The sequence below is a fragment of the Aquarana catesbeiana genome, linkage group LG03, assembly GCF_042186555.1.
Source record: "Aquarana catesbeiana isolate 2022-GZ linkage group LG03, ASM4218655v1, whole genome shotgun sequence".
In the NCBI taxonomy this organism is placed as follows: domain Eukaryota; kingdom Metazoa; phylum Chordata; class Amphibia; order Anura; family Ranidae; genus Aquarana; species Aquarana catesbeiana.
In genome coordinates, this window is record NC_133326.1 from 338,538,576 (window position 1) to 338,682,754 (window position 144,179).

The 144,179-nt window shown below is 41.0% G+C and overlaps 1 protein-coding gene and 1 pseudogene across 1 annotated transcript; one reads left to right on the forward strand and one right to left on the reverse strand.

The window, feature by feature from the left end:
• The first annotated feature begins 27,597 nt into the window (after positions 1-27,597).
• On the forward strand, positions 27,598-68,119 carry LOC141132292 (uncharacterized). Its single transcript, XM_073620552.1, has 12 exons — positions 27,598-27,759; positions 27,853-28,082; positions 29,089-29,151; positions 39,783-39,839; positions 41,553-41,597; positions 49,747-49,812; positions 54,013-54,045; positions 57,218-57,247; positions 64,393-64,443; positions 64,576-64,608; positions 65,287-65,376; positions 68,001-68,119. Exons 1-11 carry the CDS (start codon positions 27,690-27,692, stop codon positions 65,338-65,340), a joined length of 732 nt encoding a protein of 243 aa, XP_073476653.1. The 5' UTR covers positions 27,598-27,689; the 3' UTR covers positions 65,341-65,376; positions 68,001-68,119.
• Positions 68,120-73,188: 5,069 nt separating this feature from the next.
• Positions 73,189-73,306, reverse strand: LOC141135856 (5S ribosomal RNA; annotated as a pseudogene).
• Between the last annotated feature and the right edge of the window lie 70,873 nt (positions 73,307-144,179).

Here is a 144,179-nt window from a genome sequence, read left to right on the forward strand (position 1 = left end):
AACTCTATGAAATATGGAAACCTGTTGATATGTGAAGACTTTAACTTGACTTCAGATCCATCACTGGACACCACCACAAGTAAACCCAATGGTACAGCGTCCCTTCAGGTATTACTCCACACTGAGGAACTGTTCGACACATGGACTACACCTTTTTCTCACATAGACGCATTAACATGTTTCTGATGGATAAGTGGCTCTTACAACAAGTAGAAATCAATCAAATGCATGAGATTATGTGGTCAGACCATGCTGCCATATCTATGTCTGTTAAAGAACAAGGAGTCTCCTCTTCATCCCCCATCTGGCGCTGTAATGTTCGACTTCTACAAGAACCCCAAACCCACACAAAAATCTCTCAGCATCTCCAGGACTTTTTCCTAGACAATGCATCATCTGTACATGACCCATATATCCTATGGAATGCCCATAAGGCCTTTATGAGGGGCATATTCATCCAATTAGGGGACAAAGAAAAAAAACGTTACACGTCAAAACGTAATACCTTGTTATCTGAAATTCAAAATACGGAACTCAAAACATAAAGTGGCCTACAGCGACATTAACAAACACACACCAAACTCAGAGAGAATCTGAGAGAACACCTCTCCCAACAGTAAGACAAACATCTTAGACTCTTATGCCGCGTACACACGACCGGACTTTCCGGCAGAAAAGGTCCGATGGAACCATTTCATCGGATATTCCGATCGTGTGTGGGCTACATCGGACTTTTTCTTTCGAAAATTCTGACGAACCTAGACATAGAACAATCGGGAAAACCGTTCGTCTGTATGCTATTCCGACGGACCAAAAACGACGCAAGGGCAGCTATTGGCTACTGGCTATTTAACTTCCTTTTTCTAGTCCCGTCGTAAGTGTTGTACATCACTGCATTCTAAACTAACGGACTTTGGTGTGATCGTGTGTACGCAAGTCCGTTTCAGCGGAACCCCGTCGGAACTCCGTCAGAAAACCATCAGAGTTTATTCTGACAGAAGAAACGGTTGTGTGTATGCGGCATAACAGCTAAACTACTACGCAAATGCAAACGCCAACAGAGCAGGCAAATACTTGGCAAGTAGATTGAAGGCAGCACACACAAAATCCAGAATAGCATACCTGAAACACCCTATCCTACACCACAAAATCACTAACCCACAAGCCATAGCAAATCAATTTGCCGAAAACTATGGGCACTATATAACTTACACAAAGATCCCACCATGCCTCAACCAACCACAGAGAAAATACAAAAATTCCTACAGGGACTAAACCTTCCAACTCTCTCCAAACATCAGCTTGATGAATTAAACGCCCCGTTCACAACCCAAGAAATAGAACTAGTCATAAACACACTACCAAATGGTAATTGACCAGGACCGGATGGCTTCCCCAAAGAATATTTCAAGACAATTAAAAACATACTATCTCCACACATGTGAATAGTCTTTAAAAAAGCTGCAGACTCATCAACGTTTCCCCAAGAGATGCTGAGAGTACATATAGTAACCCTACCCAAATCGGGAAAAGATCCCAATACACCAGCCAAATTTTGACCAATATCCCTTCTCAACTCAGACATCAAAGTATATGCAAAACTACTGGCCAAAAGACTAATGAATATCATTCCCTAAATTATTCAACGTGACCAGATGGGATGTGTAAAGGGCAGACAAACCTCAGATGCAACTAGAAGAATCATAAATGTGATACACCATGCTGAAAAGAGTTGAATGCCTTCTCTGCTGCTGTCTATAGATGCAGAGAAGGCATTCAACAAGGTCCATTGGGCCTACATGAAAAATGGTATTTTCCAAGTTTGGCTTCAAGGGATCTATACTAACAGCTATTTTAGCTCTGTACTCATGCCCATCTGCACAAGTATACTTAGCTGGCTTCCTATCCACACCCTTCAACATATCAAATGGGGCCCACCAGGGGTGCCCCCTGTCACTGACCATCTTTAATTCAATGATAGAACCACTGGCCGAAACAGTTAGGACACATGCCTTGATTACAGGTTTCCAGTTTAGCTCTAGCATGCACACTATAAACTTATTTGCAGACAATGTCATTCTACTATTAACCAACCCACTCACATCCCTAGAACAGGCCCCCAAATGGATTTTGGTGATGTCTCTTATTACAAAGTTAACTTCACTAAATCTCTAATTCTAGACGTAGGAGTGGGGGACTGGCTCCACTGCCGCCATACATACTTTTAAAGCGCTGTTTACTCTTCTCAAATGTGAGTTTTTTACCTCATTAAATTTCAAATTTTTTTATATATGGAATTGCGCTATGTGGCCTTCCTTTGTTCCCCTTTCTGTGATATACATGTGAATATATGGGAGAAACCATCCATTTGTCTGTATGGAAATACCTTCTATGGAGATCACTACCCCAATGACTGTATGAGGATTTGGTTTACATATCAAAGGTTTCCAGATCCGATGTTGTCAACTTCGGCATTTGCCAATACAAGCTTGTTTGACTCTTGAGTTCAAACCATCTGGTAAGCCTTCATCCTATCGGTGGCGGGCTACTCACTTTCACATATTATCTCATCACCCATTCATTATTTTTTGATGTCTCAATGATGTTATAAACATTTGGTGTCTGTCCCTTTAACCACTTCGTGCCAAGGCCAATTCTGACATTTCTGTCCTACATGTAAAATTCATCATTTTTTTGCTAGAAAAGTACATAGAACCCCCAAACATTATATATATATTTTTAGCAAAGACCCTAGAGAATACAATGGCGGTCATTGCAACTTTTTATCTCGCGTGGTATTTGCGCAGCAATTTTTGGAACGCATTTTTTTTGGAAAAAAAAACAGTTTCATGCTTTAAAAAAAACCAAAACATTAAAGTTAGCCCAATTTTTTTGCAAATTGTGAAAGATGAAGTTATGCCGAGTAAATAGATACCTAACATGTCACACTGCAAAATTGCACACACTCGTGGAATGGCACCAAACTTTGGTACTTAAAAATCCTCATAGGCGATGCTTTAAAATTTTTTACTGGTTACATGTTTCGAGTTACAGAGGAGGTCTAGGGCTAGAATTATTTCTCTCACTCTAACGTTCGCTTCTGCGTGCGAGCACACGGGGACAGGGACACTTTAATTTTTTTTTTTTTTTATTGTTAATTTGACTTTTATTTTTTTAGTTTGACATTTAAAAAAAAAAAAATTCGGTCCCTTTTATTCCTATTACAAGGAATGTAAATATCCCTTGTAATAGGAATATGGCACGATCGGTCCTTTTTACAGTGAGATATGGGGTCAATAAGACCCCACATCTCACCTCTAGGCTGGGAAGCCTAAAATTAAAAAAAAAAAAAAAAAAAAAAAAACGATCACCGCTTTCCAGCCGAAGCGCGCTGTTTTTTTTAATGCAGAGGCCGGGCTTGACGTCATAACATCGTGCCTGGCCTCCGAACAATCATAGAGATTCCGGTGACCATCTGGTCCGCCAGAAATCTCTATGATCACCATCCGGGGCTGGCGGATCCTGTGTTCGACTCACCGATGGAAGCGGTGAGTCGGTACAAGCACCGCAGGGCGGCGGGAGGGGGAGGGAAATCCCCTTCCGCCGCCCGTAAGAACGATCAAGCGGCGGAACAGCCGCTATGATCATTCTTATGGTGTAGGGAATGGCCGGCGGAAAAAGCCGATATCTGAATGATGTCTGTAGCTACAGGCATCATTCAGATATAGCCCTGCAAAGTCAAGGACATCCCAGGATGCCCTCCAGGCGCGAAGTGGTTAAGGGACATTCAGTTTCACTACATATTCCATTTCACCTATGGACTTTATGTTTATTTAAACCACTTGTTTTTTTCTTGATTTACTTATATCAAATCACCGTGTTTCTATTTTCACTAGAGTCCCACATTTGTTTTCACTAACCATTGTGAGATCCATTCAATGATCTTTGTTCATTTAAAGGTTTTAGAGCTGCACTTTTTCCTTTTATAGACGTAGGAGTGCCGCCTTCCATACGAAATAAACAAAAACAACTCCCGTATACGTGGAGTAAGAATGGTATCACCTACCTAGGAATTATGCTGACAAATACAACCTCCACACTAGTTAAAGCTTACATGAATCCGCTGACTGCCAAACTGGAAACCCAACTAAAAGAAATGTTGCAAAAAGAACTATCTTGGCTGGGCAAAATAGCAGCCTTCAAAATGTCAATCTTGCCACAAATCTTATATATATATTTCGTACTTTACCAATCCACATACCTCACCATTATCTCAAAACCCTGTCCAACCTAACCTGAAAATACATTTGGGATGGCAAAAAAGCTAGAAGCTCCTGCAACAACCTCACTTCTAACAAAAAGGTAGGAGTGGCAGGACTAGTGAACTTTTATGACTATCTCTGGGCAGATAGACTGGACCACATTAAACACTGGTTATACAAATGTATTACACCACTATGGGTAGACATAGAAAAGACGAAATCCCCAATTAATGACCTAACAACACTACTCATGGGTGACATCTGGATACCATGGGACACGCAAACTCTACCCCCTCCATTCATACTTCACTGATGGCGTGGAGATTCCTCCTAAACCATAACCACACTGATATATGTGAGATAGGTTACAAGCTACCATTGGACCTATTGGAAACAAAAATTCCTATGTTATCGGTTAAGAACCTGGTAACTCATGGCATCACACACATATCAGACCTCTATAATGGACTTCAGCCTAAATCTGTGGAACACATAATGACACAGTAATTGCTGAATAAAAAAGCTATTCTCATGTTTTCGAATAGCACATTTCCTCAAATCTCATCCAAGTCCAAAGTATGGCAACATTTACTCAACCCCCAAACACAACTTAAAAGGAATCTCATTATTTTACAACCTCATCCACAACAAACTAGTATTTAAGAAAACTATAGCAATGGGGAAGTGGGAGACGAACGATGGCAACATACTTTCAGAGAAACACACAAAGCTTCACACTGTGTTAAACACTGGGAACTGATGATTAAAATGGCAAATAGATGGCATTATACCCCATATAGAATAGCAAGCTATTTCCCAGAAACATCGCCACAATGCTGGAGGAGCTGCAGACAAATTGGACACTTATTATATATGTTCTGGCAGTGCCCAAATATAACAAGCCTATGGAACCGAATATTCCAGCTAATTTCCCCCCTCACAGGAATTTTACCCCCACCCCCGACCCAGCACTAGCAATCCTTTACTTAGGCATAGAGAAATTTCCACACAACATATTGATACTTCGCAATTGGAAAAATAACACCTCTAGAAATCTCTCAGATGTTACAAGAGCAGTCCACAGATTTTTGAGTGGCTCATGCCAATCAACTCTATGCACTGCAAAATGTTTGACAAACATTGGTCTATATGGACAAAACATGACAAATGTAAAGCCTCTTTGGCCCGTTGATTTTTTACGTACGTTTGCTTCCTTCTACTGATTAGTTAATGATCTGTTATTGCTAACCACTCAATGATCTCATACGGATGTATACTGTGTATATCAAACTGTCTTATTTGTTCAAAATGTTCTTATTGATCTGTTAAATATCTGTAAAAATCTATAAAAAAAAAAAGAGTTAAGGGGAACTTAATCTAAATGGTCCATTTGACAAACTGATTATCATAATGAAAGTAATATTGTGCCAAATATGTCCTTTTTTTGAATGCCAGTGTAACCAGATACACTTTTCCCCCAGGATTTATTGCTGCCTGAAGTTGCTACAGTGCTGGTAAGAAAATATGTTTGAATTTAAGTCTACAAAAATTCTGTATTTAGAGAAACGTTCTAGTTTACTTCCCCACAAAGAGCATGCAGCCAGTACAAACAGATCTTATGAGCTACTTTATTGTTCAGTGATTAGCATGGTAGCTATACTACTCATAGAATAAATGGTAAGCAATGTACAACCTATTTCTGCCAACACAGGCTTCCTCTGTAAAACACAGGATGCCTCTGTAAAATGAAGATTTCCAATCATCATCAAGGCTGATTAAAAAAAAAAAAAAAAAAAAAACAATACTCGAGCGTGTAAGCATAAAAAGAGTAACATTCCTGGCTTTAGCTGAAAAATGAGACCATTTAAAAAGATCACTTTTTTTTCTTTACTAAATCTGCCACAAACATTACATCAAAATAAGGCTATATGTTTGCAACAATTGAAGTCTCCAAAAATACCTTCTCCTGTATGAGATGCCCATAACCAATCAAGATATTGCTATAACAGATTTCTAGCATTTTATATGGATACCTAGAACATATGCAATGCTTCTTAACAACAAAACAAATTTGTAAAGCAGATGTATTAAAGAAAAACCATATACTGTATGTGGTTTAAATGTTTAAATATTTGTAGCTATTTTTTTTTAGTGTGATGTTATATACATATTTTGAAGTTTGGAAGATTACTGTATACTAATATAGCAAAGTGATCTAAAATAAATGTATAACACATAATTAATACCCAAAACACTAACAAGGAATACTGTATATTATGTCTGATCAATTGAGAATATACATTATTATCTTTTTTGTAGAAAATTCTTGAACATATAGAAGATGTCAAAGCCGTTGCATGTGATGTACTAGTAAGTAATGACATAAAAGTTAAAAAACCAGACATGTCAAGAAATAATATTTTCAACATTCGATGATGCACTGATTGTTTTTATAACTAGAGTTTCACTCATAATTAAAAAAAAATGGGTTTCTACTCACAACTGTTTTTTTTTCATGTTATATTTATTGGTTTCTCTCTTCTCCTTAGGAAGATATCCTGCCAAAAGTTGCAGACATACTGGTAAGAAGGCATATAATTTCATTATTGATATAAAAGCTATTGCACATTAATTAAATGTGAAATCCACATGGGTACTGGCAATCTGACTTTTTATATTTCTCAGTAATTCTCAAAATTTACAATCTCCTCCCATGACCATTACAATTTCAAATGATGATGTCATACTTACCCTATGTAATCCCTTTAAAAAATAGAATACTCAAAACCATATAACAGTCCAGCTGCAAGAGAGTAATGCCTTCACAAGAAAATATCACTCTGAAATTCTACAAAAGATTGAAAAAGGCTATAGGAGTGATTCAATCCACACACGCTTACTCAAAACTCTGTCCCAAAAACCTGTCAACAAAAAAATATTGTCATTGTCACTACAGCCACGTATGTTATAACCTGGAATATATACTGGAAAAACTGATGGCAGTGAATATTTGTACACTGGTTATAATAGGCTGGTCTAATATGTTGCAAAATGGTCTATGACCTATATTTCAAGTACCAGTATATTCTTGAGTTATTTAAATCTCAGAACTTCTTTCTACCTGGCAATCCTCAACATTGTGTATTTTTTTGAGAACCATATTATGCGCAGATGAATTGAAAAAAATATACATTTCCACGCTCTCCTAACCCTTACCAATCCCCACATTACCCACACCAATCACTGCTGTGTTGTGGACCAATTTGCACAATTCTGAGGCCTTAAAGTGGTATTAAACCCAAAAGCAAACAATTACTATTTTTCAGCTTACGGTTTCTAAGATTTGATGGCTGCATTCATGGTCTTCTGTTTTCATTTGGCAATCCTACCTGTAAGTCTGTTTAAAAAAAGAACAACCTCCTCAACAGAATGTATCAGTTACAGAGATGAGACAAACCATTTAACACTAGCAGGGATGCTTACAATTATCAACTTTTATTTATTTACGCATGTAAAACCTTTATCTCAAGAGGAAAAACTGCTTATAAAGTATTAGCTGGAGCTTGGTTTCAATGTGTTAGTGTATCTAAATCTGCTAGTACATCTAACACTCCCCTCAGACTCACAATTCTGCTGTCTAAAGGTGTACCCTATGCTCATTCATCCAGAGTGGGGGCACTCTAATACACAAGATGTGCTACTGACCATATCGCCAGGTGAAAACAGAGGGAAAAAGCCTAGGAAAAGAATAATCAGGTCAAATCCACATCTCTGAATGTTTTCCTTCCTTCAAAGGTTGTATTTCATCATAATTTCTCCATTGCCTGAGCGACTTCATCACTGGAATTGTTATGGATTAAGCTCGCCCCACATTATGCCTCCCTCTTCAGTGCAAGTGCTTACCCTTCAATTAGATCTTATCTCCTGAGGAACTGGGACTTCCCTTTCCTGGACAGACCACATCAACGCTGTGAAAGTGACTGTCCTGCCTAAGATCTTACTTTAAGACTCCACCAAAAAAAAAAGAAAAACTCTAGTTCCACTGCACTATCTGTGAATACTTTAGAGCTGCATCGTTACATTTATACAGACTCATAAACAACTGAGGATTGCATTATCCACTCTTTATGCACAAAAACTGCAAGGTGATTTGGGTGTCCACCACAGTAAGAATTACTTCAGGCTGCTTAGCTTCCGCAACTTACCTTGCTACATGCAACCAGGGACTCTCCTCTTTGAGTTTCTCTAGAACTTAGGAACTGTGGCCAAATCCTGATCACAGACCTACTCTGCAGTTCAGCTCATCACTCTTCTCAGCCCGCAGTCCTTCATAGTTTGAAAGTAATGGATACCTCAGTAACCTAATGTCCCCATTCTTACCCCTGTTGCGGATAGTCAAAAACCTTCTTTTCCAGCTGGAGATGGGGATCCTAGGTCCTTTGCTTGGTGGACCTGGTATGCAGCACCACATTTTTACCTCCCAACTCTCTCTGTCTTGGTCAGATTTACAGGAGCACCATGATGCTCCCCTGAAGGAGTACTATAGATACCTATTAAGTGATGGATCTCCTCCCTTACTCAAAACACAGAACTCACCTATACTAAATGGATCTTTGACCATATTTGCCTTTACTCACTGGGGTCCCCCAAACTGTTCTCAACTCTACACTCGACTCTTAATTGGTCATTTGTTGCAGTCCTTCCACATATATGTTAGGAACTGGGAACACTAGTCCCCAGTGCTAACCATAAAATAATAGCCATCCTATCAGACCCCAATAAATGAGAGTTATTCACTGCACATACTTACATGGTTAAAGCCCAGTTAAATCTTTGTTATTTTTTACTGCAGATAAGGCACAAATATGCTTGTAGATTAGATTTTTTTTTAGTACTTTGTGTTGCAGAAAAGATTAAAATACCCTGTGCTGCAAAACTCTTTAGAGTCAGACCACTGCTCTCACATACAATGCAGTGGTCTGTCTAGTCCAACACACCCCCTGCACACTGCTACAATTAAAGTATAACTAAAGGCAACCTTTTTTTTTTTTTTAGATTTAGATAGAGAGGTTAGCACCACTATAAGGTTTTTATTGCTATCTGTGTCCCTATTGTCCTGATCACCAATGTCACTAGGACTGAAAGTGCGGGTAATTTCAATTGTCCAGAGTGCAGCATAAACCTCATCCATGTTTATTACTGCATATGCAGCCTAACTGCTTTACAGTGATACATGGCTGAATTGGGTGTGAGTATTATGATTAGAAATCTGGGAGATGAGTTTGAATGTAGGCATCATCGGTGCAAAAGTAAATGTAGACACACTTTCCTTTTTATATACTAGAGTAAAGCAAATGTCATGTTTTTATTTATTTTTTAAACTAGAGTCTTGGAGGTGAAATTTTGGATCGTGTTTTGGTAAGGGCCATTTAAAGATGAATTACAGCTATCTGGTTTATTGATTTTCAACATTTGCTATAAAAAGTACCATATCTTCATTTTCCTAGAGTGACCTAGGGCTTGCAGAAACCAGACCAGTCCATACTGTGGCCTAGAGAAAAAATAAATACATGTAAGTATTTGTAAAATTTTGGATTAATAATTGGTGCAGAAGTGTTGTATGAAAAGATGTAACCTGTTAGTTCATATAACTTACACATGTCTCAAAGCAGCAATTGTGTAGCAATAAATACTCATGTAGAATAAGTGCTCTGAAAGAATGGGGCTCAGTCATAGAATTTTCCGAGACATAACCAACTTCAATAAATGCGTTTTTATACTGTTGACTGCACTAAATTGCCTCATCTTCTGGAATATTACTTATGTGAATATGGCAAAATTTTTGATTTTTAAAATGCACTGGAAGGTAAAGTTGTAAGGAAATATTATACGAAGTGCAGTGAAAAGAATCCTGTAGTGAGAGAAACATGGAGTCTACCACTAGATAATATTGGTCAATAACACGCCTTTTGTATTCTCTTGTAGGAAAAGATTGACTGAGTTTGCCAAATCATCGCAGTGTAATCACATTTGTTTTATTATTTTTTGTTTATATATTCACCAAATAAAAAGAATCAAGCTGTGTGTTTGAATTTGTACTTATTTCCTCTTTTGTTTGAAGTTTATAGACATATTACCCTGACCTGTAAGAATGCCACATGTGAGCTTATTTAATTAGGCAGTTAAATGCAATAGTTGTTTTCAAAGTGCAGTAACCTATAGCAATCAATCAGAATCTTTTTCTTAGTGATTTTGAAATCATGGATGCTGGTGCATAGTATAGAATCTGCAGAAGGTAACTATACTGTATACAGAAAGCAGAGATTCATATACAACACATTGACAAACAAGAACAAAAATTGTGGATAAATACTGAGATGAAACAAAGAGCTTAACTTGTTGAGCAATATGGAAATGTAAGGCTGTCCTTAGTTTCCTCGGAAATATGGATGAACAAAAATGTGTCCATCAATTAAAGCATATCTAAACTCAAGAACAAAAATGTAATAAATTGCTTGCCAGTTCTTAGATGTGGTGGCTGCATTCATTTTCTTGTTTTCTTTCTTTTTATGTTCACCAAGTGATTCTGCCAGTTACACACTTCCTGTTCTAGGGTGACAACACTTAATCACAGTTTTATAGACTCTGGTAGAAAGATAAGTGTGAAGAGATAACACTGCAAAGTTCACAGAACATAGGAATGCATGGCATTTCTGGCAGAATCAATAGTTATTTTTTACCCTTATACTATATACTGGGGCACATCAACACAAGTGAATGCCTTTATTTGTCACAAATCTACAATAAGTCCAACAACACAAAAATGCATAAAAACATGAAAAAAACAATACTCTATTGATATGGATTCACTATTGGAAAATAAACGTTGCTTAGTCATATGAACATTGATAACCAAAATCCAAATATCAATGCATTTTTGAGAAAGAAATAGTGCTCCACAGAAAGACATCTGTCCTGAATGGAAACGTCACACTTGCACATCAACCTGTGAATGGTGAAAAAAAGAGAGAAAACGAAAGCGCTGATGTGGATCTTAAGTGTGATAATAAACCAATGAAGGAGATGTGAGCTGCAACCAACTAATTAGTGCTGTGACACCATTGCTGTGAATCAATATAAAATGTGTTGATGCGCTTATTATATCCTCCCAATCTAATAACTTAGTGCATGTGTGTTCAAACCTACACCATGATATTTCAAAATAGAAATGTATAAGTGCAAATAAGTACACCAAAAAAAGAAACCTTATAGGGGAACTGTTATCCCAAAATAATTGCTGATAAATACAAAGTGTAAGAAAAAATATTAAGTGTCTGCTGATACTGATCAAGGTCAGATCTGCATACAAAAGTCCAGTCCGATGCCTTGCACAGACTTGCTTGTCATTCAAGATGAATCAAGATGGATCACAGTTGCGTAACGAATTTCATTAGTAAGGTGATGGTTCATATGAAGATAAAGAAAAAAGCCATCATTGTGCAGTGATTGAAATAATATGGAACTGTGCAAACAATGTAATCCACTCACATGTTAGTAGCAACTAGATCGCTTGTGATAAAATGGTCACGCAGCTGCAACACCGCTCATGCAGCATTCACTAGGTTGTCGAACACTTGCGATGCCGTCACTGACTCCGCCTCCCGTCGCGTTGTGTCACATGTCACATGACTTTCTCAAGGGTAGTCATGTGAGCAGCCAAGCTTCCTATTTAACCTGTGGAGGGTATATTGGTTGTCATAGTGGGCGGCACAGTGGCGCAGTGGGTAGCACTCTTGCCTAGCAGTAAGAAGGGTCGCTGGTTCGAATCCCGACCACGACACTACCTGCCTGGAGTTTGCATGTTCTCCCTGTGTCTGCGTGGGTTTCCTCCGGGTACTCCGGTTTCCTCCCACACTCCAAAGACATGCTGGTAGGTTAATTGGATCCTGTCTAAATCGGCCCTAGTATAGGTATGAATGTGAGTTAGGGACCTTAGATTGTAAGCTCCTTGAGGGTATAGGGACTGATGTGAATGTATAATATATATATGTAAAGCGCTGCGTAAATTGACGGCGCTATATAAGTACCTGAAATAAATAAATAAATAAATAAATAGTGACATCAGTGATTTAGCAAGTCATCATTCCATCAAGCATGCTGTTCAGCACTACTTGTATACAATACTACATAATACAATATATCCTTTAATAATAAAACATATGAGACACAAGTTAAAATCAAATTATAAATTAAGAAGTTATTCGCTGTAGGAAATCTATTTGTGTACAGACTACAGGCTCCCCCACATGGTCAAACTTGGTATTTCTATCCCAAATACATAATAGATGACATTGGGCCATACTCATTCACTCTCCAGTGGTAACTCATGAATATAACATCACAAACATGAGGTATTTGTTTCAATATGGATGAATAGGCTGAATTCACACAAAATAAGATAATAAATAAAATAAAAATTTAAATTATACTTCACACATCACAACCTGCCTTTTATGATTTTATAGGAACTATATGGTGTACACCCATATCCTCCTTCCCATATGTGGTGAGCCACGGGAGAAACACCCACATAAAATACATATATTTAAAATACATTTAAAATACCAAAGAAATAAAATGTAAAAATCTGAAATAAAATCACATATGGGAACAAGGATATGGGTGTAAACCATATAGTGCCTATAAAATCATAAAAGGCAGGTTGGGATGTGTGAAGTATAATTTTAATTTTATTTTTATATATATATATTTAGCAGGGTCCCTACAGAATAAAATGAAGGTTGTTGCAATATTTTACATCACACTGTATTAATGCAGCGATCTTTCAAACTAAATTCTTTTGGAAAAAATAAACTTTAATGAATTTAAAAGAGACAAAACAGTAAGTAGCTAATTTTTTTGTATAATGTGAAAGATGATGTTACACCGAGTAAATAGATACCTACCATGTCATGCTTTAAAATTGCGCACACTCGTGGAATGGCGACAAACTACAGTACCTAAAAATCTCCATAGGCCACACGTTAAAAAAATTTCAAGGTTACCTGTTTAGAGTTAAAGAGGAGGTCTTGCACTAGAATTATTGCTCTCGCTCTAATGATCGCAGCAATACTTCAGTGTAAACATCCCTTGTGACAGTATTAGGCAGGGACAGGTACTCTTTATGGAGGGATCTGGGCACCTGGTCAAAGCCGGAAGCGGACGTTGCGGCTGGTCGCTCGGGTCTCCTGGTGGAACAGGAGAGCCCAGGCGAGTGGCGAGAGGGGGGACTTTCCCTTCAAATGTTTGTAATAACAATTGAGCGGCTGCTTAGCTGCATCGGTTGTTATTACAAGAGAGCCGACTGTCTGCTCTAAAAAACGGCAACGGGGTAATGCCTGCAGCTGCAGGCATCACTCCGGTACACCCACTTGAAGCCAATAACGTACAAGTACATGATTTGGCAGCAAGTGCTTAACAAAGAACATACATTCCATATTAATAATTATGCTATCAAAATTAATGTGTGCTGTAAATTGCCTCCAGAATTGCTGTTTTTTCTTCCTGGAGGCTGCCATTTTGTTAAAGCTTTGGGCAGTCACTTCCTTACTGGAAAATGTCCCCCTCTCCTTGGTCCCAAAAACTATATATCCAGTTCTGTAATTTAAATATGTACAGTTCCATCCTTGATTGTATGCCTTGGCTCAGCTAGAAAGGAAGGCTCACAGAAGGGTCACAGAAACTTCTCAGTGCTGACCTTCACAAGCTGCCATGAAGGGAAGGAGAGAATATCAGGGAGATAAAATAAGACACTTTCATTGGAAATGTAACTCTTTTGTGTCTCCCTGACAGCAGAGTTTGTCCTGTTACCTCTCCTGCTTTCCTTTTCTCCTTCCCTATTCTGTGCTCCCTCAACCCAGTAGGGGTCATTTACTACAGCGCCGATAAATGATCCTGTAGTCCCAGGAAATAGCATCCAATTAAGGCTAATTAAGACTTCAAATCTCAGAAACTCGGCGCTAATGCAAATGGAAAGCAGCGCCATTGTCGGCAAACAAGCCTGTCAGATCACATATGCGGGAATAGTGGAAGTCAATGGGGCTCGAACCTGCAAAATCCAACGTTCTCACTGAAGGCTTATATGCAAGTTCTTTGCCATAAAAAGTGTAAAGGGACCTGGGTCCTGCCCCAGGGGACATGTATCAATTGGAAAAAACATTTTTAAAACTGCCATTTTTTTCAGGAGCAGTGATTTTTAAAATGCTTAAAGTGAAACAATAAGAATTTTAAATTCCTTTAAATATCGTGCCTGTAAAGTAGTGCATCTTTCCCGTGTTTATTACTGTACCGCAGCAAAATGACATTTCTAAAGGAAAAAATGTCATTTAAAATTGCTTGCGTCTGTAATGAATTGCTGCTTCCCAGCAATATAGAGTAAAAATCAAAGAAAATATGGCGTAGGTTCTCCCCACCAGTCCATACCAGGTCCTTCAAGTCTGGAATGGATATTAAGGGGAACTCCATGCCAAAATGTAAAAAAAAAATGGCGTAGAGGTCCCCCCAAAATCCATACCAGACCCTTATCCGAGCACACAACCTGGCAGGTCAGGAAAGGGGGGGCGAGCCAGCGTCCCCCCCGAACCATACCAGGCCACATGCCCTCAACATGGGGAGGGTGCTTTGGGGTCCCCCTAAAGCACCTTGTCCCCATGTTGATGGGGACAAGGGCCTCATTCCCACAACCCTTGCCTGGTGGTTGTGGGGGTCTGCGTGCGGGGGCCAATATCTGGTGTCTCATACACAGCCATGGGTCGTGACCATCCACTGACGTCACACGGAAAGCCCGCCCCCTTTATTTTTTTGGTAAAAAGGGGGCGGGCTTTCCTTGTGATGTCAACGGATGGTCAGGCATGGGGTTGTGTAAGAGACACCAGACAGCGGGAGACAACACAACGGAGGAAGACGGCGGCGAGGAACAACACAGCAGCGGGAGAAGTAGGCATTGATGGGAGACACGGTGACAGAAGATGGCCGCAAGAGAGACAGCACCAGGAGAAGATGACGGCAGGAGACACAGCTCGGGGGAGAAGACCACTCAGAGCTATTTTACAATAAAGCAATTGTCAAAAAACGGCTATTGTTTTTTGTCACATTTCACTGCTTTTTTTTTGGTGAATGGGTAGGGGTACAATGTACCTGATACCCATTCACATAGGGGGGCTGGGATCTGGGTGCCCCTTTCTAAATGGGCTTCCAGATTTCGATAAGCCCCCCACCCACAGGCCCCCACAACCACTGGGCAAGGGTTGTGGGGATGAGGCCCTTGTCCCCATCAACATGGGGACAAGGTGTTTTGGGGGGACCCCAAAGCACCCTACCCATGTTGAGGGCATGTGGCCTGGTACAGTTCAGGAGGGGGGCGCTCTCTCATCCCCCCTCTTTTCCTGTGGGCTGCCAGGCTGTGTGCTCAGATAAGGGCCTGGTATGGATTTTGGGGGGACCCCAACGCCATTTTTTTAACTTTTGGCATGGGGGGTTCCCTCCGGGTCCATACTAGACCAGAAAAGCCCGGTATAGGCTGGGGGACCCCATGCAGTGGGGAAGTTGCTGACAGCTGATGACTCATTGGATGTTAAGGATACGGTGGCTGGCTTTCCAGCCCCTCAGCAACCATACAGTGTTAAAATAACAACCACAAAACACATCAAAAATCGCATCACAAATGCAACAGTTGCGTTTCCGGTGTGGTTTCATTGAAATCTATTACCTGCAAATTGCTTAAACAAAGTCCCCGTCCATTTAAAAAAAATGCACTGGCCACAAAAGATGTGAACTATTACATTAGGAAACCATGTTAAATGGACTGTAGAGTGTTTCTGCTAACTGCAAAATGCACTAAAAAATGCATAGGATCAGGGCTACTTCACACTGGAGCGATGCAGGAACCCTGCGAATCCAGTGCGGGTTCCAGCATTGCATACAACCCCCAAATCAGTTTGCATATCACAGAGCGAACTGCAACTTCAGGCAACACACATGCGATCCGATTCTGCTGCAGACCAAAAAAGGGACCTGTGTGAGTTTGTGCCGAATGCGATGCAAATTCAGCCATGGCTGAATTTGCGTCACACAGACATCACATGTGATTTGCAGGGCGGGGCAAATCACATCCGATGTCAGACAGCACAGCAGTGTGAACAAGCCCTAAGGCCCCTTTCACACTTGTGCAACTTGTCCTGTGACTCCTACGTCCATAGACCTCAAGATTGCACTGGCATTGCTTCAAATCACAAAAAAATTGCCAAAAAAGGGCTGCAAAATCACGGGACTTTCAGGTCGCACAAGTGTGAAAGGGGCCTTATGGATCTCAAGTTGTGTGAAAGGAACATAATGAGATTCATTGATAACACCTTTGAATTAGGCCCCATTTGCTGATTTACATCAGCAGAACAAATGCAGGAAGTGATGTGTGCACATGGGCCAGAAGCAAATGTATTATGATGACAAACAAATCAATGAACCCCACCCACACCAAATCTAACTACCACTTCCACCTCCACATTGAGTAAGCACAAATACATATCCTACACATACCCGGCAAATGAGCAGCACCTTCTCTTTGCTAAAGAGGGACCTCGCCATGTCCACGTAGATGGAGATCCTGACCAGCACAGGTACTTCCAGGTGATTACAATGACTCATTTCCAGGTCAGAAGGTGAAACCTTTCTCTTGATTGCAGCTGCGAATATTTGATCTCAACCATGATTAGAATTTTTTTCTTTTCGTTTATTTGCAGATATGCAAATCTGTATTTCTAAATATGATATTTGAAGGTAAACTTAAGGGAGTTTGATAAGAAATAGTGTCCCTGGGATAGCAGCAGGTGAATTACAAAGGCAAAGGACCCGTTTGAGCCCTGGTTCACCATGACAGTGGGAGGAAATCGTGCAAGTTCAGCTGAACTCACACAATTTCATTCCCGCATGTCAGTCCCGACTGCGGGGGGGAATTTTAGAGACTTCTGTGCAGGTTTCTGCACTGATGTCAATAAAAATCGCACCCCGAAGTCACCAAAAAGTAGTACAGAAACTACTTTTGAAAATTGCGGCACCGCACCAAAAAGAACGGTGAAATTGCAGCCAATTTAACATGTCAAATCGCATGTCAGATTGCACTAATGGGAACCAGGGCTGACACATACAACACTGCCTATCCACCAGCTGAATTCATTACCTGCAATTCTCCACCTTTATCATTTACTTGCAGGTGTGCTGAAGAGATTTGTTTTTTTGGTGCACAAATACATATTGAAATTATAACATATAAAAGAAAGCTATTGCACTTCCCCCAAAACCACCGCCCCCAAAACTAATTAAAAAGAAGAAAGAAAAGAGAAAAAAACACACAACAAACAAGCTTAATAATGTACTTTTATTTTGCCAGCAGAAACAAAATGATGTACATTCATTTACTAGCTTCAAAAAAAAAATTCTACAGGATACATGGTGCTACATAGCAAAACAGTTAGCAATTGGGTTTTAAGGGCCCTGCTGATAGGAGCTTACAATCTAAAATTAGTCTAAACTTTAGAGTGGACACAGCTTTACTTTCAGTGTATAACGTGTAACATTTCATACCACAACTCACCCACCAGCCCACATCATTTTTAACTGCAAGATTATAGAAACATACTTAACAGTCATTATTCTTACAAAGCATTCCAACATAATAATAAAAAAGGCATATATTCAAAATATAACACCCACCACAAGCCCACAATCCACACATATACATAGGTGACCATATTCTGCTGGAAGCTGCATTTCTGTGTACATGATTAAGCAATGAGATCAAAGAGTAGAAGGTCAGCAGATTCTCCCAAACCATGTTTGCATGTTCAGACAGGAACAATACACACACAACATTGACAGCATGGCCACATAAAACCACTTTTGATGGAAAAAATGGACAAGAATTTCAGTAAACAGCCCTAGTTGGGCGTTTGTCAATATGCACAATATCATTCCTTCTCCCCCACAAATCACAGCGCAAAACCTGGCCTTCTCAGGCCAAACGAACCCCCCTTACTGCAGCCCTTTATATAAGATAGGTTGTATTGTTAGCACACCAGTGATTGCACCTGATGAGCAGGAACACATAATACTATTTGCTACTGTGTTAGCCCTTGGCTATGTGCATCAAATCTCCAACTACAGGCCAAAGATTGAAGTTCATTTGCATGCACATAAACAAAGCAACAGTTTTCTAAGCATATGTCTCTGTGCAGTGTAAACCCTACCATTTTAAATGTCCAAGTCCCTGGGCATGATTAGTGCTAACAAACATTAACATCAGTTCTTGGCTGCAATGAGCTTCCAATCTAAAGTCCAAAACTAACTTTCTTACATTAGAGACTATTTTGACAGGAGACAAATAAAATACCAGCATGTCTTTGGATTGTGGTGAGAAACACACAAAGGGAGAACATATAAACTTCAACACAAGCATTAGGATGTTGGGGAATTGAACCAGCAACCCTAGCGCTGCTAGACAGAAGAGCTACCCATTTAGCCAGCAGGGAGCCTCACACATGTTTTCTGCATCTCTGTGATATGAACCAGTCCTAACTCCATAGCCATGCTCAGTGTCACAAGCAATATACAATATATTGTCCGAAGTATTGGGACGCCTGCCTTTATATGCACATGAACTGTAATGCATCCCAGTCTTAGTCCCTAGGGTTCAAAATTCATTTGGCCCACCCTCTGCAGCTATAACAGCTTCAACTCTTCTGGGAATGGTGTCCACAAGGTTTAGGTGTGTGTCTATAGGAATGTTTGACCATTCTTCCATAAGTGCATATGTGAGGTCAGGCACTGATGTTGGACTAGAAGGCCTGACTTACAGTTTCTGCTCTAATTCATGCTCAAGGTGTTCTGTTGTGCTGAGGTCAGTTCTCTGTGCAGGCCAGTCAAGTTCCTCCACCCCAAACTCAAACCCCAAACCCACTCATCCATGTCTTTATGTACCTTGCTTTGTACACTGGTCCAAACCATTTGGTGGAGGGGGGATTATGATGTAGAGTTGTTTTTCAGGGGTTGGGCTTGGCCTCTTAGTTCCAGTGAAGGGAACTCTTAAGGCATCAGCATACCAAGACATTTTGGATAATTTCATGCTCCCAACTTTGTGGGAACAGTTTGGGGATGGCCCCTTCCTGTTCCAACATGACTGCACACCAGTGCACAAAGCAAGGTCCATAAAGACATGGATGAGTGAGTTTGGGGAGGAGGAACTTGACTGGCCTGCACAGAGTCCTGACTCTAACCTGATAGAACAACTTTTGTCTGAATTAGAGCAGAGACTGTTAGCCAGGTCTTCTCATCCAACATCAGTGCCTGGCCTCACAAATGCACTTCTGGAAAAATGGTCAAACATTCCCATAGACACACTAAACCTTGTGGACAGCCTTCCTAAAAACTGTTCTAGCTGCAAAGGGTGGGCCAAATCAATTTTACACCCTACTGACTAAGATTGGGCTGCCATTAAAGTTCATGTGTGTGTAAAGGCAGGCGTCCCAATGCTTTTGGCTAAATAGTATATCTGGCAAGATTTACAATGGTGGTGAAACACTCCTACACATAAATACTACATTTAGACATAGGTTTAGGACCTGGGAGATGGGACAACTTTTCTACATGAAGCAGCATGTTTGGGATATGAACCCAGACGCTCAGGGATGCTAAGCAAAAGTTCTAACCTCTAAGCCACAGAGATGCCACGTGTGAAATCCTCCTACACATAAATACACATAAATACTGCATTTCTTTGGACATATAGGTGATGGAATTACATTGCTCAAGAGTTATTCTTCTTGATTTATTCAGTGATATTTAGTGGTTCTTTGTGGGTCAGTGTAGAATGGTGATGTTGCCCTCAAATTTTTGGGAATTACATTTTGATTACTTATGTTGGTACACATATCAGCCTCCACAGACACTACAAGCAGATTGGGACAGGAATGTCGCCATCGAGAGTCCCCCTGCTATCACCAGGCTTGTGCGAGAAGCTGCTCCTCTCATATCTGTGGCTGCTCCAGGACCCAGTGCTCCAGTTATCCCTCAAGGCTGTGGCTGGGCCCACCTGCATTCCTTGATGATGGGACTTCCTGGGGGAAAGACGCCGGAGTCGGGTAAGCCTGAAATGGGTGCCTTAAAGTGAAAAAACACATAGGTTTACAATCCCTTTAATTACAGCCATGCTTTCTGTCCCCGGAGTTATCCCTATGAAGAAGAGAGACTGCTGGGAATATTGTTGATCTGTGATTGCACCTCCAGTGGGAAGATTGATGGACTTGGGGCTCCAAGGACACTGGGGGGTGTTTAGTTAGTTAGGTAGGATAAGCTGTGGCAAAAAGGGGCAAATTCTCACCTTAAACTTGGAAATGACTGTGAAAAAAAGTAATGGATACATACACAAGGACTGTTTCTGATTATGCTGATCACCAAGTGGCACGAGAGTGACAACCTGAGTGAGTCCTGGTTCACATTATGTAAAATGTTTAATAGGAGATGCTATTTTTTTCCTCCAGGATTGTCATGAAAAAGGGGTGGCACCCTCGAGGGAGTGGGGCCCAATTTTCATTAATATATGTGTCTTAGTGTATTTGCACTGTTTTGCTATTCTCGGCTGAGGGTAACTAGTATTCACTCATTTATATAACGTACTGTGTTGTTGTAGAAATAGGATGTGTTTCTATGCTCTCTGTATCTCTGTTTCAGGTGTTCCAGCACCCATCGCGTTTTCCTTGGCTAAGGAAAGATAATGACCACAGCTTGTATAACAATGCTAAATTTTCTATTCTTTAGAGGTGTAAATAATAGGTAGATAGCTAAGATATAAGGCTACTGATGTTGAATTATTTTCCCTCACTTGTTCAGGTGGTACACCACACGTAAAACTGTAAATATTGTCTTCCATTTATCTGCCCTTGTGTGAACTGCCACTTGCTTATGTACAGTACATATGTTATGCATACCTACTTCATGTGGTATGCCACATGTATTGTTACTTTGTTTATCCTTCCCTGTTACCCACCTATCCCAGTTTTTGCCAGAACACCCACTCTCAGGCTTGAGAATTTAAATTTTTTTTTTTGCAAAATCCGAGACGTAGTTTCCTAGGCATGTAGCACCCTGGTGTTTAGCCAGGATTGCTAATAAATTTAGTTTGCCAGGTAATAATTGTCCTGGCTAATTGTTAGGAGATCCATTAACTTTGCCCTTTTTCTGGAATTGCTGCACTTTTCTTTTCTGTCTCTAGGTAGCATTGTGGCTAGAGACATTAGATCGACAAGGGCATAGCAAGGACAGATAATGAATGGATGGGGTGTCCCAGCCAATAGGCAGGGGTTTCTTTAGTCCCTTGGCCTTCTGGGAAAGACTGATTATTTGGGTGGAGTCAGGTGATCGGGGTTCTGTGCCACCTGGACAGCTGTCTAGGTGGACATGTGTTGTGTCGACCCGGGCTGGTAGGCCAGAAGCCTGAGGCCTATCCCAGGGACACCTGGCTGCTAGGCTGCCTGAGGCCTATCCAGGAGCAGGAGAAGCAGCCTAGGGTTGGGACTACAGGACTGGAGTCCAACCGAGTTGTGAAAGTTTAGCCGCACGGGGAACCAGTTGTGGTCGGAGGTACAGTGGAAGCAGTCGCCACTAAGGGACCATCCACCTTATTACTGGAGACTACAGTGAGTAAGCTTGAACACGTACCAGAGCAGTCTTCTCACCAGCCAGGGACGGTGAAGAAGTGGGAAAGCTTCAGTGAGTGCCAAGCCAGGGACCCAACAGGTTAGGGCGGGTGATACTTGAGGAGTAAACAGTGGGATAGCTGTAGAAGAGCTCAGGAGATCCAGTGATGACTGGGATCTGGAAGTCTAGTGAGAGACTGGGAGCTCAGTGATTGAAGACCTACAGTGGGATACTGTGAGATTAGAAACACATTGTTCTGTGTTACTAAGTGTTATGTACAACTACCTTTAGTGACTGTTACAAGTTCAGTACCATAGGAGACAGTGGCCCTACCTATACAGACGTGGCATCCAGCTGGAGGCCTTTCCCTGTATTGCTGTCTAGCTATAGTGTCTCGGAGTCTGCCAATTAACCTTGCATCTATCTTAGGGTGTCCTGGCCCTAACCCTCTCTCCCACAGTTCTTGTTAAGAGGCAATAAATCTCTTGTTCGCATTCAAAAAGTGACTGGCGCCCATCATTTCATCTTGCATTACACCCTCCATGCCTGGTAACCCACTTTACAAGCAAGGATGTCAGCTCTCCTTAACTCTTGAGGTCACCATTAGGTCTTTGGGGGCCCGGGACTTTGCTACAAAAGATTCACTGTGCATCAGTCTTCCTGAATAATCCCCACAATGTCTCTAGTATGTTTATTTCCTTTGTTTTCCAGCTCAATCTGATGGCCATAATGTAGTATTTTCTAAAGTACATAGAAGAGAAACATATTGGACACATATCAAGAATTATTTGTGATAGCTGGGTGAATGCTGAGACATTTGCACAGTGATTTTATTTATAAATATACCCCTTGGTGTGTCTGCCTTCTAAAATCTGTTTAGGGATTATTAACATTCCACCCAGATATTCAAGATGATGACAGGGCAGCAACAGTCAAACAAAGTAAAGCTAAATAAGGTGCTGAATATTTTTTCTCAAAAGTAGAAAAGCTCAGTTAAAAAGAAACTTTACCGCCCCAATGAAAAATACATTCTGTCCCTTTTACTTTTGTGCTGCACTGACATTCTCATAAACCCAGTGGATCAAGTGCTACACTCTTGCAGTGCTGTTTTGTTACATGTTTATTTACATATTGTTCTATAAATCAAGGATAATAAAACCTTCTGGGATACTAACGTCACATATTCCAGGATGCATTACTCTCCTGCGTTCATAGGAGAACATGTTAACAGACACGAGGCCAGATCTCTGTCTGCACATGTCTAAGATTAGCACAGGTGTTGCCTCTGTTTTCATGAATGGAAAGTAATGCCTTCTGGGATATGTGATATTAGTATCCCAGGAGGCAGCAGTGAAATGCCATTCTTGCAGAGGCAGGAATAGTGGCAGGAGGCAGGCCAGCAGCAAAAATGAAAAAAAAAGGAAAAAATTATAAATAAAGGTTGACTTCTATAATAAGTGGGGAGTGAAAGAATAGACTCATGGAAAGTTTCATTCTTGAGTGAAAATACCTGGGTAATTCAACCTGAGGGCATGATAAAAAAGAAAATTTGAGGTTACCTCCAAGAAAGTTGCATATACAAAATTATAGCTCTGGATACAGCATATAAACTATAACTTTATTCTGTAAAAATAATCCAACTTAGCTAATTGCTATTTTCTCTATTATATATTGGCTATTGGAGTGTGTTTTCTGTTGGCACACATAGACATGAGAATGGTCTTCCGGCTGTGCTGTGTCTAGAGACTGCTTCAAGAAATTTTGTGTAGCTGTTAAACATTTGTATACAGTAAGAAAGAAACAGAAAAAGACTGAAATGAGAAACACAAAGAGCTTCTATTGTGATAATGTTAGTTGTCTGGCTGTTGTACTAACCCAAAGGATTACAAATTTCTGAGTCCCTTATCTGGAACAAATATACAGATCAGGAAACTCAGAGAAGTTGTGTGTATGTTCCAAGTCGTAAATTCAAAGTAAAGGTAAAGGCTCAGCATGACAGCTAGGCAGCCAGCTAAGAAGAAAAAGATCAATATATGCATTCTCCACACTTTTTCTCAGGTGACAGCCTCAATTTAATGTCATATTTTTGGCCCTGATAGTTCAGTTGGATATGGCAAATAATTCCTAACAAAAATATGTTGTTAAATGGTTCTGCTTTTTTTATGCCCTGTACACACGATAGGATTTTCGGACAACAAATGTTGTATGTTAGCTTGTTGTCGGAAAGCCCGACCGTGTGTATTCTCCATAGAACATTTGTTGTCGGAATTTCAGCCAACAAATGTTTAAGAGCAGGTTTTCAAATTTTCCAACAACAAAACTTGTTGTTGGAAATTCCGAGCGTGTGTACATAAGTCAGACGCACAAAAGTCCACACATGCTCGGAATCAAGCAGAAGAGCCGCACTGGATATTGAACTTCATTTTTCTTGTCTCGTCGTACGTGTTGTACATCGCCGCGTTCTTGACGTTCGGAATTTCCAACAACATTTGTGTGACCGTGTGTATGCAGGACATCCTTCGGAAAAAAATCCACGGTTTTGTTGTCGGAAAATCCTATCGTGTGTACAGGGCATTAGGGTTATTTTGCTTTAGGAAAGCCATGACAGACAGATAGATAGATAGATAGATAGATTTTCACAAGATGTTCCTTAATATCCTATTATTGCCCAAACCCCCTAAATACATAATGGGAATAATGCAAAGTAAAGTTAAACTTATTCAATTTTAGTAAACAGCCCTGAGAGTATAAAGAGTATGCAGTTCTATGCCAACAAACCTGTTTAATTCAAACAAAGCCACTAAGATAATACCAGCAATTTAAGGTCAAATGCAAAACAAGTATTAGATGAACAAACATGAAAAAAAAAAAACAGTGCCACGTTTTGCCTTGATGAAAGCAAAAGAACATATCCTTTTGAGTCAACTCTAGTTTGAATATACTCTTCAAGTTGCAGCTTACACAGCAAGCATTAACTACAGGGCAATTAAATCATGCATTTCAGCAAAAGATCAAGTTATAATTAGTTTCAGTAGTACCTACAAGCTATGTACAATACACACATTAATATGCATAAAACAATAGTGTATATCATAAATGCATCAAATCATAAATTAAAAAAACACTAAAAGACTATTATACATAATTATACCACAAACTTGTGTTAATAGCTTGTATTTTATTGTATTGTAACTGTATTGTCTTCTTTTATATTGCAAAGCGCTGCGTAAACTGTTGTCGCTATATAAATCCTGTATAATAATAATAATAATAATAATAGCTGTAGTAGATTGACCCAGAGCACTAAAGACATTGTATTCTGATCAGACATGCAGATATGATTCATCCACCAAATAATTTAGCAAAAAATAGATTTTTCCTCACACATGTGCATTTAGATTGGCCAATCATGCATGCTTAGGGCTGTGGAAAAAAGAACAAGGTAAGCACATTTATTTCAGTAAAAATATACTACAATATTCATGGTCAATCACATACCCCTGTCCCTGATCAACTGCTTAAACACTAATGCCGCGTACACACGATCAGACATTCCGACAATGAAATCCTGTATTTATTTCCGACGGATGTTGGCTCAAACTTGTCTTGCATACACACGGTCGCACAAATGTTGTCGTAAATTCCAAACGTCAAGAACACGGTGACGTACAAGACGTTCGACGAGCCAAGAAAAATTAACTTCAATAGCCAGTGCAGCTCTTCTGCTTGATTCTGAGCATGCGTGGAATTTTGTGCGTCGGAATTGTGTACACACGATTTTGATGTCGGAAAATTTGAGAACCATCTCTCAAATTTTTGTTGTCGGAAATTCTGACAAAAAATGTCCGATGGAGCCTACACATGGTCGGAATTTCCGACAACAAACTCCCATCGAACATTTGTTGAAATTCCGATCGTGTGTACGTGGCATTATGCTTAACATATACTCCCTGGTCTGGTTTACCTACCTGCACAGGAAAATGATCATACTGCAGTTTTCTGCACTGCAATAATCTATACCTGCCCCCTGTATTCTAATATAGTTGTAAAAAATAATTGATTTCTGTGTGGTTTTGCAGAGAAAGTGCAGAAAAAACACTGGTTTCTGCACAAGTGTGAAACAGCCCAACCCTTGATGATAACACTAATCCCTGAAACTAACTTAACCATGATTGTTTGTGACAAAGGAGACAAAGTGTTCATATATAAATAACTATATTATCTATACTGCTAAAAAGGGGGGGTATAAGTATTAAGCTGCAAATTATTTTATTTGTCCTTCATTCAAAGGCTGGTTATAGTCTAAACATTTCATAAATTATCACCTATTCAGCCAACAGTGCAAAAAATATAATAAACCAACGCATGCATAAAACTTCCTCAAGGATTGTTTTTATAAAGAAAAAAAGGTATGTTAATTCCCAATGCTGTTTAAATAGCAGTATGTTGACAATTCCAACATTTTTTCAAGGATATTAAGATCCTAAATAAAGGGTAAGGGTAATTCCAAAAGGGCAGATTTGCTTTTCAGTGGAGTTGGTGGAAATGGACGTGTCACCATTTTACAATTTAAGATATCAAAGTATTTATGCATATATTTAAACAGTAATACAAATGAACACCCTACAACATTTTTCCTTTAAAAAGACAATGTGGTTGACTAAATAAAACTGGAGAGTGTAAAATCTGGTGCAGCTGTGCATGGTAGCCAATCAGCTTTTAACTTTAGTCCTTAAAGCGGTCGTACGTTAAAGCGATGTATCGCAAAAAATGGCCTGGTCAGGAAGTGGATAAATCCTTCCGGGGTAGAAGTGGTTAAGCAAAAAAACCTGACCGCTGAATAGTTTCTATGCAGAGCTGCACCAGACTTTGCACTCTCCAGTTTTAGTAAATCAACCCCATTGACTAAGGAAGTTTCATGCACATATTGCTTTATGTAGTTTTTTTTCTAATTTTCTGATTTCTAAATGGATGATGATTGATGAAACTATGCATGGATGTTCTAATAAGTTTATGTGTTGGCTACTTTATAATGTATGAATTTGAATGTTTAGAAAACTGCATTGTTTATGAACAGTGGTATACAAGATATCTACTACCCAGATTAATTTACTGTTTTTTTTTAATAGTAGTCTCCATGGGGGAAAGTTACTAAAACTAGAGCACCCAAAATCTGGTGCAGCTGTGCATGGTAGACAATCAGTTTCTAACCTTAGCTTGTTCAATTAAGCTTTTATAATAAAACATGGAAGCTGGTTTCCATGCAGAGCAGCACCTAATTTTGCACTCTCCAGTTTTAGTAACTTTCCCCCATGTTTTCGTGGGCACTGAACAAATGCAATTGTATGCCTGTTTTCTAAAATGGAGCAGCGTTGACATACTCAATGACAAATTGAAGGTTTGACATAAGTACATGAAATGGGGTTTCACATAACCTTTCTACAAAACATAAGACATTTCTTATCGCTGACTTACATGGAAAGAACAACACATAAATTAAGATTGTGGAGTTTATACATCTTCAGAATTTGTAATGATAAGGAATTTGATAAGAACATTTTGGCTCATTTGGAATGTCCTTTTAACCTCATTATGGTATAAATTGAGCCACTTCAGAGAGATCATTTGCACATATCTGGTTTTCGGTTCTGCTGTTAAAGGCTTGTCATTAAAAACGCCACCATGAAGATCGCTCTTGCCTTTCTGTTGGTGTCTCTAAGCTCCTGCTTTACTTTACCTGTGGATAAAAAAGGTGTGCCTCTATCACCAGTATTTTGATTAACCAAAACATTTATAGAAATAGTGTATTGTGTGCAATAAATTTGAATATAAATTCTTTTTCCAGATGAACCAGCTGTACCTGTGCCAAAGGTACCAGAATCTGTACCAAAGTCAGAACCAAAGGCTCCAGAAACAGAACCAAAACCTGTTCCCAAAGAGCCACAGCCAGTTCCTAAACAACCAGAGACAGTTCCTAAAAAAACAGAGCCAGTTCAAAAACAGCCACAACCAGTTCCAAAACAACCACAGCCTGCTCCAAAACCAAGACTGGATTGCCTTATCCAGCTGTTAAAGGTAATATATATGTATATATACATATAGTAAGTGATATAGCAAACTAAATTGTGGCTAAACAAATTTCCATTCTTCAATTTTGTTGTGTAAAGTCACAACCTGTACAAACTTAAAAATGATTAAATATCTATTAAGATAATGGGTTATATTTATAAAACAGTGAATGTGTCTTTTACCAAACATTCATTGTAGGTGAATTAATCTTTTCAGTTTAGTCTGCATGCATCATGGAAATTCACATTACTCACTAGTCACTACTTTAAAATATACAACCCAGTGTTTTACTGGGGAAATGTTATATACTTGATGATGGTACACAACCATATTATTAACAAAATATATGTATTTATGTGTTTACATAGCACTGACATATTACACAGTGCATTAACAACTACTTAGAACCATTTCCCAGTTCCTGGCTCCCATTGTAGATAAATATTCATTGTTCCTTTTGTGTGCACAAAAAAAAAAAAAAAAACAGAACCCATATTGGGAGAAAGTTATTCTTCTGGGAAGAGTTAGGACAGGTTTTTATAGCCACATGTACATTGTTTGGAAGATTTTTCTTCACTTTCTGTAACAAATGCAGTAACAACCCTAAAAAAAGAAGAGTACATCTCCCCTGTGAGCATAAAAGCAACAACAAAAGCCTGCCAGAGGTTCTAATCTTTCAATACTACACTACCAAAAATACTGCTTATCAAGAAATATATACATAAAATTGTATGTATAGTATATACTTGTATATACATTTAGATTTACCATACATTTGATGTATAGTTACACAACTTGATTATTAGATTTTTTTACACTGAATATATACAAAAGTTCAATTTATAGGAATAACAATTGCCTTTCCTTTACTATTTAGGGTTCTAATCATACATTCTTTATGTGCAGGCATTAAAGGAACAGTCTATAAAAATCTGTATCTTTAATTAAAACACAATGAAACTAGTTATTTTTATTGAAAGATAAATTCAATCCATTTTTTTTTACTAAACAGAAAGATGCTCCAGCCCTCCTTCAGAATTTGGGAACTCTCCTATGTAATTACAGAGTGGCCCAGGTAAGTCACAGATTTCAAATTCCTCTTACATAGTATATATTGATATTGAAGCTGTGATAACAATTTAGAATACAATGTATTAAAAGTACAAGTAATTATACTATAAAACATTTATTGAAAAGAAGCAAGAAATATTTCTATTAGAAAATGATCTCAAGACAAAGTAACATACATCATTAGCATAATAAATTGAAATAGTATTTTAAATTACTGTTAGGCCTCTTTCACACATGCGGATCCGTTATACGGATTCTGCTTGCTCAGCAGGGATCGATCCATTGATCCCCGCTGAGCCGGTGGATAACAGGTCCGTCTCTGCTCACTGTGCAGAGATGGACCTGTCAGATCTCCGCTCTCTTCTATGGGGAGATCAGATGAAAACAGACTGCCTGTCCGTTTTCATTCGATCCACCAGATGGATGGAAAATAGGACCACCATCCGTCTGGTTTTAGCGGAGCAGGTTGGATCGGATCGGATGTCAGCGGTGACATGTCCATAGAGATGCATGGAGAGTCCATTCAGGTCCACCTGAAAAAACTGACAGGCGGACCTGAACGGTCTGCATGTGTGAAAGGGGCCAAAAATATATGAAAAGTAATCATATACCCAAAGGGAAAGCAAATTGGTATATACGTTTATCAAAGTCTTAATACAGGCATACCCCACTTTTAAGTACAGAATGGGGTTTATTTACTAAAGCTGGAAAGTGCAAAATAGGCTCACTTCTGCATAGAAACCAATGATCTTCTAACCCCAGCTTGTTCAATTAAGCTTTTGTAATAAAACCTGTAAACTCATTGGTTTCTATGCAGAAGTGAGCCTGATTTTGCACTTTCCAGCTTTAGTAAATAAACCCCATTGTGTACTTAAAAGTGGGCTATGCCTGTATATGATGAAATATTTATAAGCAGTGAAAGCAGCACAGCAGAAGTTGTATGCAAATCTTGACTTTTCCTATAAAAGTCAAGCTTGGCTCTTGCTCCTTTCCTCCTTCTAAGACGTCTCACTGGTCAGAAAGGCTGACAATTACAATTAAGGACCAATAGGGAGGCTTAAGTGATGGAAGGGGTAGATGACTTCAGCTACCAATGTCACTAGATCCAATTACTGCTTTTGGTTTTCACCGATAGTGACTCATTTTTAACACTAGGGCCTCGTGCACACAGGATGTTTATTTAACTCTCCTAAAAGCCAGCAGCGTTTTTGCAGAAAAAATGTTGACGCTTGTAAGGCTTCATGTACATTTGAACTACTTTGACCACTGGCTGTGAGAAAACGCAAAACGCGCCAAAATCGCACCACAATTTTACTGGGATTTTGCATTGACTTTGCTCGTTTTGCAGCCGATGGTCAAAACATTCCTATCCTGAACTAAATTCTTCCGTGTTCAGGAGAGAGAGGTTAGAGGAAGTTGAACCTTCCCTAACCGCAGCAGCTCTTAAACGATCCTAAAAGCCTATGTATGCATGGACACATAGGCTTCTATGGAGTCGAGTTTAGGAGCTTTGGCAAAAAAACACCAAAAGCTCCTAAACTCAAGTTTAGGAGCTGTAGTGTACATGGAGCCTAAGGCCTCATACACACAGGACATGTTTACAGCTGCTTCTAGGGGTGTACATGGAGCCCTCATACACACAGGACATGTTTACAGCTGCTTCTAGGGGCGTTCAATGTTTATTTTTTCCTGCCTCTATTTTCAAAATCTTTTATTGGTTTTGTACAAAAATAAGAAATTATAAAACATAAAATAAATTACAATACAGGATTACAAATCACATATCTTGTAACATCCTCTGGTGCATAAGAAACGCCTACTGGGGCTAGAGCGTTATCATTTATAAGGCACATTGAGTATGGATAACTCTGGTGTATAGTAATCAAAACTTGAAACCTAGCAACTGATGCGAACCTAGAACGTTTTCCCTAGGGGGATTGTCTGGCGTCTAGTGAGGCGCAAGGGGGTCGCACCGGCACCCCTGACGGGATCTTTCTGTGCACAGTGCGAGCCCCCCTCCCCTCCTGACCCGGTATTGACCAAGGGTCCTAGGTTCTCAATGAACAAAATAATAATGCAGTGGAGATTACCACCTATCTAAGAGGAACAATCTACGTGATGAGTAATGATTGTATTGAAATGAAGAAAAACTGGTCAGAAAGCACAATACAGTCATTACCCATTGAATTATCCTAGTTTCCCCCAGCAGAGGGACTGGATCAAACAAAGTACATTTGGAAGGACAGAAAGGAAGAAGAGGAGAAAGGAAGAGAGTGAGAGAAATGTTAGCCGTCCGTCTGGATGGGTCCCCGCCTCATAAGATGATCCCTGTTAGTTTTGGGGTGGGACTCCTGGTATGAGAGAGATGCCGACGAATTTTGCCCAGGGCTCCCATATAGCTTCAAATTGCTTAGTTTTGTCATCTAAAATGCTAGCCAGTTTCTCTTGGGACATGATCCATGATATTTTGTGGATAGCTGCTTTCACCGAGACTTTGTGCTGTTTCCAGGCCTTGGCGATGGTGAGTTTTGCACCTAAGAGTATGAAATGTGTCAGTTTGCGTGAGTTCTTCGGCAACCCGGGCAGGTTGTCATTAAGAAGAGCTATGGTAGGGGATTTCGGGATTTGGATCTGCGTCGTTTTCCTTATCAGGGAAAAAATCTTGTTCCAGAAGGGCCTTAGTCTGGGGCATTCCCACCATACATGGGCCATTGTGCCCACTAGCTGACACCCCCGAAAGCACCTGGGGTCAGCTGTTGGGTACATTCTGGAGAGCTTGACAGGTGTGAGGTACCACCTAGTCAAGACCTTAACCCCTCCTTCAATTAAGGAGATGTTTTTGATGCCTTTAAAGGCCCTGTCGAAGGAGCGTCTCCATTTAGAGGTCTCCCATTCAAAGGCCAGATCTCTCTCCCAATCCAGCATATAGGGGGTTTTTTGGGGGTGCAAGGCTAGTGACTGGTAGATGACGGAGATCCCCCCTCTCTGTTCACAGGAGCGACCACACCATGATTCGTATGGCGTAAGGGCGTTGTGTGAGGGGATTCCCCTTTTCCAACGTTGACATAGGAAATGTCTAATTTGGTGGAATCTGAAGTGCTCAGACTGTGGAATTTCCAGTTGCCTTATTCCTTGCTCCAAGGAGATAGGGCCCTCATTCGTGAAGAAGTGTCCGATTCGATACAGTCCCTTGTCCAGCCACCAACGAAAAGCCTTAATATCCAACCCAGGGGGAAAGTCAGGGTTGTTGAATATGTGTGCTAAAGGAAGACATCTAGAGATTAATGCCGGATTTTTCCTTAAATTATCCCATAAATGGAATGATTGAGATAAGGATGGGGAGAGAATTGGGGGTCTCTGTTTGGGGGGAGTCCAGAGGAGATAGTCCAGGGTGTATGTGGGGACAGCCTGTCGCTCTATTTGGATCCAGTCTGGTTTCTCTGTCCCGGAGTAAACCGTGGACAGTTGGGCCAGCCTGGCCGCTTGAAAGTACCAGTGAAGCTGCGGGGCCCCCATGCCACCCTGGTCTCTTGGAAGGAATAGGGTTTTTTGTTTAAATCTATGTCCCCTCCCCCCCCAGATAAATTTGGTGATCTTCTTTTGGAAATTGGAAAGGTGTTCTTTGGTTATATTTATCGGGATGGCTCTGAAGAGATATAGCAGTCTGGGAAGAAGAGTCATCTTCACAGCATGTACTCTGCCCAGCCAGGAAATTTCACCCTTGGACCAAGTTCCCAGATCAGCTGATAATTTCCGGTACATAGGTGGGAAGTTTAGGGGGTATAGTTGCTCTATCCTAGCTGGAAGTTTGATTCCTAAGTAATCTATCCATTGGTCGTTCCATTTGAAATCAAAGGAGCTTTTAAGAGCGGCAAACGTACCCGGCTGCAGGGAGATGTTTAAGGCAGAAGATTTAGAGTAGTTCACTTTGAGGCCAGAGGTGTTGGAGAAATCTTTCAGTAATTTGCATAAATTAGGGAGTGAGGTGATGGGGGACGTTATGAATAGGAGCATGTCATCGGCGAAGAGCCCACACTTGTGGACTTGTTCCCCACAGGATACGCCGTGAATGTTAGGGTTTGATCTAATCGCTATTGCCAGTGTTTCGATGGCCATAGCAAAAATGAGAGGGGAGAGAGGGCAGCCCTGTCTCGTCCCTCTCGTTATTTGAAGGGGTTTGGAGTATTGTCCCTGCAGTCGGATTATTGCCGCCGGATTGGAGTAAAGGGATCTTAGTACCCCTAGAAAGCTAGCCCCGAAACCCCATCTTTCCAGGATGGAGAAAAGGTAAGGCCATTCGATCGAGTCGAAGGCCTTATGTAAATCTAGTGTCAACAACATACCTGCTTGTTTAGTGCCTCCATCCCAATTTGATTGGAGAATGGAGACAATGTCCACCGCTCTCCTAATTTGATCTGGACCCTGCCTTCCTGGAATGAAGCCTACCTGATCTTTGTGAACATACTGTTTGATGAAGGAGGCTAGACGGTTGGCTAAGATTTTGGTGAGTATCTTGAGATCGTTGTTGATAAGGGAAATGGGCCTATAGTTCTCTACTTCTTCGTGGTTCTTATTTGGTTTGGGAATTACTGTTATGAATGCTGTATTTAAGTGGGGGTCTAATGGGGATCCCATTCTCTTAGAGTTGAAAAATTTGGCCATGTGAGGGGCCAGTATATCTCCGAACTTTTTGTAATAAGGGACTGACAAGCCGTCCGGCCCAGGGGCCGAGCCTGTCTTGAGGTTTTTGATGACTTCCTTAATTTCGTCTGAGGAGAAGGGCTCCTCCATCAGGTCTCTATGGTCTTTGGAAAGAGATGGCAGTTTGACACTCTCGAGGAAGGAGACGGTCGAACTGTCGCTCTGTGTTTGTGTGGCTTTGTATAAGCCTGAGTAGAAGTCATGGAAGGCCGTCATGATTTTGGATGGATTGGCCGTGGGGGGTTGACCCGCTATGCGCACTTTGGGGAAAGTGCGAGATTGGAATTTGGGGGAGAGCTTCGCGGCTAGCATTGTCCCTACTCTGTCTTTGTGGCAGTAGAATTTAGCACCGCTCCATCTAATGTGTTTTTCAGCTTTTGCCGTTAAGGCTAGGTTGAGTTCCAATCTAATTGTGTCTAATTTGTCATTGAGGTTTTTAGATGGGGATTTTTTATGTTCGGTTTTTAAAGCTATAAATTTTTGTTCCAGCCTGAGAATGTCTATCATCCTTTCCTTTTTAACTTTAGTGGCTAATCTGATAAGCTCACCACGGACCGAGGCCTTGTGGGCTGCCCATAGTGTTTCGGGGGAGATATTACCCACATCATTCAACCGAAAATATTCCCTGATCGCATCTGCTACTAATTTGGCTTGAACTGGATCCCCCAGGAGAGACTCGTTCAGTCTCCAGTAAGAGCCTCCACTACGTGATAGCACATTTTTCAGAGTCAGGAGGACCAATGAGTGGTCCGACCAGACTATGTCTAGAATTTTGGCTTTGGTGGCCATAGGAATGAGATTAGTTTGGATAAGAATGTGATCTATCCTTGCGTAGGTCTGGTGGGGTGGGGAGAAGTGTGTAAAGTCCCTGGAGGAGGGATTCAGCTCCCTCCAAATATCTGCTAACCCCTGGGAGTGGATCATTTTAGCTATTCTAGTGCTTAGTTTGGTGGGGCGTGTTAGTTTTCCTTTGAGAGGGTTGGTTTTGTCTAGACCCTGGTCAAACGCTACATTTGAGTCCCCTCCCCAAATGACTTTCCCCTCCAGGAGGGGGCCAAGAGTTGCAAAGAGGTTCTGGAAGAAGGATGCTTGGCCCTTATTAGGGGCATAGTAAGAGATTATGGAGTATAGTACTCCCTCCAGGGTGCCCTTCACAAGGATGAACCTACCCTCTGGGTCTTTAAAGTCAGAGATATGGTTAAATTTGCTATTTTTAGAGAAAAGTACTGCTACCCCTTTGGTTTTGTTTGGAGCGTTGGCTATGAAGAATGATGGGTAGAAGGCGTGTAAGAACTTGGGACTGTATCGAATCGGAAAGTGGGTCTCCTGAAGGAGCACTACGTCCAGTTTGAGGGATTTATAATGGTCTAAGGCGACCCTTCTTTTCCTAGGAGAGTTGAGTCCCTGTACATTGTGAGAGGCGACCCTAAGGTCCAGGCCTCTAGACATTTGATCAGTCATGGGAACAGAGAGAGGAGTGATCACCGGCCCAGCAGCCGCTTACCTTGTGATGGGGAGAGCTCCTTGAAAACGAGAAGGTGGGCGGGTCCGTGCTATAGTAGCTTGTGGGAGGGATCGGGGGGTCTCCAGACGGCCAGCTAGGAGGGAAAGAAAAGGTGAGAGGAAGAGGAGGGAAGAGAAAGGAGAGACTAGTAAATAAAAAAAACAACAACAATAAAGACAAAAACTGTAGCGACAAGGGTCTTCTAGAAGGACCCGTGGAGGAAAGCGGTGTGTCAGGCCGCTTAAACTCCAATTTAAGTCTTCCCTCGTCCATATTGGACAAGAGAAGTCTCACTCTTCGGGGGCTCAGTGGTTGCCCTCGAGGTGAGAGGAGGCGCATGGGTACCACCCCGGACCCATACTTCTAAGGAACCGTAAATATATACTATTTGCATAACGTAGTGTAAGATCTACAACTCAATAAGTGCAATTTGATACTGCTGTTTACGTACAAAAAAAAAAAAAAAAACACAAAAATGAACAACGGGGAGAAGGTAATTCAATGTCGTGGGAGGAGCATGACCTTCTACCATAGGTGACCTGCAACCTGGATCCTGGATCTGAAAAGGAAATTGGTTATTGAGGGCTATTAGGAACTGAGGTCTCGTTGGTAAAAGTCTCAGATTGGGATGGGGAGCGAACTCTCCTGGAAAAAGGCCAAGTGATCGCGAGGACTGTTCTCCATATGATGGATACTGTATAGGATTTCAACCGTAGACTTAGTCCCGTCTGTAGAAAAAAAGAAAATTTTAGGATCGAGGACCTGTGCCTGAGGTCTCGTTGGGGTCTTGGGATTGAAAAAGAGGAGCGTTAGCTCATTCAAAGAAGGGGGAACGTCCCCCACAGGAGGGACCGTGAAAGGCCTGGGTGTGAAAGAAGAGGGTCTTCTTGCTCCGTTAAGGGGGCTTGCCATCTTTGCTCCTCTTAGTGTGGCCCTTGTTCCAGAGAGGAGAGACTGGGCTGCTTGGGGGGGGTCGTTTGGATGATCCCGAGGCAGATGAAGAGAGCTCCATGGGGGCTTCCTGGGAGATCAGCTTGAGGGAGAGGAAAAGTTTTTCACCTTCCGGGAGATTGGAGAAAGTGTGGGTCTTGCCTTGTATGGTGAACTTTACCGCGAAGGGGAATGTCCAGCGGTATTTGATGTCTCGTTCCATCAACACTGACAGGAGGGGTTTGAGGGTGCGTCTTCTTTGGATGGTGGATTGGGCGAGGTCCGCAAAAACCTGAATTTGGTGGCCCTGGTGTTGAAGCTTGGGCTTCAGGCGGGATTGTCTCATTACCTCCTCTTTAACCGCGTAGAAGTGCGGTTTAACTATTATGTCCCTCGGGGTCCCGTCTTTCCTCGGGGGACCCAGGGCTCTGTGCGCCCTGTCCAGCTCCAGCCTATGGGGCGGGATGTTGGGGATGAGGTCCGAGATAAAGTCCTGCACCGTGAGGGGGATATCCGTGAAGGATTCAGGAAGGCCTCTAATTCGGAAATTGTACCTCCTGGACCTGTTCTCAAGTTCGTCAATTCTTGATAGGGCCGTTTCTAGCTGTTCTTGGACTGACTGGAGGTGTGCGGCGTTCTGGTTGGTTCTGGCGACAGTATGGTCAATTTTGTCTTCCATCGCCTCCATCCTAGAGCCCAGGTTAGAGAGGTCTGATTTGATAGCATTTGTGATCTGGGAGGCAGTATTGGCTAGGCCCCTTTCCAAGAGGGTAGAAAACTTGGTGAAGAGTTCCTCTTGCATGACAGATATGTCCTGATATGAGTATCCAGGTGGTAAGCCTGTATAGGAGGAGAGGTGAGGGGGAATGCCTAAGGGAGAAGCGCCATCATCCCCCTGCTCTCTGCTGTGAGAGGCTCTGGGAGCAGCCTGTGGAGCTTGGTGCTGGTGCTCGGTCTGGAGCGTGTTGTGGCCTCCCTGTGTGGCCTGGGCATAGGTCAGGGTCGGAGGGGTGAGGATGGGACGCTGTTCTGATCCCTTGTGAAGAGAGGCTGTGTGAGGCCTATCAGTGTCCCCGTCGGCGGCCATCTTGGAGGACCCGTCCGCCGCTACCGTTGCAAATTGCGGGCCCAGGTCACGGCGGGCCTGTACGCCGGCCATCTCACCGTGTTCCCCCGCTGTTCCGCGAGCGGGGGGAGTGCTTGAAATAGTCCTCCTTCTGCTGGGGCTGGGGATATGCCGCTCGTCGGTCCGGGGTGGTGCGGAGCTCCGGGCTTAGGCGGCCATTACGGAGCACTCGCGCATGCGCCCTCCTTTTTCCTGCCTCTAAGCGCCCTCCATGTTAGCCTATGTGTACATGCACACACAGGTTTTTATCAGAGTTTAGTGGCAGGAGCTTTAGAGGCTGTTAGAGGTAGGAAAAAAACCCACTGTCAGGAGCAGCAGAGTTTGGGCAGAAAAAACATTTGAAGCTACTAACAGTTGCTAGAAGCTGCTAATAGCTTCTAAAAGCTATTAAACATTAGTGCTTGAGCACTAATTCATTTCAATGACCAATTATTTAGTCTGGCCAATGAAATAAATTTACACCCAAGAGATAAGCATTTTTTCTGCCCAAACTCTGCTTCTCCTGGATGCACTGGTGTTTTTTTGCTGCCTCTTGGCCCCATGTACACGGGACGCTGCTAAACGTACGTTCAGAGGCAGTTGGATGCTTTTTTCAACTGCCCCTGAACTCATTCAATGTTATCCTATGTGACCATGTACACAGTCTCGTTTATTGCCGTTTTTAGGCCGTTACGTTTAACAGCGTCTCTTCAAAAGCAAAAAAAATGGGTTCAGATGCCAAAGTTTCCAACGTTTCAGATGCCAAACGCATCTAAACGTGGCTAAACGCATCTAAGCGCGGTAATCCGCGTTTAGCTGCATTTTGTTTACAGGCGTTTTTTGTTTTTGGTCATTTTAACTGGTTCCCGACCGGCGCACGCCGATGTACATCGGCAGAATGGCACGGCTGGGCAAATGTGCGTACCTGTACGTCTATTTGAATTCCCCGCCGTGCTATTGCGTGTGCGCCGCTGAGTCGGGTTGTGGGTCTCGATCGAGTCCGCGGGGATACCCGCGAATGCCTCACGGAGAGGACGAACGGGGAGATGCTGATGTAAACAGCATCTCCCCATTCTGCCTAGTGACAAGTGTCACTGGATCTCTGCTCCCTGTCATCGGAGCAGAGATCAGTGATGTCACACACACAGCCCATCCCCCTATAGTTAGTAATCACTCCCCTAGGACACACTTAACCCCTCCCCGCCCCCTAGTGGTTAACCCCTTCACTGCCAGTGTCATTTACACAGGAATCAGTTCATTTTTAATCACACTGATCGCTGTATAAATGACAATGGTCCCAAAAATGTGTCAAAAATGTCCGACATGTCCGCCATAACGTCGCAGTCACAATAAAAATCGCTGATTGCCGCCATTACTAGTAAAAAAAAATTATCAATAAAAATGCCATAAAACTATCCCCTATTTAGTAAACGCTATAACGTTTGCGCAAACCAATTAATAAACGCTTATTGCGATTTTTTTTACCAAAAATATGTAGAAGAATACGATCGGCCTAAACTGAGGAAAAAAAATGTTTTTTTATATATTTTTGGGGGATATTTATTATAGCAAAATGTAAAAAATAATGCGTTTTTTTCAAAATTGTCGCTCTTATTTTGTTTATAGCGCAAAAAATAAAAATCGCAGAGGCGATCAAATACCACCAAAAGAAAGCTCTATTTGTGGGAAAAAAAGGACGTCAATTTTGTTTGGGAGCCACGTCGCACGACCGCGCAATTGTCAGTTAAAGCGATGCAGTGCCAAATCGCAAAAAAACGCTCTGGTCAGGAAGGGGGTAAAATCTTCCGGGGCTGAAGCGGTTAAAAAAAAAATTTTTTTTTTTAAAAGCTTCTAAACACAAACGCGGCAAAACACCGCTAAACGCGGCATATAAACGCTGCAAAACAGACCTTTTAAACATGGGTTACTATTTGTCAAGTTAAATTGTTCAAGAGAGGTTGTAAAAATGTCCCACGTACATGGGGCTAAAAGTTTCTGCCACTAAACGTGTGCATGGACACATAGGCTAACATGAAGGGGAGTTTAGAGGCAGAAAAAAAAACCCCAGACGCACCTAGAAGCAGCTGTAAAAATGTCCAGTGTGCATGAGGCCTAAATGCTTATTATAAATTTAATCTGGTTATGACAGGCGTTCTTTAATATGAAGGGTATTTCTCTTTCCAGTTAGTATTCTATAATTCAGCTCTTCCTCTATAATGCAGAGACTGCAAATATATAATCCTTGCTTAATTAAAAACTACAGAACAATTGTTTAGGATATGGACTATTGTTTAGAAAGTGTCGTTACATCTAGTGTTATATCTCTTTAACCAACTAGAGTAAAAATCATATATAATTTATTCAGTAATCAATTTATTTATTTGTCTTGCCTCAGAGAGAGCAAAATGTTGCTTATTTCATGTCTTTCCTGGAACAAGTGGATAACATTCTGGTAAGATTACAATATTTAATTTTAAATCTCAGTAGTAGTGCCCAAAATGATTTAACATACATTGTTTGTGAAGTTTCACAATTTTATTATATTTTTTATAAAATTATATTTTGCAAATTCTTATTTAAAGTATCCAGCATTCGCAAAATGAAAAAAATACCATGGGACCATACTAAAGTAAAAGGCAAAAAGCAAATAATACCTAATAATAATAAGTGTGTTTTGGATGTTTTATGAGTTTCATTTATATCACATTCATGGGATGTCAACATGGTGGTACAGTAATAGTCCACAATCTGTAAAGAAATACATCAAAAAGTGCATTCATCATAAAGTGCACAGATGATCAATCAGGGGTAAAAACAACATAGCCATCATAAAAGACATCCTGCAGCATAGGTATATAGTCTAACCATCACTACTCTAGATCATACTGAATGTTTTGAATGTGAAGATGTGATGATATAGAATCTTTTCCCTTTAAACAGAGTAGACAGGGCAAGTGTAGAGAGGAACGGGATTGGGGTGGGGGGGGGGATTAGGGAGGGAAAAGAGGAAGGATGAAAAGAGGGGAGGGTAGGGTTAGGGAGACCCAAAAAGGCTTCACCCTTGTCTGAGAATTTGAACATATTCCAATGGATCCAAGTACTGGAATAGGGCTCATGTTTATTTTGAGAAGATAGTACCAGGTCTTCCATCATGTTAGGTTCTTCGACTTTTGTAAGCCATAGTGGGATGGCTTAGCGAGTCTCTCCATCTCAGCTCGATGCTCTTAAAATTATATTATTTCTATCAGCCGCATGCCGCATAAAATGTCTTGGATCATGTTAATAATAAGGTGGCTAGTGTGATAAATAATAAACAGACGCTTTTTGAACAGACCTGAGAACCATTGGCATATGTTCAGGTTCGGCTTTGTCCCACACTTGGCTAGTTCATCTACTCTGTGATTATTGTGAGTTTTAGGTCTCCCCTTCTCCTTCTCTCCCTTCTTTTTCCCCTTTCCTTCTTTGACTTCTCTCCTTTGCTTGGTCTCAGGCTTTCTCTTCATTGTATCCTGTATATATTGTTATGATTCAGCTTGATTTGCCAACTCCTCTGAAGTTCCAGGGAGGGAATTTTTTTTAGTTTAATATTTATTGGAAGTTATATATGATATATGATATATATAATCTTTTTCCTAGTTTGTGACCTACCCTGTTTGCAATAACTGATATTTTACCTATTATGTATCGTGCCTGTGTCTTGTAAGATTTAGTGAAGCTTTGTTGATACGGATATTGGCTTATTGTATGTATTACTGTCTTTGAAATAATATATAGTGTTAAATAAATAAAATTTGAACGTAAAATTGTATTATTTTTTACATTTTAACTGGGTATGGTAACATAAATCCCGTAACAAATGTAATAGATTTGTGACAGGGCAAGCATTCAATCACGTTGATTTTCTTTATATTTGAAAGTGTTACAAAAGCCAAAATCTTTAAATTTGACTTTTGTTGTGTTAGCGTTGTGTTATTTCTCATAATGTGTGGCATATAGATTTAGTATATCCTATTGTCTTGTGTTAATATACCTTTTAGTTATTAGTCTACAGATTTATTTGTAGGTACTATCTAGACTATTGTTTTGTATGAGAAATAATGTATTTTGTAATGTTTGCTTCAGTGCTGTGTTTTTTATCACCCAATGTGTTTTATACCCTTTTTAGAAACAAGTTGGCTGCTCTTTAAACAACCTTTTGGGATTCAAAGTCGTAAGTATAAATTACTTTCCTATGCAATTTGACTATATACACAGATTAGTAAACACATAAGACTGCCAAAATATGTTATGAAAATGTTTCAATATATTTGTATAGTAAATGGCACTAATCCTAACATAAGGGCAGTTAAAAGCTATTAGCTTACCTGTAATGTACACGTGTGCAAAATGCCAGACTTGATGAAAGCAGTATTTCTACAGTATTACCCAAAAGTTAAAAGAGGATAATACTAATCCTGAGGATAAGATGACACCAATACAAGTTAATGATACGTTTGTCTTATATTAACCATAACGTAATCTTTTTTATATGGTTTCTAATCAGGATGCCATGGAAAATATATTTTATATTACTAATGCAGTCAATTTCTTAACATTTTAACAGGGTTGTTTTTATAGTTTTTTTTCTATAACAGAAAGTCAGGTTAAACTATTGTGCACCATATACTGTAAGCTAAGAAAATGATATCATAATTAGGGATGGGCCGAACAGATCCCTGTTCGGTTTGCACCAGAACTTTTTGAATACCGCAAAAGTTCGGAGCCGAATAACGAATCCCATTAAAGTCAATGTGACCCAAATGTCAAAAATCAAAAGTGCCCATTTTGAAGGCTTAAATGCAAGTAATTGGGCATACAATGGTTATAGGGGTCTGGGTCCTGCCCTGTGGGACATGTATTAGTAAAAAAAAAGTTCATAAAAAACATAATTTTTAAATGAGCATTGATTTTTTAGATTTTTAAAGTGAAAGCATAAAAATGAAAAATTCCTTCCAATATAGTGCGGGGGGGGGGGTTTGGTGCCCTTAGTTTACCTGTAAAGTGGCAGATCTGTACCATGTCTAGAATCTGCTGCAGCAATAATTGCATTTATAAAGCCAAAAAAATGACATTTTCCCTGCAAGCTGCCTTTATTTTGCTCAGCAACAGTTGGGGAGTCAGTGTGTATGATGAGGCCACAATGTAGTGCACTGGGAACAAGGTTAGAGATTTTTTTGGATACATTCTGGTGTCACTTTGACTTTGGATATAAGTAACGGGTGCGTAAAAATTGGTCTTTGGGTGTCGGTAGTGCCTTCCCACCGTAACCCTATAGAGGTAATCTTGATGAAAGCAAGAATTGGCCTTGCTGTAAAAAATTGCATTAATATCCACCTGTCAAACAGGTGCAGAAAAATTGGTCTTTGGGTGTCGGTGGCGCCTTCCCACTGTAACCCTATAGAGGTACTCTTGATGAAAGCAAGAATTGGCCTTCCTGTAAAAAATTGCAATAACATGTACCTGTCAAACAGGTGCTGAAAATTTGGTCTTTGGGTGTTAATTGTGCCCATGAAACCTATACCAAAAACATTCTTCCAGGTGAAATGATTGAACACCCTCAAAGCTAAGCAGCCCTGAAGTCCTGCAGAGACATCCCAAATAGACTTAATCAGTGAAATCGGCATCAGGGGCTTCATAGCTGCTAATCCAGAATGGATTCCTTTTTATAAAATTAAAACGGTCCACGGAGTCTGTGGGCAGAAGTGTTCTATAATCAGTAATGAAACCTCCTGCAGCACTGAATGCCTGTTCTGAAAGCATGCTGGATGCAGGGTAGCCCATCAACTCAATAGCATACTGGGCAAGTTCTGGCCAGTGGTCTATTCTTATGACCCAGTAAGTCAGTGGATCGTTAGCTGGAAAGCTCTCCATCTCTGTTTTGGTCCCGAGGTAATTGTCTTCCACATGTGATGCAAATGCTGCCGATGGGACATGGAAGCTGACAGCCCTGGGTGGTGAGGACTAAAAAAATTCCGAAATGCCTCATTTAGGTGGGCGCCTTCTCCAATGCTCCTCTCTTGACCAACGGAAGACTCAAAACTACGTTTTCCACGACACTGTAACCTACTTGAGTCAGGAAAAACGTTCAATAAAATCCTCTTTAACGTGTCCTCAAGAGATTTAATCTTCTGCACTCTCTGTGGGGACGGGATGGGTTCTGAGACCTTCTCCTTATAACGGTGGTCAAGGAGGGTTGCCAACCAGTAATCATCCTTCTACTTTATGCCATGTATTCTTGGGTCCTTTCGCAGGCTTTGAAGCATGAGGTTGCCCATGCGCCTCAAATTTGCCGAGGCTTGAGAAGCAGACTCCTTGGGGACACTCAGGATGACAGCATCTGGAACTTCCTCCTCCCAGCCACATACTACTCCCAAGGGTCCTGAGGTTGGAAAGCCATTACTTACAGATTGACGCATGTCTTCCTCTTCTTCGAAGCCTATGAAAATCCTCATCCTCCTCCCCTCGCCAGAATCCTCCTCTTCATCCTCATCCTCTCTCTCCTCCTTTGTGTTCTGTGACATAGGAATGATGGTATCTGGATAAAGTGGGCCTTGAGAGGAAAGGAAGTCCTCCTCTTCCTCCTGCTGCTGCTCTATCTCCAGTGCCCTATCCATAATGTCATGCAGAGTCTGCTCCAGCAGGAACACAACAGGGATTGTGTCACTGATGCATGCACTGTCACGGCTCACCATCCTTGTGGCCTCCTCAAATGGTGACAGTGCAGTGCATGCATCCTTAATGATCAGCCATTGGCATGAGGAAAAAAAGCAGAGGCGGCCTGAGCCTGTCGTCGTGTCATACTGGCACAGGTACTCGTTGACAGCCCTCTGCTGCATGTACAGCATTGCCAAAGTTGAGTTACACCTGGTGGGGATGTCACAAATCAGGCCGTTTACGGGTGGAATTCCAGATGAATTTCAGCCAACCGAGCACTGGCTGTGTGTGACTGCCTGAAATGACTACAGACTCTTCTGGCCTTCTTTAGTACATCTTGCAACCCTGGGTACGTACTTAGGAAACACTGCACCACCAAATTGAGGACGCGCACCAGGCATGGCACATGTGTCAACTTTCCCTGTCTAAGGGTGGACAGGAGCTTTGAGCCATTATTGGACACCACAATTCATGGCTCCAGCTGGGCCTGTCCCTGCAGAGCTGCAAGAATCTCTGCTCTGGTGTGGTTCCTGTCCCCTAAACACACCAGCTGAAGCAATGCATGGCACCTTTTAGCCCGACTATGGGAATAGCCCTTTGAACGCTTAGGGGGTACCTGATGGTCATAGGACAATTCTTCAGGTGGCGGAGGAGGAGGAGGAGGAGGGAGTAGAGCTCAAAAGCCTGGCATCTTCACCACCAGCTGTATGGAGATGTGGGGGCACAACAAGCTGAAGCACCGAGCCCTGTCCTGCATCCTTTCGAGTTGCAAGCAGCATTACCCAGTGTGTTATGAATGAAATATATCGTCCCTGCCCATGCTTGTTAGCTGGACCAAGTGTCATGTGACCACGTGTTTATGGCTGACTGCCTTGCCCAACGATGCCAGAACATTCCCTTCCACGTGATGGTAGAGAGATGGAATGGCCTTTACGTGAAAAGTAGTAGCGACTGGGAACCTGCCATTGTGGTACAGCACATTGTGCAAATTCACGGGCAGAATCCATCAGGCTGAAAAGCAGAAGTTGGAGAGCCAACCGCTTTGACAAGCTTGCATTCAGATGTTGGGCATATGGGTGTCAGGAACTGTATTTTTTTCCTGCTCCAGCAGATGGGGCAGAGAAATTTCTTGGCTACAGTCTACAGCTGGCGGTGTGCTGCTAGGACCTGGGACACCCTGTGCTATACCATCATCCCTGTCAGTGGAGGCTGGTGAAAGGTAATGACTCGGTATCACAGGGAAAGACTGAAGTGGGTAAGGAGGAGGAGGAGGAGGGACAGATTTTTGCCCCTTTTGTGTGGCTTTTAGGTGCTCTTGCCAATGGGCTGAGTGGTTGGAAATTAAATGTCTTGTTAAGCATGTGGTACTCAAATGTTTGGTGTTTTTGCCACGTTTGATGTGCCTGAGACACAGTTTGCAGATAGCAACAGCGCAATCTGCTGCAGATGTGATGGAATAGGGTGGCTGCTCTCTACTCTGTCTTGATGTCGGCCTCCTTGGGATTGTGCTGCCTCACCTTCAGTTTCCTCCGCTGCTCTGGCACCCAGGTCACATCAGTGACCTCATCATCATCATCTTCATCTCCATCTCCTTCATCTTCATCATTACCACTGGAGACAACTTGGCAATATGCTGTGGCTTGGGGAACATGAATGCCAATTTGTCTACCAGTGTTCCTCCCTCTCTCTAGGCTCATGTTCATGTCATCCTCAACCTCAGAACCAACATCTGAATCCATTAATGGCTGGGCATCATCAAGGAGCAAGTGGCTGATGCTGTGGTCAAATAACTCAGCTGATTCCTCAATGGCTGATGTTGGGGCTATGGCAGGAATAGATGTGGACAAGGAGGTAGGTTTATCCACTCTGGCAACTGCAGGGGACTGCACACTTGTCTCTCTGTGTGACAGAGGATGAGGAGAATGAGGAAAGTTTAGTAAGCCAGTCCACCACCTTCTCTGCATGCTGTGGCTACATAGCATGGGCAAACTCACTAAACAGAGGAAATGATGCCCTGCCTGAGGACTGACCACCCTGTCCTCCTTTGCCTGTGGACACATTTGTTGCTGGCCTCCTTACAGTGCCAAGGGAACATCTGCCTCTCCTTGTTGTCCTCCCAGACATTATTGGGAGGGAGTGGGCGGTGCTTATAAGCAAATGCAGAAGAAGTTGAAATCTGTAGGTAGATGCACTTTAATCAATGTAAAGAGGTGTATGGTGCACTTTAATTTTTAAGTACTCACACTACACAGACACACTCCACGGATACACTATAATATACTGTAATATAATGTGCCAAATGTACAGTGACGCACAGAACTATATGGCGTTAAACTGGCAGTAACGCACGCAAAACTATATGGCGTTAAACTGGCAGTAATGCACAGAGAAGTAAATGGTGTTAAACTGGCAGTAAAGCACACAGAAGTAAATGGCATTAAACTGGCAGTAATGCACAAAATGATATGGTGTTAAACTGGCAGTAACGCACACATAACTATATAGCGTTAGACTGGCATCAACACAAGACTATCAGCCTCCACTGTTTTCTTTCAATTATGTGAACTGTGAAACACGGGCATTGATCTACCTCCCTCCTATATATTGGGCTTTTCAGAGGCACATTTGAGAACTCCAGAAAATCCTTTTTCTCTCTGCCTCAGTATATAGCCCTATACCAGGGGGATTGCATACATTTTGCACTAAAGAGAAATGTGGATGTTTCCACCTATGCCCCACTGGATGGTGGACTGTTGAGCTCTACGGGGAAACTGACAGACTTTTTCAAATGTATGTGAGTATAGATTTAAATACATTTTGATGTACTACAATATATGATTGTGGAATGTATATTATGGCAGCACTTTTCTACTTTCAAGGTGGTGATTAGGGATGAGCTTTGAGTTAGAGTCGAACGTAAGTTCGATCCGAACATCGGGTGTTTGTCCGTTCGCCGAACAGCGAATTTTATGGGGCATTTGTGGCAAATTCAAGCTTCCCATAATGCACTTCCCATAATACAGTGCATTGCTGTATGATGATTGGCCAAAGCATACACCTGACCTGCATGCTTTGGTCAATCACAGCATGTGTTATAGTGGACGGAGATAGAGAGATTGAGCTAGATTAAGCAGGCAGGTTAGTTAGTGGCAGTGTATTTGATATATATATATATATATATATATATATATATATATATATACAGTCAGACTAATATAATATATACTCTGCATTCAGCATAGCCTATATATACAGTGTAAACTCTATATTCAGTCAGTACAGGCAGTATATTTGATACATATATATATATATATATATATATATATATATATATATATATATATATATATATATATATATATATATATATTCTCTGCATTCAGCGTAGCCTATATATACAGTGCATTCGGCAGTGGTACAGTAGATAATACAGTGCAGGTGGTGTACACAGTATATAATACAGTGTGTACAGTTTCAAATACACTTCAGGCAGTGTACACAGTATATAATACAGTGTAGTGCCGTGTTAAAAAAAAAAAATACCCATTATGTCAGAAAGGCCTTCAAGGAGAGGCAGACGCTCACAGGCCACTAAAAGAGGGCAAGCAGCTTCTGAAATAATATTTAACAGCAGGGACCGCTCCTGAGCCCAATAAGAGTAGCTGTGAGGGGTTACCGTGTTCTGCCACCACCAACACCTAAGGCCCAATTTTTCAGCAGAGTATATAGTGCAGTCCGTATAGTAAATATACTGCAGTTCAGAGTATATAGTGCCCTCAGTGTAGTATAAATAATACAGTGCAGGGTATATAGTGCAGTGTACAATATATAATATAGTGTATTGAAGTGGTTAATGGGAGCCCAATGACAGAATTAAGAAAAAACGCCCCCCACACGCCATTAAAAAAAAAAAATGGTGTGGAGTTTACCTTAATATCTATACCAGACCCGAAGAGCCTGGTATGGACTGGGGGGGACCCACGCTGTTTTTTAAAATTGTTTTATATGTATATTGCTGGGCTCTGGCAATACATTATAGCCGTGAGCAATTTTAAATGTCATTTTTTTCGTTTAGAAACGTCATTTTGCTGCAGTACTTTTCTAAACATGGGAAAAATGTGCTACTTTACAGGCAGACTAAGAGGACCCCCCCCCCCCCCCCCCTACAGGCATGATATTTAAAGGAATATTTCATTTTTATTGTTTCAGTTTAAGCATTCTTAAAATCACTGCTCCTGAAAAACCATCCGTTTTAAAAACTTTTTTTTGCATTGATACATGTCCCCTGGGGCAGGACCCGGGTCCCCAAACACTTTTTATGGCAATAACATGCACATAAGCCTTTAAAATGAGCACTTTTTATTTTTCACGTTCGTGTCCCATAGACTTTAATGGTGTTTGCATGTTTGCACAATTTTTTTGTCTGTTCGCATGTTCTGGTGCGAACTGAACCAGGGGGTGTTCGGCTCATCCCTAGTGGTGATTAATATCTCTGATGAAGACATTCGAAAAGGTGCTGGATTGCCAGTTCCATGTATAACTTTTACTGAACCTTGGAGAATGTGCAGTCACTCATGGTATTGGGTATCACCACTACATACATGTATTATGCTATCATATGTCTGTTAATGTTGTAAAATAAATATAGGCCTCATGTGAGGTCCTTTTCAAGAGTTACTATCAATAAATATTTATATTTTCATAATTATGTTTCCTGTTGTTTTGGTTGCCTTGTAAAAGTCCCATAAAGAGTTTTGTTACAATATTTCTATATGTTTTATATTCCTTGCACATTTCTACCTGCAGTAGTATTTTTGAAATTGCTCATCTGTGAATCTTTGTATAGAAGATGTCCTTATCAGTAAACAGTGGCTTGAGAATGATCAAGATTGACTTTAAAAGGACTGTTTAATGGATTTGCACACATTTTATTTATTTATTTATTATGGTCAGGGCTAAAGGTACAAATAAATAATAAAAAAATAATTATAGTCAGGTAAATATTTATTATTAATAAAATGTAGTTTGTTGGTTTTAACAGAAGACATAAGAACAGGTAGGTAGTGAGGAAGCCATCCTGTACATGAGTATACATGAAAGTAGTTGGGCAACCCACAAGGGGCGGGGTTCTGGTTGGTAATGTCAGCTAGCTAGTATAGTAGAGTTGTCAACTTAAACATGCATTGGAGGAGCTTACATAGATGATTGCAATCAAACTCAGTGATAATCTGTATAAGTAGTAGGGATGGCACTGGGTATAGAGAAGTTAGTATAAGATTTCAATCAGGCAAAAAAAAAGCTGTAAAGCAGGCTTCATTAGCCATATCTTTAGGCAATGCATATGTTCTTTAGAGATTCTTTGTCACATATTGAATGTTTACTTGTAAAGCAAAGACTATATATCTATACATTAAAAAAAGCAGATGTAAAACACCAGTTTGAAAATAAATAAAAACAGCTCAAACAAAGTTGAACCAAAAGCATTGTAGTTTTTCTTTCACTTGCCGTATACCATAAGGTATCTTAAACAATAAATTACAGCGAATAATACAATAATTGCATGAAATTGTTACACCTTGACTGGAAATAATGTCGATAATAAATGTTATTAAACAGAAAATATTTCCATTAATTGCATAATCATTAATACTCTTTATCCTTTCTAGACAATCAATGCTGCAAATGCTGAAAACCTGGCCAAAGAAGTTTCTCTAATCTTGTTCCAGTTTATGGTAAGCAATTTGTTGCTGTCATCGTCTCTTTTCTCTAAACCGTAAGCTGGAAGCACACATAAAACAAGTTCTAGCCATTTGATAATTGTATTCTACCAAATAAAATTCTTTATCATATACAGTACTATACACCCCCCTACATTAAGTGTTATTAAATGTGAATTTACGATTTTCAAGGGTAGTGCCTTATTAACTAAAGGGGTTGTAAAGTCAGAAGGTTTTATGCATTAAGATAAAAAGCCTTCTGTGTGCAGCAGCCCCCTTAGCCCTTCTAATATTTACCTGTGCCCCATCTCTATCCAGCGTTGTCCATAAGTCCCTCGGCTGTCCGGGACTCTCCCTCCTGATTGGCTGAGACACAGCAGCAGCGCCATTGGCTCCCACTGCTGTCAATCAAAGTCAGTGAGCCAATCAGGAGAGAGAGGGGAGGGGCCGAACCACAGCTCCCTGTCTGAATGGGCACACAAAGCTGCAGCTCGGCTTGAGTGCCCGCATAGCAAGCTGCTTGCTGTGGGGTGACTCAACAGGGGGAAGGGGCCAGGAGCTGCAAAGAGGGACCTGAAAAGAGGAGGATCTGGGTTGCTCTGTGCTAAACCACTGCACAGAGGAGGTAAGTATAACATGTTTGTTATTTAAAGGAAAAAAAAAACAGACTTTAAAAAACATCACTTCTACAATGATGTATCCTCTGTTCCTTACAAAACTGCTAAGCTGTTACAAGGACCAGCAATTGAATGATGTTTCCCACCTAATTGTACAATAATTGGATTTAAAGTGGAGTTCCACCCCCCCAAAAAAAAAAAAAAACTAGTAATGTTCTTAAAAAAAAAAAATGTTTTTTACTCACCTCTAAATGCCTGTTGCTTGGGGTCCCTCGTAGTCTGCCTCCTTCGGTGCCTGGGCTCCTGACGTCACATCCCTCAGCGCAGGAAGGGAGATCGCCTCTCCACCCTCCCTCTTGTCAATCATCTGGGATACGTGACTGGTCCCAGATGATTGCGGGGCCAGTGACGGCGCACGGCTCGCGCATGCGCAGTGGGTGCACGGCTGTGAAGCCACAGCCGGGCGCCCACAGTTGAAATGTGCGGGCGGAGGGGGGGACGAGCGGGGCTTCGATCTCCCACATCGCTGGACCCTGGGACAGGTAAGTGTCTGATAAAAAGTCAGCAGCTGCAGTATTTAGTATATTATTTTTATTTAGTATATTTTTTAAATGGGAACCCCGCTTTAAGCTACAAGGACCACTCATAGAGCTCAGAGCTGCTTGGCTTTTTACCATGTTGCCAAAAAAGGAAATCCAAGCCAATCAGTTTGTGACAGTTGCTGCAAAGCTCCTCCCTCATTGATTATCAGCAGGAATAGAAGTGGCGCTATTAGACAAATTCCTGCACAAAGCAGATGATACAAATATAGTGAGAAAAATGTGTTAACTAACTCCACTTTCGTGGGAAAAATAGCAAATAAAAAATGATATAGCACATACAATTGCTACACAAGTCATATTGTATTTGAATGTTATTACCTTTCCTCTGTAGTTTTCTGTAAAATGCAATAGAATATGCCTACCTAGAGGTGTTCTGTACACAGATTGTGTACAGAACACCCCTCAGAAATGCCATTTCCTGCTTGTGTGATTGACCCACCGATTTTCCCAAAAGTCTGCATTAAGATACCAATCAGATTTTGGGCATCCACTGCAACAAAAATGTAATTTTTGGTGGGATAATCCCAAAGATAAATGTAGACATAATGCAGATCCTGGCAGTTTTAGAACCCTACAAGTGCAGCAGCTGATTGATAATTACAAAATCACTCACATTCTCATCCACTTTACACATGGACAAACAAACAGCTATTTCTTCAGAATAATAAAAGGTAGGAATCTACAACAAAGTTTGTTAAAATCCCTGCAATGTTTATAGATTACCTAGAGGGGAATATATTTTTTCACCAAAAGTGGAGTTACTCTTCAAACATTTCAATGCCGAGTTCAATGAGTTACAAAGTTGCAAAGGAGGCAAAAAGAAAACAATTGGAGACATATTCGGAGTTATTTACGAAAGGAAAATCCACTTTGCACTACAAGTGCACTGCAAGTGCACTTGGAAGTGTAGTCTCTGTAAATCCGAGGGGGACATGCAAGGAAAATATAAAACAGCATTTTAGCTTGCACGTGATTGAATGATAAAATCAGCAGAGCTTCTCCTCATTTCAGATCTACCCCTCAGATTTACAGCGACTGCACTTCCAAGTACACTTGTAGTGCAAAGTGGATTTGCCTCTAGTAAATAACCCCCATTATGTAGTATTCACCGTTACTAAATCATACTCATCATAAATCATATCATACTGTCCAATCTATCATAAAGTGTTCATGAATAGTTGCATACATTTCTATATTTTAAGTGAACTTGTCACTACAGAAAATGTAGGCATTAGGCAGCCTGCAAAATAGTAAGGTAAATAAGAAGTTACCTATCCGGCCACTCACAAGTGAAATTTTTTTTTTCTTTAAGAGCTATGGGTGACACTGCTATCTGACAATTTCGAGTTTATCAACTGTACCTTCTGCACATTGTGGTTCCTCTAGCTGGCTGCTATTTCAATACTGTGTCCCGTAGAACCAGTATGTCCTGAACAAAATAAAGATTCAACTCACTGCCCACCGGACACATAAGTATTCAATTTATTCCTTTACAGGTTGCTACATAGTATTTTTTCCATAGGAATAGAGTCACTTTAAAGATATTGCCATTTAAAGACCATCCTTTCCTTGAATTATTTGCCTATGGGGGTCAACCATATTGTCGGAGTTGCTTTCAGCATTTATTTTTTTTTATAGTCTCATAGCTTATAAAGCAAATCTTTTATGAAAGGTTAAAGTTTTGTCAGGCAACAAGATACACAAGGCATTTGCTTCCATGGAGCATTCTATTTAACCACTTCCCTACCCGGCCATAGTAATATGACGTCCACAGATGGGATCTCTCATATGACGACCTGGGCTTCCTGGCCGTCTAAGGGGTGCGCGCGTGTGCCCGCCGCGTTGCTCGGGACCCGGTGCGTGTGCCCGGTGGCCGCGATGTTCGCCGGGCACCCGCGATTGCCCGTTAACCAGGCCAGACCGTGGATCTCTGTGTGTGTAAACACACAGATCCACATCCTATCAGTTGAGAGGAGACCGTCTGTGTTCCCAGTACAGAGGAACACTGATCGGACTCCTCCCCTTGTATGTCCCCGCCCCCTACAGTTAGAATCACTCCCTTATGAAACATATTTAACCCCTTGTGTCCCCCTAGTGGTTAACCCCTTCACTGCCTGTCACATTTATACAGTAATCAATGCAATTTTATAGCATTGATCACTGTATAAATGTGAATGGTCCCAAAAACTGTGTCAAAAGTGTCCGATGTGTCCGACATAATGTCGCAATCACGAAAAAAAATTGCGATCGCCGCTATTACTAGTAAAAAAAATAAATAAATATATATTTTTTTAAAATGCCATAAATCTATCCCGTATTTTTTAGACGCTATAACTTTTGCGCAAACCAATCAATATACGCTTATTGCGATTTTTTTTTAACAAAAATATGTAGATGAATACGTATCGGCCGAAACTAAGGAAAAAATTTGTTTTTTTTTAAAAAATTGGGATATTTATTATAGCAACAAGTAAAAAATATTGTGTTTTTTTCAAAATTGTCGCTCTTCTTTTGTTTATAGTGCAAAAAATAAAAACCACAGATGTGATCAAATACCACCAAAAGAAAGCTCTATTTGTGGGGAAAAAAGGACGTCAATTTTGTTTGGGTACAACGTCGCAGGACTGCGCAATTGTCATTTAACGACAGTGCTGAAAACTAAAAATTGGTCTGGGAAGGAAGGGGGTGAAAATGCCCTGTATTGAACCGGTTAATAGATAACTGAGGCCCCTTTCCACACCCATCATTTTAGCTTTATACATGCCCATACATGAAGCCTTTATCACTCTCTGGGTAGCCTTGTCTATTTAGTTAACATACACTGTAAATGAATACATTTGTTTTCTTTGATGTACTTAAATATGAATAAACAATATTAAAGCTTAGCTATAACTCTTCTGTAGAAGATTTTTCTGTCAATTGTTTACATGTTGGTAGACACAATAAAATACCGGTTTGAATTTTCTGAAACTTTTATTATTTTTGTTTACCATTAGCAAGACATTATTGAAAGAGTCATGAAGATTCTGGTAAGAAAAAAAAATGTGGCTGAATTGTATTTTATATACATTATAAAAAAAAAAAAAAAAACATTTTGCCCAAAGGATTTTTCTTTTAACCATCTCTGTCTCACTTGGGAAATTTTTCTATACTTCCTGACCTGTGAAAACAACGGGAAGTGATGGAACATTGCAAAGTAAAAAAGACAAGTGTCCCCATTGTAATAATTTTCCTCTATTCATAATTTAGAATTTTCCCTCATTTTTAGTTTTGATTACATTGGTCAATAGGATAAATAGAAAGAGCAAATTTAAATAGCAATAAAAATGTGACTAAGGTTCCAACTCCTCGCGACTTTATTCAAAACATAATAAATATTTTGGCTTTAGATGCAGATTTCTGTATGAGAAACCAAATATGCTACTAAAGAAATATTTATTTTATATTTACCTAAACATTTTTAAAACGGTTAGTTATATAATTTATTTAAAATAGAGCCTTTTATTTCTTGTGAAAAAAAATAGAGCCTTTTAAGTTAAAATAATATATGTGAATGCTAAATGTTATGTTAAGCAGGGCTGGCTAATTGCAGTTTTATGATTTTTGCCTCCATATGTAGATACTGTATGATATATTCTTATCAAATACTAGAGATGAATTTGAGATGCATTAGCTACCTTTTGGGGGAAACTTAAATTGTTGCCAGCTTAATGACAGAGATTGTCCACAATCCATTGGTAACATCAATGTCCCTTTTTTGAAACATTATATGAGCAAACATATCCCAGAAAAACATATTGTAGATGGTTACAAGCAGGTGCATTGTTTGATAATTTGTTGCAACAGTGAATACCTGTAACAATCATTGTTGACAAGGTGCTAATAAGAGAGTAGGATTAACTGTGATATTTCAGGAAATTTTCACTCACACCTCTTTCCAGACTGACATTCAGAGCTGGCATTAGTCCCTGACCATGAAAACACAGAAACATGGAAGAGTGACAGCAGAAAAAAGACCAAACGGTCCATTAAGTCTGCACCAGAGAAAGAGAGAAAAAAAAAAAACGAAGGGATTGCTGCACAAAAAGTTTTAATGAAAATATACAAAAAAATGACATAGTATTCAAGGTTGACAGTTTTAGCCTAAACAGATATCTCCCTTCTTCAAAGATATATATGCATATAATGCAGAAACATGGAGCATAGCATATATATCATATAGATCACATGGAACCAATGAACAAGTAGATTAATAATTCATCAAAAGCCTACTAACATATGAATTAACACAATGTTGGAATGGAAAACCATCAGGTGTTGAGAATTCCCCAAACTTCATGAGGATACTGTTATCAGGAAAAAAGAAAACCTTAACCGAAATATACACTTATATCCATAAAATCACAGTATAACTACATATTCCGATCCAATTCAAAACCAAGTATATTGCATTATGAAATATATATATACTTGGATTTGGATAAGATCATAATATATGTTATGCTGTGATTTTATGGCTATATATTTTGGATAGGACCCCTTTCACACTGGGGCTGTGGGGGCGTCGGCGGTAAAACACCGCTATTTTTAGTGGCGCTTTACCGTCGTTTTAGCAGCAGCATTCGGCCGCTAGCAGGGCGGTTTTAATCCCCGCTAGCGGCCGAAAAAGGGTTAAAACCACCCGCAAAGCGCCGCTACAGCGGTGCAATGCCGGCAGTATAGCCATGCTGCCCCATTGATTTCAATGGGCAGGAGCGGTGAAGGAGCGGTGTATACACCTTCACCGCTCCAAAGATGCTGTTTGCAGGAGTTTTTTTTCCCTCCTGCCAGAGCACCGCTTGGGCTTTCACACTGGAGAAACAGCAGCTGCAGTTTCAGGTCGGTTTGTAGGTGCTATTTTTAGCGCAATAGCGCCTGCAAACCGCCCCAGTGTGAAAGGGGCCTTAAGGTTTTCTTTTATCAGGTGTTCTACTGACAGTATCCTCATGAAGTGTGGGGAATTAACAACACTTGATGATTTTTCGTTTTAACATTGTGTTAATTTATATGTTAGTAGTTTTTTGATTAATTATTGATCTACTTGTTAATTGGTTCCAGGTAATCTAATTATTATATATGCTATGCTCCATGTTTTTGCATTTGTATGTATTCCGTTTTGAAGAAGGGCGCTATCTATTTAGCTATCTGTCAACCTTGAAAACTATGTAATTTTTTGTATATTTTCATTAAAACTTTGTGCAGCAATCCGTTCATTTTTCTCTACACATGGCCTCTGGAAAGGCCTGATTGCTTTGCACACATGCTAATCACTGCAGTGCACCTCACCCCCAGGACTTTATATATATATATATATATATATATATATATATACATATATATATATATAGATAGATAGATAGATAGATAGATAGATAGATAGATAGATAGATAGATAGATAGATAGATAGATAGATAGATAGAGATATATCTCTATCTATCTATCTATCTATCTATCTATCTATCTATCTATCTATCTATCTATCTATCTATCTATCTATCTATCTATCTATCTATATAGAGAGAGAGAGATCTCTCTCTCTCTCTCTCTCTCTCTCTCTCTCTCTCTCTCTCTATATATATATATATATATATATATATATATATATATATAGACATATTATGTGTGTGTGTATTTTTTTAAGGTTTTTTTGAGTATAGACTTATGTTTGTCCCAAGCATGTTTGAATCCACTTACTGTTGACTGACTCACTACTTCTGCAGGATGTCTATTTCAAGAATCAACTACTCTTTTCCTCCTGCTTGTTTGATGTCATGTTCCCATGTTTTAATCTTAGCTTCATATTAAAAATGCTGCCCTCCTGAACCTTTATGACACCCATAATATATTTAAAGGTTTCAGACATGTTTCCCCTTTCCCTTCTTTCCACCATGCTGCTCCAGGAGTTTCTTCTGATATAGTTTATCCCTCAGACCATCATTTCGAATCACAGAACGGTCATTGTAACTTTTATATTTTCATTAAGAAAGAAATTTTCATCTCATCCAATGATCAAAACTGAGAGTTTCCCCTTTGCTGAAATCACTCCAGTTGTTATCATGCATGTGCCTGTTAATATTTTCTGATATGCATGTCTGAGTTAGCAACATCTTATTATCAGGTTTGTTAAAACAAATTTTATTTCTTCTATCATGGGAATTTAGGAGGAAATTCCAATCCTTGGTGACTTTATTGTAAGTACTTCCCATCGCAACATTTTATAACTCTTTTACTTATTATATTCTATGCAGTACATAAATAATAATTAAACAAATACATATATAATTGCATGTATAGTAAAACGTGTGGATATCCATTTTGGGGGTGAAGTGTCCATTGGCTTATCCACTTGCTGAACGCTCACATTACATTTAAGTCATTAATTTGACGTAAAATATTGTTGTTATGTCAGCAGGTAGCTGCCATAGCCCCGGTACTATTTTGTACTGTGGCAGATTCTGCGTCTAATAAAAGTGGTCCCAGCAGAAGAGTCACCATGGAATAATTTAGAGGCGACGGGAGAGGTGCCCCCTCCTGCCGGTTCCCGGTTGTCTCTGAGCTTACTGGAGCCTCCAGTAAGCCCGGAGCCAATCAGATCCATCCAATGCCTGGGCAAGCAGTCAAGTGAGGGCAAGATAGACCCTCTGTTGGCTCTATGCCCTTGGAGGACCAAAGCGATGTCTGATGTCACTTCCGTCTCATGGGCTTAAAGGGCTGATTTTCTTTTTTTTGTTAAAGGCAATATGTTATTTTTGTTTTATTTTGCTTTTAAGGGTAAATGAGTGATCTGGGGTCTTTTTGACCCCATGATCTCCAAATAAAGAGGACCTGTCATTCTTATTTAGGAATAAAAGTGATACAAAAAAAAGAGACAGTGTACTGTAAAAGAAAAAAAAAGGAAGAGCATTTTTTTTTTTAAATCGCCCCATCCCTCCGGTCTCTCTGTGCTCATGTGCAGAAGCAAACGCATATCTAAACGATGGTCAAACTACACATGTGAGGTATCGCCATGATCATTAGAGCTAGAGCAATATTTCTCATGCAAGACCTTCTCTGTAACCCTAAACAGGAAACCTGTGAAAATTGTTAAAGCTTCAGCTATGAAGATTTTTCAGTACCATAGTTTGTCGCCATTCCACGAGCGTGTGTAGTTTTAAAGCATGACATGTTAGATATCTATTTACTCGGCGTAACATCATTGTCAAGGACTATACTCACCGAGGCCGAGATGCCGAGAGCGGCTCGCCCTTACGACCACGCGCACCCGACCCCTGGAGGTGATACAGGGAGCTGGAAGCACGCGGAGGCACGGGCTTCCAGTGGAGACTGAATTCCTGAAGGAAGTCCGTGTAGCCGTTGGGCACTAGAGGAGCTGCAAAACAAGTGGTTAACTGGAACTGGGGTATCAGGTCGGGTAAGTCCGTTATTCAGGCAGAGATCAGGACCGGGGTATCCGGCAAGAACAAGTCCGTGTAACAGGCTGAGATCAGGGGTATCAGGCAGGCAGAGGGTAATCCGTTAAACAAGCAGAGGTCAGAGGTATCAGGCAGGCAGAGGGTAATCCGTTAAACAAGCAGAGGTCAGGGGTATCAGGCAGGCAGAGAGATTAGTCCGTTACACAAGCAGAGGTCAGGGGTATCAGGCAGACAAGAGTAATCCGTTTCACAGGCAGAGTTAGCACAGGGAACACACCAGGAAGCAGGGAATATCAGGCACAGGGGACAGGGTACAGCTGACGACAAACCAGCAACCCGACTGGGTGCTGGAGCCGTCAGAAGTAGCCCACCGGCGAGCGCGTCAGCGTGACGCACCGCCGGGCACCCGCACGGCCACGGCGCGCACACGGGGACCGCCGTGCACCCGCGCGCGCCGCACCATTGGGCCGCGAACGGGTGTACGGCGCAGCGTGAGTCCTCCGCGCATGCGCCGTGGAGCCCGGCGGACGGAGGCGGCTTGTGCCTCCTGACAGTGCCCCCCTCCTAAGGGCGGACACTGGACGCCCAGACTGGACATCACCTCCGGGTGGTCTCGGTGGAAAGCTTGAATTAAGCGTGGTGCATGTAGGTTCTTTGCGGGTTCCCAAGAGTTGTCCTCAGGTGGATAACCCTTCCACTGGATCAGATACTGCAGTTGTCTGCCCTTCTTCCTACAGTTAAGGATGGACTCCACCTCAAACTCATTCTCTCCATCCACCCTAACTGGTGGCGGAGGAAGCTCCCCTCTTTCCGGAAAAGTGCTGTCCATCACGGGCTTCAGTAAGGACACGTGGAAGACAGGGTGGATTCTGTAAGTCTTTGCCAATGCTAGCTCCATAGCCACAGGGTTGATAATCCTTTTGATGGGGAAAGGACCAATGAACTTGGGTCCCAATTTCCGCGAAGGCACGGATAGTTTAAGGTTGGTAGTGGATAACCAGACCTCTTCTCCTAGTTTAAAAGTTGGATTCTCCCTCCTGCCCCGATCATACTGTTCCTTGTAATCCGTTTGAGCCCTCTGCAACATGTCTTGAATCCTCTGGAAATTTGCTTGTAAAGAGGCTATTCTGTCATGAACCGCAGGGACTGCTATCTCAGGGACATCGTTGGACAGAAAGGTGGGGTGGAATCCACAATTTGCCCAGAAAGGCGTTTGGTTGGTAGCAGCGTGAACAGAATTGTTATACGCGAACTCTGCGTATGGGAGAAGGCTTGCCCAATCATCTTGAGATCCCGAGCAGAAACACCGCAGATATTGCTCTAGAGTCTGGTTCGTCCTCTCCGTTTGGCCGTTACTCTGAGGGTGGTAAGCTGATGAGAGGCAGACTTTGATATTTAAGGCTTTGCAGAGCTCCCTCCAAAATTTGGACGTAAATTGTACACCCCTGTCTGATACGATGTTCTTTGGTACTCCATGGAGCCTGATGATTTCCTTTAGAAAAATATTGGCGGTCTCTAAGGCCGAGGGGGTGCCCTTCATGGGCAAAAAATGGGCCATCTTGGAGAGACGGTCAACCACAACAAAAATAGTGGTAAAACCCCCCGAGGCTGGCAGATCCACTATAAAATCCATGGATACGTCAGACCATGGTCGTTCGGGGATCGGTAGAGGTCTTAGTAAACCCCAGGACTTGGCGTTTCGACCCTTGTTCCGCTGACACGGAGGGCAGGATGCCACATATTCTTTGCAATCCCGTCTCCACCCAGGCCACCAAAAGGAACGAGAGACCAGCTCGGACGTCTTCCTTACTCCAAAATGCCCTGCGAGTTTATGGTCATGGCACATCTGAAGGGTTAATGACCGTGTCTCCCGAGGTACAAAAATTTTTCCACGGATCCAAAAGAAATTACCATTTCTTTCCAAGGATTGCACCTCTGGTTCCATGCAAGAGTTGGATGATGATTTGATGGATGACATCAAATCCACTTGTGTCACCCCAAGGAAGTTTTGGGAAGAGAGGATTGTACCAGGTTCTGAAGTTTGGGACTCTGCTGAGAACATCCGTGAGAGTGCGTCTGCCTTTCCATTCTTTGAGCCAGGTCTATAGGATATGTGGAAGTTGAAGCGAGAGAAAAAGAGAGCCCAGCGGGCTTGTCTAGGTTTTAGTCGTTTTGCTGTCCGTAAGTATTCTAGGTTTTTATGATCTGTAAAGATCATTACCGGATGCAGTGCGCCTTCGAGCAGATACCTCCACTCTTCTAGAGCGAATTTAATAGCCAGCAGCTCCCTGTCACCCACATCATAGTTTAACTCGGGCGGGCTGAGTTTCCGAGAAGCGAATGCAACGGGATGAAGGATGGCCTTGGGCCCTTGTCTTTGAGAGAGAATTGCTCCCGTGGCAATTTCCGAAGCGTCCACCTCCAAGACATATGGCTGAGAAGGATCAGGATGGTGAAGAATTGGAGCCGAACTAAACAGATCCTTTAACTTCAGAAAGGCCTCTTGTGCGGCCTCACTCCACCGGAAAGAATTGTGCTGACGGGTTAGCTGGGTGATAGGTGCTACAATGGTCGAGAATCCGCTAATGAACTTCCGATAAAAGTTAGCGAATCCGACGAATCGTTGAACCCCTTTCTTATCGGATGGAGCTGGCCAATCTTGGATGGCTTGTATCTTTTGAGGATCCATTGCGATCCCGTCGGCCGATATGATGAACCCCAGGAATTGTACCACTGACCTCTCAAATTCACACTTCTCCACTTTCAGATAAAGCTTGTGCTGTTTTAATATGGTGAGGACTTTTTTGACATGCCCCTTGTGTAGCTCAATCGTGGAAGAGAAAATGAGTATGTCATCTAGATAGACAACAAGGAAGTCATCCAGGTATTCTCGGAATATGTCGTTAACCAGGTGCTGGAAGGTGGCTGGAGCATTGCATAGCCCGAATGGCATCACCAGGTACTCGAAGTGTCCAAACCTGGACCTGAACGCTGTCTTCCACTCATCCCCGGCTCTGATTCTAACAAGGTTATAGGCACCCCGCAGGTCTAATTTGGAAAAGACCTTGGCAGATCGGAATCGTTGGAATAGCTCCGGGATGAGTGGTAGTGGGTACCTGTTCTTAATGGTGATATTATTAAGCTGCCGGTAGTCCACACAAGGTCTAAGGGACCCATCTTTTTTCCCGACAAAGAATATCCCTGCTCCAGCAGGTGAGGATGAAGGACGGATAAAACCCTTTTCCAGGTTCTCGTCGATGTACTGTCTGAGCGCCTCCAGTTCAGTCTCGGAGAGAGGGAATATACGACCGAACGGAATTACTGATCCTGGCAACAGGTCGATCGGACAGTCATAAGGCCGATGAGGTGGTAGGCGATCAGCCATTTGTTTATTAAAGACCTCCTGGAACTCCAGATATTCAGCGGGAATCTGCTGAAGTTTGTCTGATGAGGTAGTAACCGTAGCACACACCTTCGGGGTTAACGGGAGGCAATGCTCAGAGCAGTATGGAGAGGAGAAGGACACCAACTTGGTGCTCCATTGGATCTGCGGATCATGAGCTTGTAACCAGGGCAGACCGAGGATGACTGGGAAGATGGGAGAATGGATGAGGTCGAGCCGTAGGAGTTCCTGATGCCCGGAGTCGGTGGTTACTAGGATAGGCTGGGTCTCTTGGGTGATTGGACCTGAACTAGGAAGAGACCCATCAGCTAGATGTACTTGTAAACCTTGGGCCTTTGTTTGTAAGGGAATACGGAGGCTGCGGGCCAAGGCTGCATCCATGAAGCAGCTACAAGCCCCCGAATCAATGATGGCGGGTAGGCGAGACTCCCCTTCCGGTAGCTGCAAGGAAACAGACAACATCACATAAGACTTTGGAGCATCATTATCCAGGTAATTCATCAATCTAGGCTGAAGGAACTTACTGGGCCTTATTGGACAACTGCGCAGGAAGTGTCCCGCTCCCCCGCAGTACAGACACAAATTGGACTGCCGTCTGCGTTGCCTCTCTTCCGAAGTTAGCGGGGCCCGGACCAGGCCTAACTGCATGGGCTCGGCTTCAGGAGGTGTGGTGGAAGATGGTGACGGCATGGATGGGGCTCTGAATGGCGTCCACGTAGGGCGTGGACCCTGAAACCGCTCTGAGCGGCGTTCTCGCAAGCGCCTGTCCAGTTTCGTGGCTGCCTGAATGAGCTCTTCCAAGGTCTCCGGAGTTTCCATCCTGGCTAGCTCATCCTTGAGAAGTTCAGATAAACCTTGACGGTACTGGTAATGAAGAGCCGGCTCGTTCCAATTCGTGTCGGCCGCCCATTTACGGAACTCTACCGTATAATCTTCAATGGGTCTCCTTCCTTGGGACAAGTGGTGGAGAATGGCTTCAGCGGTAGCCTTCCGTTGCGGGTCATCATAGAGTTTGGCCATACCCTCGAAGAAGGTATCTATGGAATTTAGCACAGGGCTTCCCTGTTCCATTAAGCCGTGGGCCCAGGCCTGAGGTTCCTCTGACAGTAGCGAGATAGCGAAACCCACCTTGACGATCTCTGATGCAAATGTCCGAGGCTGGAGGGCAAAGTAAAGAGAACATGCGTTCTTAAAAGCTCTGAATCTTTTACGGTCCCCGGAGAACCGTTCGGGCGTAGGGACCCTAGGCTCGGGAAGCGCCATGACAACGGTAGGGCTGGCGGTGGCCTGGGGAAGCGGACCTTCATTGCTGGGTGCCGGAACTGCAGCGGCAGGGGGAAGTACTCCAGTAATCTGTTGGAGGCGGTTGTCAATTTGAGTATACCCCTCCTGTAACTTCTGGACTGAGTCGGCCAAAGTGGAGACCTGTTGACACAGGATCTCCAAAGGAGAGCGCGCTCTGTCGGCCTTGGACATGGCTGGTTTGTACTGTCAAGGACTATACTCACCGAGGCCGAGATGCCGAGAGCGGCTCGCCCTTACGACCACGCGCACCCGACCCCTGGAGGTGATACAGGGAGCTGGGAGCACGCGGAGGCACGGGCTTCCAGTGGAGACTGAATTCCTGAAGGAAGTCCGTGTAGCCGTTGGGCACTAGAGGAGCTGCAAAACAAGTGGTTAACTGGAACTGGGGTATCAGGTCGGGTAAGTCCGTTATTCAGGCAGAGATCAGGACCGGGGTATCCGGCAAGAACAAGTCCGTGTAACAGGCTGAGATCAGGGGTATCAGGCAGACAAGAGTAATCCGTTTCACAGGCAGAGTTAGCACAGGGAACACACCAGGAAGCAGGGAATATCAGGCACAGGGGACAGGGTACAGCTGACGACAAACCAGCAACCCGACTGGGTGCTGGAGCCGTCAGAAGTAGCCCACCGGCGAGCGCGTCAGCGTGACGCACCGCCGGGCACCCGCACGCCACGGCGCGCACACGGGGACCGCCGTGCACCCGCGCGCGCCGCACCATTGGGCCGCGAACGGGTGTACGGCGCAGCGTGAGTCCTCCGCGCATGCGCCGTGGAGCCCGGCGGACGGAGGCGGTTTGTGCCTCCTGACAATCATCTTTTATTACTATACAAAAAATTGGGTTAACTTTAGGGTGTTTTTTTTTTTTCAATTCATTAAAGTGTATATTTTCAAAAAAAATTGCTTTTGAAAGACTGCTGTGCAAATACTAAATGCCATTTTATTCTCTAGGCTCTCTGCTAAATATATATATATATATATATATATATATATATATATATATATATAGTGTTTGGGTTTTAGCAAAAAATACAAGTTTAAACTTGTAAACAAAAAGTTCCAGAAAAGGCCTGTTTAGCAAGTGGTTAAATGTGTAAAGAAAAGGAGAAGGGAAGTAAAAGAAAATAAATAAGCGAGTGTAAAAATATCCAATTACAGTAATATGTTGCATAACAAAATGTTGAATTTGACCTTCTCTCTCTATTGTCAATATCACAGAATGATATTCCTCTCACTAAGGACATCAGAGATCTGGCCTGCAGTGTGTTGGTAAGAAAATGAACAAGACAAAATTTGACAAGAAAACATGCCTGTTTGTTATACTTAGGTTGAATAAATTGCTTTACATTGCATATGTTTATTAATTTCCCAGTACTGATTTTCCTTTTTTTCTGAATACAGCAACATTATCTCAATGAAATCATCAAAATCTTGGTAAGATTTGTTTGCATGTATTGAGTTTAGTTTAGGTGTCTTCCAAATGTAAAGTGGTAAACAAACTTCCCTATACAATGCACATGTGAAAACCACAGCTTTCTCTATATATCCATATATTAAAGTGTACATCTATGGATATATTTGAAATCAAAAGCCCACCAATTCCACCTTTATCTCTGCAGACTCTGTAACAATAAACTTTAAAGGAGTACATACCTTTTTAATGTGAAAATAGCAAAGCTCACTTCATACTTCATAGCTGTCTTTGGTAGTTTATTGCCCTTTGCCCACCACATATGTCTGGCATATGTTCAATATTTTGCCCAAACATTGAAGTATGTGGCAGCTCTGGGAGGACAGCACAATGTAATATTGCTATTTTCACAGAGCAAAAGGTGTGCACTACCATGAGGTTTTTAGAAGCAAAGACTGGGGAGGGAGCACTCTAAAGCTCATGTATCCTTTACAAATGTCATTGTTTACTTCTAATCTTGTCACTCACCATATTATACAGGGCAGTCAGTGATCTTTCTGATACCCTTTTTTAAAAATAAGGATTGTGAAATTTACAATATTAGGAATTCATATGAATGTATGTCTATTTTTTATTTTTATTTTGTAATTTAGCAGAAATTTTATCTTTCTTCCTAATTGCACTTATTTCCATGCTAACAGAACCTCGTAGCTGATGTAACTGGAGGACTTACACAGATCATTGAGGGGCTGTAGAAAGGCAATAAGCAAATGCAAGCCTAGCAGTGGATTGTAAGTAACCCCAATCAGCTTATTTGCAAATGCAATTCTTGCTTTGGAAGTGTTTAAATGAAACCTGTGTGGCTATAGAACTTAAGGATGGGTTCACAACATTGTGAATTGGATGCGGCTTTCCCACATCCAATTTGCAATAGCAGAAGATTTTTTTTTTGCTAAAACATTTTATTTAAAATAGTGTCTACTTAGTAAGACTGCTACTAAATAGCAGGAGATTTTAAATGGCTCTCCAGCCGGTTTACATATCTCCGCTGCGGCTCAGATGTGAATTTGCACAGGAGTCCTGTGTGTCTTTTGGTCCATTTCAGGTCCAAATTCAGCCAAAAATTCAGGCTGAAATCGTACCTGAAATGGCGAATCAGGATGCACCGGACCCCTGCTGGGAGCCGCATGCAGCAATGGTGTGAACCCAGCCTCAAAGAAGGTCACTATAGGAGCATGCTAAGTCAAACTCAAGCCACCCCCCTCCTGCCTCCTACATCTCACTATTAGTTAGGGAGAATACCGATTATATTTTTGTTTCAACAGTGAGGCACAGGAAATGTACTCAAAAGAGAGATGCCTGATACTCAAGCTGTGGTTAAAGGCTAAGCTCACCTTTTTGTTTTCTAAATCCCAGCTTCCCTGTGCACCAATATACCATTAATGTATGTGTGTTGCAGAAAAGAAAATGTTTTCTTTATGTTCTAGGACAGGCTATACCTCAGCCTCCAGTCTCCTAAAGAAAACTTCATTACATCCTGATATTTGGTATTTGGGACAGGAAAGCTATTAATGAACTAAGGAATGAACTAATGAACCTGCCCTTGCTTGCTTCCACCCACCTGTGCAGCTTCATGCTTTTCCAGTGCAGACAGTGAGCATGTCAGTGAGCACTGTTTTCCCTCTATATATAGCCATTGATTGTTTTGTACCTTCTTCTTGCATAGATCATTCATTTGGCAGAGTGTGTTGAAGCTGAGCGATCGCATAACAGCCTATGTGGAGCAGAGCTATAGTATTCAAGAAAAAAAAAGAGTGTCCCTGGAAGTCTTCATAGCTGACCATATACTATACAATCTAATTGTAAAATCTCCTTTAGATCTACCATCAACTATGTAATGCAAGGGCCTGTCTGATTGGATATAGAGTGATTGGATAGATAGGTGTGTTGCCCTATTATATATTTGTGGTAAATCAGTAAAGGAGATTGTACAGAGGTTGTACAATCAGATTCTAAAGTGTATGGCCACCTTTATACACCTTAAATGAACTAGTTGCGCTTTTGGTGCCATTATTTGTTAATGGCACCATAATTGGGGAAGTAAATGCGCATTTTGTTGAGTGCAATAATGCACAACAAATATAAGGTAAAAATATGTGCAAACTGCAACGCGCCAAAAATGTTCCATGAGCTACTTTGCTGCATTTATCATGCGTAGGGCAGCCCATTGAAGTGAAAGGGCTGGACTACGTGTGTTACAGGAAAAACACACCAAAAAATGTGTGCTACCACTACGCTGTGTGAATGAAGCCTGAAAGTTAAATTGGTGTGTTTGCACCCTCCCTGAACTAGAGCTTGATTACAAGAACATTGACAGCTTAATGTCTCCATCCCATGTACTTGTATAAAGTATAAATATATCAAGGTGTAAGTGCAAACATGTGTAAAAAAATATAAAGCAGTCTAAATGACACAATGATATGTAACTAGTGCCAAATGCATACAAATAAATACTAACTGAAGTGCACATATAGGTGTTTGAGCCACACTAATGGAAATTATGCAATCCACATTAGAGGTGTCAAGTGAACAAACACAATATAGTGAAAAAGTTCACAAAGATGAAAAATTATATAAATGACACAATGTGACAAAATAATCAGTCCACAAAGTGAAGTATCAACAAGTGCCATATCGGAGCCTATTGCCGGCAATGGCACCGTCCGAATCGGTGCGACGCTGACTTTGCAACGCCGCACCGATTCCCAAAAGTAGTTTCTGCACTACTTTTGGTGACTTCAGGGGCAATTTCAAAAGACACCTGTATCATGAACATGAACCCGCACAGATGTCTGTCAAATTGCCCCTAAAGTCGGACTGAAATGACGGTTTGAAATTATGCGAATTCAGCTTAACTCGCACAATTTCAAACCGTCCTCGGTGTGAACATGGGCTCAGACTTTTTTTTAAAAAGTACTGGTTTGTCATTCCTTTTGCAGGTAGAGATAGAGAAAATGACTCTACACAACTCTCTCTGATTGGCTGTGTCCAGAAAGTAAACCATGCACATAAAGACAAAAAGTTAATTGTGAAGGGAAAGGACAGGTCTTAAGTTGTCCATACATAGATAGAAATTAGGCCAGTTCAGCAGGGACTGGCTGAATTTCGATCCATGTATGGGCAGACAGGTTGCACACAAGTCGATCTATTGATCAACTTGTGAACAACAAACCAACAACCAAAAAAAATTCTTGATCAGCTAGTGAGTGTGTTCTGATGGTGGGGAAATCTCCTCGCTGTCAGCCTTAGAATTCTCTTTTTAGGATCTAAAGTTAAATAAACACAGTTTTATATGGCATATACTTGTTTTTTTTTTAATATTTCTTTAAATTAATTATAATGCTTTATTTTACAGACATCATCAAATTGGCTGGTATTTCAGTTTTACGCAATAGATTGACTTATAAGAATGTATACATTGGAGTGGTTGTTGTATTTTCTTTCAGTTATAAAATAAAGTAATTTCTTGGCAAATGTGTCCTTTTTCTCTAGTTTATAGTGCAAATATAGCCTAAAATTATAGAGCCATTTATTACAAACTACATACAGCATGCTTCTATGGAGCAGGCCTTGAGACCCCACAAGCAAGTATAATATTTAAGGCCATTGTGAGAAGGAACTAAAGGAATGAAAGCCCTCCAACCGAATGAGTGTGCTTTGTGATATGTGATGAATGAAACGTGAATATCTACTGTGATACCCACTGATTCATTTGATTCTTTTGGTCTCTTCTCACCATAACCTTAAAGCCCAACTCTGAGCAAAATCTACCCTTGCAGCCGACGCTCTTCCCCCTCCACCCCGAACTGAAAGGGTTAACTGCTCATTCAGGCTAGGGATGTAGGAATAAGGTGTAGTACCTTATTCCTCGCAGAGTCCCTTCAGTAATGCAATGGCCCCTACAAAGCCTCCTCTCTAAGGAACTCTTGGCAACAGTCACACTACTACTCCACAGACAATACAATGTAATAACCAGGGTTAACTAGTATGCAAAATGCAGAAAAATTAAATTTGCAGTGTATATGGTTTCCATTCACTAATCTATATATCATTGTGATTAGCCCAGACTCAAATATAGATGATCCTTGTATTCCCTACTTTAGCAGAGAAGGGAATATTTGCTTTAGCCAATCCATATAGAGAGTGTTTATCCTTCAACATAAAGGGGAAAAAATGTATCTTTAAGATAAAGGGATGCCAGAACTCTCATCCTTCCATTTACCAGAGAAAAGCTATGACAGCCATTTACTCTGGTTCCCCAGTTTGCCAGGAGAATGCATTTGTATACTGAGGTCTTAGGAAGACCTCAGCAGCTGCAAAAAAACAAAACCAAAACCAAAATCTATGGTCATAAAAATGTATATAGTGTTTTTGGATGTACCTGCAGTTTCAAGTTTACAGTTCCATAAACTGAAGACCTAGGAATGTGCAACACTCGAATTGCCTGACTCATGTTTGCATTGGAAACATTAATATTTGCCCATATAATAAATCAGGATAATGAATACAAGAATAATAAGTCATATGATGGCTTGGCAGTTCAGCTGAAAGCACAAGCAAATGTGACAGGCTTCATTCACGACATGCCTTGAATCGAACTGTTTGGGGAACCATGTATTTTAGAAAACATTTGTTCAAACTGTTTGGGGAACCATGTATTTTAGAAAACATTTGTTCAGTTTTTAGGCAATAACAATGATTAATGTTGGGCTCATTTCCTCAAGCAAATAGTGAAAACTTCTGCAGTCCTTGGCAGATGATTTCTAAACAGAAGCAAGGTAGAAAACTGACTGCAAGCTCCCAGAGCTTATAGGAAACCTTCACTTTATAGTGACTTTGTCATCACTTTAACCTCTTCACTACCAGAACCTGCTCTCCATTTTTCACTTGAGGTGGCCAAACAATTCTTCACTTACAATTTCTAGAGTTTTCAAAAGACACTGGACTGATGATTCTACTGATTTTGTAGGCCCTGTGATAGTTGCACAAATGTTTATCTAAACAGTATTTTTGATTTAAAAAAATGCACAAAAATCATTATGCATACACAACATACCTAACTAAAATTCTTACTAAATCTAGAAGATAAAACTGTACTAAGCCCAAAAAAAAAAAAAAAAAAAATATTTATAAATATTAAATTGTGCTGTGTGTGTTCCATTATAAATGTTGCAATAAAATTATGCAGGCATAGATTTTATTGCAACACAGAATGTTACAATAGGCTGCAAGCACTGCTGAGCATAGAGTTGAATATAATACAAAAAAAGAAAACACTGTGATGCATTGTAACAGCACACCACAATACATGTGCACAACACACACCAGCACAGGTGTTATGCATACTATTACGTGCAACCTTTGGTATGAAGAGCCCCTTAGTGTGTTGGTGTAAAACAGTACACCACATAATAGGATTTTTATAACAGCTTACCTGTAAATCCTTTTCTTTGAAGTACATCACGGGACACAGAGCCATAGTAATTACTATGTGGGTTATAGGCCACCTTCAGGTGATGGACACTGACACACCCTAAGACAGGAAGTTCAACTCCCTGTATAACCTCTAACACTACTGAGAGTACCTCAGTTTTTGTAGCAAAGCAATACACGTGTATACCAGAAAGAGGGGAGAGACCTCTGTGTCCCATGATGTACTTAAAAGAAAAGGATTTTACAGGTAAGCTGTTATAAAAATCCTATTTTCTTAATCGTACATCATGGGACACAGAGCCATAGTAATTACTATGTAGGATGTCCCAGAGCAATGCCAACTGAGGGGAGGGAGACACAACAGAAATAGGGCAGCATGAGACTAGAGGACTTATACTGCTGTCTGCAGCACACTACTCCCAAAGGTGATATCCTCATGCCTTTTTACATTCACCTGCTAAAATCTGGTAAATGTATGAACTGAAGATCAAGTTGAGACCTTGCAGATTTGAAGCATGGAAGCTTGCTGATGCACTCCCACGAAGCACTAACAGTCCTAGTGGGGTGCGCTTTTGATTTGAGAGGGTGGAATCCTCCTCTTTAAACCATAAGCATGAACAGTTGCTTGCTGAATCCATTTAGAAATAGTAGATTTCGATGCTGCCTGTCCTTTTTCTAGGACCTTCAGGCAACACAACAAAACATCCGTTTTTCAATTCTGAGCAGTCGCCTTCAAGTAGACCTTGAGTGCTCTCACCACATCAAAAGAATGTAGTAATTTCCCTTCCACAGAACAGGGTTCTGGGAAAAATGAAGGTAGAACAATATCCTGGTTCAGATAAAAACTAGACACTACCTTCAGTAGAAAGTTAGGATGAGGACGCAAAACTACCTTATCCTTGTGAATAATCAAATATGGTTCTTTACAAGAAAGAGCAGCCAACTCTGATACCTGATATCTGATATCTTGCAGAAGATATGGCTACCAGAAAATTAGTTTCCTTGTCAAAGGGACCAAGGGAATATACTGTATCGGCTCAAAAAGGCTGTTTCAGCAATGCCGACAGAACTAAATTCAAGTCCCAAGGGTTCAGGGGTGACTTAACTGGAAGATTTAGCCGCGTTACACCCTGAATAAGCTACAAACCAAAGAATGCGAAGCAAGTGGTTGTTGAAATAATACAGATAAGGCCGAAACCTGGCCTTTGATGGTACGCAAGGCCAGCTTCATTTCTAACCTCATCTACGGAAGTCAAGAACTCTACCTATGACATACTTCCTGGGGTGCCAACCCTTGGATTCATACCAGGAGACATATGCTTTCCAGACTCTATAATCTATGATTCTGGAAGCCAGCTTCTCTGCATTAACCAAGGTAAATACCACTGGACCTGACAGCCCACGCTTCTTCAGAATGTGGGTCTCAATAGCCAAACCGTTAAATTTAGCATTTGTAAGGTAGGATGGAATACCGGACCTTGCGAGAGAAGGTCTGGATGTGGTGGTAGGGTCCATGAGTCCCCTACTGCCATCTTTATTATCTCTGCATACCAAGATCTTCTGGGCCATGCCAGGGCCACAAGAATCACCGATTTCCCTTCCTGCATGATCCTGCAAAGCAGTCGTGGAGGCAGCAGAATAGGAGGATATGCATAAATCAGTGAGAACTGATTCCCCGGGAATACTAAAGCATCTGTTCCGCATGCTAGCAGATGCCTTGTTCTTGACACAAAGTTGTCGATTCTCTTGTTAAACCTGGACGCAAACAGATCAGAAAGATATCGGGGTGAAGGGAACATTCTCCCGGGAACAACTGCTGGAGACTCAAGTAGTCCGTCTGCCAATTTTCTATTCCCGGAATGAAGACTGCCGATAGGCAAGGTACATTGTTTTCTGCCCAAGTTAAGATATGATTCACCTCTCTCTGGGCCGCACAACTTCTCGTGCTCCCCTTGGTGATTGATATAGGCCACTGCTGTGGCATTGTCGGATTGGATCCTGACAGGACAATTCTGTAACCTGAACATCCAGGCCCCCAGGGCCAATCGCGCTGCCCGGGTCTCTAGAATGTTGATGAGCAAGGTCATTGTTACCATCTTCCCGGTAACTGGTAGGAAAGATTTTCCCTTCTGCAGATTCCTGGTTATTAACCACCAACTGAGGCTTCGGCACACCCTGGAGACAGATACATTGGGAAATCTAGAGCTTGGATCTTCTTGTTCCAAGTCGTCGATAAGATACTATTTTGCAGCAGCCTCAAATGAGACTGAGCATAAGGAACGGCCTTGAATGAAGCCACCATCGTTCCCAACAACCTCATGCAAAGTCGAAAAGAAGGATTCTTCTTTGCCTTGACCACCTGAATCAGTTCCTTTATGGCCCTGATCGCTGCCTGGGGCAAGAATACAGTTTTCTGGGCTGTATCAATATTCAGACCCAGGTATTCTAATCTCCTTGATAGTTTTTTAAAGGAGGATTTCTCTAGGTTGAGAATCCAACCTAGGTATTCCAGGCAGTTGACTGTGGATCATACTTTGGTCTAAGTGGGCTACCGACTGGTCTATCAAGAGCAGATCCTCTAGATAAGCTATAATCATTATATCTTGGGCCCTTAATCCAGCTACAGGAGGGGCCAGGACCTTTGTAAATACTCGAGGTGCAGTAGCTAGACCGAAAGGCAGAGCTACAAACTGAAAATGAAGATTTTCTACCTTGAAACGTAGATATTTCTGATGAGTGGGAAATATAGGTACAGGTATTCATCCCTGATGTCTATTGACGCCAGAAGTTCTCCACCTTGTAAGACGGAGACCACTTATTGGATTGACTCCATGAGAAAGAGCAGATATTCAGAAACCGGTTTAGATCTTTGAGATCTAGAATGGGTCTGACATACCCATTTGGTTTTGGTTCTGTGAAAAGGTTTAAATAAATCCCCAATCCCTGCTCTTGCATGGGAACCACTAAGATCAATTTTTTGAGACAAAAAAAGATGGTCCGATGCTTGAAAGAGAGACTTCTTTTCCTCTGGAGTCTTAGAAAATGAGGAGACGGGGACTTTTGGAACTCAATTTTGTACCCTAGAGTTATTGAGGAAGTCACCCATCTGCAGCCTACGGCACCTGTATTCCCAGGTGGTCCCCCATCCAGGTACTGGCCAGGTCCGACCCTGCTTAGCCTCTGAGATCAGACGAGATTGGGCACTTTCAGGGTGATGTGGCCGTAGGCTCCTGACACTCTTCCTACCAGACCCATGAGAACTGCAGAAGTCTTCCCCCCACTCAAGCGAGCGGAGGTGCCCCCTCATAAGCAGTCTCCAATTCCCCTTTTGAACTTGACAATGGAGGCTGTCGTGACAGATGCTCCTGGCACTGGAGAAGGAGCTTGTTTAAATGAAATACGATTACTCCTCTTCCTAACTAGCAAAAGGATACTTTTCTACTAGAAATTTTTTTGGATGTATTTATCCAAATCATCCCCAAACAGCTGTTCACCGAAAAGGAAAACTAGCCAGGAGCTTTGCATGACGCTTCGGCTGACCAATCTTTCAACCACAAGATTCTATGCCTATGCACCAGCCCAAGTGTAAGGCAGGAGGCTTGAAGAATAGAATCTCTCATGGTGTCTATTGCCAAACATAATGCCGCTGGTAACTCAGCTATATCCTGGCCTGCTGATCGGGAATAACCTTGAGCACCTGTTTAAACTGGTCACTCAGTGATTGACATACATTGCTGCTAGCGCAGGTTGAGTCATCAGAGAAAAATTTATTATTTTTTTTTCATAATAGGAATTCCAACTTCTCTAGGATGCTTAGGATCCCTAAGCATATCAGCATTGTCTACCGGACAAGTCAAACGTTCATTCGCAGAGGATCTAGCAGCGACAATTGCTGGTATCTCCCACTTCTTAGTGAATTTTTTCTCCATAGGATAAAGTGTTATAGGAGGAAAAAAATGCTTATCTGGGTGATCCCACTCAGAATACATAAGTCTTTCCAGCAATGAATGGACAGGAAAGGCATGCGCAGCTTGGGGAGGCTTTAGTGAACCCAAACAAAAAGTGGGCATATCAACCGACTCAATGAAGAGTAGAAAAAATGCACCATCAATCTTTCAGATTATGAAGCTGATCCCTGTGGAATTGACCCCTCAGAAGAGAAGTCATCAGCCTCTCCACGGTCCCCTGAGGAAATTCATCTTCTCCCGCCCCCAGATACTCAGTTAGAGGGTCCAGGGTAATGGAAAGGGACCTGTCGCATTTTATCCCATTCTGGGATGCGATTAAAGCTGCTAGCCAATCCTATTATGGCTTGAGGAAAAAACCCTCTCCAGTAATATAGACGGGGCTGCAGTATTGAATACAATTGCAATATTCGATAGCCCTGATGGCTCACTCTGACCGGCCACCCCCTCTCAGGGGGGGTATGCCATTGTAGAGATGAGTTTAGGCTGTTTAGAGCTTGAAGGAGTCCCTTTTGAGCCCTTTGTGGGGTGTTTCTAGCTCCCCTTCTGACCATAGCCCGATGCACAAATGCAGAGGTACTACCAGAAGAAATCACATTCACTGCTTGAGCAAAAAGTCCAGCAACTGTCGCTGCAGTATATATATATACAGAAAAAAAGCGCAGCACTGGATAAATATACTGTGATATACCTAAATATAAATGTATACAAAAATGCAAATATATAAATAAAAATACGTGATCACAAAAATTGATTTGAATTAATAATGAACAAAAATATAAATGAAAATATGATTTTCATAAACCCTAGTGTCCATATATTTATTAAGTATTGTGAAGTGACGAATGAGTAAAGAATACTGATGCTTCAGTAAATGTGCCAAAGGAATGCCTGTGTCACCACTTATATGCCCCTTTTTAGCTTTTGTGTCTCTCCGACAGCTGCAGTCAGCAAAAAATGGAGCCTTTTAAAAGTACCCCTGCGCTGGTCGTTGCTGCACACCAACACCGCACTAAGCCACGCCCACTCCATGTTCCCACCGTGCCCCCCCTCCTCTTTTCAAAAAAGAGCGTTATCCCACGCGAGCGCGCGCCTCCGATCCGACGGGATCGGCGTGTGTGTGGGGGGAGGGCAGCGAGCAGAAGGGCTGTGACAAACCACCATACAGAGGCGATGAAGAACGGAGCGCCATCTGCTGATCATTCTGGTTTCTCCCTCTACTCAGAGAGAGGGGGAGAGCTTTTGTTCATGTTTTTAGAAAATAATCCCCCCCAACATCTTACCGGAGTCCTGTGACTGCTAGCCGGAGGAAGCGGCAGCTTGTGCTGACACAGCATGATCTGAGAAAGCATGACAGGGTACGTGCTCTATACATCCCCTAGTGGTGACATTTAGGCAGGACAACATTTACTTTTTAAAGGAGACAATCTATAAGAAACTTTAAAATTCCTTAGAAATCTCCACTTACCTTTCCTGCCGCAGGGATTTTTGTGGTAAAACCAACAGACCCAATCTTTACCCCTCACGGTGGGCTCCGTTTAAAAAACCTTCAGGAACTGGGGCCCCTTTTTATTGGGGGATCCGCACCATAATAGAACCCCGCCAGAAAAAACTTATGGCTGAAAAAAACAAAAGCACTGGATCCCGGGGTCCAGCTCTCTAGAAAGAGAAGCGTTACGGGCTAAACCTCGTTTCTTCCGCCATGAGGCCCGGGTACCATTCAATTCAGCCTAAAAAGACAAATCCTAGCCCCAGCAAGGATTGCTCCAATGGAGCTCAGCACAGCACATCTTTACTCGTGACCAACACCTTAGACACTGGCGGAAAAACTGAGGTACTCCCAGTAGTGGGAGAGGTTATATAGGGAGTGGACTTACTGTCTTAGGGTGTGCCAGTGTCCATTACCTGAAGGTGGCCTATAACCCACATAGTAATTACTATGGCTCTGTGTCCCATGATGTACGATTAAGAAATGTAATTTGCATTTCCACAATGTGTGCAGTGCATGTGTATGTTATATGTGTGTCATTAGTGTGTGTGTGTGGGTAGGGGGGTATTTTTTATTATTTCCTCCCTCAGGTGCCACTTCCCCTGATTTCCCTGTCAAGATCAATGGCTCAACTATCAACCCATCTCCCCACGCCAAGGTCCTAGGTGTAATCCTGGACTCTGAACTAACCTTTCGACCCCACATTCTATCACTATCCAAAGCTTGCCGCCTCAGTCTTCGCAACATCTCCAAGATACGCCCCTTCCTAACCAATGACACCACAAAGCTTCTAATCCACTCCCTGGTCATCTCCCGCCTCGATTACTGCAACTCCCTCCTCATTGGTTTACCTCTAAATAGGCTATCCCCACTTCAGTCCATCATGAACGCTGCTGCCAGGCTCATCCACCACACAAACCGCTCAGCGTCTGCCACACCCCTCTGCCAATCTCTCCATTGGCTGCCACTCAGTCACCGAATTAAATTCAAGATACTAACTATAACTTACAAAGCCATCCACAACCTGGCCCCCAGCTACATCTCTAACCTAGTCACAAAATACCAACCTAATCGTTCTCTTCGCTCCTCCCAAGACCTCCTGCTCTCAAACTCCCTTGTCACCTCATCCCATGCTCGCCTTCAGGACTTCTCCAGAGCCTCCCCCATCCTCTGGAATGCTCTACCCCAATCCGTCCGATTTTCTCCTACTTTATCCACTTTCAGACGATCCCTGAAAACTCATCTCTTCAGAGAAGCCTATCTGGCCCCCACCTAACAACTGTACATTTATCTTCTCAATCAGCACATCACCCATAGTTATTACCTCTTGTATCTCTTGACCTTCCCTCTTAGATTGTAAGCTCTAAGGAGCAGGGCCCTCTGATTCCTACTGTATCAAATTGTATTGTATTTGTACTGTTTACCCTCAAGTTGTAAAGCGCTACGTAAACTGTTGGCGCTATATAAATACTGTATAATAATAATAATAATAACATTACTGTAACAGAGGGCTTTAGTGAAATATAAATCATCTAAACAGACCCCTGTTTCACTTCTGAATTAGAGAAATTATTTGAGGACACAGAATTCTCAATGTCCTTTTTCTCCAGCTCCGCACTTTCTGCTGAACAAAGAAGCTTTCAGTACTGAGCATTTCCATGCTCACTCACAAACAGAAAAGATAGTAAACATGCTATTCATGTTTACTATCCCTTCAGTTATGAATGAACACTAGAGTACTGAGTTCTGAGCATTCTGGTGTTCATTTAGGAAAGTCAAGGGATCAATAAATATGAATGACATGTTTACCTATTCCCTACTAAAAGTCTTGAACAGTTAGATCCACCTTAAAACACAAGAGGCAGCAGGTTGTGGAGGAGATCATTTTGTATGACCACAGTGGGGAGAATTAGTAAACCCGAGTGAAAGGCACATTGCAGGACACTGAAAACAGTGGGGGAGTTAAATTTTGTTATGAATGTCTACAATTAGTGACTTGACAACTGCTGGTACCAGCTATTCATTAAGCAGCAGAGTCTAAGGGACGCTTCTGCTATAAGATCATGGTAACTGCAGCTGATTTAATGTTTTTTTTTTTAGCTGGCCAACTGGATGCAGTTCTGTTCCACCATAATTCATCTGTGACAGTGAAAAGGAATAAAAGGGATGAAATGTTGTTCCTCATTTTACTGCCCTATTAAACTGAGATATGCCCTAAATGTCACAGCCAAAAATAGCAAATAAGATGGGATTTTCTGCCATTTCTAGACTTAGGAAGAGTCTACAAACAAGTCAGGGGTGGTAATAGGCAAGAAATGGATAGCATTGGAGTGGAGGGCTATCAGTTAGGGGGACTGGAGTTTGAGATCAGAAGAGTGGGGCATTGGTGTCATGTTCAGACATGACAATGTTATATTAGAGGATGGAATACATTTTCCCCAAATCTTCTGCCTTACAAAAGCATTGGCCCAGAGTATCTTCTTCTTTTTCTTTCCTCAGCTGTAGATTGGGAAGCATGTTGTCCTCTCAACCAATATTATTATTATTATTATTATACAGGATTTATATAGCGCCCACAGTTTACGCAGCGCTTTACAACATGAGGGCAGACAGTACAATTGCAATACAATTCAATACAGGAGGAATCAGAGGGCCCTGCTCCTTAGAGCTTACAATCTAGGAGGGAGGGTCAAGTTATACAAGAGGGTAACAGCTGTGGGGGATGAGCTAATGGAGAAAACAGTGCAGTTTTTAGATGGAGGCAGGATAATCTTCTCTGAAGAGGAAAGTTTTCAGGGATCACCTAAAGGTGGATACATTTGGAGACAGTCTGACAGATTGGGGTAGGGAATTCCAGAGTATGGGCGAGGCTCGGGAGAAGTCCTGGAGGCGGATATGGGAGGAGGTGATGAGGGAGCTAGGGAGCAGGAGGTCTTGAGAGGAATGGAGATGGCAATTAGGTTGGTATTTTGAGACTAGGCTAGTGATGTAACTGGGTGCAGAGTTGTGGATGGCTTTGTAACTTATTGTTAGTATTTTGAATTTAATTTGTTGAGCGAGTGGCAGCCAATGGAGGGATTGGCAGAGAGGGGTAGCAGACACTGAGTGGTTTGTAAGATGGATGAGTCTGGCAGCAGCATTCATAATTGACTGAAGGGGGGATAGTCTATTTAAAGGTAAGTCATTGAGAAGGGAGTTGCAGTAGTCGAGGCGAGAGATAACCAGGGAGTGAATCAGGAGCTTTGTGGTTTCATTGGTTAGAAAGGGACATAGTTTAGAGATGTTGCGGAGGTTGAGGCGGCAAGCTTTGGAAAGTGATTGGATGTGGGGCTGAAAGGAGAGTTCGGAGTCCAGGATAACACCTAGCACCCTGACATGTGGGGATGGGTGGATGGTTGTGCCGTTGCTCTTGATAGACAAGTCAGGAGAAGAGGCACGTGGGGGAGGAAATATTATAAGCTCGGTTTTGGACAAGTTGAGTTTGAGGAAGTGGTGTGACATCCATACAGATATGTCGGTTAGTAAGTTAGTGATGCGTGAGGAGACTGATGGGGTGAGTTGAGGGATGGAGAGATAGATTTGTGTGTCGTCAGTGTAGAAATGATATTAAAAGCTGTGAGAAGCTATCAGCTGACCCAGGGAAGAGGTGCAGATTGAAAATAAAAGAGGTCCAAGAACAGAACCTTGGGGGACCCCGATGGAAAAGGGAAGAGGAGTGGAGGAAGTAGAATTGTAAGTGACACTGAAGGTGCGTTGGGATAGGTAGGATTAGAGCCACTGAAGAGCACAGTCACGAAGACCGAGGGAGTAAAGTTTTTTGAGGAGGAAGGGGTGGTCCACCGTGTCAAAGGCAGCTGAAAGGTCCAGAAGTAGGAGTACAGAATAGTGTCCGTTGGTTTTTGCAGTTAGATTTTTAGAAGAGCAGTTTCTGTGGAGTGTTGAGGGCAAAAGGACAGGAGAGAGATTTTGTCATAGAGGTGGTCAGTAGCAGAATAGAGGAGAGAGGAGTTGAAGTTGCGAAAGTTTCTACGGGTGATGGTTAGGTGGTTGGAGGGAAAGGTGGTGGAAGACAGGGGGAGAGAGAAACTAATAAGGTGGTGGTCGGAGAGAGGAAAAGGATTGTTTGAGATGTTGCATGGTGTGCATAGGTAGGAGAATACAAGGTCGAGGGTGTTGCCATCAGAGTGAGTAGAAACCTGTACCCATTGCTTCAGGTCAAATGAAGAGGTTAGACTAAGAAGTTTAGAAGTAGCAGGAGTGTTTGTATTAGCAGGGATGTTGAAATCACCGAGAAGGATAGTGGGAATTTCTGAAGAGAGAAAGTAGGGTAGCCAGGCAGAGAACTCATCAAGAAAAGTCGATAGTGGTCCAGGGGGCCAGTAGATCACAGCAATTCTTAGGGAAGTAGGAGATAATAGACGTATACAATGGGCTTCAAATGATGAGAGGGAAAGAGAGGGAGGGGAGTGAATAACCTGAAAGGTGCATTGGGGGGATAGGAGGAATCACACTCCACCTCCCTTGCGTCCATTAGGCCTAGGGGAGTGAGTCCAGTGAAGGCCACCCTGGGAGAGGGAAGCAGGAGAAGTGGTGTCAGATTTGTGGAGCCAGGTTTCTGTGAGAGCAAGTAGATTAAAGGAATTAGTGACAAAGAGGTCATGAACAGCGGTGAGTTTGTTGCAGACAGAGCGGGTGTTCCAGAGGGCACAGGAGAGGGGGAGGCTGGTGTTGGGAAGAAGAGGAATGGAGACTAAATTGTGTAGATTGTGACTACTGCCAGAGGGTGTAGGGTGATGGTGATGGGTGTGTTGGGTACAGTTAAATAAGGGAGGCCCAGGGTTTGGGTAAATATCTCCAGAGGTTAGGAGAAGCAGAAGAGTAAGGGAGGTAATATGTGAATATGATTTGTATGAGGTGACATGCTTCAATATCCTGGGGGGTTTGTTAGCGACTGGGCTTAGAGTTATAAAGAGGTGATGAGTGCAGTAATAGGGGGAGGGGAGAAGTGAGGGTGATATGTACAGATTGTGGGGTGGAGAAGAGGGGTGAAGAAAAGAGAGCTTGGGGAGAGAGGCTGCAATTGTGAAGAGGAAGAGAGGTAATGAGAGCATGTTTCAGAGAAGAAGCTGAGAGAATGTGAAAATTAGGTCACCTGCAGTCTGCTTTGTGCAAATCGCTGAAGTGCAAGAGCAAAAGTGCCACTTATTTAAAGAACCCCACTTCTTTGGAAGAACCCCCTGTATGTGCAGCCCCCTGTACGTGTTCCCCCCGTAAAGAAAGCCTTGTTTTATACTGTGTTGGGTGTGGATGGAATCTGGCAATTAATCAATTAGAAGGTGATATAAGGCACACAGCTAGCAGAGCAAAGCTTTCACATCACAATCAAATTGCAGGAGGACCAAGAGGCCAAAATTGTAAAGATAAGGGAACCCATAATTTAGGTAAGACTTAATAGCTAAATAAACATTGAAATAATGTGAGCATGGCTACAGATGGAGTTGAAACAGCAGTGACAAACAGATTTACCAAATATGCATGTAAGCAGTCAGTCAATTTTCAGTTTGCAGGACATGGGAGTATAAATGCAGATTACCAAATATGCATGTAAGCAGTCAGTCAATTTTCAGTTTGCAGGACATGGGAGTATAAACGCAGATTACCAAATATGCATGTAAGCAGTCAGTCAATTTTCAGTTTGCAGGACATGGGAGTATAAACGCAGATTACCAAATATGCATGTAAGCAGTCAGTCAATTTTCAGTTTGCAGGACATGGGTGTATAAACGCAGATTACCAAATATGCATGTAAGCAGTCAGTTCTTCTTTGGAAGTTCCCCACTTCTTTGGAAGAACCCCCTGTATGTGCACCCCCCTGTATGACCAATACACTGCTGTAGGTGCCACTGAATTCCATGTGTTGATCACAAAATGTTTTCACCGTTGGCAATATTTCTTGCCACATTGATGATTAGTCACTATTTTTTTAGGTCTTCTTCAATGTGTTTTAGCCACTTTATTTTTCAGTGCTGTTCATGAATCATTCGGTGGACAGGTCACTCTCACCAGAGGAGTTTATATGGCTGCCAACGGGTGTTCAGTGTGCATATGTGGTGAAACCATAGAAATCTGCATTTTTGGATTTGTTCTTCAACTGAAGGTTGATAGTGGTATAAAGAGTAGCATTACCACTACTGCCAAGAAGTAATGCCATTTGTTTATTCCTGCAGAGTAGCACATGGCACCCATCTTAAGACCAACCAAACATGTTGGTTATATGTATTAGTAATATTCCTAAAATAGCTATTTTAATATCAGATGGGTACATTCAGTATTACTAGAGGCAAATAACCATCTTCCTGTAGAAATTGTTAAAATACTATTAATGTTGTCAAAAAATGATTATTGAAAGCATCAGAACTACACTCTAAATAGTTACAATTCAAAATACATTGAAAGAAATAGAACATGGACAAGCACAAAGGGATTATTGCAAACCAAATAAAGAGATAATACACAAACCAATAATTTTCTATTATTTATTTGTTTGGCAAAATTTGACCTTGGCCACGGTGTTATTCAAGCGGTAACCTGATAACAATACATGTTAATGGAATATGAAGCCATCCTGGCTATACAACAACTCATAGCAAAATTCCATCCAGACATAGACTGGGCGGAGGGAACCGCGCATTCATTTAAGGCTCGCCAGTTCCTTAGTGTCTTGCAGGACAATTTTATGGGTCAGATGGTAGACGCACCAACTAGAAATAAAACATTACTAGATCTACTAATTACCAACAATACAGACCTGATAACAGATGTGGAAATACGGGGCAATTTAGGTAACAGCGATCACAGGTCAATTAGTTTCAGTATAAATCACACAAATAGGAGACATGAAGGGAACACAAAGACACTGAATTTCAAAAGAGCCAACTTCCCTAAACTACAAACCTTGCTAAAAGACATAAATTGGGATAAAATATTAGGAACAAAGAATACGGAGGAGAGATGGGTTTGCTTTAAGAGCATATTAAATAAGGGCATTAGCCAATGTATCCCATTGGGTAATAAATTTAAAAGAGCGAACAAACATCCTGGATGGCTTAACTCCAATGTAAAAATGCATATAAAAGCAAAGGAGAAGGCCTTCAAAAAATACAGGGTTGAGGGATCATCCACAGCATTCAGAATTTATAAAGAATGCAATAAGAAATGTAAGGGTGCAATTAGGATGGCTAAGATAGAACATGAAAGACACATAGCGGAGGAGAGCAAAAAAAATCCCAAGAAATTCTTTAAGTATGTAAACAGTAAAAAGGGAGGACAGACCATATTGGCCCCATAAAGAATGAGGAAGGACATCTGGTTACAAAGGATGGGGAGATGGCAGAGGTATTGAATTTATTCTTCTCCTCAGTCTTCACGAGTGAATCGGGGGGCTTCAGTAACCAAAACTGCAGTGTTTATCCTCATGACACAAACACAGGAAGCACCTACATGGTTAACAGAGGACGGAATTAAAATTAGACTTGAGAAACTTAACATTAATAAATCACCGGGACCAGATGGCTTGCATCCGAGGGTACTTAGGGAACTCAGTCAGGTGATTGCCAGACCGTTGTTCCTAATTTTTACAGACAGTCTATTGACTGGAATGGTACCAGCTGATTGGAGAAAAGCCAATGTAGCACCAATATTTAAAAAGGGCCCAAAAAACATCCCTGGGAATTATAGACCAGTTATTAACATTCCGACCTAAATTGCTTGAATAAGTCCTTGATTCGGCTCTCCAAGCCCAGTAAATGTAGGAGTGACACATTATTGAGATTCTGCATTTGGATAAGTCTGAAAAAGAATGTTACATCATTGACAGATCAGGCCAATCACTGACCCACCCATTTAAGATCATCTGGCGGAAAACCCAAAGAACTGGTAGTGGTGGCAGCCTCTATCCTAAAGGAATGCAAAGAAAATTAAAGACCAGAGAGGTTAAGGCACTTAAAACAAGAAGAGAGGCCCGCCGAAAACTCGTATCTCGTAAAAGGAGATAGATCCTGATGAATGAAAAAGGAGACATTATATAAAGGCCTGGCCAATAGGTATCTGCCAACATGTGTAACAGGACAAACTATTGGATTCGGAGACTTACCTAAAGTGATACACTGCCCTTTACCCAGACAATGCGTTTTAGACCTACAAATAAACAAATTCAGGCAATCTCTCTCCAATGAGATATGAGGAAAAAGAAAGGAAGTCGCCAATCTATTGGGTGCTGTAAATTCCCCAATTCTCAATGCCCCAAAAAAGGCTACTGTAAAGGCAGCTCTGTATAGTAAAAGCTCAAACTGTGAAAAACAAACAACCTCAAGTACTGCGAGTAGTTTCACTAATAGTGAATCAGAAATAGGGCACCTGGAATCCAGTGCAGGGCAAGATTTTCTAAATACTTTGAGGACCTGGCTGACCTGAAAGAAAGAGGTCAGGGGTGGAAGACTTGCAAATTTAAGAAAGAATGAAACACCTGCCAATACCTTACTCACTAAGGCCGAGCTGAGCTTTGCTTGTATTAAACATGACACAAACGATAAGGCGACATAGGCATTAACTTCCATAACATCTATATGCATATCAGAGCAAAAGGAAGACCATCTTGAAGATGAATGAAGATATTCTAGCTAAGTCTTCTGTGAAAAAGAGTTCCTGAGATTAGAAGAGATCAGTCTCATATTAAGCCCCAGAGGAAGTCTGGGCAGGGAGCACCAAGAGAATCCGCCAATGGAGCCAGTTCCTGTTATTTCCTGAATTAAAAAATTAGATAAGGCATCAGCTATGTTATTATGTATACCAGAAATATGCTTAGCCTTTAACTAGTTGTTAAATATCATACAGTGTAACACCAGGAAAAATGCCTTTGTTGTCTGTTTGCACAATTACTCACCGGTTTTTAAATGTATCTTTCCAGACCACTACTGCTACTATGACCGGGAATAACTCAAGGGGTACTAAATTATGCAAGATGTCTGGCTGCACCCAATCTGGGTGCCACTCAGATGAGCACCATTGGCTATCTACAGTAGATATGGTGGCATCCATAAGAAAATGTAACTGAAAATCTGTAAAATCCTCTTGCCAAATGGTTGTCCCCTTAAAATTATGTAAGAAAGCATCCCAAACCTTTAAGTCTTCCTTAACTACTTGCAGACCAGCCACCATCGTTATACGGCGGCAGGTTGGCTCCCCTTCACGAATCACTGTAGTTGTACGGTGGCCGCTTTAAGGGGTATATGGGGCGCACACGCGCCACATGACATCAAAGCCAATGCTCATGACCGGCGGTCGCAATCGCTCCTGAGGGAGACAGAACGGGGTACTTTCAATGTAAACAGACAGATCCTCATTCTGTCAGGGAAGTAGAGAGGGATCTGCTGTTTCTAGTAATCAGAAACAGCGATCTCCCTCTATTCCCTGTCAGTACACTCCCCCACAGTTAGAAACACCTCCCTAGGACACACTTAACCCCTTGATCGCCCCCTAGTGTTAACCCCTTCCCTGCCAGTGACATTTATACAGTAATCAGTGGCTATTTTTAGCTCTGATCACTGTATAGATGTCAATGGTCCCAAAAAAGTGTCAAAAGTGTCTGATCTGTCTGCCACAATGTTACAGTCATACTAAAAATTGCTAATCACCTCCATTACTAGAAAAAAATAATAATAAAAAAATGCCATAAATCTATTCCCTATTTTGTAGACACTATAATTTTTGCGCAAACCAATCAATATACGTTTATTGCGTTTTTTTACCAAAAATATGTACAAGAATACATATTGGCCTAAACTGATGAAGAAATTATTTTTTTTTATTTTTTTTTTGGATATTTATTATAGCAAAAAGTAAAAATATATAGTTTTTTTTCAAAATTGTCAGTCTTTTTTATAGTGCAAAAAATAAAAACCGCAGAGATGATCAAATACCACCAAAAGAAAGCTCTATATGTGGGCAAAAAAGAACGTCAATTTTGTTTGGGAACAGCATCACATGACCGCGCAATTGTCAGTTAAAGCAACGCAGTGCCGTATTGCAAAAAAGGGCCAGGTCATTAAGGGGACAAATCTTCTGGTCCTTAAGTAGTTAATGCTTTTAGAGATGGAAACATGCGAGAAAGGGTTCTTTAAGCCTTTTGTGGCTAAAGCAAACAGAAGCCTACAGAATATTTTGGCTACTGAGATAATTTTGGCTGCAAAGGCAAAGAGACCCAATAGTGATTGGACCTCTTTTAAGAATACTTTGTGTTTAGACAGAAAGACAAATAAAGTGAAATTATCATTTTTATTCTTTGTAACTTCTCAATTGGTAATCTAAATTCCATCAAAGAATAGTCAATTGCAATGCCTAAAAATTCAATAGTGATTGTTGGAAAAACTGTTTTCTCCTGCATGAGTGGCACACCAAAGGTATTGCAAATATTAATACATTTGTCCAAAGATTCCTGACATATAGTAGATTTGGTTGGGGCCACAAACAAGAAATCATCTAAGTATCAAAGGAAACCTCCTACAGGGTAATTTTGTGATAATACCCAATGTAAAAATGTAGAGAAAGCCTCAAAATAAAAGCATGATAATGAAAAGCCCATCAGCATGCATTTATCAAAATAAAACCAGCCTTGAAAATGAAAACCAAGGGTATTGAAACCTTGTGGGTGTACTGGTAGTAATCGGAAGGCTGATTTGATGTCAGCTTTAGTTAGCAACGAAAATCTACCAAAGTGCCTTGATAAAATAAGGGCTTCTTCGAGTGATTTGTAAGAATCTGAGGCTTCAATGTCTGAGACCTCATCATTAAGTGAATTATCTATTGGATAGGACAGGTGATGTATCTGCTAGATGGTTTCTATTACAGTAATAGCACTCGTGTTTATATCGACAGTTAGATAGGAACTTGCATTGCCCTTCATTAAAGGGAAAACAGAACCCTTTACGAAAGGAGTTCTGTAGGCTAGATATTGTTCTTGGAGTAAATTGAGGCTTTTATGGTAACATGAGGTTCAGCCACAAACCTACATCTTTAGATCCCCAGCATAACGAGGGGTTCACAGCTAATTTTTATCTGAAATTCTCATCTGAACCAACAAAATGCTGAAAGGCTTCTGCTATTATATCTAGGTGCTTAAACAAGCCTGAGCATTTCTCAGGAAAATGCTCTCCTAGAACTGCTGCATAAATGCATAAGGCTTGAAGCCAATTTTGAAAAGTTATGGGGATAGCTCTTCTTCTGTCCTCCTCTCTCTTATGCTCAGCTTATCTCTCAGATTTTGACAGGAATTCTTTAGATGCAGGTCATAAGGACAGAATATCTACAAATTCTCCCCTCCAGATTTTTTCCTGGACCGAGCTAGCCAAGTGAAAATTCAAAGGCAAAATCTCACATGGCATGGCTTCTTTAAAAGAGACTTCACCAATTACTGAGTGAGAGAGTTTAAAAGCTAAGGAGGGGTTAATGGATTTTTGAGAGGCATTAGCAGGAATTTTAGAAATGAAATTTGTACTAGAATCAATATAATTGCCACTGGGAGCAGAATCTGACAATCCCTGCCAAACTGAACCCACATTATCCATAAAATTAGATTGTAATATACTGTTAGCAGAGTTAGGAATTGTATTAGCACCATGAGAATGTGCCCCTGTACCATTTGTATTCACAGAAGTATTTACAGCACCATAATTCTGTGCCCCTTCAGACTCATTCATAATAATAGCACCAGACATGCGTGACACTTTAAAATATTTAAGAATACTGGATAATGAATTTACAATAAGATTTAACTCAGAAATATTAGTATTGAGAATATCTCACCACCAGAGAAAGCTAGCACAGATTGCTCACTGCTAACAGCTGCAGAAGCTGGCTGAGTAGCATTACTTTTGGGAGTACAGGGTTCACCTCTGTCAGGAATGCTGCAAGCTCTCTCATATTCTTCAGGCTGGGGAGAAGCATCCACTCGCTGTTTCTTCTTCTATTCTCCCAGCTGTCAGCATGGAGTGTACATGCCAGCGGCTGTCTCCTCCATCTTTAATGAGGACGAGCTTTCCGTCCCGCCGGGCAGAGCAGAGCTATGACCCTCCCGCAATGCAGAAGCCACTCCTCACCTCCTGAGCTTTGTGCTTTTTCAAAGAGGTAGCGGAGTAGGCTTTCCCGCCCCTCTGGAGAACTGTGCTACATCTTGCAGCCGAGACGCGATATGGTCTTGAGGGCAGTGATTAACGGCAGGTGCGCTCCTTTTAACTTCTCCCGCAGCGTGGGATTTTGTCGCCAGCAAATTCTTCCCAATCTGCTGCCAGTTGCTGTGCAAATTACCCTTTGCTGAAGCCAGTAGCAACCTACAATTAGATGTAAGGGAAGGGGAGAGAGATATGCGGCCATTTTGAGCTATCCCATGGGGTCCCTGCATATTGCTAAGGGACCTGACATGGGTACAGTGCCTTGAAAAATTATTCATACCCCTTGAAATTTTTCATATTTTATTATGTTACAACCAAAAACGTAAAAGGAGAAAATTAATCAGAGAAGCAGCCAAGAGGCCCATGGTAACTCTGGAGGAGCTGCAGAGATCCGCAGCTCAAGTGGGAGAATCTGTCCACATGACTATTAGTCATGCACTCCACAAAACTGACCTTTATGGAAGAGTGGCAAGAAGAAAGTCATTGTTAAAAGAAAGCCTTAAGAAGTCCCGTTGGCAGTTTGCAAGAAGCTATGTGGGGGACACAGCAAATATGTGGAAGAAGGTGCTCTGATCAGATAAAATAAAATCAAACTTTTTGGCCTAAAACCAAAACGCTATGTGTGGCGAAAAACTAACACTGCACATCACGCTGAACACACCATCCCCACTGTGAAAGATGGTGGTGGCAGAATCATGTTGTGGGGATGCTTTTCTTCTGCAAGGATAGGGAAGCTGGTCAGAGTTGATGGGTAGATGGATGGAGCCAAACACAGGGCAATCTTAGAAGAAAACCTGTTAGAGTCTGCAAAAGACTTGAGACTGGGGCAGAGATTCTCCTTCTAGCAGGACAATGACCATATAGCCAGAGCTACAATGGAATGGTTTAGATCAAAGCATATTCATGTGTTAGGCCTGATTCACACCTATGCATTTTTAGTGCTTTTTGCATTTTGAAGATTTACATTACAGTCCATTCAACAGGGTTTCCTATGGAACACGTTCTGTAGTGCAAATCTGCAAAATGCAAAAAGCACAAAAAATGCATAGGTGTGAATCAGACCTAAGAATGGCCCAGTCAAAGTCCAGACCTAAACCAATTGAGAATCAAGACTTGAAAATTGCTGTTCACAGACACTCTCCATCCAATCTGACAGAGCTTGAGCTATTTTGCAAAGAAGAGTGGGCAGAAAATTCACTCTCTATATGTGCAAAGCTGGTAGAGACATCCCCAAAAAGACTTGCAGCTGTAATTGCAGCAAAAGGTGGTTCTACAAAGTATTGACTCGGGGGGCTGAATACAAATGCACGCCACATTTTTCAGGAATATTTATTTGTAAAAAAAATGTGAAAACCATTTATCATTTTCCTTTCACTTCAAAATGATATGCCACTTCGTGTTGGTCTATCACATATAATCCAAATAAAATACATTTATGTTTTTGGTTGTAACATGACAAAATGTGGCAAATTTCAATTTCAATGGCATGAATACTTTTTCAAGGCACTGTACATATAAGCCATTCTTAAGTTAACAATAGAAGTATCCTTCTAGCAGAACACCCACTGACAGGGCAGCCTTTCTGTCCCTCTCAGTCCGATGGCATGGCATGGCGATCTATCAGGAAACGCACAGGACTCTCTAATAACAAAAGTAACCCTCTGTCATGAACCAGTTTTATGTGCAGGAATTTATACTAATATTGTGTACTTTTTTCACCAACCATTGAAGAAATCACAGACCTATGTTACAGACCAAATCCCTCTTTAGTCGCAGAACCTTCACGACTAACACACACACAGTTTTTTGTTGCCATGGCATGCTTCAAACATGGCTTTTAGATTTTCTAACTTAACTGTAAATATTGGCAAGCATGTATCTCTGTTAGAGATATCAAGTGCCTGGTACTAGAACTGTAACTAATTAACATTTAATATAAAGGAAAGTTTTTTTTTTAATATATACAGTGGAGCAAAAAAGTATTTAGTCAGCCACCAATTGTGCAAGTTCTCCCACTTAATAAGATGAGAGAGGCCTGTAATTGTCATCAAAGGTATACCTCAACTATGAGAGACAAAATGTGGAAACAAATCCAGACAATCACATTATCTGTTTTTTATTAGAATTTATTTGCAAGTTGTGGTGGAAAATAAGTATTTGGTCAATATCAAAAGTTAATCTCAATACTTTGTTATATATCCTTTGTTGGCAATGACAGAGGTCAAACGTTTTCTGTAAGTCTTCACAAGGTTATCACACACTGTTGCTGGTATGTTGGCCCATTCCTCCATGCAGATCTCCTCTAGAGCAGTGATGTTTTGGGGCTGTCGCTGGGCAACACAGACTTTCAACTCCCTCCAAAGGTTTTCTATGGGGTTGAGATCTGGAGACTGGCTAGGCCACTCCAGGACCTTGAAATGCTTCTTATGAAGCCACTCCTTCGTTGCCCAGGCAGTGTGTTTGGCATCATTGTCATGCTGAAAGACCCAGCCACGTTTCATCTTCAATGCCCTTGCTGATGGGAGGAGGTTTGCACTCAAAATCTCACAATACATGGCCCCATTCATTCTTTTATGTACAAGGATCAGTTGTCCTGTTCCCTTTGCAGAGAAACAGCCCCAAAGCATGATGTTGCCACCCCCATGCTTCACAGTAGGTATGGTGTTCTTTGGTTGCAACTCAGCATTCTCTCTCCTCCAAACAGGACGAGTTGTGTTTCTACCAAACAGTTCTACTTCGGTTTCATCTGACCATATGACATTCTCCCAATCCTCTTCTGGATCATCCAAATGCTCTCAAGCAAACCTCAGATGGACCCGGAAATGTACTGGCTTAAGCAGCGGGACATGTCTGTCACTGCAGGATCTGAGTCCCTGGCGGCGTAGTGTGTTACTGATGGTAGCCTTTGTTATGTTGGTCCTAGCTCTCTGCAAGTCATTCACTAGGTCCCCCCGTGTGGATCTGGGATTTTTGCTCACCGTTCTCGGGGTGAGATCTTGCGTGGAGCCCCAGATCGAGGGAGATTATCAGTGGTCTTGTATGTCTTCCATTTTCTAATTATTGCTCCCACAGTTGATTTCTTCACACCAAGCTGCTTACCTATTGCAGATTCAGTCTTCCCAGCCTGGTGCAGGTCTACAATTTTGTTTCTGGTGTCCTTCGACAGCTCTTTGGTCTTCACCATAGTGGAGTTTTCACCAACCATTGAAGAAATCATAGACCTATGTTACAGACCAAATCCCTCTTTAGTCGCAGAACCTTCACGACTAACACACACACACAGCTTTTGTTGCCATGGCATGCTTCACACGTGGCTTTTCGATTTTCTAACTTAACTGTAAATATTGGCAAGCATGTATCTCTGTTAGAGATATTAAGTGCCTGGTACTAAAACTGTAACTAATTAACATTTAATATAAAGGAAAGGTTTTTTTTTTTTAATATATACAGTGGGGCGAAAAAGTATTTAGTCAGCCACCAATTTGAGGTTGTGGACAGGTGTCTTTTATACTGATAACAAGTTCAAACAGGTGCCATTAATACAGGTAATGAGTGGAGGACAGAGGAGCCTCTTAAAGAAGATACAGGTCTGTGAGAGCCAGAAATCTTGCTTGTTTGTAGGTGACCAAATACTTATTTTCCACCATAATTTGCAAATAAATTCTTTCAAAAATCAGACAATGTGATTGTCTGGATTTGTTTCCACATTCTGTCTCTCATAGTTGAGGTATACCTGTGATGACAATTACAGGCCTCTCTCATCTTTTTAAGTGGGAGAACTTGCACAATTGGCGGCTGACTAAATACTTTTTTGCCCCACTGTATATATATCACTTACAACCAACAGAGTAAACAATTGTGATTATCGATTTATGTTTCTCAGAACTCTTATTAGCTATTCTTTGAGTCTATTCAGTTTTTGTGTAAATATTTAAGGGGCCACTGTTACATCAAATGGGGGTCTCACAATATCAAACCCTTTTGAGTTCAAAACAGAATTCAAGGACTTGTGCTTGGATAGGGACACTCAGGCTTGAAGGAGGTGCTTCTACTAATATTTCCCCCAGGGTTGACAAATCTCTTCAAACCCAGGCAAAATATCTAAAAGCATACCAAGGATGTATATTTTTAAAAGATTTTGTAAATCTTAGCATGTACCATGGTACCAAAGCATCATTGCACTTTATGGCCTGAAGAAGGGGCCACGCCCCAAAACATGTAGTCTGTAGCTGCTGGCTTGTGTTCCTGTCTTACGCGTCTATGGCTTCAGTGTGCCTCAGATCACCCACAAATCCCAGCGCTGCCCGCAGTTCGAGGTCCAGCACCTACCACTTCTGTCAGTTTGTAACATCACTTCCGCGTGAATGGCGTGTCTTCCCCTGTGGAGAAACCATCATTCCCAGGGCTCCCCAGCCACTCTCATCCATGCTGGTGTCCCTGGCTGGCTCCTCCACTGATGCAGGAACCCTAACTCGGTTCCCTCCATCTATTTAGTCGGACAACGAAGAACCTCCCCCCCGGAGCCTTGCTGTATGCACTCCATCTGATAGCTCAGCCTGTCCCCAGCCAGCTATCATTCCAGCCACATCTGGTCACTCATGCGGCATCCACCTCCAGGTAACACACTTGGGTCAGCCATGCTGCTCACTGGATGTTCCTTGGCCACTGTATGCCTTGGACTAAATAGACATGTTTTTTTTTATTCAAGATAGGTTTTATGGCTCTGCTATGGTACATCGCTCTTTCTCTTTTGTGCTCCCCTTTTTATCTCATCTGTCTATGAGTTTGGAATAGCAGTGACCTATGCAGAGTGCAGACTGCATTCTCCCCAGCTAGGTGGTGTTATATGTGCCTGGACACTTGTGTTGTTGTAACATCAGAAAATACAAGTAAACCAAGGCTGCCCATACATTATACAATTTTCTTGTACAATTTTCCTTTAGATTTACCAAAACCGTATAATATGACGTCAAACCTGAACACTTTCAATTTGAATGCAATCAGGCAGGCCCTTTTACAACATAATTGAAGTTAAATTTAAAGGAAATTGAATAAGAAAATTGTATAATGTATGGTCAGCTTAAGCCCTTTTTTCCCCGTGTCCCAAGCCTCCTTGTTATTCATTTCATAAAACAATTATTACTACTGAGTTAGGAGGTGGGGCATGCAACTTCATGAAAAATTATGATTTGCACATAACTTGAGCTGCTATATCTCTGGATTTATTTATTATAAGCAGCATGTTCAGATGCAGCTTCAAATGTTCATAATTTCATGAATTTTTTATTTTAAGTTTATTTTTGAGCTACCTAGTTTAGAGACAAGACAAGACGTGTCTTTTTAGTGTATTTTTTTTTAGAAATAAAAACACATTAAAGTATTGCAAAAAAGGATTTCTTTTAAATTCTAAAGCCGCCTATTTGTAGATTTACAGTATTGGTAGGGATGGGAAAAGAATCTTTTGAGATCTTCAGGGTTGTATATTTGACTTCAGTTGATTTGTAATCACATGATCCTGAGCCAAATATGCATGTGTATTTCATCATTTACCATTTAACGTAAATCTAGGAAACGCACATTTGGTACATCTCTGGGGATAAACTGATCAGCAAACTTACAACTTCTTAATAAATAGGTGCAAATAAGGAAACATAATGCCTCTTGGGCAAATTATTCATACTGACAGCTAAATAGATGTAGTATATATCACTTATTTTTGTTAATATAACTATGAACATATGATTCATATAATATCAATGTGACTTTCAGTATTCCCATTCAGCAGTATTCCACATAGACCAAGACGCGGAGATGGACACAAGTCTATAGTATGTACTATGTCAACATATTTTTGCATGCTTGTTGAAAATTGGAAAAATTCAACTTCAAATCTATTGTACAGTGATAAACAGAACTACATTTCATTGTTATCAGTATATAACCTTGAGAAGGAAAATATGTAGAGATCAAAATCCACACAAAAAAAATTCTCCCAGCATGTTAACTGTATTGCAAGACTTAGACTTATCAAAAATAAACCACAACCCAAGAAGATAGACAAAAGTCGTGTGTTTGTTTTTTAAAGCACTTACGAACTGGCATAGTAAGAGCCAAGATGCCCTTTGTGCCTTTGCACCATATAAATACAGCCAGTGAGCCTGACATTACTATCTTTCACATTTCAGCTCAGATCGGTGTGTGAGACTGTTGCACCATCAAAATGAAGATAGCCGTTGTGTTTTTAGTTGCAGCTCTCACTAGCTCTTTTGGTAAGAAAGTTTACTTTTAAGGTTTTAAATACAGAGAAAAAACATCTAGAAAACATAATTCAACATCCTTAAAACTACAAATAGATAAATTAATATTTCAATAATTACGATAGTGTATATACACTTACAGCTTGTAAAGTTACAACAAAGACATGTATTACAGATATTTCACCTTTATCTTGTATGCATATAGTTTATTCCTCCCTGACCACATTTTTTTTTTAATATTTCCATGCTTGCCAGGAAAAATCCTATTATATTGCAGCCTTCAGCATCTTCCTTTTTTCTACATTGAGCTGTCAGAATCTGTGCTGAATGGCTGCTGTTGTAAAGATATTTACAAGATCAGCCAGGTTGAGTTTCTGTAGTATTCAATGCATCATCCTAGTTGGGAGAGGACCCCTGGACTTTCATGATAATAAAAGGTGCAATAGAGCATAATTACACACTACTAGTAGGCAGAAAGTACATGTATGTATATGTTATGCTATTGTTGTTTAATGCATAATAAAAGCATTTATGTTAAACCAAACACATTTATATGTATTAATATGGCATTCAAATAAACTTTAAATGCTTTATACATTCATGGCCTTTAGCAAAATAGTGATCATACACGAATTATGATTATTTTTCAGACAGCAGTAAAATCTATTTAATAACCACATCATGTTAGCACACATAGCTTCAATTGCTGCTGCATTTTATGGGAATAAGGAACTGCAAGTGAAACTTTAAATGTTTAGATATAATAATAAGCTTTAAATCCATTGCTATTTATTTTTGATTTATCAGACATCATTATGCTGAAATGACCATGCCATTGTTGTTATAAAGTGGGGGGGGATAGAGGGATGGCTTTGGCACCTCAAAATTATTAAACTGAGATTTAGACACTGTATACAAATTGCACATTTGTTTGGAAAGTGCCTGTAAATGGTTAATATCCATAGCAGGTAATTTACATTTCTCATATACAGAAAGTTGCACTAAGTTACAGGAAAAGGTTATCCAGCACACAATGTAGTAAGATCTTGTGGAAAAGGGACTTAAATGGAAAACCCCAGGCTCCAACACTAACAATACCCTTTTAGCACCAGCCGTTCTATGTGGAATCCTGGGAAGCAGGGGGCAAACTAAGAGCAGTTCATGTCCCATGTGTTTCTTGGATTTAGGGTGAAGAAAGATATGTTTTATTGTTACATTTAAAGGATCGTGTAAGCAGCACAAATAAAAAGGTTTTTGGCCTTCGTGAGAACCTGTCATATCAACCAAAAGAATATACATGAATATTATTGATAAGCTATAGATTCCTTGCTGTACCTGCAGAGACCTATGTTTGTCCTCAGAATAGTTCAGTAGCCCTTCTGAAGGATCTTGGATCATAGGCCAAGATTGTATACAAGTCCAGTTTTGACATCTTTCTAAGTCATTATTAAACCCTGCCTTCTCCCTATGCTAAGCCTCCCCATTTTATTATCCTGGTAAATGGCAGAGCCTATCTTGCAAGCAGAGGTCCTGGCTTTTGACAGTTGAAATATCAGGGGCAAATTCTAGCCCTGGATATAATACAACCTGAGCTCAGAATCCAGGTGTTGCCCCAAACACAAAGGAACTGTTACATAGCAGGTGAGGTTGAAAAAAGACACAAGTCCATCAAGTGCAACCTATGTGTGTGATTATATGTCAGTATTACATTGTATAACCCTGTATGTTGTGGTCGTTCAGGTGCATATCTAATAGTTTTTTGAAACTATCAATTCTCCCCACTGAGACCACCGCCTGTGGAAGGGAATTCCACATCCTTGCCGCTCTTACAGTAAAGAAACCTCTACGTAGTTTAAGGTTAAACCTCTTTTCTTCTAATTTTAATGAGTGGCCATGTGTCTTGTTAAACTCCCTTCTGCGAAAAAGTTTTATCCCTATTGTGGGGTCACCAGTACGGTATTTATAAATTGAAATTATATCCCCTCTCAAGCGTCTCTTTTCCAGAGAGAATAAATGCAGTGCTTGCAACCTTTCCTCATAACTAATATCCTCCAGACCATTTATTAGCTTAGTTGCCTTTCTTTGTACTCGCTCTATTTCCAGTACATCCTTCCTGAGGACTGGTGCCCAGAACTGGTAAGCATACTCCAGGTGCGGCCGGACTAGAGTCTTGTAGAGCGGGAGAATTATCATTTTATCTCTGAAGTTGATCCCTTTTTAATGCATAATAATATTCTGTTTGCTTTGTTAGCAACAGCTTGGCATTGCATGCCATTGCTGAGCCTATCATCTACAAGGACACTCAGGTCCTTTTCCATTCTAGATTCCCCCAGAGGTTCTCCCCCCAGTGTATAGATTGCATTCATATTTTGGCCACCCATATGCATTATTTTAAATTTTTCTACATTAAACCTCATTTTCCATGTAGTTGCCCACCCCATTATTTGTTCAGATCTTTTTGTAAGGTGTCCACATCCTGCGGTTAAGTTATTGCCCTGCTTAGCTTAGTATCATCCGCAAATACAGAGATTGAACTATTTACCCCATCCTCCAGGTCGTTTATGAACAAAATAAATAGGATTGGTCCCAGCACAGAACCCTGAGGGACCCCACTACCCACCTCCAACCATTCCGAGTACTCCCCATTTATCACCACCCTCTGAACTCGCCCCTGTAGCCAGTTTTCAATCCATGTCCTTACCCTATGGTCCATGCCAACAGACTTTATTTTGTATAGTAAACGTTTATGGGGAACTGTGTCAAATGTTTTTGCAAAATCCGGATACACCACGTCTACGGGCTTTCCTTTATCTAGATGGCAACTCACCTCCTCATAGAAGGTTAATAGATTGGTTTAGCAAGAACAATTCTTCATGAATCTATGCTGATTACTGCTAATGATACCGTTCTCGTTACTAAAATCTTGTATATAGTCCTTTTCCATCCCCTCCAAGAGCTTGCATACTATTGATGTTAGGCTAACTGGTCTGTAATTCCCAGGGATGTATTTTGGACCCTTTTTAAATATTGGTGCTACATTGTTTTTTCTCCAATCATCTGGTACCATTCCAGTCAGTAGACTGTCAGTAAAAATTAGGAACAATGGTCTGGCAATTACTTGACTGAGTTCCCTAAGTACCCTCGAATGCAAGCTATCTGGTCCCAGTGATTTATTAATGTTAAGTTTTCCAAGTCTAATTTTAATTCTGTCCTCTGTTAACCATGGAGGTGCTTCCTGTGATGTGTTATAAGGATAAACACTGCAGTTTTAGTTACTGAAGCCCCCAATTCCCTTGTGAAGACTGAGGAGAAGAATAAATTCAATACATTCGCCATCTCCCCATCCTTCGTAACCAGATAGTAACCTGTTAGTAAAGTAGGCATAGGTAATGCACTTTATCAGCTGTTAGTATAGACACTTTGGTGGTTTTTATTGGGTTGCACTTTGCATTATTTATGTCATCATGAGTTACAGGTAATATAGAATCCAGAGTTTTTGTTTCAAAGAAAATGCAAAGTTTGTTATCAGATAAGTATTTTTTTAGAAGAACTATTAAATCAAGAGATTGAAGCAACAATGAACACATATGCAATATACTAAACAGAAAAATGCTCCAGTTTAATTTTCATGTTTCAATGTACATTTTTAATGTGTTTACAGATGCTGCATCAGTCTCACAGTATAACTGCCTTGAACTTCTATTCAAGGTAATGTTAGTAAATATATTTCAATGTTCTCCAAATAACAATGACAATCAGTAAAGCCCTCGCTGTGTAATCATGCATCCAAGACTAATAATAATATTAACTGGCCTGTAACCACAAGGTATTACATGCATGATGTCATATTGTTTTCCATTTTTATAGTCCTCTCTTAGTAAGCATGTATAATGTTTTGCCATTGTTTACAAATCCCATTGCTAAGGTAATAAAATGTGTTGTTTGATTTTTTTTATTAACAGGAAGATGCCCCGGCTCTACTTCAAAGTGTAGCTACTCTGCTCTGTGATTACAAAACAGCCAAGGTAAAACATAAAAAATAATAATTTTATATATATATATATATATATATATATATAATTTTATATATATATATATATATATATATATATAGAGAGAGAGAGAGAGAGAGAGAGAGAGAGAGAGAGAGAGAGAGCATTAAGACTCTTCATAATTTGTATGCAACAACACCAGATGCTGCAAATAAAGAAATATAATATGACTTTTTGAGTCAAAAGCAACTCATGTCTACGAATCCCTAATTATTTAAATATAAATAAAATAGATAGCGATCTACACTAAAATAATTGATTTATATGTATTTAATGATTTATAGAATCAATAAATATTTGGAGATAAATAAAAATATTCGTATGGTAGTTGCCTACTGGGTTTAGACGAAGAAGTCTATCAAATCTATAATTTGCCTGTTAATTCCTAAAAATGTCTTCTGAAGATAATGCTTCTTAGACTGAAGTATATTACTTAAAATTAAAAAAGCCACTGATATTAGGGCTAAGACCATAAATCATTTATTTAAACATTTTAAGTAATTTTACAATTTGTAGGTAATAATGTCAGAAATATTTCTTCATGCTTGTAGAGCAGTGGTCATCAACTCTGTCCTCAGGGCCCACTAACAAGCCAGGTTTGCAAGATAACTGAAATATATCACAGGTGATATCATTTGCTGCTCAGTGATTGCAGTATTCTAGTCTGCATCTCCCCAAGGTAATACATAAAACCTGGCCTGTTAGTGGGCCCTGAGGACAGGGTTGATGACCACTGTTGTAGAGGATCAACTGTACTTACAGAGCCAGATGTAGGTAATATGTGACTCATTTCTTTTCGATTGTAAGCTCTAACGAGCAGGACCATCTGATTCCTCTTGTATTGAATTATATTGTAACTATACTGTTTGCCCTCACGTTATAAAATGCTGTGAAAACTGTTGACGTTATATAAATCCTGTATAATAATAATAATCATTTCTGATTTAGAGCATAACTTCAGACAAGACAAAAATCATCAGCAAAATTATATATTAGGCTAAAATCATTTGGCATACCTTTGTTTTAAATAGCAGTATAAGAAGTGCCTGAGTTGAAATGTATAACAAGCATCTCCAGTTGTGAGCTTACTATACTGATTATGATTGTTTTTCTTTGGTCAGTCTACATTTTTGGATCAGTTAAAGGTCTAAAATATAGTAGTTGAGTGGATGAGTAACAGTTTAAAAGGTCTCATTCATCCTTGTCATGGTATGGCCAGTAGTAGTTAGCCACACAAAACTGGAGTTGTTCTGTGATGTTAAAGATTTTACTATTCATACAAGTAGCTTTGTCAGTTCTAATGAGTGACCTAACACTCAATACAACTGAGGGTATATATGTGTGGATAAGTAACAAAACATTTTCAACATCACAGGGCAGACCCAGTTAAATGTGACTAACTACTACTAGCTGTAACAGGTCTAAATATCATTTGGTTTATAACCTAAAATAATTACTTATTAAGATTTAATCACATAATTATCTTTTTTTTAAGGCACAACAAAATGCACTACTGTTTGAAAACTTCCTCCAGAAAGTGAATGCACTTTTGGTAAGTAACTAGCATTTGTATTTAGTTTTTCTTTTTCAAAACTGTACTGAACAAATAAATAAATAGTATTGATAAGAAATGATGCTGCATTGAGAAACACTTCCAATTTAATTGATCACATTTGCAAGGGTGTTCTGCCTTTCCCTGGACTACAACAGGGAATCCTAAGTATGTTGGTTTGCATCTCTTTTGTAGAAGCTTACCAACCACCCCATTTAAAGTTGAAGTACATGCTAATACTAAAATTCCTACATCTATAGACACTCACGATCTAAAACCAACCTATCTAGCCCTGTAAAGAAAAAAAATCAGTCTACATACCTTTTTGAAAGCTGCTCCGACCTGATTCGACCAGATGCCACGCTGAGCTGTCAGCCGCGGCTTCATTGTGTAGGCGGGTGTAGTGGAAACAAACGACAACGGAAGCCCCATAGTAAGTCTATGGGTGACGTCACTTCCCATTCATTTCACAGCCATTGTCCGCTGTGTCCTCTGGAGAGCTTCCTCCACTGGAGATCGGGTTGGATTGGGTTAGATCGGCTTCCAAAATGTATGTATACTTATTTTTTCTTTACAGGGCTAGATAGGTTAACGTTAGATCGTTGGTGTTTATAGATGCAGGGATTTTAGTTTTAGCATGTATTTCCACTTTAATCTTAACCTCCCTGGTTGTATGATTATGTCCAATTTTTGAAGCTCAAAGCGGTACAGTGTTTGGCATAGAAATTTGGTGTTTTTTATTGTAGGCCTGTAATTCTTAGGAATAACTCACTTAAATCTGTCCAAACAAAAGTCTAGTAGACATCATGGGTATGATAAAGTTTGAAACACAAAATCATAAATTATAATATAATAAATAATTAAAAATAATTATACAAAATAATAATATAATAATAATACATTTTATTCAATAATGTAATCAAATCAAAAACACTGAAATTTGCTCAGTTTCAGAATTGTCGCTGTCTTCACTTTCAGTGTTTGATGATGAATTTCCCCACAAATCACTATCGCTCAATTCTGGCTCGGGGTTACAGCTTCTGGTAATGAAAATTCACCCCAAGCCACACTTGGGATTACCGCTAGGAAGATTAATGGACATCTAACGCCAAAACCTTTTAGTGTTCTTTATTATTTTTTTGTTTGTTTTATACCTTTCACTGCTGGGCCATCTTTTTTTTCTTTTTTTTTATCATGTTTTAGTCTTATTTGCTTACAGCTTTGAAAGTTGGAAAATATTTCCCAAACCATACATTTTACATACAGTGCATACATACAGGACCCACTGAATAAAAGATGGCGTTGCTGATTTTGTAATTCTGCAAATATTTCTCAAAACAATATTTCCTATAATAATACACTACAATCATTATTAGCACACGCAAGCATAACAAAAATTCCTACTAAATCTAAAAATATATATATTTTTAATTATGCCTTTTTGTAAAGCAGTAATGACAGGTACAATTGTAAATAATGGATGGTAGGATTGTATTTAAGCAACTTATGAGAAGTGATTGCAAAGTCTTGTTTTTTGTTTTTTTCTATAAAAATAATAAACATGTTATACTTACCTGCTTTGTGCAGTTAGTTTGAACAAAGTAGCCCCAATCATTCTCTTCTTGGGTCCCTCTTCTGTGCTCCTGGGCCCTCCCTCCTGTTGAGTGCCCCCACAGCATGCAGCTTGCTATGGGGGCACCCAAGCCATGCTGCAGCTCCCCGTGTGCCCATTCAGACACGGAGCTGTGGTTCCGCCCCAACCACTCTCTCTCCTGATTGGCTAACTAACTTTGATTGACAGCAGCGGCGCCAATTAGCTGGGACACTCGTGGACATCACTGGACAGAGATGGGGCTCAGGTAAGTATTAGGGGAGTTGAGGGGGGCTGCTGCACACAGAAGGCTTTTTATCTTAATGCATAGAATGCAATAAAAAAAAACCTTCTGACTTTACAACCCCATAAAAATCTGGAGGTTGGCTTCACACCTATGTATTGTGGTAATGCCTAAACCACAGTGCAGTATGTGCACTGTGTTGAGATAAAATAATACAGGCATACTATGAGATAATCACCGCAATGCACTCTAGAACATAGAGGTAAATTAATGCAATTTTTAAAAGTTTTAGAGAAAGAAAACCAGCATTGTAACTACGCACTGAAGTGCAACACAAAGGGGGGGGGGGGGGTTACTTAAATGGAAGTATGCAAAATCTGGTGCAGCTCTTCATAGAAACCAATCAGCCTCCAGGTTTTATTGTCAAAGCATAAAGTTTAATTGAACAAGCTGATGTTAGAAGCTGATTGGCTATCATGCAAAGCTGCAACAGAATCTGAGTGATCGGGTTTTAGTATATCTCCCCCAATGTGCAGTGTATATATTTTGTGGGTGGTTATCCCTTGCTTTTTTTTTTTTTGCTTGTTTGTTTTTTTTTTTTTTTTACCAGTACTGATACTTTTTTTTAAAGTCCCGTAAAGGGGTATTGTCTTCACTTAGAATACTAGAGACACAACAGGAAGTAAGAACAACTTTCTTCAAAATTAAGCAGACATTTCCTCATAGACAGTTGTCAACAGAACATTTCTTCATTTGAAGATTGCAACCTCGCCTCTTAATTTGGAAGGTGTTTCGAGTTCCCCATGCTCCACCAGTTGTTCTTCCTAATCATGTGCAGTATGTCTCTTCTTTGCTTATTTCCCAAAACTTAAAAACAGAAACACGCCACAAATAATAACATCACCTCTCTTAAGCAGCAAACCAGTATTATTGTTTTGTGGGTCCCTGTTACAGCCAAAGAACAGCTCATGCCTGGTGAATAGATGTAGTTTTAAGGGTACAAATAAGAGTAACTTGTGTGCAACCAATATAATCTCCTTGGAGTTTATTTTTCTTAACACACAGAGTACACACAGAGCTTCTTCTGGCACTTTTGTAGAATTTAAATAGAACAAAGTATATAGTAAGTCTGCATTCACACACATCAGAGCATATTCCTGGTAATTTTGCATGAAGTATACAGGATAAAAAATTCCTGAATAGACTAGAAACTAAAATAGAAAATATTTTCTGTGTAGGACATAGGGCGTAGAGGCATTGAGTGTACACATTTCAATAGTGTGATATTCTGGGATATTAAATCAGTGGTGTTGAGCCATTTCAGTGAGACTACACTAGTCAGGAACTAAAGGGTAGGTTTGCCAGACCACTTTGTTTTAAAAAATAAAGGAAAGTCCTTATCAAGGTTTACCTACACAGGGGTCTTCACCTTCAAAAGCAGAGACAGTGAAAATAATACCTAGCCACCTGGCTTTCTGTTCAGCAGCGCCACTGCTTAGGCCCAAAACCTTGGTCTTTGGCTTTTGATTGGTCCCTAAAACCATTTCACCCAGATCTCCTGGCTTCCTGGGTTCTCCTGGCTCTCAGCCTTTACTCCCAGCACCCTGTTGCATGTCTCATGCCCTGGCTTCCTAATAGGCGATCTCCTAGCACCCATCTGAAGCCCTCCTGTCTCCTAGGCTAAGACCTCCTAGCTTTCTGGTGGAGCGCACCTGTTTCCTTGACAGAGCAGACCTGTCTCTTGGATGGAGAACACCTGTTTCCTAATGGGAATTCTGAACTATGCCCAAGCCAATCATTAAAAGGGCTGTGCACACCTGCACACTGGTTTGAATATTTCTTCCCTCCCAAAGCACTGTGAAATCTCCAAACTACAAAGCCCGAACTGGGAATACCAAAATCTGGAGAAAGTTGTAAAAACAGGTTTCTCTGCTCCTATTCAATACTCTGGAGTCCTGCTCTCTGTAAATGTGCAAAGCCGGTGTCCTTTTTACAACCATTTTCACAGTGGCTGGGCCTTACATTGTCATAACAGGCACAATTAGAAAGAATGGGATTCTGCGTAGAAAGAATGGGATTCTGCATAGTCAGGTGTGGTAAGGCATCCTCAAGCATAAGGAAAAACCTTGTGTGAATGGGGGCTTAGTTGCAGTTCCCCTTCAGTTGGGCACTTGATATGATAATTATCAAATGTCTGTCTCCCTGTTTTAGAATTGCTTATATTCATGAAAATAATGGTCCATTTGTGTTTATTACGATTAATTAGTAGACAACTTCACAAGCTGAAAAAGACACATGGCCACTGAGTGCAGCCTTACAAACTGGAAAGCTTTTGAGGATGGATTGGACATATGATACTATAACATTTGGCTTTATTACAATGTGATATTGTGTCAAATGCTGTGGATATATTGGACATTATGGATTGCCTGACAGTATAAGCTATTGTAAAATGGAATTTCTTAGAGGTTGTTTGCAAAGTATATTGGATAGCTAAATCAATGTGTATTTTATGTCTTTAATCTTTAATCCTAAAGCATATGATGTTGAAATATGTATCTTTATAATAGTTCAATATTTTTTTCACTTTTTTATCAGGAAAAAGTTGGATGCACCATTGACAATATTCTTGGAACACAAGTGGTAAAGACTTTTTTTTATAATATATAGATGTAAACTTGTTAGATGCTTAACTTGTACAGTAATAGTGCCTCATGTTTAAAGGCAGGGCAATCAAACAATTCAAAATCTATAAAACAAAAATCCTTCTATTAAACTTCTGTACAACACATCAATGCCTTCCTAATAATGATCATAACTGCACGTCATCACTGTGTAAATAACATAGGATACCTCAGGCTGGAGCTACATGCTCTGTTTTTTGTTTTCATCCCCTAGCAATAGCAGTTATTCAGATATAAAGCAATAGGTCAGGCATGGAGCACTCTAGTAAAATTAGTAGTAGCAATTAATCTTGAATGATCATGCAACGCTCCGATTGAATGAGATGGAATGCTACTATATATTACACCATGCCACATGTGCTGCTCACACCATTGTAAGTCATTTAATCCTTCTGCCACAATAGCCTAAGGTTGAACTACCTTAATTAGTTCTTCTTAAAAATGGCTGAACCACCTTTTTTTTCAATTGATTTGGCTCGCTGAAATGATAACATCATTTTTCATCTTTAATTAAAAAGAGAATTTCTGTATTTAAAACATATTGTTTCACATACATGTTTGTGCTATTTACCTTTTAGACTATTACCCTTCAAGATGCAGAACAGATTGGAGATCAGGTTGCAAATGTCTTGTTTGGATTTGTGGTAAGGAACTAGAGTATGTTACACACTTATAAATAGTTTTTCACATTTAGAGCTGCCATTACTGTACAATACTCATTTGGCATCAGCTTTGACATGTATCAATGCAGTCTGTGAATGTAAGCTATAGTAAATGTATAGTGAATGTAAGCTATATTTTCTCATCTAACTCTTCAGAAAGAAAAATAAAAAATCTGCAGTTAAAGTACATCTTAACCCAAGAACAAAAATATAATATATTGCAGCCTACAAGTCTTTAGATGTGGTGTCTTCATAAGCTTTTTTTTTTTAAGCTGAGTGCATTTTCTGCAAGCACAGGAGTATTCCTGTTGATCCTGCTAGAATTGCAGTGTACTTTTAAATTCCTATGCACTGAACTGAAATCTCAGACATTATTGTCTTTCTTTCCATCTATCTTTTGTAAACTAAACAATTGCCCTCTATGTAATGGGGATAACGAGAGGGGATAGCAGCCTACATTGACAACACTGCTCTTTCATAGATACAGTGTGGTGAGTGAGCATTTTCATCCTAGGACAGAAAGTGTGTTGTTAGCAAGAATTCCAGGTAAAAACAATGAAAAAAAGCACATTGAAGGACTAGTAAGCTGCAATATATAAAATGTTTGTATTTTTGTTTACATACACAAGCTCATGTAAAAAAAAAAAAAAAAAAATGTAACAATAAAAAAAAAGTTTTGCAGATAAATTACAGTAAATCATCTATTGGCTATTTGTCAAGCAGAGGTCTAGGAAATACAATGAATATGTTGGGGCTGGTAAAAAGGTTGCTGAATCTCATCAACACCTACATTTATCAGGTGACTAATGGCTCTGATTCAGACAGATGCAAAACAGTGAATAAAGTTGTATCAGTATAATTTTATCAGTTGAAGAAACCTTTTACTGAGCTAAAATGAACGCTGTCAATGTTGACATAATTTTGAAAATTCTAGTTGCTTGGTTGTCTCTGGATGTAGTACTGTGAGTCACTAGGGTTGATTAACTATAGGGGTAGAGGCTGTTCACCTAGCAAATTAAATTTTCAATTAGCTTAGTGAATAAGGTGAAACCTAGCTCACTTCAATCTTTCAATCATCAACAATATTTTTTTTTGTTCAAATTTTCACCTTTAATTGAATGATTATTTAAAGATACTACAGCTTCTCCTCAATTACTAAACTAAGTTACCATTCATATTGTAACGTGAACAGTCTCTACTCCTTTGGTTAATCAGCCCAAAACAAGAAGAACATATTTTGGTGAAGAAAGTTAGACTAATGTCAGTGCAATCTATCAGCCATCTTGATATTCAGGAAAATAGCATTTTAAAAGGAGAAGTATGCAAAGGCAACCTTCATATTTCTTTAAACACAGGTTGGTGTAAATGCAGTGTCTGTTCAGGCATCAGTTTTATATGTGATTTTGTAGTAAGTTAGAATACATTTATTTACATAAAAAATAGATGCTAACATGTTTATTGTTTCTCTATAAAGAGCATCCTATTTTTTTTAATACTATTCTTTATTGGGAATTTGAGAGGTACAATAAAAGTAGCAAAAACATTATAACATAATGCCATTTAGTCATCAACAAGGACAGGTTGGCTCCAGTAAAGAAGGCATTACAATAGTTAAGCCAAAAGTGGATAATGATTAGGGAGTGGGATAGGAAAATTTCTGGATGGGGTAATGGAGCAAGGATTAGGGATGGAGGGCGGGGGTAGACATATAAGTGGTAAGTCAGGAGTATGCACATAGCTATGAAAAAAAAATGTGTAATGTTAGTACATAGTAACTTAACTTTACAATGAGCTTGCTTATAAAATAGTATCAATATAAGAAAGTACATCAACTATATGTGGAGCATTAAAGGAAGCCATTTAAAAAAAATAGCAGTATTTCTACTATCTTTGAGCCAATATGGCCAATTTTGCTGAAATATGGAAGTTCTACCCAGAAGTTGGGCAAACATTCTCTCAGGAAGCATGAGTATTTAAAAGGTCTATTACTGTAAGGAGTGTTGGGGCTAGAGTATTTTTCCATGCTTTTGTGAAGGTACGTCTGGCAGAATTTGAGACATGTGCGATAAAAAACTTTATCTGATAAGACCACTTGTCTAGACCTATACCAAAAAGGGCAGTCTCCAGTGTTGGAGCTTGAGTCACGCCAGTGATGGAGGATATGAAGGTTAAAAATACCTTCCAGAACAGGGTGATTTTTGGACAATGCAACCATGTATGGCTGATAGATCACATGTGTCCACAGTTCCCCCAACATAATGGGGATTGGGTAGCAGAATGTCGGTGGGCTAATATTTGAACTGTAAGATACCACCAATGGAACACTTTTTGCGTAGTTTCCCAATGAGAGATGCAGCGGATATGTTTCTAGGCCAATGGAGGGCTCTCTGCCATTGCTGTGTTGTAAACGATATACCCAGGTCTCATTCCCATGATATCATGGTAGCAAGTTTTCCAGGATGCACCTCTGCACACAGAGAGGTATAAGTCAGTGAAATACCTCTTTTTAACTTTTCATCAAATGTGTAGAAGGAATATTGAGTTTTTAAGAAGGGATCATCGCCTCTTTACGAAAAGGATAAGATGTACTGAATTTGTAGATATTTATAAAAGTCTTTATGAGGAATGTTGAAATTCTTGTTTAAGTCACAGAACGGCCATAACAGTATACATGTGAGCTATAAAATTAAGCCCTTGATGTTCCCATGAGGATGTATCTAAGTCTGGGATAAGTAGGGATAAGGATTAGAGTGTTGTGGCCAAGTCGATCATTCGCTCATGTGCTATAAATTTGGCAGTGTTCAAAGCAGATCCAGAAGCTTTTATGGGTTAACGTGGTAGTTCCCAGCAGGTCTTGGAGATTAGTAGAAAGGGCTTGTTACTCTTTTTTGCAATGTCTTAAGATGAGAAGATAATTTGGGGAGGTGAATTGTCATAAAAAAGTATAATATACTTCCAAGGCTGTAGTGTTGAAGGCACACACCTGAACATTGTGTGGGATTGTCCCGTAGCTAGAACTTTTTGGTCGGAAATCTTTGAGATGCTCTCAAAGCTCTTTGACACCCACTTTATCCCTGACCCTGCAGTGGCACTCCTGAATAGCAAACCCATGTTCTTGCAGTTAAATATAGAATCACACAAGCAATGATTCACGCCAAAATAAAAGCCGTATTGTTAGATATAGTGTCCAAATGCAAAAAACTATCCTATGCTAGGTATGTTTACCCTCACTCATACAATCCAGCGAATGCTTACCTTCCTCCAGGGAGTCCTTTGATCCCCTCTATTTCCCCTTAATATCTTTCCCTCCCTTCATCTTTTTCTACTCTTATTTTCCTTTCCTCCTGTTCATGTCAGCAACATAGAAACTTTGCTTTCTTGCCTCTGCTACTATAATTTTGTGGAGGGTCATGAGTTCGCCTCCCTGCAGGCCTTGAGTTTATGGTAGCCCTTTTTCTAGTGTATTACCAGCCTACCCAGTTTTCCAAACTATAATTGGTTCAACCTAGGATTTTGGTTTATACCACTTCCTGGTATAGATGCATGTATTGGACTTGCATTACCATCCTGGCCTACCTTCTTCTCATTTCATGCCTGTAACTTTGATTTTATTGTAAGATTTCACAACAAAGCAGAAGTCACTAACTCCATACCCCTCATTAGGGATGGGCCGAACACCCCCCCTGTTTGGTTCGCACCAGAACATGTGAACAGGCAAAAAATTTGTTCGAACACACAAAAACCGTTAAAGTCTATGGGACACGAACATGAAAAATCAAAAGTGCTAATTTTAAAGGCTTATGTGCATGGTATTGTCTTAAAAAGTGTTTGGGGACCTGGGTCCTGCCCCAGGAGACATATATCAATGCAAAAAAAGTTTTAAAAATGGCCGTTTTTTCGGGAGCAATGATTTTAATAATGCTTAAAGTGAAACAATAAAAGTACCTGGGGGGTGTCTATAGTATGCCTGTAAAGTGGCGCATGTTTCCCATGTTTACAGTCCGAGAGCAAAATGACATTTCTAAAGGAAAAAAAGTAATTTAAAAGTACTTGCAGCTATAATGAATTGTGGGTCCCCACCCCCGACAAAACACATAAAAGTTCATTGATAAAAATGTCATGGGATTTCCCCACAGGGGAACCCCGAACCAAAATTAAAAAAAAAAATGCATGGGGGTCCCCCCAAATTCCATACCAGGCCCTTCATGTATGGTATGGATATTAAGGGGAACCTCGCGCCAAAATGAAAAAAAAAATTGGCGTGGGGTTCCCCTCAAAATCCATACCAGACCCTTATCCGAACACGCAACATGGCAGGCCACAGAAAAAGAGGGGGATCAGAGAGCAGCCCCCTCCTGAAATGTTCCAGGCCACATGCTCTCAACATTGGGAGGGTGCTTTGGGGTAGCCCCCCAAAGCACCTTGTCCCCATGTTGATGGGGAGAAGGGCCTCATCCCCACAACCCTTGCCCGATGGTTGTGGGGGTCTGCGGGCAGGGGGCTTATCAGAATTTGGAAGCCCCCTTTAACAAGGGGACCCCCAGATCCCGGCCTCCTCTGTGTGAAATGGTAACGGGTACAAATGCACCTCTACCATTTCACAAAAAATGTGTGAAAATGGTAAAAAAAACACAATACAGGCCTTGAGACGAGTCCTTTATTAAAAAAATAAAAAATAAAACTGTCCCACGGAGTCTTCTTCTTCTTCTTGCGCTCTGACAGACCGGAAAAGAAAAAAAAAAGCCGCCTGTCACCTACAATCTGCCTCCATGGGAGGCACCCGCCGTAATGACGACCGCTCTCAGGTGACAGCCTTTTATAACTGAGGGCAGGGCCACACAATGACGTTGCCGGGTGACCTTGCCCCCTTATGACGCACGGGGACATCCCTATGGCTTCACCGTAGCGTCAGAGGGGGGGCGGGGTCACCCGGTTATGTAACCGAGTGAAATGTAACTGTCACATTGGTGGGCTCTCAACCAAACTGTCAAACCATCCAATGGCTGGTGTCATAACTGATCACAAGTGCAGCTTCATGGCAGTTGCAGATTAAAAAGAGGCCAAGATGGCAGCTTCCTTGGCTGAAAATCATTAGGAGGGTTTACTTCCAGGATTACTGCTTGGAAGAGAGGAGCATAACATTAGTTCATATGCAGACAATATTTTGATCGCTTTAACAGAACCCCTCTCTTCCTTTCCAGTATTTTAAAACATTTTAAAAGAATTTAGCACCATTTCGTTATACAAAGTAAATTGGTCTAAATCATTTATGCTCCCCTTACTATGACCTTTGATTACCTTTTGACCTTTGATTACTCAAAAACAAATATCTGGAGTTACCTCTTTCTCTTGGGCGCACTCATCTCAAATAACATACCTTGATATTAGATTCTCCTGGTACTCACATTTTTAGGATTAACTATTCACTCTTGCTAATTACAACGGATTAGTAATTAGACCTTTTTTTAGGGTCCCCAAGAGGAGATACACTGGATTTCCTTAATTTCTGTTTGACCTGTCTAGCTAGTAGGGTACTTGCTTTATTTGCTTGGATATAAAAGTTAAGCTTGGATATTTTAAGCGTATACTCATATTGGTTAATTAGGTAGTTAGTAAGGGTCTACCGTGAATTGTGGAGAGTTTTACCTATAATAATATCTAGTGAGGTTTTATGTTTTCTCCAAAGTTACAATTTGGTATAGTAAATTAGATATCTCATTAGCTCTCCTCCTTTTCTCAAACACATCCATCTTTATCAGTATACCCCTCATAATAGCTGTATTCAAATTCCACAATATGAACTTGTCTAGTCTACATCCTCAGTTTCATTTATTTGAAAAAAAAAAAGGAGTTCCCATTTGATCTGCTCCTTGTATCTAGGGTTAGTAAGCAAAGATGAATTTAGATGCCACACAAATGTATTTTTGTTAAATGGAGGGCTAAAGATCTGTAGGGAGATGGGAGCATTGTCTGTCCACGTAATAGGTCCAATCTCCACTTTAGAAACAGCTGTAATGTAATTTTATCAACAAGGAACAAATAGCACCCTATTTTGAGCTACAATTGGTTTTATTATTTCTCTGTTATATATTATAGGACAGCATTATTGCAAAAGTGATGAAAATCCTGGTATGTACCTTCATTTATTCACTTTTTTTTTTGTACACAAAAATGTTTTTACCTTCCATCTAAATTTGCAAAACCTATGATATTACAATGGAAAGAGGGAAAAAATCAGGAGGATCGGAGCAGACCCTTCCAGTGCAAATGATCCAGTGTTAGATACAGGCATACCCCACTTTTAGGTACACAATGGGGTTTATTTACTAAAGCTGGAAAGTGCAAAATCAGGCTCAGTTCTGCATAGAAACCAATGAGCTTCTAATCCTAAGCTTGTTCAATTAAGCTTCGGTAATAAAACCCGGAATATTATTGGTTTTTATACAGAAGTGAGCCTGATTTTGCACTTTCCAGCTTTAGTAAATAAAACCCATTGTGAACTTAAAAGTGGGGTATGCCTGTAATAACTTTGTTATCCTTATGGCTTCGCAACTTGCATATCATTCCTAATTGTTTCATGTTTGGCCCTGAAGTTTGATTTTCATTAAACTGGATTTCCTGCCTTACTGAAGAAAACAGGCAACATAGCCGTATGTTAAAATGTACTTATGTAGTTACATGAGAATTAAGGTGCAGACAGACCGCAACTTGCATATCCCCTTCATTACCTTCCAGTATGCTCTAGAACCCCAAAAACCTGGGATGTACTAAAATTCAAATACTGATTTCAATTAGAAAGTTAGCATTTTGTCTGTCCCTTTCACCTCCCACTCCTCACAATTGGTCATTGGGGCCTCTCCTAACATTGATGGTTCTATCATGAGGCATCATATCAAAGGACATCAGACAGCAAAAGACAAGATGTGGGGGCGCTCTTGGGTGCATGTACCAATGTTTTAAAGCAATTTTATTTAATAACATAGTTACAGTTTACCATGGATGAGTATGAAACAAAAATTCTTCTGGACATATGTATATCATCTACATATCTTTAAACTAACAATAAAAAAGTTGACAAAAACATAATTTTTTCCCATCCTGAAATATTTTGGCTGGTATTACATTTTAATTGTAAAGACTTTTAACATTACTCATTTTTAAAAGATAGTATTCTACGCTGACCCAATTTTGCTTAGATTAATAGCACTATCTATTTTGTAGGATGACATTCCTTTCTTGGGTGATATCCTGGTAAGTTTAACTTTTTTAATTAATTCATATATTGTATATAATATTACATATTCATATTTTATTGCATCAGTAGCTAAAATTGTTTGAAAAAGTAATCACTGAATTTGCTTGCATACCTGCCTTTTGTAGACAGAAGCTGCAAGGGCAAAAGCAAATCAAAGATTGTGCTGATGAAGCATTAGTTAATTAGACACTAAATAATTAGACAGTGGAAACACATTCTTCATATTGAAATATAGGTTATGCTATATCTTCATTCCAGACATGTTACAATCTCTTCAGATTTGCCAACAACTATTTAATGCTAAAGCCTAGCTGATTGTATTTTAAATGGAATGGATTGCTGAGGCAGGCCCTAACAATACACAGTTAATGGTAAATTTTGCCCAGTATGATTTTTTGTACATTGCAGTATACAAAGATAGTAACAGTGTTTCTTTTATTACTTATAGAATGATAAGCCCCTGAGCACTGACATCAGAGATGTCTCCTGTGAAATAATGGTAAGAAAGTTTTCCTCATGTTGTACAATTCTGTCATGGGTCACTACATTTAAAGCTTTACCAGGCCAGAAGATCTGCATTTGCATCAAACAGCAACTGAAATAAGGGAAATGTTTTTTTTTTAGCTGAAATTAACCTGGGTGCCTTGGTCTCAAAAGTTACATTTCATCTCTCTCATCCTCATCTTTAACCAGTCTCCTGCCTGTGTTTATGTATGCCTACTGCCCCCAGCTCTGCTTATGTATACCTACTGCTCCCTTGCCAACTTATATATACCTATTGACCTGTAGAGAGCAGTGTCACATGACTGTCACAAGAAGGGTAGTGATGTCTTAGACATATGGGTTGTGATTGATAACCTGACTTCACCCTTTCTAAAAACATTAAAGCACTGAGTTGAGGAATAACGGGTTTGGGGGACAGACTGGAGCAGAGGTATTGTTCCTTAATTATGTACCAGGAAGTTTTTTTTTAAGCTGAATAACTCACCAAAGCTTCTAAAACATTGAATACAGAGTACACGGTACATGAAGGGGTTTCTACAGTGTATAGACAAAGCTGTTTCCTTTCAAACACTCTGGGATTGATTTACTGAAAAAGCAGACTGTACACTGAACTTAGTAAATAAGGTAAAGTGTTAACCAATCAGTCCTGGCAAGGAGACTTACATTTGTTCTTCCATATTATTGAATGAGTGAGGTGAATATAGGTCCACTTTTCTTTATTAGGTTTAGTGAACATTCACATTGCAAAGTAAGCTCCACCACCATGGGTTCAAGGTATACCCTGTGTGTTTGGTTTGCGATCTTGGAGAAATAATGTGGGAATTGGCCAGATCAAATTCTTTGTACCATAATGCTTTCCCTGGCCTTTCAGCTTAGGTCAGCTGGTTTAGATAGGGGCTTTTTGATCATTCAGTCTACTTACTATAAAAGGGTGAGGTCACAACAGTCATATTGACAGTGCGCTTTAGCTGTACTATGGAAAGCATAGGGCATAGGCACTCCAGCTAACAAACTGTATAGAGAGAAATAAGTGTAGGACTTGAAGGCAGTGACAGATATCCTAAAGCAAAATGTTGTGTATCTTAGAAAACTAGGGAAGGATTTTACTTTTTTTTTTTCATTCTTTGTTGCAGCTTTTTCCTGTCTCCATACACAACAGTTATAACAGGCTGCACATGATTTTTCACAGGACATATTTTCTAATTGTTGTTGGCTGCAATTGGTTGTTTTTTTCACAGACCTTTTTAAATGGTGACAACGGTAGAATGTGCATAGGGAATGTGCATAAGCATAGCAAATTATAGTTTCCTTAGTTAGAACATGTGACAGGGTGATTTACAGCAGGAGATTATGGGAAAAAGGGGCAGGGCGTGTCACTCTAAAACACAAAGTGCCCAAACAAGGACCTGCAGATCAGTGTCACCAACTTTTACTTTCATGAAAGCTAATGAATAACATAATATAGGCTTCCCCAATTATATTATAATGTTAAATGTTATGTGAGATTTTAGTTACGGAATTTACATCTACTTTAACAAACTATGCTTCAATTTTTTGAATTGTCATGCTGGGGTACATTTTTTTGTGCTCCTGCCAGTGTGCAGAGATCTGTACAACCAAAAATCCTGTTAAGGATCAATATCTATCTGAAACAACTGATTGATAGAGCTCTTGAAATGTCAATACCTCAACTACTTTTTTCTATGAATTGTTTTTTTTTTTTATTTTTATTTTGGGCTATATCCTTTAGCTTGAGGTGATTAATGTGCATCAGGCAGTTGTTGCTAATAGTCCATTCAAGAGCTACCTTTTTTTGGAACTCCTCAATCTCAGCACATGTACACCCAAAACACCACACACCCTCACTCCAAGTGCAGCCTCCTGCCATATCCCCATATACTCAATTTTTCAAAAATATCAGAGCTATAGCACTTAGGCATGGTATGGTACAAATTGCCTAGTACCAGAACAGTATTTGACTGTGACCAGGTAAAACAGGCTAAAATGTGGAAATACAAACAAGGCACGTGTTTTGCTACAGTGGAAACTTAAGTATACCATCTCAGAAACACTTAAAGTCTAAGATAAGTCATTTATTTTAAACAGCAAGCTAGGTTACTTATTTTTAATGCAAAGTGTCCCTTGTACAGCTGGCTGAACTTTCTAACTGAAAGTAAGTACTGTAAATTTTTGACTAAACCTAAAGTGGTTGTAAAGGTGGAAGTTTTTTTTTTTAACCTTAATGCATTCTCTGCATTATCCCTGGCGGTATGATTATTTCAGATTTTAGGTGCTGAAAGAGGTACAATTATTTTGCACAGAAATTTGGCATTTTAGATTATAGGCCTGTAATTCTTAGGAATAATTCACTTAAATCTGTCCAAACAAAAGTCTAGTAGACATCCCGGGTATGATAAAGTTTGAAAAACGAAATTAAAAAATTATAATATAATTATAATTAAATATAATTATAATATAATACATGCAATACATATGGCGCTGACGTCATCGTTTCCATCCTATCTCGTTCTGAACGGGTGTATGCAAGCCGGCCGGCTGTTTTATTTCCTAGAAACTTCTACTGCGAATTTTAATGTCCACCGCAAGGAGAGATCCTGTCTGCCCCTTCTGTGTGAAGAGATTTGAGGAGTTGTGTCCCCTGATTGGACGTCCATAGATAAGCTGTTATCTAGCTTACCTCTGGTAAGCGTACATCTATTAAGGTGGAGGATTTCTCACTGGGTGCTGGGTGTTTAACCTCTATGATCACCAATTCAATCTGCCTTGGCTCCAAGGACTGTTTTTCTTCTGAATATTTTCACTTCATTTTTGGTTATTTTTGTTATTCGATACTTTATACTTGTTTTTATTATTATAATTTTTTGTCATATTTGTTCTATATAATTATTTTATTGACATTTTATTTTCACTAGAATATTTACATTTTGAATTACTTGATAGATTGAATTCTTCACTATTCAACATCCATATATACTGTCATTGTATATGTCATTTTTTTAGCGCAGTCTTTTTTGATTATTTTTATAATATAATACATAACTATAAATAATTATACCAAATAATAATATAATAATAATAAAAATTATTCAATAATGTAATAAAATCAAAAACACTGAAATTTGCTCAGTTGCAGAATTGTTGCTTTCGTTACTTTTGGTGACGGATTTTCCCACAAATCACTACCACTCAATTCTGCAAGTGATTCTAATTTATTATCACTGTTTTCTAGCTGGTCTAAAGCCACTTTTGATGTAAAGGGACACTTTTTGGTTGCTATGGACAATCTCCAGTTTCCAGACAGAAAGAACAGTTTTTATAATATAAAACTGCATGCAGGACACTGGACTGACCACTAGGGACAAAGGGGATGTGTAATTATTTGATACAGTACTGTAATCTGTAAGATCTGTACTGTATCTGTACTGCGTGTTTTACTTTTTGAATTTGGCGCTGAACTCCGTCCCCGTGCATTGCAATGCTCGCAGGGGACGGAGCTCGGCTCTGTGAATCGGCTCGCCGATCACAGCGGGGAGACATCGCAGGATCCAAGGGACAAGGTAAGTATCCTCTACATGGATACTGCGATGCGATCCCAAGTCTGGCTCGGGGATACCGTTTTTGGTATTGAAAATCCACCCCGAGCCAGACTCGGGAATACCGCCAGGGGGGTTAAGGTAAAATATTTCTGTGTTCCCCATCCCGCTCCAAACCCCCCTAAATACTTACTTGAGCCTGATCTCAATCCAGCGATGTGCCTGAGAGCAGCATTGCTGCTCTCTTTCTCTCTCCTCTCCAGATCCCGCTCAGGCCGCTGATATGCAGCAGTGATGGTGCACACTGGACAGAGATGTCCACTCGATGGTCTTTCTCACGGCAAGAGGAAGCTGTGCCCTGTACAACCTGGCAAAATGCAGCTCTTTCCCCTCCTCCCAGCAATCTCCTCTCTGGGGAATGTAGTTCAAAAGCTCCTGAATACACAGTACAGTCTCTCCTCAGGACTACAGTTCCCACAGTGCATTGCAACCTGATTTAGTATTTTGAATGCTTACTGTTGAGCAGCTCCCGCCTCCTGCTGATTTAGCTGTTAACCAGTTTAGCACAACAGGGCAGCAGCTACAGAGAGCAGCTGAAGCCAGTGTTTCTCTCAATCACATTCTTAGCCAAACACCTGGCTACGCTTACTTTACAACGAATATCCAGAGCTAGGCAATCTAGTGTAGCTACAATGGCCTATGATTAATATACACATGGGGGTTGATTTACTAAAGTCAAATAGACTGTGCACTTTGCAAGTTCAGTTGCACTCTGATAGTGCAGTTGCTCCAGGGTTTAGTGAATGAGGTGAAGCTTTACTTTGCAAAGGATAGCCAATAACACACAAGGAATAAAAAAACAGCATTTTTTGCCTTCAGGTGATTAGATGATGAAAGTCAGCAGAGCTTCCCCTCATTTACTAAGCTCTGGAGCAACTGCACTTGCAAAGTGCAAAGTCTATTTGCCTTTAGTAAATCAACCCCGACAGTCACAGATGTTTTGGGCTATATACAATCATATATAGAAAAATATAAAAAAAAAGTGAATAGCAATTAATCACAGCAATGCACAATCAGTTGCACAAAATTTACAATCACCACAAACAAACTTCTGGAAAATGTCTGTGTTGTTTAGGCTGAATTTCCAGTCATGATCTAGATCATCATATAAAATGGTAGTGTTTAAGGCACAACAGTGCTGTCACCAATAACCAAATTGTACAATCCCTCTATTAGTACTTTAAAAAAAATAAAATTAGTAGTCTTGCATTTTTTCATTTCAAAATAATAAATTTTGCTTTACATCAAAAGGTATGCTTTACTAATGAGACCCTTGTAACATACAAATTATCATGCTTCTATACTTGTTTTGGATTTATACATTAACCTCCCTGACGGTTTTCCCGAGTGTGGCTCGGGGTTAAATTTCTGCACCATTAGTGGTAACCCTGAGCCACACTCGGGATTACATTGCAGGATCCTGGAGCGGTATACTTACCTTGTCCCCAGGATCCTGCAATGTCCCCTCGCGCTGTCTGTGGGTTCTGTCTCCTCCGAAGCCTCTCTGAGCCAGGCTCCGTTCCCCTATACTGTTCTTTCTGCCTGGAAACTGGAGATTGTCCATAGCAACCAAAAAGTGTCCCTTTACGTCAAAAGTGGCTTTAGACCAGCTAGAAAACAGCGATAGTAAATTAGAACACTTGCAGAATTGAGCGATAGTGAATCGTGGGGAAATGTATTTTATTATTATCATATATATTTTTTTAAATTATTTATATTTATTTATTATATTATAATTTATGTTTTTGTGTTTCAAACCTCATCATACCCGGGATATCTACTAGACTCTTGGTGGACAGATATAAGTGTGTTTTTGTTAAGAATTAAAACCCTACAATATAAAACGCCAAATTTCCATGCAAAATAATTGTACCACTTTCAGCACCTAAAATCCGAAATAATCATACCGCCAGGGAGGTTAAATCTGTCTAAAGTTCCAATTACCTATACTTAGTTTTGTAAAAAAAAAAAAAAAATATGAGGTACGGTTAATATATACTGATACACATTATAGGATTGTTTTTGGATGAAATACATGACAAATACATTTATATCACTTTATTTATGAATTAATTACTCATATACAGTATATACCTGTGCATTAAGATAAACATTTTAAAAAACAAGTTCAAGTTCAATATACTTTCTCGCTTACACTGAATGTGTTTTAATGTTTATAGGTGGGAGTTATTACAGATTTAGACAAGGTTCTGGTAAGTAAAACATTGACTGCATTAACTACTTTATAGGTAGTTTCTACATTGTTCCATTTTGTTCATTAGACCACTTCTTTTTTTAGAGGTACAGTATATAATAAAGAATTTGTATTCCTGAAATTACATTTCCTTTAAATGTCTTGTTACATGAAGCTAGAAAACATTTTTTATAGATTTTATTGTTAACAGAAGTTTTAACATATTGAAAATTAACCAGCAAAACACTAGCAATGTAATATATTTGCATTTTGTAAGATCATTTGACACTGCTCCTCACAATAGATTAGTACAGAAGCTGAGGATGCAGGGACTAGGGAAGGATGTTATTCATGGGAAAACAACTGGTATAAGGATCAAAGACAAAATAATTAAATAGTATATCTCAAGAATCTGTAACAGGACTGGTTCATTTCAGCCTCTAAACATGACCTAGTGGATAGTAGAGAAATAAATATTGCCCTTTATGTAGATGACACAATTTATGTAGAAAAACTAAAACTCACCAGTAGTATATTTAACAGAAGAATCTTGACAACATTGAAACATGGTCATGGAAGAAGAAATTTTATTTGAGACAAATGGAATGAAGCTAGAATAAAATGAGAAGATCCTGGGAATTTAGGATAATTGTAGGCTAAGCAGAAGCATTCAGTGCCAAGCAGTAGTTGAACATCTTTGGATGTATAGAAATGCATAATGATGATTGCACGGGGATGCAAATATAGAATTGTCTCTGGAAGCTATATATTGAATATGTAGTACAATTTGAGGCATAAGAGTAAGAAGTACAAAGTGTTCAGGGTTGGGTAATCAAATTATTACGAAGGATTGGAGACCTCACTCATAATGAAATGGTGGAATAAATGGGTTTAGTTTCAAAAAAAGATTAGAAGATCTAATTAATATATAAATATCTACAAGCTCTAAAGTAGATTTGATAAATTAACTTTCAAACCCAAGAACTGTTCACAGTAAAATTGGATATCAGTTGCAAATAGAGGAAAGGTGGTTCTACCACTGTAATGCCGCGTACACACGGTCGGACTTTTCGTCTACAAAAGTCCAACGGACGCTGACGGACTAAAGCTGGCTGGTAATCCGATCGTGTGTGGGCTTCTCCGGACTTTCAACTGACTTTTTTAGCCTCAAATCCGACGGACTTTAGATTTGAAACATGCTTCAAATCTTTACGTCGTAAGTACGACGGACCCCGAAATCCGCTCGTCTGTGTGCTAGTCCGACGGACAAAAACCCATGCTAGGGCAGCTATTGGCTACTGGCTATGAACTTCCTTATTTTAGTCCGGTGTACGTCATCACGTACGAATCCGTCGGACTTTTGTGTGGTCGTGTGTAGGCAAGTCCGTTCGTAAGAAAGTCTGCCGCAAGTCCGCCGAAGGTACGTCGGAAGTATGTCGGACAGGCTGTCGGACTTTTGTAGATGAAAAGTCCGACCGTGTGTACGCGGCATAAGGAAAGGGATGGTTGGCACTCAGGATGACATCCAAAATGATATTCCTTTATTAAAAACATGTACAGAACTGTAAAATAGCCTATGCATTTCGAGAAATTAGTCATGGCTGATAAAAAACAAAAAATGAGTAACACTTAAATAGTATATACAAAAGTCACATGATTAACCAACACAAGTGAATTAAAAATGCAAAAGAGAAAACCCGGCTTGACTTCGTGCAATGGAACACATAACAAAAAATAAAGCGACCCACAAAAGCATGCGTAGTTTGTATTTGCTGACTATCCCTTTCCTTATTCTGGTACGTTGGAGGTGTCAGCAGCCTCAAGGTCTGAGCACCGGGCGGAGCTTTTATGTGGGAAGGTTGCAGCAGGGAGAGGGACAGAGAGGGACAGTGTTGGGTGAATTTCTGTAGTCCATACAGACATGGCTGACAATGCTGCTTGGGATTTCAGAGCAGCAATGGCACTTTATGCCCAGCTAAAACAGAATTCGAACAGGACTCGATTTCTTTTTTTTTTTTTTTTCAAAATGTTTATTGGTTTTCAAGTTCAACAAAACATACAAAACAAAACAATAAGACAGTATGATACACGTAACTTGTTTTCATGTAGCATCTATCATCAAGTAGTATATTATTGGTTATTAAATCTATTTGTCCAGATTAACCAGTTTCTATCGAACTGTATACAACGCATAGAGTTTATTGCTAACAGGCGTTCAAAGGTATAATTTCTTTGTATAGCTTTTATCATATCCGAGAGGTTAGTAGAGTTAGTGGCTTTCCAGTGTTGGAGTATTAGGTTCCTAGATTCTAAGAGAATGTGGGTTATCACTGATCTGAAGTGTGATGGAAATGTTTCTATGCCTAGATGTAGATGTAGAAAGGAAACTGCTGGAAGTGGCAGCAGAGGAGGTCTATGGTGGTGTATCTATTGATGTGGAAGCCGTGCTGATTTACCTTCCTATCGAGAGGAGATGACATCTGTCCAGACAAGCTACCTAGACCCGTTGGTCATTAAGCTTTTTTGACCTGTATGGCGTATGCCATTTCAGGCCATTAAACTCTGGTAAGCCTCCATACTCTTCTGGTGATGGTCCTGGCACCGATTTCAACTTTCCGTGCACTTTCGGTTATCCCACGGTCTACTTACTTGCCAGATTGGGCTTAATCATCCCCCTGTGCGTTTGGAAGGCATTCGCCTATCATCATTTATGCACTATCATCACAGACTTTTTTGATCCTTTTCACTTAATTGATATGGACTATTATATATTTTGAAACTGTTTGAGGTGTTATATGCACATAAGTGTTATTGCTTTTTATATATATATACCAGTCACTGTTATATTTGTTTATTTGGTGCACTACAGTCTCACTTAGCAGTTGTAATAACTGTATTAGGTTATTCATTTCTTACACCATTTTTATATACTGATTTACTGTACACATTTATTGAGCTAATAGCGCTACACTCTTAATTTTTGTTGTTTTTTTCACCCTGAGTCTACGGGTGTGTTGGCTGCTGCTCTGGTGCTCTCCTTTCTTTAGCGCAGCGCTGTACTTATCCCTTCTAATGCCAGGACATATGCAGTGAATGTCCTGTGTTACCGCAATTCCTCCAACAAAGGGGTGAGCGTTCTGGAAAGAACTTAGCCAGTCTATATGGGGTAAAGTAACATCTACTTATAATTTTGTTCGTTAAGTCCCAGTGTTTGGTGCAGTGGGAAGCTTTATGTATTTCTGTGAAGGCCGATTGCCATTGTGCACTCGTTTGCATGGCGCCCACCTCTGATTCCCATTTATGGATTGCCATCGTTTTTCTAAAAATTAGTTTATCTTGAAGGAGGTTGTAGAAAAGGGATATTCCCTTTGTGTTATTTTGGGGTGTAGAGTAAAATACCCATGCCTTGGCAGGAATCTTAGTTTGTGTGATAGGGTTTGACCACACTCGATTTCTGACAGATTTATTGGTATTTTTCTGTTGGGGTTTTAAATGGATAAAACAGGGTTCTTTGAAGGAAAAACATGTGAAAATGTTTGTGTATTGGAGAGATGTACTTTTTTCTTTTTTACGCTTTGTTGTTAAGTTTTCTTAAAACTGTGTGTTTCAGAAATTTGTTTCAACCATCACAGAAAATCTGGCACAGAGGGCACAGTAAATTAAACTTTGCTCATAGCTGAATGCAAATTCAGCATAATAAGTGAGTATAAAGAACATTTCAAACAATCAATGCTATATTGTCAAAGAATTTTTTTTAGCCACAATAGACCTAATTTTGGGTGGAACAGGGAAGGGTACCTAACGTAAAGCAGCCATGACATGCACTAATTGCAAATGAGAATTCATTGGGGTTGATTTACTAAAGCCAAATAGACTGTGCACTTTGCAAGTGCAGTTACTCAAGAGTTTAGTAAATGAGGGGAAGCTCCCCGTCCAATCATGTGCAAGGAAAAAAGCTGCTTTTTTTCTGTGCATGTGATTGGGTATTCTTTGTAAAGTAAGGCTTTACCTCATTTACTATGGAAATTCTACAAGCATGCAGGAAAATATGACTGTTCTCTGTAAACAAATACTTGGCGATACACAAACTCCTAAAAGAAGAGATGCACCATACATACATACATAATTATATTAAAATGTAGATATTTACAGTTCGATTTTACAAATTTTGATTCTTCTTTATTTTTTGCAGGTACAAGTCAACAATATTACTCTAGAAATGTTTTACATCTTTGTCCCTTAATTTACTGACATTTGCCTCATCTTTAAATTCTTCAGTTTCTTGGAAAATAAATATGGTTGTCTAGCAACATATTGGTGTTATTCCTTATTTATTTTGTAAGATGACTGGGTTGATATATAAATTCAGTTTTCTCACCATTACATTGGTTCTAGATAGATTGATACCTTGCTAGCCAGGTCTCCAGGGAATTCCTGATATCTAACTCTCTCCCTTACATGAGTATATATGATATATGATATGGTATATGATATATATATTTTATATATATGGTATATGATACCTCTTGCTATTCATTCACTAAAAATTAAATACAAACAAAATATATAAAACAGACACTAAAACATTCACAGTAGATCTAGTGTCAATCACGACAATGCCATCCCATCACTTCTTCAGTCATGAATGACAGTTTCCACGATAGTGCCAGGGAACCAGGGTGACATCATTGACCAAATATGGTCCTGACCGGTCAATGACATCACCTGAGATCCTGTCAGCTTGTTTACAATTTAGTTAAAATAGCACCTGTCCGGCAAATACCATAGTCAAAAATTCTTTCAGAAGGTTTAATGGTAAAGAAAGTGAAGTGTTAATACAGGCATACCCCACGTTTAAGTACACAATGGGGTTTATTTACTAAAGCTGGAAAGTGCAAAATCAGGCTCACTTCTGCATATAAACCAATCAATTTCCAAGTTTTATTTCCAAAGCTTATTTGAACAAGCTGAGGTTAGAAGCTCATTGATTTCTATGTGGAAGTGAGCCTGATTTTGCACTTTCCAGCTTTAGTAAATAAACTCCATTGTGTACTTAAAAGTGGGGTATGCCTGTAGTTTATTTGTATCAATTAACAAAATGGAAAGTAAATAAACAAAAGATAGATCCAAATCAAATCAATATTTGGTGTAACCACCCTTTGCCTTCAAAACAGCATCAATTCTTCTAGGTACACTTACAAACAGTTTCAGAAGGAACTCGGTAGGGTGTTCCAAACATCTTGGAGAACTAAACACAAATTTTTTGAGGATGTAGGCTGCCTGAAATCCTTCTGTCTCTTCATGTAATCCCAGACAGCCTTGATGATGTTGGGATCAGGGCTCTGCAGGAGCCAAACCATCACTTCCAGGACTCCTTGTTCTTCTTTATGCTGAAGATAGTGCTTAATGACATTGGCTGTAAGTTTGGGGCCGTTGTCCATCTGCAGAATAAATTTGGGGCCAATCACACTCCTCCCTGATAATATCGCATGATGGATAAGTATGTGCCTGTATTTCTCAGCATTGATGACACCTTTGATCCTGACCAAATCTTCAACTCCATTTGCAGAAATGCAGCTGCAAACTTGCAAGGAACCTCCACCATGCTTCACTGTTGCCTGCAGACACTTATTGTTGTACCACTCTCCAGTCCTTTGGCAAACAAACTGCCTTCTGCTTCAGCCAAATTTTTCACATTTTGACTCATCAGTCCAGAGCACCTGCTGCCACTTTTTTTCCACCCCAATTCCCATATTTTCATGTATAGTTGAGTCGTTTAGCCTTGTTTCCATGTTGGAGTTATGGCTTTTTGGCCACAATCCTTCCATGAAGACGACTTCTGGCCAAACGTCTCCAGACAGATGGTTGTACCTAGGTCCCACTGGTTTCTGCCAGTTCTGTGCTGATAACACTCCCAGTGTCGAAGGAAAATATGGGGTGAGTTGAACATTTTTAAGATAGGCAACTCCTATCCTCATATTGATTAGTGGTTCCAAATTAATAATAACTACTGCAGTAGGGAACAGACACAAAATATATGCTCAGCATCTTTCCAAATAACTGTTCTGCTTTATTATGATGCACTTGAAGGTTTTTATACACATGATTACGTAGGTATCACATTAATATTACAATTGTTCGTTTATGGTAACAAGGGGTGTTACATAGGCAGGCTAATTCTAATCAGGACTCGAAAGACTGCAAACATGTACTGAAAACATTATTAGTGCTGTGTGCACAGTGAAGGCAGTGTGCAATACATACAAAATAGAATATAATTATATACAAAACTTACAAATTTCCATTACAGTCTCCCCTCTTTTGATCAATATTTTCACTAACCACACCTGCTCTCACCTTTAACCTGGAACTTCCACATGCTTAGGTGGAGGTGTAATGGATGTGATTAAAAAATGTGATCATGGTGAACTGTTTATTCCAATACATGCTTTATATATCTAACATATATAACTCAGCTTCTACACTTAATAAGCCTTAAGACATAGTCAGATATTCTGCAAAGCTCACCCTTCCCTTGCTTAGGAACTGGACTGATTGCAACAGTTAACAAAAAGTTTGCGCCTGCTTCCGAGAATACATTCAGAATATAACAACATAACACCACTGGATTAAAAGATGCAAGAAATGCTGCAGAAATGCTGCAAGAACAAAGCTACTTCCTCAAATGACAACCCAGCTAAAACCAATGTTTTATCACTATATGTATTTTTATATTTGTGGTTTGTATGCACCAGTCTTGTTGATGTATCTTAATCTTTAATGGAATTGTATAAAAGTCTTGAGAAGCGGAAATATTAAACAGATGTTTTTTTATTCTGAACTGAGAGTCAGCTTAATCACTTCAGAGCGTGCATGCTTTTATATTCAATCTGATCAGGGGTAGATATAATAATATCAGACTTTTGTTCTGAATCCAAAACAGAAGTAGTCCTGGCCAAAGAGGCAAAAACTCCATTGTGGAGAAAATCATAGCTGAGCAGCTTTTTCATTATAAAATTACTTTTCATTGTGAAAAACAAATGATTGATAAGACATATTTGCAGAGTACTGGCTGTACACTCCTGTGGCCAGAATAGCCTTCTAGCTTAATTGTTGGCATGCTGACTTATCAGCATATGTAAACACAGACAATTCTACATAAAATGGAAGAGGTACAAAAGACAAATATGACTTCAACATGGCTAAACTACTTTTCAAATATATATACCCCTTACAATTAAAGTATTTGAATCAAAAATTACCATAGACTGTGATCACAAGAAGGAAACAAATCAAACAAAGAGATTTCTTTAATTTAGTAATTTTTGCAGTGTCTGGTGCTGATCCAGGTGACTTTTCCTTCAAGTATTGCACAACTTGTACATGAAATAGATGCTGTTTTGAGTCTCCAATATATATATATAAATATATATATATATATATATATATATATATATATCTTAACAATCCACAAGTCACCTGGCTTTAGTTTTAGATACTTCCAAACTTTTAGGATCTGGAATTGGGGAGAAAGCACAAATGAGTTTGTCAAAAACCTTAAAAGATCAGCAACATTCTCTGTGCGATCTGAATGGAGGACTTCAGCTGCTGAGACAAAATATAAGCAAGTGAGTAACACACTCCCAAACCAAATCCCATAGGGAGAGAGTCCAACACCCCCTTAGGGGCTTGATAAAATATAAGAAAACATTCAGGCAAAAGTTTTCTAGTTTCTTACTCTACTTTGTCCGCTACATTGTAGACAGTAGGGTGTGTAAAAATAAAACTTTAAAACTGTAGTAGCATTTGCCACTGGACATGCAGAAAACATGTCCATACAGACAAAATGAATACTCGTAAGATCCTGACTTGGGCATCTGGATATATCGTTTTGTAATCTCTGAAATGGATATTCAGCTTTAGGTAACACCTTTGGTAACAGGTAAAACAAGAAGTGGTATGTTATAAACACAACTGTGGAGAACCCTGGCTCTATCCCATGCTCATTTACTAAGGCAGTCATAACTGCTTGTGACTGATGACACGATCAATGTGTCAAGCTGGAGGGAAAAGAGTGGCTGGCAAACATAAATGATCACCTTTTCCAAAGTCCTGTTTCATAAGATGTTGCCCCCTGTGGACCACTTGTTCTTCTTGTTCTGGGGTCCTTAAAGTTGAATTATTAATCCTAGCTATACTGAGCCAGAACTAGGGTGAAATCTGTGAGTTGCACAGACCCAGCAAGTGTCCGGGGCTGTAAATGCAGCATCCTTAGTTGCCTGATCTGCTTCCATGTGTAAGTTTTAATGTTAGTATGGCTACCTCAGCAAGAACCTGGAAGGCTGAAAACAGCCAATCAAATTAACTTGGCATGTTTGATTGGTTTACCTGCCAAAGTAAAAACAAACTTCTGGCCCTTCAAACGAAACCAAAAGCTCTCTATATCTCAACTATCTATATAAATATATACTCTTTTTATAGCTCACAGGCTTTGCTAAAACATGGAGCTCTGCTTTTTGAGCTGGGGAAAAATGATCCAATGACTCTGAATACAGAGTATTCTTCTGGGTGATAAACTGCATACTCAGTATAAAACCAAGAATAACTCTACAAAAAAATAAATATCTGGGTCTTCAGGAGGTGTGTCCTGCACTCAGCTCACAGCAGCTGATTCCTACACCATCAGTTTAACACATGTGGTTTTCCTTTGTCTCCAGCCTCCTCCAATAGAGGCAATAAGGTGGCTGGATTCAAATGTACGCATTTTTCATTGTTAGATTTGTACATAAACAAACTCATATTTTAAACCTTTCATTAGACAAACATTTAGTTAGCTGTAATATTTCCTGCGCAGAATGTGGGACCATTAATAATTAAATATTTGACCAAAATAATGTCTGTAACTTTGTCTAATAGCACCTTTGCATAAAAGCTACAGCTTTGATATATCAGGGTGAACCCTTCATTACTGGGTCCAGCTTACATAAATATATTACAATGGCTTATTTTCTATCATGCTGTTTGTGTAAGAACTCCAGTTTCATGTTTCTTTTTCCTGGCAATATTATAATAAATGATAATACCCTGCGGTCATGCAGAGAAGTCCATAAATCCAAAATATTCTTATGCTTATACCACTGCAATTATGCCCTGTACACGTGACCGGTTTTGCCGTCGGAATAAACTACGAAGGTTTCTCCAACGGAATTCCATTCAAGCGGTTATACCTACACACGGTCAAACCAAAGTCCGACCAAAGTTCGACCATCCAGAATGCGGTGACGTACAGCATGTATGACGGGACTAGAAAAAGGAAGTTCAATAGCCAGTAGCCAATAGCTTCTGTCTCGTACTTGCTTCAGAGCATGCGTCGTTTTTGGTCCGTCGGAACAGCATACAGACGAGCAGTTTTCTCGATAAGAATTGGTTCCGTCGGAAATATTTAGAATATGTTCTATTTCTAGGTCCGTCAGAATTTAAAAAAAAAAAGCCCGATGATGCACACACACGATCGGAATATATGATGAAAAGCTTTCGTCTGACTTTTTCTGTCGGACATTCCGCTCGTGTGTACGTGGCTTTACAAGGAAAAGGGGCACATCATTTCACAATCCACACATTCTGCTTTGGATTCCAAAAATAAAAATAAATAAAAACAAAAGGACCAACAATCTGTATATGATGGACCAGAAAGCACTCAGCCACATCAAAAACTATATAACAACTGGCTACAGGTGGGATCTATCCTAACAGGGTGTGTGGACTTGATGTGATGGGTCTGTTATATTTAAGTTTTATGTATTATTATTCTCACATCACGGACCACACATCAAGTTATTATCAGACCTTAAGAAGTTTTTTCCATCCATCTTGGCTTTGTTAAATATTATGGCAGCTGTATTCCAATTAACAACCACATCTTAATCGTTTTTTTTTCTCTCAATAAGGGCTTATTGTATAAATGTAAAATTACAAAATTGTTATCTTAATCTAAACTAATTCCATTCATTACAAATTTCCCCATTAACCTGGATTTCATTTCCAACCAAAGGCTGTCTAAACCAGTTTCAATATATCTATATTATTAATAAAATTGTTAGGCTATGTTTCCACTAGTGCGTCCCCAAAGTCGCGCGATTTTGCCGCGATTTTTTACCGCGATTTTACCGCGACTTTTTACCGCGATTTGAAGCAATGCCTGTATCTATGGACCTCAAGTCGCATCAAAGTGGGACCAAAGTAGTGCAGGGACTACTTTGAAGTCGCTGCGACTTGAAGTCGCACAGATATGAACGGTACTCATTGGAAATCATGGGAAACAATTTGTCATGCGACTTTTCAGTCCCAAGTCGCATGAAAAGTCGCACTAGTGGAAACAGAGCCTTAAACTCATATTAGAAATTAATACTCAAATGATAATTTCAATATCACACCCTAATTCTAATATATATATATTTCCTTAAATTAGGACATTTTACTTAATTTTACGTCATTTCCCTTTTTTAAATGCACTGTTTCCACTATCAAAGGATATTCAATTTGTGTAATACACGGTTAAATGTAACCTTAATTTTACTGTGTTTGGAAAACAGATTTAAAAATAATTGTGATCACATTGTTTATCATTAGATTCATTAACCCGGCACATTTTGTTATAAATGTTTTGTCTAAAAAAATGAAATTGGCATGGTGTCCTTCCAGCTTATCACTGACCTCTCATCCCAGCCACATTCTTTCATGAGAGCACAAAGGAGGGGGTCACATCTGCATATATGACACCCACAAGAGATAGAACTAAAGGTCTGAGCATTCACACACATACACAAATATCTCTCTAAAATCGCTTACATTTTCCCATTTGTACACAACACATGCATATCATTCTCTCACTTTCTTTTAACTCTTTAATATTTCCTTGTTTAACTTCTGTTTTCCTTATTTTGTTCTGATATCCTTTGCATCCCATGCATTGTAGTACCACATTTTACATACTCTAGCTTCTATGATTCTACGATCAGACAGGCAGCCATAGTGCTCATCCCATCTTCCCTCTCTGTCAACATATAAAGTATTCTGTTTAGCTCTCATTACTCTGTTTTGACTTAACTAGTTGGAGTGCCTGACCCCAAATTCATCCCACAACTTAACATCAAAATGTCCCTTTCTGTCTAGTGTTATTTGTCACCCTTGATACATCCTGCTCACATAGATAGCTGTTTCTCTGGCTGTACTCTGCATGATTCTTAGTCCCTGTGGACTTTGGTGGTAACCCAGTTACCCGTTGTGGATCCCTGTCCACTTTAACCATAAATCTAGGGGCTCAGTATAGGCAAAACCGCACCTTTGGTTCATATATAGTGCTCCTCTTGCGCTGGGCATTTTTGAGGGTCTCTTACCCTTCATTCCCTTACTTAATTTAATGCCCATAATGACTGTCCAGTCTTCTCTACATATTCCTATACCCTCTTGCCTCTAAACTACTTTATCTAGCAGATGTGCACTACATATACCTGTGAACAGCACTATTCTTCCCTTTCTTATCTATAATACTCCGATGGACAGTAGACAATAAGGATGAGCCGAACACCCCCCTGTTCAGTTCGCACCACAACAGGCAAAAAATTTGTTCGAACAGGCGAACACTGTTAAAGTCTATGGGACACGAACATGAATAATAAAAAGTGCTAATTTTAAAGGCTTATATTCAATTTATTGTCATAAAAAGTGTTTGGGGACCTGGGTCCTGCCCCAGGGGACATGGATCAATGCAAAAAAAAGTTTTAAAAACGGCCGTTTTTTTCGGGAACAGTGATTTTAATAATGCTTAAAGTGAAACAATAAAAGTGTAATATCCCTTTAAATTTCGTACCTGAGGGGTGTCTATAGTATGCCTGTAAAGGGGCGCATGTTTCCCGTGTTTAGAACAATCTGACAGCAAAATGACATTTCAAAGGAAAAAAAGTCATTTAAAACTACTCGCGGCTATTAATGAATTGCCGGTCCGACAATACACATAAAAGTTAATTGATAAAAACGGCATGGGAATTCCCCACAGGGGAACCCCGAACCAAAATTTAAAAAAAAAATGACGTGGGGGTCCCCCTAAATTCCATAGCAGGCCCTTCAGGTCTGGTATGGATATTAAGGGGAACCCCGGGCAAAATTTAAAAAAAAAGGCGTGGGGTCCCCCCAAAAATCCATACCAGGCCCTTATCCGAGCACGCAACCTGGCAGGCTGCAGGAAAAGGGGGGAGAGAGAGCGCCCCCCCCCCTGAACCGAACCAGGCCACATGCCCTCAACAATGGGAGGGTGCTTTGGGGTAGCCCCCCAAAACACCTTGTCCCCATGTTGATGGGGACAAGGGCCTCATCCCCACAACCCTTGCCCGGTGGTTGTGGGGGTCTGCGGGCAGGGGGCTTATCAGAATCTGGAAGCCCCCTTTAACAAGGAGATCCCTGCCCTCCCCCTGTGTGAAATGGTAAGGGGGTACAAAAGTACCCCTACCATTTCACAAAAAAACTGTCAAAAATGTTAAAAATGACAAGAGACAGTTTTTGACAATTCCTTTATTTAAATGCTTCTTCTTTTTTCTATCCTCCTTCGGTTTCTTCCTCTTCATCTTCTTCTGGTTCTTCTGGTTCTTCCTCCGGTGTTCTCGTCCGGCATCTTCCTCCGCTGCGTCTTCTTATCTTCTTCTCTTCGGGCCACTCCACATCCATGATGGCATGGAGGGAGGCTCCTGCTGTGTGATGCTTCTCTCTTCATCTTTTTCTCCTCATCTTTTTCTCTTCATCTTCTTCTCTTCATCTTCTTGTCTTCATTTTCTTTTCGGGCCGCTCTGCATCCATGACGGCATGGAGGGAGGCTCCCGCTGTGTGACGTTTCTCCTCTTCTGACGGTTCTTAAATAACAGGGGGTGGGACCACCCGGTGACCCCGCCCCACTCTGACGCACGGGGACTTGACTGGGACTTCCCTGTGGCATTCCCCGTGACGTCAGAGGGGGCGGGGTCACCCGTTACGGAACCCCGCCCCTTCTGACGTGACGGGGAATGCCACAGGGAAGTCCCTGTCAAGTCTCTGTGGATCAGAGGGGGGCGGGGTCACCGTGTGGCCCTGCCCCCCGTTATTTAAGAACCGTCAGAAGAGGAGAAGTGTCAACCAGCGGGAGCCTCCCTCCATGCCATCATGGATGCTGAGCGGCCTGGAAAGAAGATGATGACAAGAATATGAAGAGAAAAAGATGAAGAGAAAAAGATGAAGAGAAAAAGATGAAGAGAGAAGCGTCACACAGCGGGAGCCTCCCTCCATGCCATCATGGATGCGGAGCGGCCCGAGGAGAAGAAGATAAGAAGACGCCGCGGAGGAAGATGTCGGACGAGAACACCGGAGGAAGAACCAGAAGAACCAGAAGAAGAAGAAAATGGAGGAAGAAACCGAAGGAAGATAGAAGATAGAAGGAAGAAGAAGAATTTAAATAAAGGAATTGTCAAAAACTGTCTCTTGTCATTTTTAACATTTTTGACAGTTTTTTTGTGAAATGGTAGGGGTACTTTTGTACCCCCTTACCATTTCACACATGGGGGAGGGCCGGGATCTGGGGCCCCCCTTGTTAAAGGGAGCTTCCAGATTCCGATAAGCCCCCCACCCGCAGACCCCCACAACCACCGGGCAAGGGTTGTGGGGATGAGGCCCTTGTCCCCATCAACATGAGGACAAGGTGTTTTGGGGGGCTACCCCAAAGCACCCTCCCAATGTTGAGGGCATGTGGCCTGGTACGGTTCAGGAGGGGGGGCACTCTCTCGTCCCCCCCTCTTTTCCTGCGGCCTGCCAGGTTGCGTACTCGGATAATGGTCTGGTATGGATTTTTGGGGGATCCCACGTCGTTTTTTTTTTTTTCATTTTGGCACGGGGTTCCCCTTAAAATCCATACCAGACCTGAAGGGTCTGGTATAGATTTTGAGGGGGACCCCACGCCATATTTTTTTCTTTAAATTTTGGCCGGGGTTCCCCTTAATAACGATACCAGACCTGAAGGGCCTGGTATGGAATTTAGGGGGACCCCCACGTCATTTTTTTTTTTTAATTTTGGTTCGGGGTTCCCCTGTGGGGAATTCCCATGCCGTTTTTATCAATTAACTTTTATGTGTATTGTCAGACCGGCAATTTATTAGCCGCGAGTAGTTTTAAATTACTTTTTTTCCTTTGAAATGTCATTTTGCTGTCAGACTGTTCTAAACACGGGAAACATGCGTCCCTTTACAGGCATACTATAGACACCCACCAGGTATGAAATTTAAAGGGATATTACACTTTTATTGTTTCACTTTAAGCATTATTAAAATCACTGCTCCCAAAAAAACGGCCGTTTTTAAAACTTTTTTTTTGCATTGATCCATGTCCCCTGGGGCAGGACCCAGGTCCCCAAACACTTTTTATGACAATACCATGCATATAAGCCTTTAAAATTAGCACTTTTGATTTCTCCCAAAGACTTTTAAAGGGTGTTCCGCGGCATTCGAATTTGCCACGAACACCCCAAATTGTTCGCTGTTCGGCGAACAGCCGATGTTCAAGTCGAACATGAGTTCGACTCGAACTCGAAGCTCATCCCTAGTAGACAAACATAACATATAACCACCAATCAATACAGTTCAATTAAGGGGAGTAAAATAGGTACCCTTTGTTTTAAAAATGCCTTACCGATCAAGGAACTCTGATAACTCAAATGTAAGCAAAAGGCTTACCTCAGCCGGCTGATTATCAGAAATTCCCGGATCGTCTCAAGCTCCTCGTTTTGGATTTTCATGGTCACCTGCAAAACCCCTCCAAGGCAAAGCTCGCCATCTGAGTTGGACATTTTGATGATAGGCAACTCATATCCTCATATTGATTTGTGGTTCCAAATTAATAATAACTACTGCAGTAGGGAACAGACACAAAAGATACACTCGGCATCTTTCCAAATAACTGTTCTACTTTATTATGACACAATTGAAGGTTTTTATACACATGATTACGTAGGTATCACATTAACCACTTGAGCCCCGGACCATTATGCTGCCTAAGGACCAGAGGTCTTTTTCCAATTTGGCACTGCGTCGCTTTAACTGCTAATTGCGCGGTCATGCAATGCTGTACCCAAACGAAATTTGCGTCCTTTTCTTCCCACAAATAGAGCTTTCTTTTGATGGTATTTGATCACCTCTGCGGTTTTTATTTTTTGCGCTATAAACGGAAAAAGACCGAAAATTTTGAAAAAAAATGATATTTTCTACTTTTTGTTATAAAAAAAATCCAATAAACTAAATTTTAGTCATACATTTAGGCCAAAATGTATTCGGCCACATGTCTTTGGTAAAAAAAATGTCAATAAGCGTATATTTATTGGTTTACGCAAAAGTTATAGCGTCTACAAACTAGGGTACATTTTCTGTAATTTACACAGCTTTTAGTTTATGACTGCCTATGTCATTTCTTGAGGTGCTAAAATGGCAGGGCAGTACAAAACCCCCCCAAGTGACCCCATTTTGGAAAGTAGACACCCCAAGGAAATTGCTGAGAGGCATGTTGAACCCATTGAATATTTATTTTTTTTTGTCCCAAGTGATTGAATAATGACAAAAAAAAAAAAAATATTTACAAAAAGTTGTCACTAAATTATATATTGCTCACACAGGCCATGGGCCTATGTGGAATTGCACCCCAAAATACATTCAGCTGCTTCTCCTGAGTATGGGGATACCACATGTGTGGGACTTTTTGGGAGCCTAGCCGCGTACGGGGCCCCGAAAACCAATCACCACCTTCAGGATTTCTAAGGGTGTAAATTTTTGATTTTACTCCTCACTACCTATCACAGTTTCGGAGGCCATGGAATGCCCAGGTGGCACAAAACCCCCCAAAATGACCCCATTTTGGAAAGTAGACACCCCAAGCTATTTGCTGAGAGGCATATTGAGTCCATGGAATATTTTATATTTTGACACAAGTTGTGGGAAAGTGACACTTTTTTTTTTTTTTTGCATAAAGTTGTCACTAAATGATATATTGCTCACACAGGCCATGGGCATATGTGGAATTGCACCCCAAAATACATTTAGCTGCTTCTCCTGAGTATGGGGATACCACATGTGTGGGACTTTTTGGGAGCCTAGCCGCGTACGGGGCCCCAAAATCCAATCACCGCCTTCAGAATTTCTAAGGGTGAAAATTTTTGATTTCACTCTTCACTGCCTATCACAGTTTCGGAGGCCATGGAATGCCCAGGTGGCACAAAACCCCCCCAAATGACCCCATTTTGGAAAGTAGACACCCCAAGCTATTTGCTGAGAGGCATGGTGAGTATTTTGCAGCTCTCATTTGTTTTTGAAAATGAAGAAAGACAAGAAAAAACATTTTTTTTTTTCTTTTTTCAATTTTCAAAACTTTGTGACAAAAAGTGAGGTCTGCAAAATACTCACTATACCTCTCAGCAAATAGCTTGGGGTGTCTACTTTCCAAAATGGGGTCATTTGGGGGGGGTTTGTGCCACCTGGGCTTTCCATGGCCTCCGAAACTGTGATAGGCAGTGAAAAGTGAAATCAAAAATTCACGCCCTTAGAAAGCCTGAAGGCGGTGCTTGGTTTTCGGGGTCCCGTACGTGGCTAGGCTCCCAAAAAGTCTCACACATGTGGTATCCCCGTACTCAGGAGAAGCAGCAGAATGTATTTTGGGGTGTAATTTCACATATTCCCATGGCATGTTTGAGCAATATAACATTTAGTGACAACTTTGTGCAAAAAAAAAAAAAAAAATGTGTCTCTTTCCCGCAACTTGTGTCGCAATATAAAATATTCCATGGACTCGACATGCCTCTCAGCAAATAGCTTGGGGTGTCTACTTTCCAAAATGGGGTCATTTGGGGGGGTTTTGAACTGTCCTGGCATTTTATGCACAACATTTAGAAGCTTATGTCACACATCACCCACTCTTCTAACCACTTGAAGACAAAGCCCTTTCTGACACTTATTGTTTACATGAAAAAGTTATTTTTTTTTGCAAAAAAATTACTTTATTATTTTTCTGCTTTTTTTATCTTATTTTTAAACTGTTCCTTTCATATTTTTTTTTTTTAATCATTTTTATTGTTATCTCGGGGAATGTAAATATCCCCTATGATAGCAATAGGTAGTGACAGGTACTCTTTTTTGAAAAAATTGGGGTCTATTAGACCCTAGATCTCTCCTCTGCCCTCAAAGCATCTGACCACACCAAGATCGGTGTGATAAAATGCTTCCCCAATTTCCCAATGGCGCTATTTACATCCGGCGAAATCTAAGTCATAAAATGCTCGTAGCTTCCGGTTTCTTAGGCCATAGAGATGTTTGGAGCCACTCTGGTCTCTGATCAGCTCTATGGTCAGCTGGCTGAATCACCGGCTGCATTCTCAGGTTCCCTGTTGAGACAGGAGAGCCAGAGAAAAACACGGAAGACGGTGGGGGGGGGGCATTCCCTCCCACGGCTTGTAAAAGCAGTCTAGAGGCTAATTAGCCGCTAGGATTGCTTTTACATGAAAGCCGACCGCTGGCTGAAAAGAATGATACCAAGATGATACCTAAACCTGCAGGCATCATTCTGGTATAACCACTCAAAGTCGTGAATGGCGTACCTGAAGACAAAAAAAATGGTTAACAATAAAGCACAGTAAACGGTAAAGTATAAAAAATTGCATACCTGAAAAAGCAAACATGATAAAACATAATAACAATAAAACATTGCAGAATAGAATACAGTAAAAAAGAGCAGAACAATAGAGAGAGAATAGAGAGAGAGAGAACAATAAAACGACAACTATTTTTTTTTATTTTATATATATATTTTTTTTTTGACACTTTTTTTGTAACTAACTTTTGTAACTGTAACCGGTTCCAGGTTCGGGTCTCTCAAAATGCGATGGCATCTTGGGAGACCCTGTGAAAGTGTGCCTAGTCTGTGCAATGCTGTACCCTACGCTAATACTCAACTAGTGAATGGTAGCGTTCAAAACATTCACCAATGCAAAGACCAGGATTGTCAGGACAGGAGGGACAATGATAGCGGGTGTCACGCCTATATCCGCGCTTCCTGCAGACACAACATCTTTTTTGGGGGGGTTCGTTGGGTAGGGGTACTCGGGAGGACATAAAGAAAATGCCTCTCATGCAGCCGACTGCATTTGATTGGGGATGTGAATGGGGGAAGTACGGGCGCTGCAGAAGTGGTGGGTTCCCAATTAGGATTGGCGAATGCAGCAGGAAGGGCACTATGGGCACGACGGGCCTGTGTTTGTCTTCTTGGTGGCAGCGGGACACTACTTGTGCTTGCCACCTCACCAGCTTGAACTGCACTTATGGGACTCGCCACGTCACCAAGTGTTGCTGCAGTGCTGGTTTGACTACGACCGGGGTGTACTAGGCCGCTGGTGCTTGCCAGTTCACCAAAACGCTACCAAAAAAACTGTTAGCGATCGCAGGGATCAGGCCTGACTCTGCGAACGCTGCAGTTATGTGTTTAGTGTTTTGTAAGTGTCAGTGATCGATCGATACTGCACTTGGGTGGGCTGGGCTGGGCCGGGCGGAGGGGCAAAACGCAGGTGCTAGCAGGTATCTGGGCTGATCCCGCTAACACTGCGTTTTTGGGAACCCTAAACTGCTGGGGACGCTAGTATAGATCTGATCGGATCAGATATTGATCCGTTCAGATACTATACCACTAAGGGAGGTGTATGCTGCGTGCGTGGGTGTTAGCGGTACTGGCGCTAACCTGACGCTGCCTGGGGCTGGTGCTTGCCAGTTCACCAAAACGCTACCAAAAAAACTGTTAGCGATCGCAGGGATCAGGCCTGACTCTGCGAACGCTGCAGTTATGCGTTTAGTGTTTTGTAAGGGACAGTGATCGATCGATACTGCACTTGGGTGGGCCGGGCCGGGCGGAGGGGCAAAACGCAGGTGCTAGCAGGTATCTGGGCTGATCCCGCTAACACTGCGTTTTTGGGAACCCTAAACTGCTGGGGACGCTAGTATAGATCTGATCGGATCAGATATTGATCCGATCAGATACTATACCACTAAGGGAGGTGTACGGTGCGTGCGTGGGTGTTAGCGGTACTGGCGCTAATCTGACGCTGCTTGGGGCTGGTGCTTGCCAGTTCACCAAAATGCTACCAAAAAAACTGTTAGCGATCGCAGGGATCAGGCCTGACTCTGTGAACGCTGCAGTTATGCGTTTAGTGTTTTGTAAGTGACAGCGATCGATCGATACTGCACTTGGGTGGGCTGGGCGGAGGGGCAAAACGCAGGTGCTAGCGGGTATCTGGGCTGATCCCGCTAACACTGCATTTTTGGGAACCCTAAACTGCTGGGGACGCTAGTATAGATCTGATCGGATCAGATATTGATGCGTTCAGATACTATACCACTAAGGGAGGTGTACGGTGCGTGCGTGGGTGTTAGCGGTACTGGCGCTAATCTGACGCTGCTTGGGGCTGGTGCTTGCCAGTTCACCAAAATGCTACCAAAAAAACTGTTAGCGATCGCAGGGATCAGGCCTGACTCTGCGAACGCTGCAGTTATGCGTTTAGTGTTTTGTAAGTGACAGCGATCGATCGATACTGCACTTGGGTGGGCCGGGCGGAGGGGCAAAACGCAGGTGCTAGCGGGTATCTGGGCTGATCCCGCTAACACTGCATTTTTGGGAACCCTAAACTGCTGGGGACACTAGTATAGATCTGATCGGATCAGATATTGATCCGATCAGATACTATACCACTAAGGGAGGCGTATGCTGCGTGCGTGGGTGTTAGCGGTACTGGCGCTAATCTGACGCTGCCTGGGGCGACGCATATCACCGCTGGGCGATCAGGGGGCTAAACCTTTATTCGGTAATAAACGGCGGGTGCCCTGACACTATAAAAAATAAACGAACTAACCAGCGTCAACCGTAACGTTTATACGGTGATCAGTGGTGAAAGGGTTAACTAGGGGGCAATCAAGGGGTTAAAACATTTATTAGATAGTATATGGGGGTCCCTGACACTATAAAACGCTGACGGCGAACCTAAATATTTACGTCCCTAACTAGCATCACCAGTGACACTAATACAGCGATCAGAAAAATGATCGCTTAGCAACACTGGTGACAGGGGGTGATCAAGGGGTTAAAACTTTATTAGGGGGGGTTAGGGGGGTATCCTAGACCTAAAGGGGGGTAATACTAACTGTCCCAACACTGTAACTGTCACAAACTGACACTATGCAGTAATCAGAAAAAAAAAAAAAAAAAAAAAAAAAAACCTGCTGGTGTCAGTTTGTGACAGGGGGGGGGGGTGATTGGGGGGGGATCGGGGGGCGATCGGGGGGGGGATCGGGGTGTTTTGTGTGCCTGGCATGTTCTACTGTGTGTGTAGTGTGTTGTGCACTTACATTGATGTCTTCTCCCCTCGGCGCTGGAACGGAATACCGAGCTGAGGGGAGATGACATCATTTCCTTTGCTGCTGTTTAGCATACAGCAGCAAAGGAATGTTCCCATTGGCCGGCGGCGATCGCGAGGGGGGGGCCACGAACGGATGGCCTCCCCCTCATCTCGGATCGCCGGGGAACAGAACGGGACCGCCTCGGGCGGCGGGGGGGGTCCGATCGGACCCCCCACCCGCGGAAGGCAAATCACGTACATGTACGTGATTTTGCCTGCCCGTGCCGCTTTGCCGACGTAAATCGGCGTTAGGCGGTCCTTAAGTGGTTAATATTACAATTGTACGTTTATGGTAACAAGGGTTGTTACATAGGCAGGCTAATTCTAATCAGGACTTGAAAGAATGGAAACATGTACTGAAAACATTATTAGTGCCGTGTGCACAGTGAGGGCAGTGTGCAATACATACAAAATAGAATACAATTATATACAAAACTTACAAATTTCCATTACAGGGATTTACTTACTAAAGCTAGAGAAGGCAAAATTAGTCACAATTCTGCAGAGAAACCAATCATCTTTTAACCTCAGCTTGTTTAATTAAGCTTTAGCAATAAAACCTGGAAGCTGATTGGTTTCTCTGCAGAATTGTAACTAATTTTGCCCTCACTAGTTATAGTAAATAAACCCTGATGTGTCTTTCATCTGCTGCATTAAGTTTCCTTGGCTGACCATGGCGTCTCAACATTATCTGTTTCTTTGTGTACATCTTGAAGTTTGCTTTTAGATTTTTTGCCTGGGAGCAACCTTGCTGATGCAGTATAACTACCTTGTGTCTTGTTGCTGTGCTCAGTCTTGCCATGGTGTACGATCTGTGACATGAAACTGTCTTTCACAACCTCACCTTAGTAGCAGAGTTTGGCTGTTCCTCATACAGTTTGAGGCTGGGTTCACATCTGTGCGATGCGAGAACCCATGCGATTTCCGCATCGCATGTCACCCATGGTTCACACTGCCCTATGCGAACCGCTGCGGGTGTCAATAGAAATTTAATGTCACCCCCAGATTGGTTCGTATATTGCAGTGTGAACTGTCAAATAGTGCAGGAATTGGATCACATAGGTGTGGACACCCACGCGATCCAATTCCAGTGCGGACCAAAAAAAGGGTCCTGCACCATTTTGGTGTAAATGCGATGCAAATTCAGCCATACAATATGTATGGCTGAATTTGCATCGCACAGACATCGCATGTGATCTGCACAGCGTTGCAATGCGACTCAAATGCGATGTCTAACATCACACAAGTGTGAACCCAGCCTAAAGCCTTCTACATAGCTGCTTCTGTTTCGGTTAATGACTGTGTTTCAACCTACGTATGAAATAAATGATCATTAGCACCTGCCTGGTATAATTGGGTAATCATACACCTGATTTTAACCCTACAAAATCCCTGACTTTGTGCAAGTGTACAAAGTGTGCAAGTGTAAGAATTGATGCTGGTTTGAAGCCAAAGGGTAGTCCAGATTCATCAGACTATTGACTTGATCTCTGTACTATGCTCTAACTGGGACAACCTGGGGCTGTGATACAGAATGTTGCTTTTTTTGGACCTTTTTTTAAGGCCTTTGATTCTCTGTCTTTGCCTTCTACTTTCCATATTCTCTCCTGCTGGAATTTTTTCCTGATGTTCTTTACTCTGTTTGAGGCCTTATACTCCGCTCCAACTGGCAGGGTGGTCGCAGACGTTGTTAATATTAGGACGGCTGTTAGGCAGGGTTGCCCCCTCTCCACTTTCGCAGTGGCCGTTAGAACAAACCTGGACATTTAAGGCATTATTAGTGGTGGCAAAATACATAAATGTGCCTTTTTTGCAGATGATCTGTTAATGTTAGTTGCAATATGCTTAAATCATTATCTGACTTTGGGTCTATCTCTGGTCTGACGATGAATCAAGTTAAATCTGAGGCACTCAACATCAACCTCCCACTCCTAATGACTATCAAGGCCACATTTTCTTTTAAATAGTGCACTTCCTCACTTCCATACTTGAAACCTCTGATATTTCCCAGCTTCACTGGGCCAACTATGTGCCTCTATACTCTTCTGTGTAAGAGTAAAAACAACTTTGGCAGGATGGCCTGGATTGGAAGAAGAGCAGCTACCTAGGATATTGTACTACTTTCGGTCCCTGATGTTTTCTGTGCCCTCTCTCTATACAAGGAATTCACAGTCTCTATTTTCTGAATTTATCTGGAGCACCAGTGGATGTCAAGTTGCTTGTTCAACTTTATATTTTCCTAAATCTAAGGGAGGCTTGGGGGTTCCCCATCTTCAAAGATACTATAGAGCTGCTCACTTGATCCAGTTGACACAGATATTCTCCTTGCATTATAGACCTCAGTGGATTACACTTGAGGCCCAAGTGGGTGCCCCCCTCCCCATCCAAGCAAACCTCCTCTTTTGGCTCCCTCCCAAGGATCGTAGGGCCATTATGAGCCCCACTTTGTCACACTCCCTTACACACCGTGGCTCTGGGACACGGTGTGTAAATCTTATCCTTTTGGAACCCCTCACAAGGTCCCTCTTTTCAACAATCCTCTTTTTCCCCAGTTCAATCACCTAAAGAGTTTTCCTGGTGAATTAGCAAGGGCCTGCATAGGATAGGACACCTAATAGGGCACAGTGGCATCAAAACATTGGCATATCTGCAGCTAAACCTAAAACTACCACACTCTGAGCTTTTCCATTATCGTCAAATCGCTGATTTCCTCCATTCCCTTTTCTTGAGTACAACTTTTTATGAAAACAAATGTATGAGCAGGCCTGACATGAAGGGAGTCATTTTGGAACTGTATTCCTTCTTCTCTTTCCCATGGGTAAATTCCCATACCAAAGAGCATTAGAGTAAGACCTGGAGGAGGAGATAGAGGAGTCGGACTGGGCTCGATGGTCAGACATAATGCATAGGGGGATTATGAACACGACATTAGTTGAGGCCAAAAATAAGGTGCTTTCCAGGTGGTACCTGGTGCCCTCTATACTCACCAAAATATATCCAAATGCATCATCTCTTTATTTTAGAGGTTGCAGTGATGAGGGCACTATGTGCCACATATGGTGGACTTGCCAGAGAGCACAATAGTTTTGGATTCATATTTTTAAGCTTATCTACTCTGTAGTGGGGTTTAACATTACTAAAAATGCTAAGACAGCATTGTTTCATAATCTCTCGGATGAGACATACAAATACTTATGCACCCTCATCTTTTATATTCTCTTCGCCTCAAAAATGACAATAGCCCGGGAGTAGAAATCTCCAACATTAAACCATGTTGTCACCAGAAATTAAATATCATGGAACGTGTTCCATGAGAAATTGATGAGCGCTTTGAAAGACAAACAAGCTCAATTTGATAGAGCATGGAATCACTGGATTAAATATCTGCAGTCGCCTATATTTCAAGGGAATCATGAGGGAGCTGGACGGGGGTGGGTCTACAGGAGTTTTTCCAGCTACTCTTCGATTCACTTTTCTTTCATTCTTTCCTCTTCTCTCATTGTTTTGTTCTTCTTTTCCTTCTCCCTTTTTTCCTTTTCTCCTCCCACCCTTTTTTCTACATGGTATATTACCAGATGGTCACATGGATCTTCATTGTGCATATCTTTATAAGCATTCTGGCCATTGTGAATCAAAATTGGACCTATATTTACCTTCTATGGTTACATTGGGTCTTCTGTGCCCCTCCTGTGGTGACAGGCCCTTTAATGGTTCCTCCTATTTCCTTGTAAAGGGTAGTTGTACCTTGCTCCCTTGATATCACTTGTAGGTCGTCCTGACCAGAGGCGTTGCTATGGGGGTGCGGCCCGCACCGGGTGACACCCACCAGAGGGGTGACACCGGGGCCGCCGCTAAACACTACTATAGATTGCCTCGGAGCGGTGCGAGCAGGGCATCCAGCAGTGCGGGGGAAGCTGCCTATAACACTCCCCCTTCAGTTCAGGTTAAGCTGTCACTCGGAGATCTCCAATATCTCCGAGGCAGCCGAAGTTGGTGGGCGGAGCTGGGGGTGTGGCCGCGCCGCCTCCTCCACTCCTCCCACAGACTCCTTCACACTGGCTGATCCCGCAGCTGAAGGAGATAGTGGGCGGAGCTGGGGGTGTGGCCGCGCCGCCTCCTCCACTCCCTCCACTCCTCCCACAGACCCCTTCACACTGGCTGATCCCGCAGCTGAAGGAGATAGTGGGCGGAGCTGGGGGTGTGGCCGTGCCGCCTCCTCCACTCCCTCCACTCCTCCCACAGACCCCTTCACACTGGCTGATCCCGCAGCTCAAGGAGATAGTGGGCGGAGCTGTGGGTGTGGCCGCGCCGCCTCCTCCACTCCTTCCACAGACCTCTTCACACTGGCTGATCCTGAAGTTCATCTGCAGGAATGAGGCATGCTGTAAGTTACTGCACAGCACACTCTCACTGCATAGAGTCCTAACCTGCCCTGTGACACCCCAACCTGCTCTATACTACCCCAACCTGCCCTGCGCCAGTCATCCAAACCTGCTCTATACCACCCCAACCTGACCTGTGTTACCCACACCTGCCCTATACCACCCCAACATGCCCTGTGCTACTCCAACCTGCCCTGTGCCACCCCAACCTGCCCTATAGCACTCCAACCTGCCATGTGCCACCCTAACCTGCCCTGTACCACCCCAACTTGTCCTGTGCCATTTCAACCTGCCCTGTGCCACCCCAACCTGCCCTATACCACTTCAACCTGCCCTGTGCCACCCCATCTGCCCTATACCACTTCAACTTGCTCTGTACCACCCCAACCTGCCCTGTGCCACCCCAACCTGCCCTATACCACTTCAACCTGCTCTGTACCACCCCAACCTGCCCTGTGCCACCCTAACCTGCCCTATACCACTTCAACCTGCCCTGTGCCACCCCATCTGCCCTATACCACTTCAACCTGCTCTGTACCACCCCAACCTGCCCTGTGCCACCCCAACCTGCCCTATACCACTTCAACCTGCTCTGTACCACCCCAACCAGCCCTGTGCCACCCTAACCTGCCCTATACCACTTCAACCTGCCCTGTACCACCCCAACCTGCCCTGTGCCACCCCAACCTGCCCTATACCACTTCAACCTGCCCTGTACCACTCCAACCTGCCCTGTGCCACTTCAACCTGCCCTATACCACTTCAACCTGCCCTATACCGCTCCAACCTGCCCTGTACCACCCCAACTTGTCCTGTGCCACTCCAACCTCCCCTATACCACCCCAACCTGCCTTGTACCACCCCAACCTGCCCTATACCACCCCAACCTGCCCTGTGCCACCCTAACCTGCCCTGTGCCACCCTAACCTGCCCTGTACCAC

Excerpts from the sequence above, each read along its gene's own strand:
- LOC141132292 (XM_073620552.1), top strand. The coding sequence starts at position 27,690 with ATGAAGATCGCTCTTGCCTTTCTGTTGGTGTCTCTAAGCTCCTGCTTT. Across the intron at positions 29,152-39,782 it reads GTAATTACAGAGTGGCCCAG|AGAGAGCAAAATGTTGCTTA; the intron begins GTAAGTCACAGA and ends GTCTTGCCTCAG. Across the intron at positions 49,813-54,012 it reads TAATCTTGTTCCAGTTTATG|CAAGACATTATTGAAAGAGT; the intron begins GTAAGCAATTTG and ends GTTTACCATTAG.